Below are 131,087 nucleotides of genomic sequence, written 5' to 3' on the forward strand. Positions count from 1 at the left end.
GTTCTTTACATACATGTAAATCATACAGTCGTGTTAACTGTAGTTCTGTACATACATGTAAATCATACAGTCGTGTTAACTGTAGTTCTGTACATACATGTAAATCATACAGTCGTGTTAACTGTAGTTCTGTACATACATGTAAATCATACAGTCACGTTAACTGTAGTTCTGTACATACATGTAAATCATACAGTCAAGTTAACTGTAGTTCTGTACATACTATGTAAAACCCTCTAAATGAGAACTAGGGTATTGACAACGATATCATATAACATTGCACGACTATCGAACACGTTGACTTTATATCACAGAAGGAAATAAAATAGAATAGCGACATCTGTCACGGAAATCCTGATAATGGGTACAAGTACCTGAATATCGAATCAACTGCGATATGACAACAACGAATACTAGGGAAGCAATGGTGTAACAATCCAGAAATGGAAAATCCACAATTATGAAATTGAAATAATCACACTAATCATAATATCCTACAGTTTTTTCGCGAAGAAACCATAATAGTTATAATATAGGTAAATAATATAGAATTAGGTGGCGAGGTCACTATATTTATCATAATGAAGGTAAATAATAGAGAGTTTGGTGGTTAGGTCACCATATTGATCAAAATGTAGAAAAATAATGTAGAGTCAGGAGGCGAGGTCACCATATTCATCATAATGTAGGAGTTTGGTGGTGAGGTGACCATATTTGACCAAGGTGCTAGGAGTCTTTATTAATTCGTTAACTAGTTGGTAAAATTCAATCAATACATATATAAAAGTGATATACATTACATATCTTTCTTATTTAACGTCCCTTTGTATAAGGGTAGCTCGACTGTAATAAAACAAAAATATATAACGAAGGTTCTTTAGGTGTTAAATGTATACAGTCAGGTGTAGCATCTCATTTCTGGTATCCGTTCGATATATGTAATTTATATCTACGTCCAAGTCACGAGAAAGGTTTTTTATGTTGTAGTAAATGGTCACCAGTGTGACGTTGGTGGTTTTCCGTGCAGTTTATATTAAGAGTTAGTGATTCTGTAAGAGTTATGCCCCCTACAATACTGGACCCGTTTTCATTACCGTCGGTATATCGGTACAGCGTTTTTAATTGTATACAGTGTTAACGAGGGCATGGTGGATACGTCTGTGTTAACCGGATTGTCTTTATAACCCATTCAATCATATCTTTATAATGTAAACAATAATCATTATAACAATGACTTCTTAAATATCATTTTACTGTGATATAAGTACAACAGTGACTTCTTTACATCATTTTATCATTGGCTAATTTACTATAGTAACTGATGGTACATATACTGTGGTATGGTACAACAGTGACCCAAAACTAGATATGATTACCTCCCTTGCCTTGATGACTGTAATGTATATATTGGCCTATTAACACTAACAGAGCAGATTTATATAAAAAAAATCAATGGATAAAAAAACAAGATATTTATCATTTAGTATGTAAATATCTAGTCCGGCTTTGATAAAGACGTACTGTGTGAAATGGACCACGATGTGTACATAACTTATTATTGTACAGCTGATCTATGGATTGTACATGTATGTATCAACTAAACAGTGACCAATTATCAGTGAAAACCTTACAGGGAATCTGGCAGGTATTCATATTTAAAATGAAACCAATTCTGCCGTCCAAACATGTAACATTTATCTTTAACCCCACTGTGGGTGAAATGCATCAAAGACTTTGCCACTAGACATTTTCGGAATATCTAAATAATTCAAGCTAATTACTAAATTTTCCCAAAGAGAAAGCATGTAAAGGAGGAATTCCTCACAGACAGCATTACTTATTATCGTACAAATTCCCTAACGACAGCATTACTTATTATCGTACAAATTCCTCACAGACAGCATTACTTATTATCGTACAAATTCCCTAACGACAGCATTACTTATTATCGTACAAATTCCCCCATCGACAGCATTATTTATTATCGTACAACTTCCTCATAGACAGCATTACTTATTATCGTACAAATTCCCCATAGACAGCATTACTTATTATCGTACAAATTCCTCACAGACAGCATTACTTATTATCGTACAAATTCCTCACAGACAGCATTACTTATTATCGTACAAATTCCTCATAGACAGCATTACTTATTATCGTACAAATTCCTCATAGACAGCATTACTTATTCAAATTCCTCATAGACAGCATTACTTATTATCGTACAAATTCCTCATAGACAGCATTACTTATTATCGTACAAATTCCCTAAAGACAGCATTACTTATAATCGTACAAATTCCTCATAGACAGCATTACTTATTATCGTAAAAATTCCTCATCGACAGCATTACTTATTATCGTACAAATTCCTCACAGGCAGCATTACTTATTATCGTACAAATTCCTCATCGACGGCATTACTTATTATCGTACAAATTCCCTATCGACAGCATTACTTATTATCGTACAAATTCCCTATCGACAGCATTGCTTATTATCGTACAAATTCCCCACAGACAACAATACTTATTATCGTACAAATTCCCCATCGACAGCATTATTTATTATCGTACAACTTCCTCATAGACAGCATTACTTATTATCGTACAAATTCCTCACAGACAGCATTACTTATTATCGTACAAATTCCCCATCGACAGCAGTACTTATTATCGTAAAAATTCCTCATAGACATCATTACTTATTATCGTAAAAAATCCTCATAGACAACATTACTTATTATCGTACAAATTCCTCATCGACAGCAATACTTATTATCGTAAAAATTCCTCACAGACAATATTACTTATTATCGTACAAATTCCTCATAGACAGCATTACTTATTATCGTACAAATTCCCTAAAGACAGCATTACTTATTATCGTACAAATTCCTCACAGACAATATTACTTATTATCGTACAAATTACCCATCGACAGCATTACTTATTATCGTTCAAATTCCTCACAGACAATATTACTTATTATCGTACAAATTCCCCATCGACAGCATTACTTATTATCGTACAAATTCCCTAAAGACAGCATTACTTATTATCGTACAAATTCCCTAAAGACAGCAATACTTATTATCGTACAAATTACCCATCGACAGCATTACTTATTATCGTTCAAATTCCTCACAGACAATATTACTTATTATCGTACAAATTCCCCATCGACAGCATTACTTATTATCGTACAAATTCCTAATAGACAGCATTACTTATTATCGTACAAATTCCCTAAAGACAGCATTACTTATTATCGTACAAATTCCCTAAAGACAGCATTACTTATTATCGTACAAATTCCTCACAGACAATATTACTTATTATCGTACAAATTCCTCATAGACAGCATTACTTATTATCGTACAAATTCCTCACAGACAGCATTACTTATTATCGTACAAATTTCCTATCGACAGCATTACTTATTATCGTACAAATTCCTCATAAACAGCATTACTTATTATCGTACAAATTCCTCATAGACAGCATTACTTATTATCGTACAACTTCCTCATAGACATCATTACTTATTATCGTACAAATTCCTCACAGACAGCATTACTTATTATCGTACAAATTCCTCACAGACAACATTACTTATTATCGTACAAATTATCGTACAAATTCTTCACAGACAGCATTACTTATTATCGTACAAATTATCGTACAAATTCCTCACAGACAGCATTACTTATTATCGTACAAATTATCGTACAAATTCCTCACAGACAGCATTACTTATTATCGTACAAATTCCTCACAGACAGCATGACTTATTATCGTACAAATTCCTCACAGACAGCATTACTTATTATCGTACAAATTTCCCATCGACATCAATACTTATTATCGTACATATTCCTCATAGACAGCATTACGTATTATCGTACAAATTCCTCACAGACAGCATTACTTATTATCGTAAAAATTCCTCACAGACAGCATTACTTATTATCGTACAAATTATCGTACAAATTCCTCACAGACAGCATTACTTATTATCGTACAAATTCCTCACAGACAGCATTACTTATTATCGTACAAATTTCCCATCGACATCAATACTTATTATCGTACATATTCCTCATAGACAGCATTACTTATTATCGTAAAAATTCCTCACAGACAGCATTACTTATTATCGTACAAATTTCCCATCGACATCAATACTTATTATCGTACAAATTCCTTATAGACAGCATTACTTATTATCGTACAAATTCCTCATAGACAGCATTACTTATTATCGTACAAATTCCTCACAGACAATATTACTTATCATCGTACAAATTCCTCATAGACAGCATTACTTATTATCGTACAAATTCCTAATAGACAGCATTACTTATTATCGTACAAATTCCCCATCTACAGCATTACTTATTATCGTACAAATTCCTCACAGACAGCATTACTTATTATCGTACAACTTCCTCACAGACAGCATTACTTATTATCGTACAAATTCCTCACAGACAGCATTACTTATTATCGTACAAATTCCTCATAGACAGTAATACTTATTATCGTACAAATTCCTCATAGACAGCATTACTTATTATCGTACAACTTCCTCATAGACATCATTACTTATTATCGTACAAATTATCGTACAAATTCCTCACAGACAGCATTACTTATTATCGTAAAAATTCCTCACAGACAGCATTACTTATTATCGTACAAATTCCTCACAGACAGCATTACTTATTATCGTACAAATTCCTCACAGACAGCATTACTTATTATCGTACAACTTCCTCATAGACAGTATTACTTATTATCGTACAAATTCCTCACAGACAGCATTACTTATTATCGTACAAATTCCTCACAGACAGCATTGCTTATTATCGTACAAATTCCTCACAGACAGCATTACTTATCATCGTACAAATTCCTCATAGACAGCATTATTTATTATCGTACAACTTCCTCATAGACATCATTACTTATTATCGTACAAATTCCTCACAGACAGCATTACTTATTATCGTACAACTTCCTCACAGACAGCATTACTTATTATCGTACAAATTCCTCACAGACAGCATTACTTATTATCGTACAAATTCCTCATAGACAGTAATACTTATTATCGTACAAATTCCCCATCTACAGCATTACTTATTATCATACAAATTCCTCATAGACAGCATTACTTATTATTGTACAACTTCCTCATAGACAGCATTACTTATTATCGTACAAATTCCTCACAGACAGCATTACTTATTATCGTACAACTTCCTCACAGACAGCATTACTTATTATCGTACAAATTCCTCACAGACAGCATTACTTATTATCGTACAAATTCCTCATAGACAGTAATACTTATTATCGTACAAATTCCTCATAGACAGCATTACTTATTATCGTACAACTTCCTCATAGACATCATTACTTATTATTGTACAAATTTCCCATCGACATCAATACTTATTATCGTACAAATTCCTTATAGACAGCATTACTTATTATCGTACAAATTCCTCATAGACAGCATTACTTATTATCGTACAAATTCCTCACAGACAATATTACTTATCATCGTACAAATTCCTCATAGACAGCATTACTTATTATCGTACAAATTCCTAATAGACAGCATTACTTATTATCGTACAAATTCCCCATCTACAGCATTACTTATCATCGTACAAATTCCTCACAGACAGCATTACTTATTATCGTACAAATTCCTCACAGACAGCATTACTTATTATCGTACAACTTCCTCACAGACAGCATTACTTATCATCGTACAAATTCCTCACAGACAGCATTACTTATTATCGTACAAATTCCTCATAGACAGTAATACTTATTATCGTACAACTTCCTCATAGACATCATTACTTATTATCGTATAAATTATCGTACAAATTCCTCACAGACAGCATTACTTATTATCGTAAAAATTCCTCACAGACAGCATTACTTATTATCGTAAAAATTCCTCACAGACAGCATTACTTATTATCGTACAAATTCCTCACAGACAGCATTACTTATTATCGTAAAAATTCCTCACAGACAGCATTACTTATTATCGTAAAAATTCCTCACAGACAGCATTACTTATTATCGTAAAAATTCCTCACAGACAGCATTACTTATTATCGTACAAATTCCTCATAGACATCATTACTTATTATCGTACAAATTCCTCACAGACAGCATTACTTATTCAAATTCCTCACAGACAGCATCACTTATTATCGTACAAATTCCTCATAGACAGCATTACTTATTATCGTACAACTTCCTCATAGACATCATTACTTATTATCGTACAAATTCCTAATAGACAGCATTACTTATTATCGTACAAATTCCCCATCTACAGCATTACTTATTATCGTACAAATTCCTAATAGACAGCATTACTTATTATCGTACAAATTCCCCATCTACAGCATTACTTATTATCGTACAAATTCCTCATAGACAGCATTACTTATTATTGTACAACTTCCTCATAGACAGCATTACTTATTATCGTACAAATTCCTCACAGACAGCATTACTTATTATCGTACAACTTCCTCACAGACAGCATTACTTATTATCGTACAAATTCCTCACAGACAGCATTACTTATTATCGTAAAAATTCCTCATAGACAGTAATACTTATTATCGTACAAATTCCTCATAGACAGCATTACTTATTATCGCACAACTTCCTCATAGACATCATTACTTATTATCGTACAAATTATCGTACAAATTCCTCACAGACAGCATTACTTATTATCGTAAAAATTCCTCACAGACAGCATTACTTATTATCGTACAAATTCCTCACAGACAGCATTACTTATTATCGTACAAATTCCTCACAGACAGCATCACTTATTATCGTACAAATTCCTCATAGACAGCATTACGTATTATCGTACAACTTCCTCATAGACATCATTACTTATTATCGTACAAATTCCTCACAGACAGCATTGCTTATTATCGTACAAATTCCTCACAGACAGTATTACTTATTATCGTACAAATTCCTCACAGACAGCATTACTTATTATCGTACAAATTCCTCACAGACAGCATTACTTATTATCGTACAAATTCCTCACAGACAGCATTACTTATTATCGTACAACTTCCTCATAGACATCATTACTTATTATCGTACAAATTCCTCACAGACAGCATTACTTATTATCGTACAAATTCCTCATAGACAGTAATACTTATTATCGTACAAATTCCTCATAGACATCATTACTTATTATCGTACAAATTATCGTACAAATTCCTCATAGACAGCATTACTTATTATCGTACAAATTCCTCACAGACAGCATTACTTATTATCGTAAAAATTCCCCATCGACAACATTATGTATTATTGTATATATAGTGACTTCAGAATTTGTTACGGGGTTCGTGTACTGGACCTTCACTGGTTTTTATAACACATTTTCAGATGTTTTGGTGGGCTAGATTAAAATTCGGTACGAAGGAAGGTCCTGATACACGTATACTGTAACAAATTCTCCTGTTCCCATGGTCCTGTATAGTCCCCCCGTTTACATATGTTAAACCAATCCATATATAATTGGTTATTCTCAATTCTTTTTCTTTGTTTTCTTCTTCTTTTAAACCACTTTTAAAGCTTGGCAAAAGTGAGACTGTATTAATGTTATATAACTGTTAATTAAGGAAGCCTGCTTCTCTTATTTACTATATCATCCAATATAACAATATATAAAGACTGCCGTCTGGCAGTGTTAATAACATTTACTCGGAATATGAAATTATAAATGACCAGAGTAAAAAGATGTTTATTCGATAAGTAACTCTGGAGATGGTGGGTGGAGGGAGACAATCGAAATGTAAATACAAACTGTACACGTCTGGCAGGGAAGTGGCGACACAGCGTGCGCCGGAAGTTTACCGTTACTATGACAAAGCAGACAGAGATATCGCTATCACGGTAAGACATCCTTATCGATCTGTTTATCTGGCGTGTTTGACCAATACCCAGGATTACCAGTGATTCACAGCAGTCCACTATCGATACAAACCAACATTCCAAATCTGCATTTATCTGCAGTACAAATATCCACGATCACTCACCCCCGAAATATCCCCGAAATAAACTGACCGTGAGCAGATACCTGGTGAAACTACAGGTGTTCACAACACTCAAAGGTCCACCATGTTTGTGTTGTAGTTCTTTTAAGTCATCCATCAAGGGTTTTAAGAGAATTAAAGAATTCTGTTAATGCCATCACAGAAAGTATACCACGTGAGCCTCCGAGTACGTAACATGTAGGACCGTATTATAGACTATTGTCAAACACATGTTACCTTTGAAGTTTGATCGTTCGAGTACTCTTTAGTCCTCTATTTCCTGTTCCTTTCCGTTTTGAGGACAGTGCGCCATAACACTAATAGGTTACTCTGACCACTTTATAATCAATCGTACAGTAACTAATTAGGTTAAATATTATCTTTTTTATCTGATATAATTCTATATTTCTATATGAAAAAAATGCCGAAATACAGTTTCAAACTAACGTTTATATACTTAATTTTATTTAATCGCAGACACTATGTAAGATAGAAACACAAAACATTTTGACTATATTATCATGATACAATTGATTAATTAAAGAAATGCCGAGTAATTTAACAAGTGTGTATTGATTGAATAACGCATAGTCATGGATAATATAACCGTTCTCGATAAATGTAACTGTTCTCGATTAATTAATTACAATGTGTGTAATGTAACCGTTCTCGATTAATGTAGCCGTTCTCGATTAATGTAACCGTTCTCGGCAAATGTAACTGTTCTCGATTAATTGATTAATGTAACCGTTTTCGATAGTAACAGTTCTCGATTAATGTAACCGTTCTCGATAAATGTAATTATAACCGTTTTCGATTAATGTAACTGTTCTCGATTAATCCATCATAAGTAGGCTTAATTATCATCTTGGAATTAACAACCTCGATGCACAGGAAAAGCTGCCCTAGCAAATTTCAAGCCGAAGTTCTGGTGGGAATTCTTCTTTAACAATCGTTTGTGTTTGTGTTGTTTTTTTAGGGGTACACCACGTTTTTATTACACTGAAGGCCATTCACATATACAGACCCGTAACGGGAGAGTTACAACTAAAGCCCAAACAAACACCATCCACCACATATATGTTTTTATTACAGTTTAACCAAAATCAAGCCAATTGCTATTTGTTTACAATGGATTAGAGGGCCATATCGCGTGTCGCCCATGCCACGTCAAACCTTGGCAGTACGTCGCCCAATCGGCTGATCTCATCGAATTCTCTGTAGCAGAAATAATTTTAAACTTATGTCAGGTTCTGTCGGCCCCACGTCACACTAAAGGTATGTCCGTGCACGTGTATATTACACTCAGGCCGTGCCCCTTTCCACATCGGAAAGGACCGTTGAGATCTATGTCCACCTGTCAACCAACGGGGTTTTGTTTTAATAGTTCCCTAATTCCCATGAATTGTTTTCGTTTCGGTGTTTTGATAATTGAATCCCACTTAAAGTGGTATTAGAGGGCGGTTCTCGGTTAGCGATTCGCTCTTGGTCCACTTAGAATGTTTACTGTGAAATGAGAACGAACTAATGCCATCCATGTGTAATGTTGGTTTCACACGGACAAGGTGGACGGAAAACAGACCGACCGCGTACTGTTAGGACCAACAACCGTAATATCTGGTTATAAGACAAATCACCCAGATGGGAATGGAACTTATAAAAACCGACAGGTCAAATTAATAAAACTACAATCATATTGTCAGAAGGGAAGCGAGGAAAATCAAAATCGGCTTGCTAGAAAACAAATGTGAAATCAGGACCCGTAATATACCAATTCAATAATTCTACACATATTGATTTTAAAAAAAGGTGTATACCTAATATATCTACATTTCTCCCTTCTTCAGCTTGACTGCGAATAAATCAGCATATACGCAATGAAAAAAAGGCTCAGCGGATTAATAAGCGCGGGAATCGGTAACATAATTAGAACTGATCGATGTAATTTTAGCGTTTTCTCCTATTACCCGATTATCTCTGAACAAAAAACTTACGTCAGGTGGATATTTTGTCAAAAACTGAACTGAATATTGCAGAAATGGGTCCATATTTAACTTCTCCATGAGGTAAGCTAACGACAAATGGCTGAAGCGTACAGTTCTTATAGAATAATCGACCACGTCACAACTAGCTCTGTGTCAATACACGCTGTGCTTGACAACCTTAGTTATCTGAGACGGAAATTGTTGATTGTGAATATATAAGTTAATCAAAAACGTAGAAGGTCTTAAACAAAAATGTTGTTTCTTTTAATTTTGTTAACAATACTGGTAGCTCACTGGAACTATATTATCATAGCAACCACGGCTGCCATAGTTACCAACTTCACAGATCATCCTGCATTTTTATTTTCTTCGTACTGTAATTAAGCGATTTGTTTGATGTAAATAATAAGGTTGTACCTCATTTTGACTGCGTATACGGTGGTATGCCCGCAGTTGGCAACGAGCATATCCTATGGAGCGCTAAAATGAGGTAAAATCCTTAAATGTTTAACGTCTGTACCATTACTCTATAACTGTAGCACATCTCTCTTATTCCATTTAAAGTGTGTTATAAGTGACAGCGTTCGATCTGATTTTATTTTATAATTAGCATACAATCAACAAAGAAAATAATACGGAAAAGAAATCCATTCTTAGTGACATTATATAGAAGGTGAACATAAAGTCAATACTTAGTTACAAGGGAGACGGCGGTTTATAACAGCGAAAATGTTTTTGTTTTGAAAATGGTGTTGTTTGTATACATACATTAACTTGCTAGGTAGAATTGAAACAAACAGAGTTTTCTTTCTGTAATCATTTAAAAAAGGTGCCAAACTTTTATTTATGTTATTGCAATATCAAAACATTCGGCGCCTATAATTTTTAAATGAATCAGAATATGGATTGAAAGGGTTAAGGTTATTTACAAAGCGTTCAAACAGAACAAGGTAATATCGGAGTAACAATACTGGAACAATGTTTTAAAACACAATAAGCCAGACAAGATGTCTTCGTCTCCATTTAACACCAGTTCCTATCCAGGACAGGGCCATTTTGGAGCTATACCACAAAGGGGAAACGCTGTTTGTATTGCCTTAAACATGTAAGAGATTTCGTGGATACTTGTAATAAGCTATTAGAGTCCCGTTAACCTTATCAGGAGCAGCGCCTTCGAATGTTAAACCCACAGAGAAAATTGGACATAATAGTCCAATGACCAATTATACGGGTAGTCAAGCACGCGGGGTACAGGCCCAAGGTCTCTAGGGGAAACAAACGTCTTACCAAATACCCTACAACGACCCTACCGACATATACAGGGACACCTCTACCTTACCGACATATACAGGGACACCTCTACCTTACCGACATATACAGGGACATCTCTACCTTACCGACATATACAGGGACACCTCTACCATATACAGGGACATCTCTACCTTACCGACGTATACAGGGACATCTCTACCTTACCGACATATACAGGGACATCTCTACCTTACCGACGTATACAGGGACATCTCTACCTTACCGAGATATACAGGGACATCTCTATCGTACCGACATATACAGGGACATCTCTACCTTACCGACGTATACAGGGACATATCTACCTTACCGACATATACAGGGACATCTCTACCTTACCGACATATACAGGGACATCTCTACCTTACCGACATATACAGGGACATCTCTACCTTACCGACGTATACAGGGACATCTCTACCTTACCGACATATACAGGGACGCCTCTACCTTACCGACGTATACAGGGACATCTCTACCTTACCGACATATACAGGGACACCTCTACATTACCGACGTATACAGGGACATCTCTACCTTACCGACGTATACAGGGACATATCTACCTTACCGACATATACAGGGACATCTCTACCTTACCGACGTATACAGGGACATCTCTACCTTACCGACATATACAGGGACATATCTACCTTACCGACATATACAGGGACACCTCTACCCTACCGACGTATACAGGGACATCTCTACCTTACCGACATATACAGGGACATCTCTACCTTACCGACATATACAGGGACATCTCTACCTTACCGACGTATGCAGGGACATCTCTACCTTACCGACATATACAGGGACGCCTCTACCTTACCGACATATACAGGGACACCTCTACCTTACCGACATATACAGAGATATCTCTACCCTACCGACGTATACAGGGACATCTCTACCCTACCGACGTATACAGGGACATCTCTACCTTACCGACGTATACAGGGACATCTCTACCTTACCGACGTATACAGGGACATCTCTACCTTACCGACGTATACAGGGACATCTCTACCTTACCGACATATACAAGGACATCTCTACCTTACCGACATATACAGGGACATCTCTACCCTACCGACGTATACAGGGACATCTCTACCTTACCGACGTATATAGGGACATCTCTACCTTACCGACATATACAGAGACATCTCTACCTTACCGACATATACAGGGACATATCTACCTTACCGACGTATACAGGGACACCTCTACCTTACCGACATATACAGAGATATCTCTACCTTACCGACGTATACAGGGACATCTATACCTTACCGACATAAACAGGGACATCTCTACCCTACCGACATATACAGGGACATCTCTACCCTACCGACATATACAGAGACATATCTACCTTACCGACATATACAGAGATATCTCTACCTTACCGACATATACAGGGACATCTATACCTTACCGACATAAACAGGGACATCTCTACCCTAACGACATATACAGAGATATCTCTACCTTACCGACATATACAGGGACATCTATACCTTACCGACATAAACAGGGACATCTCTACCCTACCGACATATACAGGGACATCTCTACCTTACCGACGTATACAGGGACATATCTACCTTACCGACATATACAGAGACATCTCTACCTTACCGACGTATACAGGGACATCTCTACCTTACCGACGTATACAGAGACATCTCTACCCTACCGACATATACAGGGACATCTCTACCTTACCGACATATACAGGGACATCTCTACCTTACCGACGTATACAGGGACATATCTACCTTACCGACGTATACAGGGACATCTCTACCTTACCGACATATACAGAGATATCTCTACCTTACCGACGTATACAGAGACATATCTACCTTACCGACATATACAGGGACATCTCTACCCTACCGACATATACAGAGACATCTCTACCTTACCGACATATACAGGGACATCTCTACCTTACCGACATATACAGGGACACCTCTACCTTACCGACGTATACAGGGACATCTCTACCTTACCGACATATACAGAGATATCTCTACCTTACCGACGTATACAGGGACATCTCTACGTTACCGACATATACAGAGACATCTCTACCTTACCGACGTATACAGGGACATCTCTACCTTACCGACGTATACAGAGACATATCTACCTTACCGACATATACAGGGACATCTATACCTTACCGACATAAACAGGGACATCTCTACCCTACCGACATATACAGGGACATCTCTACCTTACCGACGTATACAGGAACATCTCTACCCTACCGGCATATACAGGGACATCTCTACCCTACCGACATATACAGGGACATCTCTACCTTACCGACGTATACAGAGACATATCTACCTTACCGACGTATACAGGGACATCTCTACCCTACCGACATATACAGGGACATCTCTACCCTACCGACATATACAGGGACACCTCTACCCTACCGACATATACAGGGACATCTCTACCTTACCGACGTATACAGGGACATCTCTACCTTACCGACGTATACAGAGACATATCTACCTTACCGACGTATACAGGGACATCTCTACCCTACCGACATATACAGGGACACCTCTACCCTACCGACATAAACAGGGACATCTCTACCTTACCGACATATACAGGAACATCTCTACCTTACCGACATATACAGGGACATCTCTACCTTACCGACGTATACAGGGATATCTCTACCCTACCAACATATACAGAGACATATCTACCCTACCGACATATACAGAGATATCTCTACCTTACCGACATATACAGAGATATCTCTACCTTACCGACATATACAGGGACATCTCTACCCTACCGACGTATACAGGGACACCTCTACCCTACCGACATATACAGGGACATCTCTACCTTACCGACGTATACAGGGACATCTCTACCTTACCGACGTATACAGAGACATATCTACCTTACTGACGTATACAGGGACATCTCTACCCTACCGACATATACAGGGACACCTCTACCCTACCGACGTATACAGGGACATCTCTACCTTCCCGACATATACAAGGACATATCTACCTACCGACGTATACAGGGACATCTCTACCTTACCGACGTATACAGGGACACCTCTACCCTACCGACATATACAGGGACACCTCTACCCTACCGACATATACAGGGACATCTCTACCTTACCGACGTATACAGGGACATCTCTACCTTACCGACATATACAGGGACACCTCTACCCTACCGACATATACAGGGACATCTCTACCTTACCGACATATACAGAGACATCTCTACCTTACCGACGTATACAGGGACATCTCTACCTTACCGACATATACAGGGACATCTCTACCTTACCGACGTATACAGGGACATATCTACCTTACCGACATATACAGAGACATCTCTACCTTACCGACATATACAGGGACATCTTTACCTTACCGACATATACAGGGACATCTCTACCCTACCGAGATATACAGGGACATCTCTATCGTACCGACAGATACAGGGACATCTCTACCTTACCGACGTATACAAGGACATCTCTACCCTACCGACATATACAGGGACATCTCTACCCTACCGACATATACAGGGACATATCTACCTTACCGACGTTTCAGGGACATATCTACCTTACCGGCGTATACAGGGACATATCTACCTTACCGACGTATACAGGGACATATCTACCCTACCGACATATACAGGGACATCTCTACCTTACCGACGTATACAGGGACATCTCTACCCTACCGACATATACAGGGACATCTCTACCTTACCGACGTATACAGGGACATCTTTACCTTACCGACGTATACAGGGACATCTCTACCTTACCGACATATACAGGGACACCTCTACCTTACCGACGTATACAGGGACATCTCTACCTTACCGACATATACAGAGATATCTCTACCTTACCGACGTATACAGGGACATCTCTACGTTACCGACATATACAGAGACATCTCTACCTTACCGACGTATACAGGGACATCTCTACCTTACCGACGTATACAGAGACATATCTACCTTACCGACATATACAGGGACATCTATACCTTACCGACATCAACAGGGACATCTCTACCCTACCGACATATACAGGGACATCTCTACCTTACCGACGTATACAGGAACATCTCTACCCTACCGGCATATACAGGGACATCTCTACCCTACCGACATATACAGGGACATCTCTACCTTACCGACGTATACAGAGACATATCTACCTTACCGACGTATACAGGGACATCTTTACCCTACCGACATATACAGGGACATCTCTACCCTACCGACATATACAGGGACACCTCTACCCTACCGACATATACAGGGACATCTCTACCTTACCGACGTATACAGGGACATCTCTACCTTACTGACGTATACAGAGACATATCTACCTTACCGACGTATACAGGGACATCTCTACCCTACCGACATATACAGGGACACCTCTACCCTACCGACATAAACAAGGACATCTCTACCTTACCGACATATACAGGAACATCTCTACCTTACCGACATATACAGGGACATCTCTACTTTACCGACGTATACAGGGATATCTCTACCCTACCAACATATACAGAGACATATCTACCCTACCGACATATACAGAGATATCTCTACCTTACCGACATATACAGAGATATCTCTACCTTACCGACATATACAGGGACATCTCTACCCTACCGACGTATACAGGGACACCTCTACCCTACCGACATATACAGGGACATCTCTACCTTACCGACGTATACAGGGACATCTCTACCTTACCGACGTATACAGAGACATATCTACCTTACTGACGTATACAGGGACATCTCTACCCTACCGACATATACAGGGACACCTCTACCCTACCGACGTATACAGGGACATCTCTACCTTCCCGACATATACAAGGACATATCTACCTACCGACGTATACAGGGATATCTCTACCTTACCGACGTATACAGGGACACCTCTACCCTACCGACATATACAGGGACACCTCTACCCTACCGACATATACAGGGACATCTCTACCTTACCGACGTATACAGGGACATCTCTACCTTACCGACATATACAGGGACACCTCTACCCTACCGACATATACAGGGACATCTCTACCTTACCGATATATACAGAGACATCTCTACCTTACCGACGTATACAGGGACATCTCTACCTTACCGACATATACAGGGACATCTCTACCTTACCGACGTATACAGGGACATATCTACCTTACCGACATATACAGAGACATCTCTACCTTACCGACATATACAGGGACATCTTTACCTTACCGACATATACAGGGACATCTCTACCCTACCGAGATATACAGGGACATCTCTATCGTACCGACAGATACAGGGACATCTCTACCTTACCGACGTATACAAGGACATCTCTACCCTACCGACATATACAGGGACATCTCTACCCTACCGACATATACAGGGACATATCTACCTTACCGACGTTTCAGGGACATATCTACCTTACCGGCGTATACAGGGACATATCTACCTTACCGACGTATACAGGGACATAACTACCCTACCGACATATACAGGGACATCTCTACCTTACCGACGTATACAGGGACATCTCTACCCTACCGACATATACAGGGACATCTCTACCTTACCGACGTATACAGGGACATCTTTACCTTACCGACGTATACAGGGACATCTCTACCTTACCGACGTATATAGGGACATCTCTACCTTACCGACATATACAGGGACATCTCTACCTTACCGACATATACAGGGACATCTCTACCCTACCGACGTATACAGGGACATCTCTACCTTACCGACGTATACAGGGACATCTCTACCTTACCGACGTATACAGGGACATCTCTACCTTACCGACATATACAGAGACATCTCTACCTTACCGACGTATACAGGGACATCTCTATCTTACCGACGTATACAGGGACATCTCTACCTTACCGACGTATACAGGGACATCTCTACCTTACCGACGTATACAGGGACACTTCTACCCTACCGACGTATACAGGGACATCTCTACCTTACCGACATATACAGGGACATCTCTACCCTACCGACGTATACAGGGACATCTCTACCTTACCGACGTATACAGGGACACCTCTACCCTACCGACATATACAGGGACATCTCTACCTTACCGACATATACAGGGACATCTTTACCTTACCGACATATACTGGGACATCTCTACCCTACCGAGATATACAGGGACATCTCTATCGTACCGACAGATACAGGGACATCTCTACCTTACCGACGTATACAAGGACATCTCTACCCTTCCGACATATACAGGGACATCTCTACCCTACCGACATATACAGGGACATATCTACCTACCGACGTATACAGGGACATCTCTACCTTACCGACGTATACAGGGACACCTCTACCTTACCGACGTATACAGGGACATCTCTACCCTACCGACGTATACAGGGACATCTCTACCTTACCGACATATACAGGGACATCTCTACCTTACCGACATATACAGGGACATCTCTACCTTACCGACGTATACAGGGACATCTCTACCTTACCGACATATACAGGGACATCTCTACCTTACCGACATATACAGGGACATCTCTACCTTACCGACATATACAGGGACATCTCTACCTTACCGACGTATACAGGGACACCTCTACCTTACCGACGTATACAGGGACATCTCTACCTTACCGACATATACAGGGACATCTCTACCTTACCGACATATACAGGGACATCACTACCTTACCGACATATATAGGGACATCTCTACCCTACCGACATACACAGGAACATCTCTACCTTACCGACGTATACAGGGACACCTCTACCCTACCGACGTATACAGGGACATCTCTACCTTACCGACATATACAGGGACATCTCTACCCTACCGACGTATACAGGGACATCTCTACCTTACCGACGTATACAGGGACACCTCTACCCTACCGACATATACAGGGACATCTCTACCTTACCGACGTACACAGGGACATCTCTACCTTACCGACGTATACAGGGACATATCTATTTTACCGACATATACAGAGATATCTCTACCTAACCGACATATACAGGGACATCTCTACCTTACCGACATATACAGGGACACCTCTACCCTACCGACATATACAGGGACATATCTACCTTACCGACGTATACAGGGACACCTCTACCCTACCGACGTATACAGGGACATCTCTATACTACCGACATATACAGGGACATCTCTACCTTACCGACATATACAGGGACACCTCTACCCTACCGACATATACAGGGACATCTCTACCTTATCGACATATACAGGGACATCACTACCTTACCGACATATATAGGGACATCTCTACCCTACCGACATACACAGGAACATCTCTACCTTACCGACGTATACAGGGACACCTCTACCTTACCGACATATACAGGGACATCTCTACCTTACCGACGTATACAGGGACACCTCTACCCTACCGACATATACAGGGACATCTCTACCTTACCGACATATACAGGGACATCTTTACCTTACCGACATATACTGGGACATCTCTACCCTACCGAGATATACAGGGACATCTCTATCGTACCGACAGATACAGGGACATCTCTACCTTACCGACGTATACAAGGACATCTCTACCTTACCGACGTATACAAGGACATCTCTACCCTACCGACATATACAGGGACATCTCTACCCTACCGACATATACAGGGACATATCTACCTACCGACGTATACAGGGACATCTCTACCTTACCGACGTATACAGGGACACCTCTACCTTACCGACGTATACAGGGACATCTCTACCCTACCGACGTATACAGGGACATCTCTACCTTACCGACATATACAGGGACATCTCTACCTTACCGACATATACAGGGACATCTCTACCTTACCGACGTATACAGGGACATCTCTACCTTACCGACATATACAGGGACATCTCTACCTTACCGACATATACAGGGACATCTCTACCTTACCGACATATACAGGGACATCTCTACCTTACCGACGTATACAGGGACACCTCTACCTTACCGACGTATACAGGGACATCTCTACCTTACCGACATATACAGGGACATCTCTACCTTACCGACATATACAGGGACATCACTACCTTACCGACATATATAGGGACATCTCTACCCTACCGACATACACAGGAACATCTCTACCTTACCGACGTATACAGGGACACCTCTACCCTACCGACGTATACAGGGACATCTCTACCTTACCGACATATACAGGGACATCTCTACCCTACCGACATATACAGGGACATCTCTACCTTACCGACGTATACAGGGACACCTCTACCCTACCGACATATACAGGGACATCTCTACCTTACCGACGTACACAGGGACATCTCTACCTTACCGACGTATACAGGGACATATCTATCTTACCGACATATACAGAGATATCTCTACCTTACCGACATATACAGGGACATCTCTACCTTACCGACATATACAGGGACACCTCTACCCTACCGACATATACAGGGACATATCTACCTTACCGACGTATACAGGGACACCTCTACCCTACCGACGTATACAGGGACATCTCTATACTACCGACATATACAGGGACATCTCTACCTTACCGACATATACAGGGACACCTCTACCCTACCGACATATACAGGGACATATCTACCTACCGACGTATACAGGGACATCTCTACCTTACCGACGTATACAGGGACATCTCTACCTTACCGACATATACAGGGACATCTCTACCTTACCGACATATACAGGGACATCTCTACCTTACCGACGTATACAGGGACATCTCTACCTTACCGACATATACAGGGACATCTCTACCTTACCGACATATACAGGGACATCTCTACCTTACCGACATATACAGGGACATCTCTACCTTACCGACGTATACAGGGACACCTCTACCTTACCGACGTATACAGGGACATCTCTACCTTACCGACATATACAGGGACATCTCTACCTTATCGACATATACAGGGACATCACTACCTTATCGACATATATAGGGACATCTCTACCCTACCGACATACACAGGAACATCTCTACCTTACCGACGTATACAGGGACACCTCTACCTTACCGACATATACAGGGACATCTCTACCTTACCGACGTATACAGGGACATCTCTACCTTACCGACGTATACAGGGACATCTCTACGTCACTTTAGTGACATCTAACGCCATTCTGAATATTGTTAAATGTGTTATTGTATTCTGTAGTCACCACATCATCCTGCTATATTCTTTTGGTCTCAAGCATGTTGTTTACCCTTATTCCATGACGTCATTGTATGTTACCTAAATTTACTGTAAATAGTGTATGTTTTATATTTCGACCACGTGTGAGAAGTGTCCTGGACTCAATGTGTAATCGAATACGAACTAATTACGTCATTATTAAGAATATGTACAAGAGAAATAAACACTGATACTGGAACATAAAGGTACACATGTACATGTATTAATGGAATAAAAAAGACAGTATCGTGTGTACATAGTAGGAATCAGGGAAAATTATATATTCATGTAATAATAATGAAACAGTGATTGGTCTACATTACGTACACAATAGATATTGTCCGTGACGTGTCGATACTCCAGACTAACTCACAGCTGTGGCAGTCTGTGATCAACAGATGAACATCTTAGACACAACAAACGCTTACCCAGGGCCCCAGACGTTAATAGCGCAAAGAAAACTTGGACCAATTAATATGCTCCCCTGTTGCGAGGGACAGTTCTATGTTATGGTTGCAGTGCCTATTCTTACCTCGGGCAAACCACAATATTCATCTTCGCCTGCAACTCCGCAATTAGCATTAACTTGAAAATTAATCTTTTCCGTCTCATTTCGTTGGCATAATAAGTCTAAAAAAATCATTTAACTTATTTCGGGAGTTGGTATTGATGACCACGAATTACAACTGGAACTGAGTGAGGTTCGGTCTCTTTTAACTCCATGTCAATTGTCTTCACATTGACTCTTCAGATTCCTTAAGCTAACCGTTGTAAGCAGAATATTGTGTAGTCATGGGTGCGTGCTGGAGAGGGAGAAATGAGGCGTGATGAGGGCGTGTCGGTTTAATGGGCTGTGAAACTTCATACTCTGGTAGTCAGATCTAGGACACATGCGCACTCTTTGTATGGACATGTAGTTTTCAGTGTTAATGAGAGAAATGTTTAGTTTAAATTAAACCAAGATATCATGATCTATAAAAAGTATGAAACAAAGCCTTGTTAGAGATATGCATAAATACGTCACTAACTTGGTGCTGCTTTGTTTCCATACGCTTGCAAGTTTACAGGAATATTACCGATAGAAGACATTATCTGTATGCTTCATGTTTCCATAAATGCTTTTAGAAATTATCTTTGAGACTTGAATATGAACCTCCAATGGTACATCTGATACACTGGATTCATGTATAGAACGGTCATCTAGGTCCCGTCATTTACATTTGACGAAGGAAATAGACGTCGCAAGCACGATTTTCAATTTTTGATTATGTTCATGACGAATATTTTTCTAACTAATACTTAAGTGTGACTGTTCAAGATAAATCCTACATGATGTGTATTTATCATAAATTAGGCGTATTTTGTTTATTATACATTGTAAATCCGGTAAATTGTTGATGATAATAAATCATTTATTATAGTAATGTATCCGGTATTGCTAGTGTTTATCATAAATCCGGAAATCATTGTTTATAATATGGTAATGTCATTTTTTTTATATTAAACACAATTTTTTTTCTAATACATCCGTTACTGTAATTGTTTATTAATACATATAACTCCTGTACTGTTACCTTTTTATAATAAATCCGGTATAGCTATTTTTGTAATAAATCTGGAACTGTAATTGTTGATAAACATGCACATTGAGTAACCAATCCCGGATAATTTGTCCGGTCCTGTTATAAGTCCGGTCCTGTTAAATCCGGTACTGTGTACGGTTTGAGACAGACAATTGCTTAAACATTGAGTAATTGTTAATTTGATTTTTAACAATAACGGCAATACTTTGACCTTGGAAAAACAACAACAAATGATATCAAAATTTGCTGCGTTTTAAAGTCATCAGGTCAACCAACCGATCAGCTGCTGTTAATGACATAAAACCGAGATACGTGACCCTGTATTGCGGTCTTTGGTTAGTATTATCCTGTTTACACATTGTCGGTGTGTACTTCCTCATACCGTAATGGATGAGGAGATGATCAGGACAAAGTGTAGTTATTCTAAATAATGTTTTTGTTATAATATAACACGAATAGCCGGTATTAACATAGCTGTTTTTCAGCCAAAAGCTGCTAAACAATTCTATCAATATATATACATTTGTATATCTTTAGACATTTTGACAATCTACAGAAGCTGCATGCAATTATAACGGGACTTATCCGTATTGATGTTTTAGATATTAAAATATATAGAGTAACGAACTTTCAGCTAATTATTTTAACATTGGAAAAAGAACAGATCGAATTCTCCATTCTGGACTTCAACAAGACTGCAGTTCACTAAACCAGCATCTTTTTCGTTAAAATCTTGTGGATTCACCTCGATGTACATGTGGTTTTATGATAGAAGACAATTTTCATTATTTATTCTATCGTAGTAATCGTATCAGACAACAATATCTATTAAATGTAATGACGAAGTATGATACATGTATTAATGAAAAACTAGATATTCTCTTATGGGGTGATCAATCGCTAAACATTAAGGCAAATGAAGAAATATTCATTTCTGTGTAGAACTTTATTTGCAACAGTAAACGATTTTATTAATGTCAGCATCTTTAGTGTCCAAACACCACTGAGGTTACATCAATGTTCCCAGAGTTGAAAGTATCAAATATGTAATCAACTGAAGTATTTTGTTGAGAAGTTAATGTGTCCATCTCATTTTTGTGTGTAAATGTCCATGATTTAACGCCGTAATCGTTCTTTAGGAAAGGAATTAGTATAAGCTTTTAGCTTGTTTTCTAATCCTATATGTATATATGATTTGTATGATGATGTGTGTACTTGAATGTTAATAAAAATATTGTTTAAACTAAACTAAATATGCAGACATATACTCCGTATTGGTGTTTTAGATATTAAAATATACAGACATATACTCCGTATTGGTGTTTCAGATGTTGAGATATGTAAACATATACACCGTATTGATGTTTTAGGTATTAAATTGTACACACATACACCGTATTGATGTTTTAAATACTGAAATATGTGCACATATTCATTTTCAATCGAAGAAAACAAAGAGCACACCCAGCACCCTATAGGAGACCTTAGCTATAACAAATCCGGGTAACTTTCGGATGGATGTATTTTTGTATTAATCAATGTTTCGGAAACCTTTATGTCGTATTTAGGCTTTCTGTAGAGTCGTCGTCGTTAAACAGCTATAATGATTCATTATCTACCGAAAACCTCTGTCACGTTATGTCACATTCACCGTAGTCACGCCTATTCAATAATTTGCATACAAATCTATGTCACCAGTAATGTAACATAGCTTTGTTGCAATGCAGCTTCAATATACATAATTAGTTCAAAAATATATCTCTTTGTTTACATGTATTGCTATCTTGTATCTCTGTTAACAAAGAAGGACGATGCAGCTTATACATTAAAAATATCTAAGAATTCAAAGACAGTAATTTGCAATTGTTTACTAAGTACACAAAACACGTAATTCCTTGTTTCTAGAAATACATCATATTTTTCTTAACGCTTCTTTATATATATATACATATATATAATTATGTCAAGTATGTTCATTAATTTACTAGCATGTTTTTTATATTCTCCATTCTTTTAACACTTCTGTGTATGAAATGGAAACATTGTGTTTGGTTTAGAAAATCAGAGACATTCATGGTCCCTTTTTATTCGGATTTATAGAAATAAAGCACTGTATCACAAGTTCATGTAACCCGACTAGTTAGTTACTCATCAGTGACCAGACTACGGTTCTGATGGACAGGCACAATTACAATGTATATCAAACGTATATCAATGTTTGGTGTTTTCTTCTTTTCTTTCTTTTTTATTTTCTGTACCTAAATGTATTTAGCCCAATGTAAATGTAGCGACAAAAAAACCCACTTTGTAACCATGGCGGTTCATGAAACATTCCAAAAATAAATGACCTTATCCACATCGTTTGAACAGTGGTGATTTTATAGGAACAACCAAATTCTACCGGGAGTACTAGATGGCGCTGCTTGGGGTGTCCATGAAGACAACAGTACACACATTATTCTTCATTTTTTTCTGGTATTTTTTTTTTTTAATTTTGTATTGCACATGCACTTAGTTAACCATGACTACGTATTCTAAGATTATATTGCATGAGCTACACTACACTTTGTAGTAACGAGTAACAAGTAGTGAGGAGACCGAGTGTTTGAGTCTCGAGATGTCGCCTGTCTTAGTCGTCGGACACTAACAGTGTCCTTTCAATAATCTTTCATTGTCCATAACCCATTTCAGTGGTACACACAATATTTCCAGTGTTATGTTCCGGTTCAGACAGGTTGACGTAGTAAATTCTGAGAGAATTGGCCTTAGCTGGATTCATGATGTCAATATAGGTTTTATTATCAGATACCCACGGTTGATTCCATTACACTACTTATCATAATCAACCTCGAGTATCTTACAATACACACATGTATATAGGCAGCAGGCGACAACATTCCTTTTAGTGTCTGCTTGGAGCAAGGTCGTTTTTGTTTTCAAGTTTAATTTTCATTTCGAAGATTTGTTTATTAATTTTTTCTTAAATATGGGTACGCATTTACAATTATAAATGATTAAAGTTTTAATTCATCGTAGTTCTGTTTACGTGTGTCTCTGGTATTCAAGCACAAGCTTAATCACCACGCGTGAAGATCGATTTAATTATGTACATATATTGGGTTTGGTTAGCTTTATCTAGAGACAATGCAACGCAAATGTATTTCTTTATTTTATTTTTTTTGTAATAACTTAAAATGAAATGATAATTAATATTTTCGGCAATGGACATATCTTCGTTTCCAACAGGAAGTAGTCCAATGTTCATTTTTTTAAATTTTAATTTAAAAAAAACACACCTCTGAAGGTCATCAATTTGTCAAATTTGATCATTACATACTACAGTAAGTTGTTACATCATTGTTTTTTTTGTTTTCTTTTGTTATATAGCTAGCTAGCCAAAGTGTAGAATCGGAGACTAACTTGACTGCTTACTGTACCTTCAGAGATTCTATCTATAATGAATTTCTGGAATAAATTCTATAACGAATTTCTGAAATAACGAATTATTTGTCCAGGTCCCATAAAATCCGTTATAGCCAAGTTTACTGTACCTTTACGTTGATGGATACGAAAGTGAGATCCAATGTCCGTAATACATACATTTTTGATCCTGAATTCTTATATGGTAACCCTTGTGAGAATGACTTTTACTATTTCTTTAAACAAGAAAAATCTTCTCTTGATGACTGTCATAGCCGTTTTATTTTTCATAATAAAACCGCAACACATTTTAAATTACAAAATACAATGTAAATGCTATTTATAGTAACAACTTTCTAACAGTTTCGGGGAGGAAGGTTGCCACAGTTATAGCTAATGATTTACCTTAACTGTGTTGGGAAATTGCATTGATAATGGCGTTAACCTAATCCCATTGTCTCGTAAATGAAATATGTTTAAATCAATCAATAAATCATGAAAACATTTTGAGTTTCCGTAGAAATAAATATTCCCGAATTAGATAAAAAGAAGGAATCAGATTAGAAATCTTAAATTGAAATTGAAATATTAAATTAATATATTTTCTAGTAAAGCAAGTCAAAGGTACTCCTGCGAACAAGTTATGCTATTCACTACCACTTATTGTTGGAATCGCAATAGTTGCTTTAGAGGAGAAAAAACTTGTTCACTGTACACCCCTTGATGATGGTGATGATGATGATGATGATGATGATGATGAGGAGGAGGAGGAGGAGGAGGAGGAGGAGGAGGAGGAGGAGGAGGAGGAGGAGATATAACATACTTCTACATCACGGCAAACATAATAGGGGTCGAGCGTTTTCTGATGAGCTATTCATCCCTATGTAAATAAAGACAGGTTGATATTGTGTTGTAAATAAGAGGATGAATAGACTCTGATCTGACTACACTACAGACGGCGAGAGTTGACAGAGGGGATTATCACATAAACAGACCGCTTATAATCTACTTCTATCATCAAAGTCAGGCAAATAAGTTTAAAATTGACGGAAATCGCATAAAAAACCCACCAAATACATTATTATTATCATATGATGAAGCCGAACAGTTGCCAAGGCATGTCCAAATCTGTCGTGGCTCTCAGTGTGAACGTTTGACGGAGGTCCAGAATAATAGGTTCTGAGAGTACACTTATTAAGGAAAAAACTGCATTCCATGTTCATTGAATTCTTATCACGAAAGATGGCTAATTGAGCGCCGCTAACTAGCCCAATTTTATGTGTCAAGCTGCACACGGGATTAGCCCATGGCTCTACCAGCAAAGTGGTAAGCCTAACGCCATACAACACACGGCCGGGTTATATAAAGTTGAGCCGAGATAAGTCACCCTTTGTAAATACATATTTAAGACTGTTTTTATTTCTAGTTTTGTTTGTTTAATCACATTACATGCTTATTTTACTGGTGATTGTGTATCTTGTTGTACACTAATTGGAAGTGTGCTGGAATGGACTTTTTTACGGAAGTTCGCCACGTTTGTTCCTTCTATATACAAATTATCTAGAGAAGTCGGGACATAACATCAACAGAATGCAAATCAGGACGACTTTCCCTGGTCTGCAATCAGCAAGGTCAGTCTACATGACAATGGTTGAACAAGAGCGCGAACTGAATTTAGTTTACAGATAGACAGCTTCTCTATAGTGAAGGTTGAAATACCTGGCTGACCTGCTTCTCACAACGTATACTTTCAGTTGACATATAGCCCGACTAGGAAACACGATTTTTGTTCAAATGTGTAATTTTTCAGAGTTGGTTGTTACACAAGATGACGATTACGACGATCCTAGGATTCGATTTGAAAATCTCTAGTTTCATTCCGAATTCAAATTCATATTTGTATGACATTGTTTATAGTGAGCTTTTTGCGGATTCCGCTGATTAAAGGTGCTTTAGCACATTTTTGTCATATCACTATTTATCGATATAACAAGATTTTACGCGTATTATATCATTATTTATTAATGTAATAATATTTCACGTGTGTTTTATATTTATTTATTTATATGATAATATTTTGTGTCTATAATATATCCTTATTTATTGATATCACACTATTTTATGTGTATTTAATCACTATTTATTAAAATAACAACATTTTAAGTGAACAAGTCCGGGCCTCGACGGATACACAGCTGAATTCTATAAATTCTAATGGTTAGATTTGAAAAGTTATCTCTTCAATTCGTTAATTGCTGGCATTGGAAAGGACGAATTGTCATTGACACAAAAGCAAGGGGGATTATCAATATTACAATATTATGTAGCAAACCCAGAGAAAACTTTAAAAAATGGAAATCGATTTCTCTTCTCAACGTCTCGTATTAAATAGTATTAATTTTTTCCCAACGTCTTAAATCAGTTCATATTATTCATGAAAATCAAAGAGGGTTCTTAAAAGGTAGATTTATTGGTAAGACTTTCCTCTCAAAAGTGTTATCATTTCTTAATTTTAGAAATGCATTCAGAAATTTTATTAAGACTTTATTCTAAAATGTTTAAAGATTGTAATAATTGTAATACTACACGGTTATTTTTTTTTTTTAGAATTTTTCAACATTGGAGGCAAGGTGATCCGATCTCCCCATATCTTTTTGTTATGTGTGTTGAAATCTTAGGAATAATGATAAGAAAGAATAGGGAAATTATCGGCTTTAAATTAGGTGAGAAGGAAATCAAGTTATCCCAATATGCAGATGATACTAGTTTAATCCTGAATGGATCAGAAAAAGCAGTTTAAAAAAACTCTAGAGCTTTTTAGACCAACATGCAAAAAGTGCATTTGGATAGAAAAGAAGAGAAATACTGATGACAGAATTGGTACTGATAAAAAATCTAAGCTAATCTAAAGAACCTTTCACTTTTTAAGGAAAAAAATAGTATTAGTCTTTCAGACATCACAGATCTAAATTTTAATGATAAAATGGGAGAAATCAATCTTTAATATATTCCTGGTCTAAGAGCATCCTTAGTCCCATTGGAAAAAATACGGTTGTTAAAACTATTCTATTGTCTTGGCTGACACACCTTTTTATTAACATCCCAAATCCAAATAATGATGTATTGAATGAACTAGAAAAAATGTTCTTTAACTTTGTATTGAGTGGTAAGAAAGATAAAATATCCAGAAACCATGCAACTGGTTAAAATCTACAATGAAGGCGGCCTCAAAATGGTTCAAGTTGATGCCTTCGCCAAGTCAATGGAAATTTCCTGGATTCAGAGATTTACTGAAAGATGATGATTTATGGACTATTACGTTTAAATTCTTAAAGAACCAAAGCATTCACTGATAATTTATGGATCAGGGTCCAATAGGAAGAAAGCTAAAACAATGAAGAATTTGTTCTGGAGGGAAGTTTTGAATAACGTGTATACTTTTGCCACTATCCCTTCAACTGAAGTGTCTATTTTCTATCAAGCTTTATGGTTTGACAATGATATAACAATAGGCCACAAGTTAGACTTTTTCAATCGATAGTCTGAAAAAAAGTATTAATTTTATTTATGACTTATGTAATTAACATGGGGAATTTATTGTACAACATGAAGAATTTTGTGAAAAATTTCTTTTTTCTGCGCTTGTAACAAAATTATATGGATTAAGAAATGCCAGGTTGTCGCAATGGTCATTTTTTGAAAAACCATGAGGGATATCTAGATGATTTATTTATTGAAGAGTTAACAATAAACAAAAAAAACCCAAAGATAAATGGTTATTTGCTCTCAATATACATGTACACGAAGATAATTTATGGTGGCAGAAGATTCGCCACCATAAATTATTTAAATTAGCTACTGATACCAAAATAAGATGGTTCCAATATAAGATTATACACAGATTACTTGGTACAAATAAATACCTACACACAATAACAAATACTTGACTCGCCAAATTGCTCGTTTTGAAAAAAAAAGTGTAGAATCCATTGTTCACCTTTTTGGGGAATCAATTAATTGTATGGATAAATAGCAAAATTGGAAAAGAGATGCACTTAACCGATCTATATGTTATACTTGGAAATCCAAATACATGTAATGAAACTAGCATTAGGACGTTATGACCTTCACCGAAGAATTCACATGTACACATAAAAATAGGACAATAGAAATATTACATAATCGGTTGGCTCATCTCAGAATGTCTTAATCGTTTCCATTTAGTTCATAAAAATCATTCCAAAATATCTTAACATGAAATAAGTTAAGAGAAGAGTTTTCAGTCTCATATTCGCTTATGTTGTAATTACTGTCCAATGTTCTAACTAAATATCTGGACTTGGAAATTGCCTTCACTCTATAGAAATATTGTGCTGACCAATGCTGCTCAATGCTGAAGTGGTAACCTAGGTTACATAAGATCACATATATACCTTACAGAGTAGTAATGTTTACCGTAAAACTGTGAGATAATTCATTATTTAAAACCTTTGACGGCTAAATGCTACATTAAGTTACAATATGTAAATGATACTTGTCTGTTCTTCATGCATATTAGTGTTTTATGTCAGAAATGTTTTTTTTAATGAAAATAAAAATATTTCGAAATGGACAAAAAAGTGTATCATATCATTATTGATTAATATCACAGTATTTTACGTGTATCATATCATTAGTGTAAACTGTATTTTATGATACAATTTCCATTTAACGAAATATATACAACATATAAAGTATACGAAAAGGAATCAGAAGCAAGTGTCAAAACACAAATCTGACACCTAGGTATATAGAATCACATTCCATAGCAGTTTAGACATGGAACATCAGCTTGAATTTCACCAAATGATTAAACACGTTGTAATTAATATAAACAGAGACAAACTTAAACGTGGGATTTTCTGCTTCCATCTTGTTGTAGATATATATTTAAATGTGATATTAATCAAATATAATAGTGTACAAATGTACATGCTACGTTAGCATGAATTATATGTTAGATTTTATCAGGAAATTTTGCACAGCAAGAAATATCCTCGTGTTATCGTCGATAGAAAGAAAAGCATTTGCAGACAGTTATAAACTTACAGTTATGTTATATGGTAAGGTGATAATATATTTAGGTTTTAGAAAGAAAATACATTGCATCTTAAAAGAAAACGAGAACTATCCTCAATTAGACCACAGGTACACAGAGGCGAGGGAATTCAGTTTCTTTAAATACATTGTCAATCTGGCATGATAGATTTTATCTAAATATGTCCAATAGTAGAAATAAATTAGCAAATTGTTCCAACATCCATGATCAATAGCAGGAGGAAGGAAAGAATTAGCAATTGACCTAGTATAACGAATCTGTGTAATATTGTCAGACTGTCTGAAATTTGGTTCGGAAAAATATTGTTAAAATATATAGAGGATATCTAACAGTGTCTTCAGTAATACGAAATATATTTCACGAGTGGGGCTAATATTTTGATATTTTTCACGAGTGCGCAGCACGAGTGAAAAATATCAAAATATTAGCCTCACGAGTGAAATATATTTGGTATTACTGAAGACACTGTTAGATATTCTGTTTATTACATTTTTTATCAACGAAAAACCTACCCCGTATATATGCTGACTAGGCCAACAGCGATAATTTGTAAACAAAAAAAGTAGTTTCCCCTGTCCAGGTGCTGACATATATGTCGGGCTTTCTGATTGGTCAATTATTGTGGTATTTTCTAATCATTAATTTGATTGGTCAAATCAGCAAAAGTGATATTTTTCAATATCACTTTTATAGAATGAATAATTTTTGATATTTCACTGGTAAAAATGTAATAAACTGGTGTATTATGATAAGACATTTAATGAAATCGGATGATTTTGTGGTTTTGTCTTTATTAATATAACAATGTTTTTACGTGTATTATATAATCATTTATTTATATAACAATATTTTACTTGTTTAACACATGATTCGTGTGTTCAATATTTTATAATCACTTTTTGATCAATGAGAAAAGTACTTAATCAATTGTTAGTTTTTAAAACACACTTGATTGCTTCTAGCGTTATCGAAGAAAAACATAGAACAGAAGACAGGTACATAAAATAGAAAAACAACATTGATAAAAATGTCTTTTACATTAAAATATGTCAGATGAAAAGTGATATTCCTTATCATTACACCAAAGCTGTATCCTAAATACCGTTGTAAGTTTTAGAAATTATAAAATGTTTGGTGGAAAAAGTCATAATTTTAAACACCTTTTACACTGTAACAAAGCTGTATTGTGTTTTCTGATGGATGGTAACGCTAACTAACTAACCGTATTTACTTAGATATTAAGAGCAGATATATCACATGACTATCTCCTTGTTTTCTGACACACAGTCTTAATGATGTTTATAGGGTAAAAAGTAGAAATACATAACCTATCTAAATGAATACATGTAATGGACTAGATATAAACCTATGTACATGTACATGTAAATAAAGAAATGTAATGGACTAAATATAAACCTTTGTAAATAAAGAAATGTAATGGACTAAATATAAACCTTTGTAAATAAAGAAATGTAATGGACTAAATATAAACCTTTGTAAATAAAGAAATGTAATGGACTAAATATAAACCTTTGTAAATAAAGAAATGTAATGGACTAAATATAAACCTTTGTAAATAAGGAAATGTAATGGACTAAATATAAACCTTTGTAAATAAGGAAATGTAATGGACTAAATATAAACCTTTGTAAATAAGGAAATGTAATGGACTAAATATAAACCTTTGTAAATAAGGAAATGTAATGGACTAAATATAAACCTTTGTAAATAAGGAAATGTAATGGACTAAATATAAACCTTTGTAAATAAAGAAATGTAATGGACTAAATATAAACCTATGTGGTACACATTGACATACAAAATATGATTGGGCTTATAAACAATATGAGAAACAAGTATGGGGTGACAAATGTCCCCACAACCGGACAGTTCAGCTTCAACAGCAGAAGGGCGTCTCTATATTGTACTGTAATCACACTCTCCGTCAGGTTCGGATTTACAACAACTTCAGTACTGTTGTCTTTAATCGACAAAAGAAAGTTATGCAATACAATTTCTATATGTTATTTTATTAGAATTCAGGGAAAAAAACAATCCCAGATCTGAAGGTCCATGGCAAGTAAATTTGATCTGTGGGTAGCTAAACATTGATGACTACTTGCCCGATTAGTAAGTGAAAAGTCCTCGTAATCTTTACCTTTTCCTTGGAGTAATTTAAGGTACTACTAATCCAGTTTAATTTGACAACTATGCCTCACCTTTGGGCAAGTACTTTGGAATCCAAACTTGCTCGAATGACCAGTGATACGGATTTATTTTTCTTGTCCTGGAGATGAAGCTTTTTCTCGACATTATGTAAGACTAAAATATCTTTTGATTATTAAGCTCGTAAACATTGAAAACGGCATTGACACACACTATATTCTGGTAAATATATAGTTCAAGGTTTATATATCCAAGTTGTTTTTCCTACAATGGGGAGATCAAAAGACTTGACTGAGGAAACACAACTGTAAGGTCAAGGTAAGCTAAGCATATTACATGTTTACTTTGAGACTGCCATTTGAAAACACCAGAATCCTCCCTCCCCCCCTCCCCCTTTCTCCGTGAAGGTCCCCTTTTTACCGGAATGGTGAATGAATCTTTATCAGAGACCTCAGTATCGGACTATATTATGGTCCCTGCCTCTTTGCAGAATCGTCAGACCAAATACTTAAGTACTCCTAACAGGACGAGATGAACATTTACTACAGGTAATTTTAATTTTAGTAATTAGTAATAATACCGGTTTAATTAGTCCTGTTCAGCTCGGTAGGAAGATGATAAACTACAATGTATATCAAGTGAAATGGAATCATATAAACAGGGTGTTCTACTCCTGATACAGGTAATAACCCTATTACTGGCCACTGTTCTACAACACCACCCTACCGCTAAATGTGCCCAATTTATCCTAAGTAACAACCTAATTTCTCTAATTCAATGGCAATTACACCGCCATTGAAGAGGCCACTCGACACTGCTCTCTCAAACTCCGCCCGCGCTCGCTGTAAACAAACGTAAATTTAAAATAAGCTGTCTCCAGCGTAAATATACCTAAACATCCACAGGAAATCCCCTAGTTATTGCCGTGCTATATTACCTTATATAAAGTAGGGGAATAGTGACCCTGGCTGTAATAAATTGTCAGGTACACCTAATTGTTCAATACACTATTGCTGCCGGAGGCCTGTAGGTGTGACATTTGTTTCGTTTTCGTGGAGGTCTGGTCATTGTGTGGAGTCTGTCATGTTACGTGAGAGAAAGGAGTAGATGTGTATATAGAGGTTGGCTGGCCGAGATGTCAGACCTGACATGTCGGGTGGCCGGGTGTAGGCCGGGTGTAGGCCGGGGTGGTCAGTTTTATTAGTTTGACACTGTCAGGATTCATCTCCTCCACAGGTAGCCATGGAAACTGACAGGTACAGTTGTCACACTCCGGGGTCGTCAGGGTGGCTTTGTTACAGGTGACAATTGTGTTAGATCATACTCCGTAGCTATTTAACTCCATTAGCAGGGCGATGGGAATCACACCCTCTAACACGAGTGATAGGTAATATCATTCACACTAGCACGGGCGACCTTACATATACACGAGCAGAAATACGCGCGACAGTATGGATACACCAAGTCGTAAGTATACGCGACTACGGCTTGTAAAAGAGTACGCGTACGGAAAACTAGAGATACATGTACGTATAGTTTGGATACACGCGTACAAGTACGGATTTATAATAGACGAGCGGAGTAAGACGTTATTAACGCAAGAACAGAACTGATAAAGGACTCGCACAACTAAATCAGCCAATCAGCTGGTGTTTCTCCTGAACCAAGTCCCCGAAGAAAATGTGTTCCTTAGCTTTGTAGATGTTTTTCCAAGTAAATAACATATGAAATGGGTGATTTCTATATACGAGAATAAAGAGTAGGGTCTTAAGATTTGGAAAATCAAACATACACTCCTACTAAAAATAGAATGACGTAGGATTCCAGGCGTTAAGAAGCGGGAATTCCCCAGGTGGGAGTATATGTCAGGGTTACTGTCTTTCGAGTACCCGTGAGGTCTTATTTGCCATAAATCCTATACAATGACACCATTTATCAGGTAGCGAAAACTTCAAACTTTAATTTGATATAAATTTCACATCATTTGAACTTCAAACGATCGAATGAAGGGATGGAGCCACCAGTAATAACATAAAAGTAAAATGTTTAGTTGTGTTAGCCCTATATCAGCACGTGTACGCCCGGCACTACGAATGCACGCCAACGCTTACAGTAGTTACAACGGATACACGCCTTCGCCTACGGAAACAACTGAACCACGTGCGAGTCCGGAGACTCACGAGCGTAACGTGTTGGGGATAAACGTAGTACGGACTCTCCGGCGTGCGTTTTGGCGACATTACCGATACACGGACAAATTATTCGAAAGGTGGATACACGCGCCTGAGTAAAGACGAGAGTACGGCATTCTACGGATACATTCTGCGCCAATACAATGTATACTAAAGCGTTATGATAGAACACGAGCGTGTGTGCGGACGAGAGCGGAGGCGTTAGGTATGCGTTGCTCTTTTTGCATCTTAATCATATGTTATTTCAGTTTCTTTGGAGAACGATGAAACACATACGCTTCTATGGAAATGTGTATAATTATAATTAAGTTTCTCAATAATTTATTTAACGTAAAAAGAAGCTCAACCTACACCAAACTCTCTGCCACGACTCTCAGTATCACGGCAGCAGCAAATTGGTGACGTGAATCAGGTCTATTATCCGGTTATGAAGAGCTGCTCTTGGTTATCTCAATTATACAAGTCCAATATACATCTGTAATATACATGAGACATTCGCCGTTCTAGCGAACTTTAGTGCACATGTCATCAGTATTTTGTTACAAATGCCAAGGGTATACTACTGAATACGATAAAAAAGTAATATTTCTTAACGTTTTTGAATTTTGTTAATCGAAAACCGTAATTGTTATGATAGTAGTTCTTCACGAAACCTTGTAAACATATATTCCTCGATGATAAAAAATGTGTTTCAAGCGAGAATTTTCCTATACAGATGAAGAATTTAAAGTTCTTCTGACTTAAAACAGAACTAATCTTATCATACGCTCAATTAGTATAAAATATCGTAACTGTTTAGCTATGAATTCAAACCAGTCAAAAGTATATGCCGTTGGTACGGACCCCATGGTGAATTCACTGCGGGACTATTGCCAATCAGAGCGCTCATGTTTGTTTTCCTACATCTGACCGACACACTAGTCGGTCGGGCTGTCAAGGTGTTGTGATGATTGACAAACAGTCCCAGTGCAATGTATGGACGCACACCTTTCCCTGGCCAGGTGGGCGGGGTCTATACCGGAAGACAATAGCTAATTACTACACGTGACATCTTACATCAAAAGTCTAGGTCTCGAGTTTTGCACGAGAACACGTCTATGGGACGGCACTCGAAATCAAGAAATTCCTATAGTGCTATATAGGTTGAGGAGAGTAGTGAATTACCTGGATTACAGCGGATTTCTATCCGAGTAGAATTAGAGATAAAACACTGGGCATAAAAACGTGTTGGTCGCCGCTAACACCTCCTATTAGGGCACTGGCTCGTAATTCGATGGACAAAATTGGCCTCGTAAGACTACTCAAGGAAAACTAACTTATATTTCATTATAGAAGTGAAAACTGGCTATAGACCATTGACACAGCGCTGGAGAATACGCTGTCCGATAATCATTCTGAGTTTTATGCTTAATTCCTAAAATAATTGACAAAATGAACACGATAATTAATTCTGCTAATACAATAATTAATTCTTCGTCGCCACCAATGCTAGGGTTTCAGTCCCAGTATGGTTCGGGAGGACATTTTCAACAGATGTATAACACTCAGCCTGTCCAGCGTCCGTCTTTCGCCATCCAGGAAATACTTGGACTTCCCGCTTCGTCTTGTCGACAAAATCCAAGTCCGGATATACTCGATCCACAAGGCATGTCGCCATCTAATATAATGTACATTTCTGGACTCAACTCTGGACACAATTCCGGATCTTGTGGAGGCGAGCTGCCTCCACAGCAGACTTACTACAGGGATCAAGCAATGATGCCCCAGACATCCTGTGCAAATTTTAACCCCTGGCGAATGGACACATCCTACAACCAATATCAACCTAACCCGATTCAGACCAGCCCCGACCTCCCGGGACCAAGGTACGGGGAAAATCCTGGGTACGGCCTCAAAGCACCATGTCTGGAAGATGGTAAGTTGTCGTCAAGCAGAATAACTTGTTTGGCTGTTTTTATCATTTATTTTTCGCGAATATTATCAATTATAACAAAAAATTAATTGATTGATTATTCATGGACCAATGATGGGCTCAATTCTTTCCTTAAAATTTCAATCGATATTTGATATGATCTATAATTTCATTTTTTGCAATTTATTTTGAATTTGAATTTCGAATGTGCAAATGCGTGATAAGGCGTTAAAAACAATCTTCGTACAGACATCCATGATAACTATCTTAGCGCTGAAATATGAGAATTGTTGAAAGGTTGTGTTTGAAAAGAAATGTAAAATCGGCAAGATGCCATCGGACTAAATGTGAATCAGGTCTAGAAAACATAGCCCATTGAAATCAAATACCGCATTTATAATGTATTGACGTAGATAATGTATATGACGGTATACATGGCATTGATATTTTTTGGAAAGTGTATATATAATCTATTGATAATAAAGTTCATATATAACATTGTATAAACACATTGTTTAACATATTGATATTTTACACTTGATAAGTAATACATTAATACTGTACACTGTAGAAATGATACATTGACATTGCGCATTGTATAAATTATAGATTAACATTGTACTTAATAATAAATGAACCTTATACAATGTATCTAAATAAGACATCAATATTTAACTCTTTATAAAGAATACATTAATATTGTACTCTTTATCAATTGATACATTAATATTGTACTCTGTAGAAATAAAACATCAATAGCTTACTCTGTATAAATAATATATTAATATTGTACTCTGTATAAATAATATATTAATATTGTACTCTGTATAAATAATATATTAATATTGTACTCTGTATAAATAATATCTTAATATTGTACTCTGTATAAATAAGTGAATTGCACATTTTATGTGCATAATACAATACAATATACATCATATATTATGTGTACATTATACAGTCCACAAATTGTGTATTTGAATTTGTACACTATATTAATAATTTATCATAATGTACACAAGTACATGATACATTTGACTTTATACATTGTTTTTATTATGTATTGAAATATACACCGTCAAAACTTCACTTTAACGGAGTGTGCTTAAATGTGGACACAACGAGAAATGAATTAATCTATGAAAATGTACACTTAAATATAGATATAATACAACGTACACTTAAATATAGATATAATACAATGTACACTTAAATATGGATACAATACAATGTACATTTAAATATAGATACAATACAATGTAGTAATGTACACTTAAATATATATACAATACAATGTACACTTAAAATGAATACATTTAAAAATTGGATGCAATACAATGTACACTTAAATATGGATACAATACAATGTACACTTAAATATGGATACAATACAATGTACACTTAAATATGGATACAATACAATGTACACTTAAAAATGAATACAATACTGGGTACATTTAAAAAAGGATACAATACATTTTACACTTAAATATGGATACAATACATTTTACACTTAAATATGGATACAATACATTTTACACTTAAATACGGATAAAATACAATTTACACTTAAATATGGATGCAATACACCTTACACTTAAATATGGATACAATACACATTACACTTAAATATGGATACAATACACCTTACACTTAAATATGGATACAATACACCTTACACTTAAATATGGATGCAATACAATGTACACTTAAATATGGATACAATACACCTTACACTTAAATATGGATACAATACACTTTGCACTTAAATATGGATACAATACACTTAACAAGTAAATATGGATGCAATACACTTTACACTTAAATACGGATACAATTCATTTCACACTTAAATATGGATACTACTTAAATACGGATACAACACAATGCGTATATGATCATTAAGAAGTTGACAGAAATGGTCCTAGCTGCGCGGACTTCCATGTTACAGTCGGGATATAGTGTTAATACATTGGAAACCTGTCTAACAAAATTTTAAACCTTTTTTGACATTATCTTTCTCTAAAATAAGCATTGCCATACCATTGACAGTTAGGCTAGTCCGTCAAAAATAGTTGATTTAACCCGATCGGTGGGAGTATAATGTTTTACCGCAAGTAATATTTTTCATGTGGGTGAAAATATTTCATGTCAAAGAATACGTGATTTTGCGTAAATTTAACACGTTTTATATGGCCCGGGAGGAAATAATTCATATCCATGCAATGCGAGATTTTGCGCAAATTTAACACATGTTTTATATGGCCCGGGAGTAAATGTTGATATCCATGGAATGCGTAATTCGGGGAGTTTTTCATAAATATGTGCCCAATCCCTTTGTCTCTTTGACAATAAAAAATGTACGTTAAAGCTGAAATCTAATCCGTCAATTCACGTTAATTTGGCGCATGTTTATATATGGCCAACATGGGTTCAACTTTTCATATCCATAGAATGCGCAACTTCACGTTAATTTGGATGTTTATAATATATATGACCTGCATCAACGCAAATCATATTCCAATGAATTAATGATTTCATGTTAATTTAATGCATGCTTTATATGGATTGGACGCAAATTTTCGTGTTCATGCATTTTGTCTAAATTTTCGTACGGATTCAAAGTTTTCAACACGGATTTATAGAAGCTAGATACTAAACTAGTAAGAGAGATATTCGAATCACAAGCTATAGGATAAAACTATATTCATCATGCAATATTGTATTATTTTATCAGTGGCAGCCGGAACAAGCAGTTTAAAATCTTATTTAAGTCTGAACGTAGTGAAGGTGGTAATCATATAGACATAGTTACAGCTCACGATTCCTTGTAAATGAAAAAAACAAACAGTCGGAGTGACTTAAAACTTATTTATGATTAAAAGGATATTATAATTTTAAAAATGTAACTATTTTACCGAATAGAATGGTACGGTATAGTTGTAAACATCTACAGTTCTGTGTAGTTTCTGTCATTGATATCAGAGATTGATGTAATACGTAAGACAACAAAGTGTCTTCTAATTCACTTTATTCTTTTAAAAAAAACACGTTACTACAAACGGAACAAGTCACCAGACAAAGTAGACGATCAGTTATACAAATATTATCATAAGAAGGTTAAAAATCAATAAAACCCGTCATTATTTATTTAAGAGCATCATTAGTCTTGTGTTGGCCATCCCCACCATTTACCTGTACTTTAGCCACGCCCACCGGAAGTCCACAAAATCATTCAACAAAAATCTGCTCTAAGTGGCATACTTGTAGTGAGGACCTGTCGTCACCGAAACTGAGCGAATCTGACCAGAAAGTAAATATTCAGCTAATAATGGCGGTCTCCAAGGATTTTGTGTTTTCTTAAGCCACGCGATAAACAAGCAAATCTGATTAAAATCTGTCAAACGGGACATTCACTAATGTTACAATGTCGAACTTATGTATTGTCACCGCCGGGGGGAGGAGGCGGTGTGGCGGGGCGGTGTGGCGGGGCGGTCAGGCTAATTTACACCACTCCAAGTCGCCACATAACACAACTATATAGACAAATCGGTATCTCTGTAGTAAACGGTGTGTTTTCGATATCAACTGATTCTTTAGTATACAGACATTAATCAATCAGTTGTAGTATTCTGGTACATTCTTACATACAATGCATGTATAGCGGAAGAGGTTTCTTCATCTATTCGTTTTTGCTTTTTTTATTTATTTACATCATTACGGTTTTATTTTTCATAGAGCAGGAAAAACATAAGAATAATTGAAAATTTGCTTACTTTGAAACACAAAAGACCACAAACAAAAACTTCCTACTGTGAAACAATTTATAACGAAACCATGAGATACTGGTTAAAATCACTCCAGGGATTGGTTGGTTTACACGTCTTTAACTTCCATCGTGCTGACGAAAAAATGCATGTACCAATATCGCCTCTTCAGAGTGTTTTATGATATTTACAAATTTCACAGGTGTACCATAATACAGCATAGGGTGACAAACAAAATTCTATAAATATATCTTAAATAGTAAGGGAAATAGTGAATTGTGTATTAAAACATGTAACGCTATGACCACACGATAAAGCAACTGAGACTGATTTTTCGTGAAGATAATTTCTGATTTTATCATCATAACGACTGTTACAGTAATTATTTAATTAAAACCAGATCACATAGCCGCCGCTACTCGATACTTTATGTGAGCTGACGGAAATATTGAATGTCTAACGACTTAAACACTTTCTTTGAAAACCAACATTATCATTATAGAAAAAAACAGTCCGGAACTATTGTTTAATTGTGATAGAATCTATTGAATCATCTTCTAATACCGAAACCTGTCATTTCCACACACGTCCGATTGTATTCTATAACACACCCTGACACTATCGTATCGTGTTGGTTTGTTAACTATAATACCAGAGTTTGTTCCGGTTTCAAATTGGTGCAAAACGTACTGATGTGTCAACACCCTAATGACAAGCCAGCAGCCGAGCCCTGTCCAACACACTGCCCTGGCCCAGGCGTTCTGACATTTTATTTCTTATTAGATTAAAACGTTTAAAATAGATCTCGGCGAGGAGTCTAATTATTCAGGACGATATCGTCATTAGCCCTTCATTGTTAAACTGGTGGTGATTTCATCATTATCAGACACTAGAGCTGTCCAATTGAGCAGGCCAACTGTTTTGTGGGCCTACTTAATCTTCACCACGGGACCGATGACCAAGGCGAGACCTTTTTGGGAAGACGTGCTAGAGTTACTACCTTGTTGTGCTACTCCAGCTGAGCAATTAACAGTATAAATCGTGACATTCCCGGCTCTATTCTTCACCAGCCACTGTGGAATTCTTTAACGTTCTATGGTCATTATTTGATGGCATTCTACCCCGTCTCGCAAGCTTTACAATGCGTCCATCCACCCACTTCTCGTCCGGGTCTTTCTTGACCACTGCTGGCAATCAAGTACCGCTCTGACTCGAGGTGAGAATGGCTCAAGTAGTCGAGACACAACACATCAAACGGACTTCATTTGAAAACTTTAACCCACTCGAAAAAGTGAAAACGAAATTAAGATTAAATCTGTGATTCTGTGTATCGTGGTTTTAAGTGTGTATTCATTTGGGTATTGTAATGTAATAAAAATAAACAGTCTGGGAGTAAATGTTTCAGATATTTTAATTATTTACAATGCTACAACGTCAGACTTAAGACAACCTGCCGATTTATCAGGATAGGGACAGTATACAATAGCATTAAAGAATAAAATAATCTCAAACCTCCATCGCTTACTGTAACTAAACTCTATATAGTATGCTTACACATTGTACTTTATTATTTGGTCCATTGTATTCCATACGTGACAACTAAGAGAAGTTCAGATAAGTTATACTTGCGTTGTTTGCAGGTGACGGTTTGTCGTTACCTAGGATACGATACATGTAACTGTAGGAGAATCCTCTTATCTACATTTGTTTGTTAAATAGTTTATATCTTGCATCACGCTATCTAGTAAGTTAGTTGATTTAGCGCCTATGTGACTCCGCCTATTGTTCGGTTTAGTTACATTGTAGCTAGTAAGTTACTGTTTTACCGCCTATGTGTCTCGATCTATTACTCAGTTTAGTTACATTTTAGCTAGTTAGTTACCGATTTACCGCCTACGTGACTCCGCCTATTATTCGGTTTAGTTACATTGTAGCTAGTAAGTTACTGTTTTACCACCTACGTGACTCCGCCTATTGCTCGGTTTAGTTACATTGTAGCTAGTAAGTTACTGTTTTACCGCCTATGTGTCTCGATCTATTACTCAGTTTAGTTACATTTTAGCTAGTTAGTTACTGTTTTACCGCCTACGTGACTCCGCCTATTGCTCGGTTTAGTTACATTGTAGCTAATTAGTTACTGTTTTACCACCTACGTGACTCCGCCTATTATTGCTAGGTTTCGTCGGGTATAATCAGTGTTCTCTCGGCGTCTCACGTTAACACTTAACATGTGTAATGATATAAGGACTGTAGTCTTATTAACACCTTGTATTGTCTTGTATTGTTCAACTTCTTTATTTTATATTTTTACAAATCTCCGTGGAACTTTGTATCCACTGTGTAGGTTTATTTTATCACTTTGTATAACCACAAGGTGTTACTGTTACGGTATTGTTCAAGTTACTGTAACGAGTTATACCAAAGGAGACGTGCTTTAAAATTTCACTGTATGATGTCCCCAGCATCACTTACGAGTCCAAGAAGGACACAACCGCTGTATGATGTCCCTAACATCACTTACGAGTCCCTTAAAGAACAAAACCGCTGTATAATGTCCCTGGTATCACTTACGAGCCCTAAAAATACAAAACAGTTGTCCCTAACATCAGCTCTAAAATGTCCCAAGCATCACTTGCGAGGCCCAGAAGGACAACATTGTATTATATATGGTAGCGTTTAATACTATCCTGTACCTGTCACTTGATTCATGTCTGAAGGTGCTACTCAACCACGTGTCTTTCCATCAAATATTAAGATTTTTTTTCTGGATGGAATTTGATATCAATTAATTGAAATCAGTGGTATGATCGATAATGACCTAGAATTGTACTTTTACTGCGGTTTAATGAAAGTGTTGAGTGTCTGTAAAGACGGAACTCGGGAAAGACAGCTTTGGATTGGTTCTATGTTGCTGTTATTCATATTATTATTAATCATAATTATTTAATGCATTAAAATAAGCAATCATTACACTGCGTATTATGCAAAGCTCATATATATCGAAATATTATTTTCTAAAGTTTAAACATTTGTATTTTCATAGATTTTAATCGCATAATTAATGTTGACGAACTATTCACTTGTGAATCAGTCTTTAAAAAATGATAATATGATTTTAACATTTGATCAATATTTTGGTGTTCTTAGATTGAGTAATTTGATCAATGTTGATGTGATATTCTCCTGTGTGAGTGTAACCTTAATCATTTAATAAATGTTTAGAATCGGTAAAGAATACCAATTACTTTAGTAACACCCAGCACCATCACATATTACATCACGGATGGTCGAAGTCTTCAGACGTAACGTTCTGTATTTCAGGATTGTAACACATCTGGTATATAATTAAAATAACAGTGACAGTCATAAAAGGATATTGTTTAAAGGAAATGGCATAAAAACCATAAGTCTCCTCGTTATTGATCATCAGATTCAGTGATTCACACTGGGTGAGTTTTCGGGACGACGTTTCTATAAACAGATGAGTATTATTACATTAAAACATAACATGATGTTCAGTTCGAGTGTCTAAGTACACGAGGTACCAGCATACGCCACTTTTTGTACGAGTAAAACACGGCGACGCACGCGCCTGTTAGCTATGTTTTAGTGTGGCGTCACAGCACCATTCGGGTCTCGAGAACGTTTTAGTTTTCTCTTGTCGGACTCCCACGCCGGTTTTAATAAAATCAGAGTCTAATAGAATCACGAGGTCAATTTTGACAATAATTGTAGATTTTAAACTATCTGTACGCGTTATCTCGAGCTTAAACAAAATCAAGTGAAAATGGAGAAACCTTTGACACTCTAAGTCCCTCTACTGGTACTTGAGGTTGTTGACAGTCGGTCGAGTGTCGTGTTTACCTGAGCGCCATTCTGACATCTTCTTACCACCCCTATCCTTAATCACCTTCGATTTACTTAGGTCTTCCTTCAACCACAACCTGACCCACTTTTTGTTTTATGAATGAACCTAAGAATCGGCAGTCGGAGAGTCTGGGAAAATTTCAATATTTCATAACATACGCATGCGTATATCCCGATTTACACAGGTAGGCGCCATTTTAAACTCTTAAGATGAGTGATTATGTAAATATTTTAAGATCGATGCTCGCTTCCGGTAAGTTGGAAGGGTGACTGTCCCCTACTTGGTCCCATCCTGTGGTTTTGTGGTCTAGCTTGACCAGTCTGCCTAGGTACATCACAGCAGTGGACACCACACGGATTATCTTGTCAGTCGTGGACAAGATGACGTCACATCCTGTATATCAGTGCCATGTTTACTTGTATTTGTATTATGTCACGTAATTATATGCAGCGACACATACCAATATTTCTGTATGTTACGATTACTACACAAGCTATACAATGTAATCACATACACTGTATGTAATACCGATTATGACAATTGCAAAAGTTTACATTACACAATTATAGCCTTTTTGTAATCAAAAGGCTTAAATAGTTTTATTATAAAAATACTGTTTTGATTTTAATGATCACACAAACAAATGGAAGTAGTACTTGTACATGTTATGACAGAGACTGCGTTGTGAAGTATTTGTAAATATTTCATTAGATTTTTTAAACGCCACACTGTCAAAAATAAACTAATATAGTAAAATGCATTCAATAAACGAATTCTAACAATAATTTAATATATTCTAATAATCTAATAATCAGTTGTGCTTGTCATGCTTTAAAAGTCTGCAAGATATTTTACAACTTTTTTTGACAATACCAAGGGAAAGTAATTTATAATTTATCCATCTTAGAAACACCCAGCCAACTAGCATTTTTACCATTTGTTCACGGCCGTGTGAAAAAATTGATTTTATAATAAGTTCTTTAAGTTTATTGTACATATGTGTTTTTGCTTACTGACTTGAATCACTTAGACACATCCAAGGAAAATTAGAGTTACTGTGGGAGGGGTCAGTCTAGATTCTCAATAATTCACACGATCCCATGATGCTGGGAATTGGGGACGTAAACAATCGTCTTCATGACATGCACATATTTACAATAGACTTACTGTGTTTATTGTGTATTTACAGTGCCCCAGAGACCGGAGTGTGCACACATACAGAAGACAGAGTGTGGTAGTCACGGGAAGAAGCAGAAGAAAAGACGGCGACATAGGTAAGATTCATCATTGTCTCGTCTGGACTACTACTCCAGGAAATTAGGTCACAGCGACCTACTTCTTATCTTGGGACTTACTTTTACTCTAATTCTGACCTTATAGGTATCAATAATGCACTGCTCGACTCACGGTTGCATTCCCCATCACTGGTCATGCATTGCTTCCTGTAGTGCAGCAATATTACAATTTCGGCTGTCAACAAGATCAAATATATATAGATGTGTATAGGATATCTTTCCAAGTAGTAAGATTCCGCATAGAAGTCATCATTTAGGTAAAAATAAAACCGTATAACTACTGTATATGAGATATTTAAGTTCTATCTGGGTCTTGAGTATGTTGAGCTGGTTATTGAGTATGTTGAGCTGGTTATTGAGTGTGTTGAGCTGACTGATTAAAGGGACACCATGATTTCTAATTATTATTTAAAATAAAGGTCGCGTGCTAACCAGAGCATATTACATGCCATTTTGACCACCTTCTTTATCTCCGAGATGGTAAGTCTTGTAGAGCAATTAATTCTGAGATTTCTACGTCCTTCGATCCTAATTACTTGGCACTGAACTACGTTGTAACCCTATCCAAGACACCAGCTAGCCAAAAATGAACAATTCATTACCATAACCAGCCCTAGCAGTAGGGGGGCCATTGTCTAGCGTGTAAATTAACGATCTAGTCATATACAGCCATCGAACAATTACAGCGCGCCATTGGTCGACTCACTTTCCCATCCTTTTTACGCTGAAGAGTTCTCTGATCACGCCCCGATTATGGCGACACGGAATGGCAGGGCATGACAATCGTATGTTGAACTGCTGATGTAAAATAAATAACGATGTGTATTTGTAGTGACGGGTTGCCGGTAATGAGCAAAATTACCCATTACATTTTCCAATTTAGTATCATATGAAATGACCGGATTATTCGGGAGGGAAGTGTGGTAGGCTACAGATCGATTTGGTGCCATACGCTGAGATAAACAGCCCAATCAGCACTTACCCGACACCAATTACGCGACACGACTTTCCCCTCACAAGTCGGAACCCGTACCCCGAGTTTTAATTAAAGCTGTCGTGCCGGTGAAGTGTTACCAGCAATACTTTCAATTAGACATCTTTGTCGTCAGAATAGTCGTTAAGATACAGATGTACATGTTATATGTAGGTTTATGAAGCAGCAGTTTCGGTTGTTTTCAAAGACAACTTACATCTTTCCGTCACAGACAGATCTAATTATTCAAATTCAATTATGCAATTTGACTAAGAGTAGACTAATGAGGTACATATATTATAAAGACATATACTTATGAATAATTGAAGATAAAAGATGTAGGGAAATTCAATAAATAATGGAACAATCGTCCATATCCCTGTAGGAGTATATAAGGAAGATAAAACGTCATTTGACACTTTGATTTATAGAACTAGACAGTATGTTGTTTTTATTATAGGACGATATTCACAAGTTACCAGAGTGACGAGCTTGAGAAGACATTTAAAGAGGCTCACTACCCGGACCTGTATACACGGGAAGTGTTGGCACTGAAGATCGACCTACCAGAGGACCGTATTCAGGTACATAAAACTATTATCTTTGGCAGAAGACATCGCTGACAATACTCATCACAAAAGTCAATATAGGGAACAACCAACCAATTGAAAAAAAATATTTTTGAAACAGCCCCTGTGTATAGAACGTTGAGCCAAGGATAAAATGTCTGGCAGCCACTGATTGGCCAGTATGTTATGAAGTGAGAAAATAGATATGTAGCCTGATAGGTAACTATCAATAAGAAATGTTGATATAAATTTCGTAAGTCTGATTGATTTTTTCCCCCAAAAGTTCAGGTAATAATAATAAAAATGTAAACATTTAAGATTTTTGAGAATTTTTACTGCTGCGAAATTCACCTATTTTCAAAATGGCTACCATGGAGAATTTTTTTTTTTGTTAGGTGTTATATCAGACCGTAAACTTTTGTTATAAACCATAATTGTCATATTGAATTCAAGAATTTGAATGAAATACTCCAAAACGTTAACACTAAAGTCTATGGGAAAACAATTAGTTGGTTGGTCTCTACTAGGATATTCTTTAAAATTCTTACTTTTATTAACAATTCCGTGAACGTTGTTTCAAGCTATAAATGCAATCGGTTGTTTATTGGTCAAACGTGGGTATCGCCGTGGAATTTAGATGATAAAGATACCATTGATAAAACAAAAAGATTTATCTTTACTCAAACAGACTGTGTAAATACAGTAGGAGGCGTGCATTCCATGTCTAGCTGTTTTCAATTTTCCTTTATCTTTGATGCATATAAAAAGAAAACAACTTCGCTATAGCACAAACTGTATAAAAGACCTTGTAAATTTATATATCCATATACCCACCTCCTCTCTCGCCCCTCCTTCGCAACCCGGGATTCAAGGTCAAGTTAGTTTAACCCTGTACAAACCCGATACCCGATAGGTTGTCACGTGCACTTCGAGACCCAAACGTTTGCCACAATCAGAGACAAAAATCAAAATCTCAGCATGAAGAATTATTGGCGAACGTCAAAATCGTCGAGTAATTAGTGTTGCTATCAAAATTTACACAGCGAAGTGTGTTTATTTATTCTGCTGGCTCAAGATAGGGAAGGAAATTTGACGTGCTCGTCCCTCCAACCTCCTGGTTACACGGGAATACAGAACACTATGGAAGCTGACAGCTCTGTACTGCATGATCGCCTCGAACAGTTATCTAGTAGATACGTACGATAAGGTTGCAGATAAGCTGCATGTGTGATTCTATACGGCCAGGTTCAAATTATAAAATTCCGTGACGTCAGACGAAGGTTTACATGACATGTTGGTTAGCATAATGCTGACTTTCCCGTCCATTTAGTGGATAATTCACTGTGATCGGTATCTGTTTCTTATGTTCTATTTCACACGCAGTTTTATATTTTAAACTAATTATAACCCAAAATGCATGGTTTCCTCGTACAGAAACACACTCTTCTCAAATACTTCCTTCACCCAATTATGCCTATTTCTCATATGCTCCTTTCATTGTACGAAATGTATTTTTTAAACAAAGCAGACCTAGGCATTGTGCCTTTTGCATGTACTCCATAAGTATATGAACCTCCGAATCATCGCTCATCTCCATCCTATTTTTATTAGCATAGACCTCTTGCATTTCTCAGCTGATTATCATTGAATTTTTTTTGGGGGGGAAATAACCATGCTATGTGCATACATGATTTAAAAAATGAAAATTGTGATTTTGTTTTTTAATAAGAACAGGTTATTAATCATGTCGTTTATATTTGTAGGTCTGGTTTCAAAACAGACGTGCAAAATGGCGAAAGAGCGAGAAAACATGGGGGAAGAGCAGCATTATGGCAGAATATGGTCTATACGGAGCCATGGTTAGACACGCACTTCCGCTTCCGGAGTCTATCCTAAAATCGGCTAATAAGGGCATTGACAAGTCAAACGCACCATGGCTATTAGGTAAGTTAAATTAAATATCAGTACATTTTACAGATATATGGTGTCGTATGGCATTGTACCACTTCATCCTCTTGGCATGATTTGTGGAATCCTTTTACCGCCATGATAACCGCAATTATAACGGTTCACACACAATTGTACATGTAGATATTAATTCCATCAAATATTGAAGTCACATTGTAAAGGTTAATGATATTAATTTCCATTTCTTAGGTATGCACAAGAAATCTATCGAGGCGTCTAAAAAGATGAAAGAGGAGGAGAATGAAGACGATGAAGGATCAGACGATAAACACAAAGACGAGTTCCGGTCGGAGAGTATCGCCGCCTTACGGGCTAAAGCACAGGAACATAGTGCCCGGATGTTACAAGCACTCAACCGGGAAGGAAAACAAAATTTTGAAGAGACAAGTAACAGTTCTTTTGACAGTTCATTTTTCTCTGACTCAGGTGATACATCTACAGACATCACCAGGCAGTGATTTACATATTGGCTCATGCTGTTATTCCACTAGTCCTGAATACTGAACAACACTAAAACGGGTGCCATCGCCATAGCCTTGCTTTGCTACAGTGTATCATGTTTACATTGTGGGACTATAAAACTGTATGTACAAGTACAAGTACAAGTACAATTATTGTATGTCTAGTTTTCAAATACAACGTTTGTCTACAATGTGTATATGCGCACATAAATTATACTGTCGTCATATAACGGTATATTATATAAGTATGTGTGTATGCGTACCTTAATTATACTGTCGTCATATTACGGTATATTATATAAGTATGTGTGTATGCGTACCTTAATTATACTGTCGTCATATTACGGTATATTAGAGAAGTATGTGTGTATGCGTACATCAATTGTACTGTCGTCATATTACGGTATATTAGAGAAGTACTCGTATATTGAGAATAATGACTGACTGAAGTACAAGTGTACAATTGCATTATGTTTATAATGTGTACGCTTTGGTGCCACACCAAGTCACAATGTGTATGGTTTGCTATAACTGAATTTATGCTGATCTCATTCTGTTATTGTAAATGGTGTAGGATTGCCTCGCAGTACCACAGGGACCCGAGAAGTAACCTCAGTGAGATATAATGTACCGAGTTTAGACTTTACACGAGACAGGCATGTCTACAGACCACATGTGTCAGGAATGTATCTTATAAACAGACCATGCCGATGGGAAAATGACATAAATGTATAAAATTGAGAATTCTAATACGTAACCTAAATATATGATAACCTGCGGTTCTGTAAGTCTGAATCATTAATTGATTTGCTTTTAAAGTGGGCACATGTGTAAATTCTTGATATGCAAGTGTGGCGCAATCATTAACCTTTTGAAATGTAAACATATTGCATACATGTGTAGATACCTGCCCGATTCACGGGTTCATGTGATAGATACATGCTAATTCTCGGGTCCCTGTGATAAATTAAGGCTAATCATCGGGTCCCTGTGGTGAGGCGCATCTTTTATGACCACAGCTCAACTTACGGTATTTGTCCGTTCTCGTTACTTTAATGTGTTCCTTTACTTTGTCCGTTCTCGTTCCTTTAATGTGTTCCTTTACTTAGTCCATTCTCGTTCCTTTACTTTGTCCGTTCTCGTTACTTTAATGTGTTCCTTTACTTTGTCCGTTCTCGTTACTTTAGTGTGTTCCTTTACTTAGTCCGTTCTCGTTACTTTAGTGTGTTCCTTAACTTTGTCCGTTCTCGTTACTTTAGTGTGTTCCTTAACTTTGTCCGTTCTCGTTACTTTAGTGTGTTCCTTTACTTTGTCCGTTCTCGTTACTTTAGTGTGTTCCTTTACTTTGTCCGTTCTCGTTACTTTAATGTGTTCCTTTACTTAGTCCGTTCTCGTTCCTTTAGTGTGTTCCTTTACTTTGTCCGTTCTCGTTACTTTAGTGTGTTCCTTTACTTTGTCCGTTCTCGTTACTTTAATGTGTTCCTTTACTTAGTCCGTTCTCGTTACTTTAGTGTGTTCCTTAACTTTGTCCGTTCTCGTTACTTTAGTGTGTTCCTTTACTTTGTCCGTTATCGTTACTTTAGTGTGTTCCTTAACTTTGTCCGTTCTCGTTACTTTAGTGTGTTCCTTTTCTTTGTCCGTTCTCGTTACTTTAGTGTGTTCCTTTACTTTGTCCGTTCTCGTTACTTTAGTGTGTTCCTTTACTTTGTCCGTTCTCGTTACTTCAGTTTGTTCCTTTACTTAGTCCGTTCTCGTTACTTCAGTTTGTTCGTTTACTTTGACCGTTCTCGTTACTTCAGTTTGTTCGTTTACTTAGTCCGTTATCGTTACTTTAGTGTGTTCCCTTACTTTGTTCGTTCTCGTTACTTTAGTGTGTTCCTTTACTTTGTCCGTTCTCGTTACCTGTTATCTAATTTGTCTGTTTTCGTTACTATTGTCTATTAATATCGCCAATGCTGTATTTGTTGTTATCTTATAATGAATATCATGTTTAATTGTAAATAAGAGATAGCTATATTTATCACGAACGATATTTTGTAAATAACTCGTGCTTTTTGTTTTAGTATTCTTAGTCGAATAGTAACTATTTTTAGTATAATTTATTCAAGTATAGAATAAAGTATCGTACGATTTCAACGTCATGCAACTAAATTAATTAAAATCTACTGAATTAATTGAAATCAATTGAATCATTAATAAGCGCAATGTAAACACGTTTAGAATATACATATGCTACAATTCGATGGATATTCTAGTAAAAATAACCACGTTGAACTTTTTATTTAGTATTTTTCACTAATCTCATCTCATTAAACTATCATGCGTACAAAAAAACAATATGTCAATGATGTCTTTGTGTACAAAATGGTCAGCTTTTTCTGACCTTGACCCTCGACATTTCGTGTCACTGTTTTGCCTATACACACATACTTTTATTTTGTGTCATAAAAGGTGCAATATATTTTATTTCGAATAAAGAACTACAATAAATTGCTTATCTTTATTTCCATGTACACTGCTGTCCCCGACCGACACTATGAACACATGTAGATAACACATGTACAGTTTTGTCAGACTGAGATAGTCATCCTAAACTAAACTACTCTCGCTCTTGTACATGTAATTTGCATAATCGCAATTTGGAACTTTCACGTACAACGTCAATAGACTGATGGACCGGACACGTTTAACCATTCCACCACTTATCTAGCCTTCTTTTTGTGGTTTTAGACGATTTGGTTGTTTTCTATCAAAATAATAATAATATTAAAATCATTCCAGGTATATACCCGATCCCGATTTCATGTTAGGTTACGTGAATAGACTTTAGCATATCAAAAGCGGTATGGAGTTTTGCGTGACTCTTCTTTGACTACAATCTATCATCTTCATTAGACAAATGACCAGTAAAGGACAAATGACCAGTAAAGGACAAGTGACCAGTAAAGGACAAGTGACCAGTAAAGGACAAATAACCGGTAAAGGACAAATGACCAGTAAAGGACAAGTGACCAGTGAAGGACAAATGACCAGTAAAGGACAAGTGACCAGTAAAGGACAAATAACCGGTAAAGGACAAATGACCGGTAAAGGACAAATGACCAGTAAAGGACAAGTGACCAGTAAAGGACAAGTGACCAGTAAAGGACAAGTGATCAGTAAAGGACAAGTGACTAGTAAAGGACAAATGACCAGTAAAGGACAAATGACCAGTAAAGGACAAGTGACTAGTAAAGGACAAATGACCGGTAAAGGACAAATGACCAGTAAAGGACAAGTGACCAGTAAAGGACAAATGACCAGTAAAGGACAAGTGACCAGTAAAGGACAAGTGACCAGTAAAGGACAAATGACCAGTAAAGGACAAGTGACCAGTAAAGGACAAGTGACTAGTAAAGGACAAATGACCAGTAAAGGACAAATGACCAGTAAAGGACAAGTGACCAGTAAAGGACAAGTGACCAGTAAAGGACAAGTGACCAGTAAAGGACAAATGACCAGTAAAGGACAAGTGACCAGTAAAGGACAAGTGACCAGTAAAGGACAAGTGACCAGTGAAGGACAAGTGACCAGTAAAGGACAAATGACCAGTAAAGCGTATGAACACTGAGGTGCAAAGTGTAAGACGGACGGATTTGGTTTATTTTGTTTAACGTCATATTAACAGCCATGGTCATTTAAGGACGTGCCTGGTTTTGGAGGTGGGGGAAAGCCGGAGTACCCGAAGAAAAACCACCGACCTACGGTCCGTACCAGGCAACTGCCCCACATGGGTTTCGAACTCGCAACCTAGAAATAGAGGACTATTGAGAAAGTGGCGGGGCACTTTAACCACTCGGCCACCGTGGCCCCAATACAAACAGATATGACCTGCTAGAGGAAAATATCAATCTGCCTATTTTTACCAAGTAGATCTGTCCGTCTGTCTTAAACACTATAGTCGTATGTTTGTCTAAACAACTAGAGGACAGCTTGGTCGTCCGTCCGTCTATCTAAACAACTACAGTTCAAGTTCTTTATTACTTTGAGTTAATTAGCTCATCAGTTTAAAGTACAGACATATATTTAGAGTAGATTTCAGAAAACATAGATACATATAATATATACATATATACATGTATACAGGTTCAGTCGTGGAACTACTGGACAGTATAGTCGTCTGTCTAAACAACTAGAAAACAATATATAATTGTCTGTCTTTCTAAACAACTAGAGGGTAATATAATTGTCTGTCTGTCTAAACAACTAGAGGACACACATTACATCGGCTCGTTTTAATTTAACCTGATGAGGACGAGCTAGAGGACAAGCAGCACGTCCGTCCGTCCGTTTATCTATCTTATCAGCTGAAGGACAAGATCTGTTCGTCTTAACCAAATGGAGATACGTCCGTTCAAACAGACGTACTATCATCTGACTGGATAAGACGGACGGATGGACGTGTCGTCATCTATCACGTTAGAAGAGTTGAATGTACGTGCATATTGTCTCGTGCGTTGTGAAGTGTGCCCCAATGTTCCGTGTAAATCTACTACAACTCGAGGAGGAGTGTCATCAACCTGTCATTGGTTAGCCTATCTGGTCACCCCAAGCGGATAGCCCTATTGTCAAACATACACATCACACACCGTTGATCCCACTCGTCCTGCCCCAATGTTCACATTCTGGGACGCAGGCTTGTAGTCAAGACGGTCCCCGATGGCTGATAATCGGGGTTTTGTTTTAATGAAACAATACTGTACCTCCTTCACTCCAGCGCCAGGCGCGCTCAAGCTTATCAGCACTGGGCACTATAAACTGTCATATTCGGTACTCACGGAATTACGGCTCATGTCAAGATATGGCCATCACCTTATTTTTATAGTGATACTTCAAAATCTGGTCATTTAAGCTTTTAAAGATGATGGGTGACTTACAAATGGACGATTTAGATAGGAAAGTGACAGGTCACATGTAAAATTATCACGAAACGCATGCCATTGATACATGTAACTGTCATCTCTCCATACCCGCAATGATACTTACCCACAAAAACACGCATGGGTGAGTTTTACACAATATACCCAAATGTAAATAATATCGCAATAAACATGCAGAAAATGCATTATACAGCTAAAACATCAACAGGTAACACTTCAGTGATATCAAGAAAGGAAAATAAGGAACAGTGTTCACTAACCTCTAATTTAATGTACATTATTATAGTCGATATATGTTTTAGTATTTGAAGCTTGACATTGAGGAGGGTAAATATGAGTTCAAACACTCGTAGTCAATATATTTAACTGACGCGCTAACCAAATATAGGAAAATGTCAAAATGAGGTACAATACTGAAATGTTCACAATGAAAATATCCGATTTCCGGAGCTAAAACGTCTATTAATTATGACGTCAGTTAACTGTGACGTCACTATTTAGTATCGTCACGAAACTCCAAGCAACAGCCAGAGGAAAACAAGAAGTCTGTAGGATAGGATGTGGCTGTAGTTACAGGGGAAAGGTGGTGTCGTTACGTCCGAGACCGAATTATAACCAGCGCCATGCAGCGCACAGCATATCAACAGCATGTCGTAGAAGAGTTTGGACTGTTTTATCCTTCATATATGTGTCCAGAACCAGTTCTCTGTATTAAGGCAACTGGAAAACTGCCTCGTCTCCGGATCAAGGGACCTCGGGAATGTGAATATAAAGCGGCTAAAGATATAATAACACCACCTTCAGAGCCTGTCAACTACCAAGCCAAAGAAAAATACGCAACACAACCCAGAATTGATATAAAGGACGACGAACTCGGTATCATTTCCATCAATGATTTAGACACCTCTATGTCTAAATGGAACTTCCTGTCCAGTGCAGAATGGAAGGCAGAACTAGACCGCACACCAATAGGTCCTTGTCAGCCGATCCCGGACGATCCTACATCGTGGGTCTACATGTCCATGAAAGAAATAGAAGATGAGTTCTGGAAGGAAACGTTAGATTTTGATGATTATCAACCCGTTATTGACGCTTTACAAGACAGTCTGGAGGGACGGACGGGCGTGATGGAACCACAGAGGGCAGTGTTTCTACTGGACACCAACCACGTGCCTCTGGGGATCAGCAAAGTCCTTCTGGAAAAGCTCCACCACTTCTACTTGGATAACGAGGTATTAATATGACATAGCCAGAAAACTGGAAGTTGGGGTCACCAAATTATCCATGCGAAGTTAATTTCCCATTTCCAAACGTATAATGAAAACGATTTTCATTGTGGCGTCAGGTGATATAAGAAAATCTACATGTACGTGTCTTTGGCAGTAAAATATTTTACATAATCCTGATGTCAATCACTTCCGGTTAGGAAACGCAATCCTCCCCACAGTGTGCTTTAGGTAAAACGAGAGCCAATTCTTTAGTGACTGGGAAAGGATACAGAGTTTGATACAGGAGGGATATATTGTCATTCGCAATATTTTTTATTGTTGTCCTTTCCCAGAAACCGTACTAATCTAAGAAGTTCAGCTTATACTGGTCCGCCACTCAACCGACTGAGGTAAAGTTAAGTTCCTTCTAGCGCGAAGTTAGAAGGCGACCGTATCACTTTGTAAATAAACTAAAATAGCATAGGTCTGTACAGTATAGATTAAATCTAGAAAGACCTGTAATAGTTTTTATTATTAATCTTGTTATATTAATATAAAAATACAAATTTCTGTGGGGATTATATGTCTGGCCTTTTTTGGTACCATTTACCAATCAGGTAAAGCTTAACTTTTTTTTGTGCGCTGCTTAATTAAATTTCTATATATTTTTTCCTTCAGTTGTATGAATTTGCAGAAGAACTTTTTTTTTGTGCGCTGCTTACTTAAATTTCTATATATTTTTTCCTTCAGTTGTATGAATTTGCAGAAGAACTTGAGTCCATTGGAGCCAAATATGTGACGAAGAAAACCATTCAGGAGTAAGATTTGTATTATTTTACATATCATCTAGTACCATTGTTTGTGTTAAAAGTTATTAATCTTACAACTGTATGTAAACAAAACAGTAATTTGAAGTTTGATTTAATTCAAACGAATAGTTGAAATTTATCTGGAATCCGGAAGAACTCGGTTGAGTTGTGTGTTTTGAATTTCCCTGAAGGACACGGTTGAATCGTGTGTTTTTTTTTTGTTTTTTTTTTTAATTTTCCGGAAGGACTCGGGTTAATTTGTGTGTTTTGAATTTTCCGGAAGGACACGGTTCAATTTTGTTGTTGTTGTTGTTTTTCTTGTTTTTTGTTTTTAATTTTCCGGAAGGCCTCAGTTGAGTCGTGTGTTTTGAATTTTCCGGAAGGACACGGTTCAAATTTTAGTTTATTTTCCGGAAGGACACGGTTCATTTTTTTTTTAATTTTCCGGCAGGACTCGGGTTGATTTGTGTGTTTTGAATTTTCCGGAAGGACACGGTTCAGTTTTTTTTGTTTTTTTTTTAAATTATTTTTATTTTCCGGAAGGAATCAGTTGAGTCGTGTGTTTTAAATTTTCCGGAAGGACACGGTTCATTTTTGTTTAATTTTCCGGAAGGACTCGGGTTGATATGTGTGTTTTGAATTTTCCGGAAGAACACGGTTCACTTGTTTTTTAATTATCTTTATTTTCCGGAAGGACTCGGTTGAGTCGTGTGTTTTAAATTTTCCGGAAGGACACGGTTCATTTTTTTTTTTTTTTTTTTTTTAATTTTCCGGAAGGACTCGGGTTAATTTGTGTGTTTTGAATTTTCCGGAAGGACACAGTTCAGTTGTTTTTTTAATTATTTTTATTTTCCGGAAGGACTCGGTTGAGTCGCGTGTTTTGAATTTTCCGGAAGGACATGGTTCAGTGTTTTGTTTAATTTTCCGGAAGGACTCGGGTTGATTTGTGTGTTTTGAATTTTCCGAAAGGACACGGTTAAGTTTTTTTTAATTATTTTTATTTTCCGGAAGGACTTGGTTGAGTCGTTTGTTTTGAATTTCCGTAAAACACTTAGTTGTGTGGTGTTTTGAATTTTATTTTTGCTTTGTTTTACAGATGTCTGTGCAGCTCCGACTCGGAAAGTGAGTTAGCCGCGGACATCCTAGAGGACGAACGACTACCCAGTTTTATACGCCCCGTGGAGGACGGAGGGAGAGTCAACCACGGAGTGGACGTATAAACTATAATCTTATTCAAATCATCAAAACAAATATATGTAAATCGTTCATATTATATAATGAAAAATGCAAAAAATTATGTTTGTGTATTAGAAACTAAAAAAAAAAGAAATAAAAGTTGGATACGATATTTTTCCCGGAAATACCATGGCAAATTACTTTTACAATTGTTTAACAAGCTTTGACAAGTGCTCCAAAACGAGGCTGTATCTAATACAGTAGAGCTTCTATGTTGCTTGAAAGAAATGTGTAGCTTATCTTCGATTAGTAGAGTCTTGTGACAGACAAATGTCTGAAAATTTCATAAGCAGGTCTAATGTCGCTCTACAAACCCCATTTTAATGTTACTTTTCGTGTTTTTTTTATGGCAACAAAATTAATGCATAAAGGGTATCGTATAAAATTCGTATCGAGATATTACTAAATATTTGCTGATGTAGATGGTACATAAAATACATGTGGATTATTTTTCATATACGTGCTGTGATACTATACACATCATTTTATCCATTACTATTATATAAACAAGGCTTTCTTAAGTTTATATTTATGCACAAATGAATTATACTTATTTAGAAAAAAATAAATTTTTATCGAAACTACCGCCTTCATTGTCATTATGAACGTTAGGACGAGCAAAAGTATTGACAAATATAATTTAATTTTGTATGAAACACGCATTTTCATTGGCTGAATTAATTTTGTTATACCTCCATAACAAAATTTTTGACGTTGCGAAATGTAACGTCATTTTTGATTGGCTGATGACGTTGCGTAATAATTTATCACAGAAAAGAGTTCGCCAAAGAAAGTGAAATATCTTGGTGTGTATAAGACGAAATTAAATTATAAGAATTAACATTAATTATTTTTTCTGTTATACGGTCATAACATAAAAAACTGGAGTGTACTCTCTTCATAAACCGCTTCGCGGTTTATTTAGAGTACACTCCAGTTTTTTTCTGTTATGACTGTATAACAGAAAAAATAATTGATGTTAATCCTTAAATAACAAAATTATAGATATTATTCAAATTCTGCTGTATCCCAATCTATTAGCATATATTGGTGGCGTTGCAAAGGATTATGAAAATCACCATTTAACGTCCAGTGTCTACACATCCTAACTACGTAGACTTGGCACCACGCCATGCGTAGATTCCGGGACATGTTTACCAATGTTCACCGAATTCAGACAGTAAATCTTGAGGATGAAAATAATCTGACAAATAGGGACCGGTGTGTATATTACACAGTTCCGATTGTGAAAACAATAAACACGAAGTGGCGTTACCAGGACAACTGAGGGCTCACCGTCTTTGTCCAGTTTCGTAGTTCCCATAACAACCAATTCGGATGAATATTGTGTAAGGACATGTGGACTGACGGAGTTTATTTGTAATTACTGTTTATTTATTGTATAATCAAAAGCCAACCAAAGACTAATGTCTGTGCTCTGCAGCCGTTGTCATGAACGCTTTTGAACCAAATGCATAAACGTTGACGACAGAAAATATTAAAGAATAACTACATAAATGGAATACTTTGTGACTCTGTTCCCCTGTCGACAAGAGCATACCAATATATAGTAAAGCTGTAGAATGGTGTAAGAGAACATGGCGATACATGAAGCAGGTTATTAGCCTAATTTGTGAAAATGGATTACATAAAACGACAAAGGATATTGTCACTTTTCAATACGACTTAGACTGGATTACCTGCCGTAGTTTTTCTACTCTCCGCTAGGCTTCGCTTCGAAAATACGTATTCATGAGCGCAGCCTAGCGGAGAGAAATGATACTAAGGCGGGTTATTTAGTCTAAATACGACTGAGATACTTTAGAGCCCTAAATGAGGTCTCGTCAGTGATGCTGATGGCCTAAAATGTTGACACCATAGGCCAAGAAAAGTCAACATCAGGATGGTGAGGAGTAATAGCCCAGTACTTTAATTCATCACAATTTTATTAGTGAAACCTATTGATATTGAATTATTTCCCATTACATATAAAAAAAAATATTTCAATCGTATGACAGAATAACGATGTTTTCACGAGTGCGTCTGTCCTATGAGTAAAATATGTTATATTCAACGGGGAATCTTTAAATTAAAGACGAAAAAGGAGAAAAATATATGTGTCAAAAAAGCGCGAGAATAACTAGCATAATCTGTGACGCCGTAACCTTATGTAACCCTGGTAAATAGTATACTAGCTGCACCGCTCGGCTAGAGAGATCTTCTCTGGAGCGTGATCGGTTAAGCGTAAGACTGGTAAGTCAGAGGTCGAAGGTTCGACCTCCTAGCGGAGGCAGTGATTTAAATTAATCATGAATCCCTAGCGGAGGCAGTGATTTAAATTAATCATGAATCCCTAGCGGAGGCAGTGATTTAAATTGAATTAATCCTGCGCTCTGTTACACTTACGACGTCACTATTTGGTTTCAAAAGATCGTCAAGTACACGTGAATATAGAGGCATTATCTTGACCAGTGTCCACCGTTTTTGTGTGTCTTATACGATGGCACAGTCACCAAATACATCAAACGAACATTTAATATTTCCTGATTTTGTTTGTGAAACAACAAAAAGATAAACACTTTCTCCTGACATTGAAGGAAATGGCTCTTTCGATCGAAAGAGTTTTTTTCTGTGTCAACCAGCTAAGATATGGAGCAATATGATGGTGAAAACAGATGCCATTGTAAATACAGATGACCACCACGGAAACCCCACTCAGGATTCCACGAGTGACTTGTGCCACGTCACCTGATGCTGTTGGCATGTACAAATTCAATGGGAAACGGCATGTTAATTGGTGACAATATCTACGTTTGTGAAGACAGTAGGCCTATAAGAGAATGGAATGAAAAATCGCCATCAATGGACAATACACTCCTGTTAACAAAAGATTGGAGCGTTCAAAAAGAAAAAGAAAAATAAAGAAATTATTTTTAAGGTCGATTACACTGATGTTTTCGGTTTATCAAAAATAACATTACAATTCAAATGTACTTTAACTCTTTTTTGCAATGTGTCACTATAAGCAGTTCTACAGTTTACAGTTGTTTAATCCGGATTAAATTATGCCATCCTTGTTTGATTTGCTTGTAAAGAAACTAGTGACAACGTCATTGATAATGTCTACCCAACATCTACCATTCCACATACTTCCGGGGGTAAAGTAAATCGATCACCTTTACTTACTATAGTACTACTACGGATCGATTGTGTATTTTAGGTTTCTATTCATTTTTTCACAATATCTTCCTATTCATGCTATCTCGTCTGTTTTGACATAATCATAGCACGACAGTAGCGACCTAATTAGCGGTTTATTTAGGATTGTTTTTTCGGTATTAGAAGGCCATATTGAAATGTATCTTGCAGCATTGTCAGCATGGCGTCAGTTTGGCTTCAGTATATTTCTCTTTTGTGTTTCATACCCAAAGCAGGTCATTTTTTATGTTTTGAAATCATCCACCATTACTGTAATCCTTTACAACACTTTCTAAATCTTTGATTTTTCAAACATATTCACCAAACATGATAATACGGTTAGTACATCTCTCCCTATAGTTTTCGTAGATAAAACACATTTCCTCTTTCTACAGGAAATCCAAATATCTGTACGACACATTGAATATCTGGTATGTACATATGTACAGTGTGTGTAATAATATAGTTAATGTTTAATGTTTACATGTGCTACTCCTTAGCATATTTTCTCCACGCGTGTAAAGGATTATACTAAATATTGGCCCTACAGGTAGGGCGTAAGAATTGTACCTGCTGCCCCCATTGCATGATCGTAGCAGGCGACTAAACTTGGGAGCTTATCTTTTCTCTTCTTTCTGAACAACTTTCTTCTTCCTAATGTCTCCCTTGACAATGCCCCAATTTTGGTCTTTAGTTGAGCGTTCGCCCCTGTGAGGAAGGCTTTGGGTTCTGTCCCGTGGCCGAGACATACCAGAGTCTTTAAAAAATGGTAGTTGCTACTCCTGGCTTATCGCTCAGGATATTTGGAGATGGACGACTGGTTCGCCCGTTGTCAGTTAGCTGTTAATAGGACGTTAAACAAAATAAACCAAGTAAAGTACTAAATATGTTATTAGTAATAGACACAAGATAAAAAAATATGCTGATAAGTGGATAGGGTTAGTTAAACATGTCAAAACGTACAACACAATAGTAGGGAGGAGGTGTCACCAAACCTATGATTTAATATCAATTGGTGAATTTTGGTAAGCGGATCATGGAAAGCATATGCTTTGTTCTTGGCTGGCTGTAGCAAAAAGGTATCAACCTATTGGATTATGAACATATCCACATACATACATATTTATGTTCAGGTCCGGTTCAACTATTCATCAGAATTTACATGTCGCATGCAGAACGGCAAACCTCGGGTACTTCTGAACAACACATTTAACTATGCGTTAAGTAATATATACACTGTTATGACAAATATCAAATGTATATAAAACTGCACCATCAAGTTGTTTCCTCCTTCGGGGACTCGTCAGCGGTGCTGGGTACATCATACAGATGTTTCCTCCTTCGGGGACTCATCAGCGGTAATGGGTACCTCATACAGATGTTTCGTCCTCTGGGGACTCGGCAGCGATGCTTGGGACATCATACAGATGTTTCGTCCTTCGGGGACTCCTCAGTGATGCTGGGGACATCATACAGATGTTTCGTCCTTCGGGGACTCTGCAGCAATGCTGGGGACATCATACAGATGTTTCGTCCTTCAGGGACTCATCAGCGGTGCTGGGTACATACTATAGATGTTTCGTCCTTCGGAGACTCGTCAGTGATGCTGGGGACATCATACAGATGTTTTCGTCCTTCGGAGACTCGTCAGTGATGCTGGGGACATCATACAGATGTTTCGTCCTTCGGGGACTCGTCAGCGGTGCTGGGTACATACTATAGATGTTTCGTCCTTCGGAGACTCGTTAGTGATGCTGGGGGCATCATACAGATGTTTCGTCCTTCGGGGACTCGGCAGCGATGCTGGGGACATCATACAGATGTTTCGTCCTTCAGGGACTCATCAGCGGTGCTGGGTACATACTATAGATGTTTCGTCCTTCGGAGACTCGTCAGTGATGCTGGGGACAATATTTAATTTAATATCAATTGGTGAATTTTGGTAAGCGGATCATGGAAAGCATATGCTTTGTTCTTGGCTGGCTGTAGCAAAAAGGTATCAACCTATTGGATTATGAACATATCCACATACATACATATTTATGTTCAGGTCCGGTTCAACTATTCATCAGAATTTACATGTCGCATGCAGAACGGCAAACCTCGGGTACTTCTGAACAACACATTTAACTATGCGTTAAGTAATATATACACTGTTATGACAAATATCAAATGTATATAAAACTGCACCATCAAGTTGTTTCCTCCTTCGGGGACTCGTCAGCGGTGCTGGGTACATCATACAGATGTTTCCTCCTTCGGGGACTCATCAGCGGTAATGGGTACCTCATACAGATGTTTCGTCCTCTGGGGACTCGGCAGCGATGCTTGGGACATCATACAGATGTTTCGTCCTTCGGGGACTCCTCAGTGATGCTGGGGACATCATACAGATGTTTCGTCCTTCGGGGACTCTGCAGCAATGCTGGGGACATCATACAGATGTTTCGTCCTTCAGGGACTCATCAGCGGTGCTGGGTACATACTATAGATGTTTCGTCCTTCGGAGACTCGTCAGTGATGCTGGGGACATCATACAGATGTTTTCGTCCTTCGGAGACTCGTCAGTGATGCTGGGGACATCATACAGATGTTTCGTCCTTCGGGGACTCGTCAGCGGTGCTGGGTACATACTATAGATGTTTCGTCCTTCGGAGACTCGTTAGTGATGCTGGGGGCATCATACAGATGTTTCGTCCTTCGGGGACTCGGCAGCGATGCTGGGGACATCATACAGATGTTTCGTCCTTCGGGGACTCGTCAGCGGCGCTGGGTACATACTATAGATGTTTCGTCCTTCGGAGACTCCTCAGTGATGCTGGGGACATCATACAGATGTTTCGTCCTTCGGGGACTCGGCAGTGACGTTAGGGACATCATACAGATGTTTCGTCCTTCCGGGACTCGTCAGTGACGTTAGGGACATCATACAGATGTTTCGTCCTTCGGGGGCTCGTCAGTGACGTTAGGGACAACTAGGAAATCCAGAAGGGGAGGTGGGGAAATCAAAATGGAACTAACAAAGAGTTGTGTACACAATATAGAAGGGAAGCTACACTTACACTATATCTATATCAATTGGAGAATTTAAGATACTGTTGGTTAGTAATAGGTATTTTCATAAGCGAGAATTCAGAAAAAAAAAATAAGTGTTGAAATGTTCAATATTGGACATTTATTACATTTTTACCAGTGAAATATCAAAAATTATTCATTCTATAAAAGTGATATTTTTCACTAGTGACAAATATCATATTTTTCACTAGTAGTGAAAAATATCACTTTTGCTGATTTGACCAATCAAATCAATGATTAGAAAATACCAAAATCATTGACCAATCAGAAAGCCCGACATATATGTCAGCACCTGGACAGGGGAAACTACTTTTTTTGTTTACAAATTATCGCTGTAGTCCTAGTTAGCATACGGGGTAGGGTTTTCATTGATAAAAAATGTAATAAACAGAATATCTAACAGTGTCTTCAGTAATACCAAATATATGTGGCTAATATTTTGATAGGAAGTGCAACGCACTCGTGAAAAATATCAAAATATTAGCCCCACTCGTGAAATATATTTGGTATTACTGAAGACACTGTTAGATATCCTCTATACATGTAGCGGAAGTAGGCAAAATACGATTTTTACAAATGTGGACGCCATCCCTATATTTACCTCCTGAAAACTACGAGGCACTGTACTATACTTAGCTCCATAATTAAATACAACGCCACTAAATATTCAATTTCATCATTTTAATGCAAATGTTAATACTAATTTTGCTGTAAAAACCAATATCATAATATCATTAACATTTCTATGTAAAAATAACAGTGTAAATTACAATCCTTATATACGCGTACATTCATCCTGGCGTCTTCACACACGTTCTCTAGCAATACCATCATATAATCTATGTATGAAAAGGCTGTAAAAACTGACACACTCTCAAACATGCATACAATTAATCATACGTAATGTATAGGAAATCACAACCAGATTAGCACCTGCTTAATAGCTTCCTAACCAAATAAATGGATTACTCCTGTTTATGACAGAATATCTTGATATGAATCAGATTACATATACTCCTATTATTCTGTTAGTAACAATTTCATTAATCACAACTTATGTTTAATCGAAGGAATGGGTATCACCAAGACCCAGCATGCCACGGATTGGTGATGTCCAAATTCGTGATGTCCAGATTCGGAATGTCCGGATTCGGAATGCCAGTTTTGTTTTATGCGGACAATGCTTCTAGTACTGCTCTCATCCACAGTGCTACTGCCCGTGCTCCTGGGTCGGGATTTTTCAGGTGATCAGCACTGACATAGCTAGCCCTACCAGCTTGAGCTTTCATCTTGGCCGTCTCTTCTGCACTCTTCTCAGCAGCCTATTATACGGTAAATATCAATGTTCATTACGTAATTCAGTTAGATTGAAATAAAGAGGACATCACTAAAATCACCATTATCCTATCTATAGATAACATAACACTTCTCAAGATGTACATGCAGTCAGTGTACCTACCTCTACAGCTAGGCGGAAAGCCTCCATTGGTGATTGGCTGGACAGGGCTGCTGACCACGCCTGGCTGGCCGAGTGTAGAGGGTCCAACTGTTCATGAAAACATAACATTTACGCGAGGAAAAAGACGTGCAGTAATCGATAAGGACAGTACCGAAAAAATGTATACGTACCAAATTCGCATATCTTTTTTTTTCAATATTGGCATGGTTTTTGATATCCGATATACTATATCGATTTTGATAAAGATCTTATAGTTAAAACCAAATGGGGATTTCTTTGATTAACGATAATAAGTTAAACTAATTTAAGTAATCAAATCTATGGAAGTAAGTTTGTGTGGTTGATAACTGTTAGCATACCATAGTTCTGTCCCCTGGTTCAGCACCGCCGTATCTGTTGACAAGGAAACGTGGGCAACTTATTCCAAGAAAGATAACTCTTCATTTATGAAACATTTCTAAGCGTTGGTAGGTTTAACTATATCAAAACTCTATACTGTTAACATTGAACTATTAAAACCCTTTTTGTGGACAGTTAAGAGTGATTTTTATACTCAGCATAAAAGAAGAATAATGCATTAATAACACACACACATTATAATATTAACAATAATCAATTAATATAATCAAGAGGTATTGTTACTTCATCATTGTCTGTATCCCAGCATTAAGAGCTTCACAGTAAGTGTTGGGAGAGACGGTAGTCTGTAGACAGGTCGAGGCCGCCGTGAAGAATAGACTATACAACTGCAAGGTAAGGTATTGTTATAAACTGAATTCAAAACCAATATACATACTTCATTATTTTTAATTTTAAAACAGTTGTAATTTAGTATAAATTTCATAAATGGAAATTCGAAACGGATTGTATCTCGAAAATAAAGCATCATAACAAAAGATAAACAATCCTTCGGTTTGCTAGTTATGTGTACCGCCACGAAGGTAATTAGTACCGATACCAAATTAATGTTATATCAGAAAACGGTTACTATAGAAAAACACATATGCCACCAAATTAACGGACAAAAACAGACACGTACAAGTTATTAGGACCGTTTTTGAGTAATTTAATGTAAGAGTAGATTCTGTTTCATTGTAGATAGAGTGACATCAAGACTTATTATTCAACATCTGAACGTACCCCTCCTGATGATCCTCCCATCGTGTCCTCCGCGGCACTAGCTAAAGTCAGGGCAAGCTCACCCGGACAAGAGATGGGTAAGTTTGGATTTTCTTTACTTCCCAAACTAGCCAATATACCTTGAATATAAAGCATAAACCAATAAAAGCAAAGATGGCAGGAGTTAACATAAATATACCTAAACCTCCCTCATCAATAAAATAAATCTGTCCAAGGGCTCACATAGATATACCCCCACTCCCCTCATCAATAAAATAAATCTGTCTGGGAACTCAAATAGAAATAACCTCACTCACCCTCATCAATAAAACAAGAGGCCCATGGGCCTTAACGGTCACCTGATTTTTGAAATATTTCAGTAAATTTAAATGAAAGAATGAATTTCAAAACAAATAAAACAAATGAGAGTCAAAAATGTGATTTCCCTATAACTATAGTAAAGTTTATCCCCTCCCATGGGGCAAACGTGAGACCCCAGGGCTAGGAAATTCACAATTATGGTAAAGCACCTTAAGACCCTTCGATCTGTGAAGAGTATTTAATTCTACCTTATTTGGGTTGTAAGAAGAAGATTTTTGAAATTTCAGTTAATTTGACCCTTTTTGGCCCCGCCCATCAGCCCCTGGGGGTCAGTCAGGGCCAACATGTACATCAAACTGTCATCCCAAGCTGATAACGTTAACGAAGTTAGAATGAATTCCAATAAAAATCCAACAAATAATAGTCAAAAATGTGATTTCCCTATATAAACTATAGTAAAGTTTACCCCCTACCCAGGGGCAAACGTGAGACCCCAGGGTCATGAAATTCACAATTTTGGTAAAGCATCATAAGACCCCTTCATCTATGAAGAGTATTTGATTCTAACATATCTGAGAGTAGAGAAGAAGATTTTTGAAATTTTAGTCAATTTGACCCTTTTTGGCCCCGCCCACCAGCCCCTGGAGGTCAACCAGGGCCAACATGTACATACCATGAAACTGTCATCCTATGCTGATAATTTGAACAAAGTTAGAATAAATTCCAATAGAAATCCAACAAATAAAAGTCAAAAATGTGATTTCCCTATATAAACTATAGTAAAGTTTACCCCCTACCCAGGGGCAAACGTGAGACCCCAGGGTCATGAAATTCACAATTTTGGTAACGTACCTTAAGACCCTTCCATCTATGAAGAGTATTTGATTCTAACGTATCTGAGAGTAGAGAAGAAGATTTTTGAAATTTTAGTCAATTTGACCCTTTTTGGCCCCGCCCACCAGCCCCTGGGGGTCAACCAGGGCCAACATGTACATACTATCAAACTGTTATCCTATGCTGATAATTTGCACCAAGTTAGAATAAATTCCAATAGAAATCCAACAAATAATAGTCAAAAATGTGATTTCCCTATATAAACTATAGTAAAGTTTACCCCCTACCCAGGGGCAAACGTGGGACCCCAGGGTCATGAAATTCACAATTTTGGTAAAGCACCTTAAGACCCTTCCATCTATGAAGAGTATTTGATTCTAATATATCTGAGAGTAGAGAAGAAGATTTTTGAAATTTCAGTCAATTTGACCCTTTTTGGCCCCGCCCACCAGCCCCTGGAGGTCAACCAGGGCCAACATGTACATACCATCAAACTGTCATCCCATGCTGATAATTTGAACCAAGTTAGAATGAATTCCAATAGATATCCAACAAATAATAGTCAAAAATGTGATTTCCCTATATAAACTATAGTAAAGTTTACCCCCTCCCCAGGGGCAAACGTGAGACCCCAGGGTCATGAAATTCACAATTTTGGTAAAGCACCTTAAGACCCTTCCATCTATGAAAAGTATTTGATTTTACCATATCTGAGAGTAGAGAAGAAGATTTTTGAAATTTTAGTCAATTTGACCCTTTTTGGCCCCGCCCCTCAGGCCCCTGGGAGGTGGGGACCATATAATTCACAATTTTGGTTCACCCTCAGCCATGGAAGCTTCCTGTAAAATTTCATTGAATTTAGTTCAGCAGTTTTTAAGAAGAAGTTGAAAATGTAAATTGTTTACGACGCACGACGCACGACGCACGACGCCGGACAAAAGGCGATTGCAATAGGTCAACTGAGACTTTGTCTCAGGTGACCTAATAAATCTGTCCGGGGACTCAAATAGAAATAACCTCACTCACCCTCATCAATAAAATAAATCTGTCCAGGGGCTCACATAGATACAACCCCCACTCCCCTCATCGATAAAATGAATCTGTCCAGGGGCTCACATAGATATACCGCCACTCCCCTCATCAATAAAATAAATCTGTCCAGGGGCTCACATAGATATACCCCCACTGCCCTCATCAATAAAATAAATCTGTCCGGGGACTCAAATAGAAATAACCTCACTCACCCTCATCAATAAAATAAATCTGTCCGGGGACTCAAATAGATATACCGCCACTCCCCTCATCAATAAAATAAATCTGTCCGGGGACTCAAATAGATACAACCGCCACTCCCCTCATCAATAAAATAAATCTGTCCAAGGGCTCACATAGATATACCCCCACTCCCTACATCAATAAAATGAATCTGTCCAGGGGCTCACATAGATATACCCCCACTCCCCTCATCAATAAAATAAATCTGTCCAGGGGCTCACATAGACATACCCCCACTCCCCTCATCAATAAAATGAATCTGTCCAGGGGCTCACATAGATATACCCCCACTCCCCTCATCAATAAAATGAATCTGTCCAGGGGCTCACATAGATACAACCGCCACTCCCCTCATCAATAAAATAAATCTGCCCAAGGGCTCACATAGATATACCCCCACTCCCCTCATCAATAAAATGAATCTGCCCATGGGCTCACATAGATATACCCCCACTCCCCTCATCAATAAAATGAATCTGTCCAGGGGCTCACATAGATATACCCCCACTCCCCTCATCAATAAAATGAATCTGTCCAGGGGCTCACATAGGTATATCCCCACCCCCCTCATGAATAAAATGAATATGTCCAGGGGCTCACATAGATATACCCCCACTCCCCTCATCAATAAAATGAATCAATGATATACCAAGCTCCCTCATCAATAATATCTCTCGAGGAGTTTACAATGACATACCCCCACTTCCGCCATCAATGAAATAAATCTGCAGGGACTAAAAAAATTGTCCAAAACAATTAGGGACAACATACACTTGAACATGGTGTTTTATTTTATACTACCCTCTATGTAGAGTTTTAATATCGGGCACGTGCAAGCCACTCTCGATCCTCGAGGAGAAAATGTAGCAGCCAGACCGGGGTTGGAACCCAGGACCCTCCGAACTCTAGACGGACTCTCTACCACTGAGCTACCTGGTTGCCGATGATCGACCCAGTCCAGTTCCGCTACACTTATATGACCCATGAATAAGGACCGCTGTAATTAGGAATGTCGAGGACAATGAAAAATAAGCTCTACTGTCCCAATTGCAACACTTAGGATCTTTATCTTTCTTTCCCGTTTTTCTTTCTTTTCTTTCTCTGCTCTTGTCTTGCCATGCTTTGTTTTCTATGGGCGTCCCCTTGACACCAGTTCTTGTATTATCTGGCTGTTGTAAGGAGGTTAACCTCCCAAAACAAATTAATTTTACTTCCATATATACTTCCTACAACATGCGTATTGAAAGCTCACTGGCTCCGAACGATCACGTGACATTGAGTTATGTAAGCTAATAAAGCGAATATGGCGGTAATGTGTGATAATTCTCCTACATAAGGTGGCAGAAATAATAACGCTGAAGTGAGTAATGAGTATTTCCAACTTCTTTCCATCAGTAAAACTTTCATCAAGGCATTCCAACACAAATATTGTGCTGATGTGGACGAAAAAGTCCGAAGATATTTGGGAACTCATCTTTTGCTATCGGTGATTCTGTTTGATCCAGTCAACTGCAAGAGGGACGACAGTCCGTTTGATCTGTCTGACAGTAGCCAACGGATTCCCGTAGTGACGAGATGTTGCATGCCTCACGTGTGCACCGAAATGTAAATGCTTACACTGATGTACTGCTTTGTTCTGGATTTACTGAAGACGACTAGTAATTGTATCAGATACATTCCAGAGCCATGTATTACCATGGTACTTTAACAGGAGATAACGAAATCTTCCATGCAGCTGTAGTGATGAACTGTTGACTACACCAAATGTTCTAGATCTGCTAGAGAAGGAAGTTTGAGTGGCGTATACTCCTATGTTCCATGAACTGTCGAAGTGTATCGAAATTTCAGATTTCATCGTTTCTTGGATGCACATGAAAACATCACTGGAAGTGCAATCCAATGTGCTTGCAGCATGACATTGGTCCTTAGGCTGGATTCTTTAAAGAAGTCGCTGTCCTACGAAATCGTATATTGTGATGATATATTGCATGAAACAGTAACAACCAATTGTATTGGAATGAATATGGAATTTAATAAGAGATACCGTCTATTGTATCTCAGTCCCAATCTGTCATCCTGGAGATGATGGCTTCCTCACGTCTAAATAGTTATATCCATGCATGTATTGCCAATCTCTATAACAATCTTCAATAGGCCAGGCAGAACATGTTTTTATGTGCATCCCATTCATCGCTGGGACTTCCTCAACTGAGGAAAAAATTTAGGCAGTGTCAAGGGAGAAATTAGGGAGACCAAAGGCGGTTGGACATGAGAGAAATGAAAAAAATCTGAATTTTATTCTCCTCTTATGAATCAAGCACTAAGGACGGAGATTTCACCTTGGTCAATGACTTGTTTATGATTGGGTTAGGCGTAATCGAAGTAGACATTGCTCCTGTCGGAAGCGGATCTTACACACAGAACTTTGATAGTGCGTTTGTGATGTCCTAAGTAATTTATCCAAACTCTTAGACAATATGGATCGTCTCCATGGTTATGACACAGTTTATCTGTTGTCCCAATGGTAATAAATATAGTCGGAAGTAACACATAGGTATTGGACATACACCATATTTTATTCTATCCACTTATGTCACACCTTCCTTGGAATACCTACCTTGTGAGCCCCTAGCCATTGTACTGCCACAATCACCATCTCCACTCTCTCTGTCTAGCTCATTTAACTGTGATTCGGCAGCCACCAGTCGTTCTCCTGCCAGCTTCAGACAGTCATAAATAAGGCCTGCTTCAGCTGCAAAAAGCATCATTAGATATAACTCTAACTATTCTATTATTGTCGTCTTTCCATTTCAGGATGGTAACAAAAAAAGATATAATTAATTTTATACATTTTACCTGACCCAACAGAAGCCATTTTAGGGCCAGACTTGGTGACCTGGGCTTGGATGGTCTCCCTTGGCATCCTGACTGGTGTCTGGCGTGTCACTGCTCCTGGGGGCAGAAGGGGGCGAGGCCAGGCTGGCGCGGAGGTGGGGGCATCTGTAAACCATGCAAATGTACTGATGAAACTACACTGACTGTACATATCAAAGCCTAGCTGAAAAGATATTTGTACTATATTTGATAAAAAGTCTGAATGACAATTTTCAAGAAGAAATTTAATGTTTAGTAAAAATGGTTATTTATATTATTTTTGAAGCTTAAAAGCAAACAGATTGATGCATGAATTACGTTTCAGATTTGATAAAGATGACAAAATATTAAACAAAAAAATGTTACTTTGACAGTTCATAACTCACCCAGACAACGTCTCAATGTATCGTCAAGGTGAAGCAGTGTGATGGATATTCCAGCCATCTCCAGGGAGGTGATGTAGGTCCCACAGTAAGCTCTCTCAACCACCACTCCTCGGCTCTCTGTCAAATGACATACATGTATAGCACTTTAATCCATCCAACGAAAAAGGAAAACAGAAATATTGTGTATGATAGACTCATCTCTCTATCAAAGGTGATTGTGTAACTCCTTACAAACAATAGACTCATCTCTCTATCAAAGGTGATTGTAACTCCTAACAAATTAACACAGAAAAGAGGAAATATTGTTTATGACAGACACTTTCCATCGATCATCACTCGTCTTTCTCTGTCAAAGATGATAACTCCTTACAAACAAAAGAATACAGGAAGTGTTGTGTTGGATACTGTAAGCGTGGAAATTTACACGAGAGGGAAATTTACACTCATTACGCAGAGTCCTTATGATCTGAAAATTTCCCCCAAATATTATTTTGATATCAATTTGCGTAAACTTGAACTAAAAAAGGTGGATCGATCGCGAAAATTATCCCCACGTCTAAAGTTTATCAAAATTGTGCAATTAACCCCCCACGAAAATAACCACGTTTACAGTAGACACTTTCCATCATCACTCATCTTTCACTGTCAAAGGTGATTGTAACCGATTACAGAAAATAGGAAATATATATCATAGACCCTTTCCATCATCACTTGATTATATCTTAGACTGTTACCAATAATAATCACTAACAGTACACTTCCTCTAAATACTTAATGCTGAGAACAACAAGTCTTCACCATTATGAACACTCATTGTTTACCTACCTAGTAATTCTATGGCCTCTTTGGCAATGATATTCAGCTCCAACATGGATGTCCCACCTAAGTTGTTGATCATACAAGCCACTCTGTCACCTACAACATAACAACCATCATCACTTACCTCCAGGAATCGAGGGAAACATGTTCCTGGCCATATGTTTAGTTGTCTGTTAATTGCCCAGTTTTTATTGGCATTTTGATCATACTTATGAAAATGTTTTAAATAATCTTAATTAACTAAAACATCTTTTTAAGGTAATATACACCCTTGGAATGGTGACTCCTTCCATGACAACCGAGAACTGCTATCGTAAGATTTTACATGTTATGTGGTATCTATTGTTACCTCACCAAAGCAATGCTATGTAAATACATTTACAGATCAGATCTACATAAATAACAATATATTTTTAACAATACTGATTCTTTGTAAATTTCAAACCAGCTAGAACTATTTACAGATCAGATCTGCATAAATGACAATACATATACCTGTAACTGATGATACTGATTCTTTGTAAATTTTACTTTTTTACTTACTATCATGTTTGTGGCCTGTTCTGTTAAGTAAGGGTAATGTTGTTTCTGTCCAGCTGAGTGAAGGAAACCAAACCACTATTTCCATACCCATGGAAATACAACCACTCTATAGAGAGTACTTGATTAAGTAATGCCCTGCACACATTACCAATACAGGTCTACTAACTAATTTGACAATAAAAAGACAAATTCCCTCCTACTTTACTGAATCATTTTGTTTTTGTCCTGTATTGTTGAATTAAATACTCACCTTTTTTGACAGGAAGATGTGTACAATTACTGGGGTTGGTCATGTGATCAACCATCATCTTGACTGCTTCCTTGGCACTGACTAGCTGTGTAATAACAATAAGGCTTGGTCACCACAAATACAGAAAAAAGAATGATTCTATTTCAATAATAAAAGTCCACATAAGTTAATGAAATACCTTAGTCCTCTTTACACCTGCTTCTCCATGGACTCCTGTAGATGGATAAGATACAATGTATATAATACATGGTATATGTTATAACAACATAGATACATTGTATAGAGCATGAAAGGGTCTGGTGCCAACAACACCGTATTTAACAACATTGTATGACATGAAACACTAGTATACATTATACATGTACTTGTTTGTTAATGAAAATATAGGTAGTATACATGTACATTGCTTATGGTGTAATAAATATGTAAAATACAGTGGATACAATGGACATGTATGTACATTCAACGTGTGTTAAGTATATGGACATGTATTATATATATATATTACATTCTGTATAAATATCTATCATAAGGTGTGTCACTACCTTCAAGAACTTTACTGGGTTTTTTTCTGGAATATTCAGTCAAATGTTATATCATATCACTGGTAAAGTAACTTACCCAGTCCAAGCTCCATTTCATCATCTGCTATCTGGAAGGATGGGCCAGAACCAGGAATACTACAGGGGGTTAAACTTAGTCCAATGGTTCCTTAATAGACAAGGTCACATGAATGAAAAATCTGTATTCTGTAGATGTACATTGTAGGTGTTTCTATATTCAAAAATTTTACAATAAAATCAGCCCGAACTTACACTGAAAGACCTACACCTGTATATTACACTGACACATCTACACCTGTATATTACACTGACACACCTACACCTGTATATTACACTGACACATCTACACCTGTATATTACACTGACACACCTACACCTGTATATTACACTGACACACCTACATCTGTATATTACACTGACACACCTACACCTGTTTATTACACTGACACACCTACACCTGTATATTACACTGACACACCTACACCTGTATATTACACTGACACACCACACCTGTATATTACACTGACACACCCACACCTGTATATTACACTGACACACCTACATCTGTATATTACACTGACACACCTACACCTGTATATTACACTGACACACCTACACCCGTATATTACACTGACACACATACACCTGTATATTACACTGACACACCCACACCTGTATATTACACTGACACACCTACACCTGTATATTACACTGACACACCTACACCTGTAAATTACACTGGCACACCTACACCTGTATATTACACTGACACACTTACACCTGTATATTACACTGACACACCTACCCCTGTATAATACACTGACACACCTACACCTGTATATTACACTGACAACCTACACCTGTATAATACAATGACACACCTACACCTGTATATTAGTCACACCTACACCTGTATATTACACTGACAAACCTACACCTGTATATTACACTGACAAACCTACACCTGTATATTACACTGACACACCCACACCTGTATATTACACTGAAACACCTACATCTGTATATTACACTGACACACCTACACCTGTATATTACACTGAAACACCTACATCTGTATATTACACTGAAACACCTACATCTGTATATTACACTGACACACCTACACCTGTATATTACACTGACACACCTACACCTGTATATTACACTGACACACCTACACCTGTATATTACACTGACATATCTACACCTGTATATTACACTGACACACCTACACCTGTATATTACACTGAAACACCTACATCTGTATATTACACTGACACACCTACACCTGTATATTACACTGACACACCTACATCTGTATATCATACTGAAACACCTACACCTGTATATTACACTGACACACCTACACCTGTATATTAGTCACACCTACACCTGTATATTACACTGAAACACCTACACCTGCATATTACACTGACACAACTACACATGTATAAAGCACTGACAAACCTACATCTGTATATTACACTGAAACACCTACACCTGTATAATACAATGACACACCTACACCTGTATATTAGTCACACCTACACCTGTATATTACACTGACACAACTACACATGTATAAAGCACTGACAAACCTACACCTGTATATCACACTGAAACACCTACACCTGTATATTACACTGACACACCTACACCTGTATATTAGTCACACCTACACCTGTATATTACACTGAAACACCTACACCTGTATATTACACTGACACAACTACACATGTATAAAGCACTGACAAACCTACATCTGTATATTACACTGAAACACCTACACCTGTATATTACACTGACACACCTACACCTGTATATTACACTGACACACCTACATCTGTATATCACACTGAAACACCTACACCTGTATATTACACTGACACACCTACACCTGTATATTAGTCACACCTACACCTGTATATTACACTGAAACACCTACACCTGTATATTACACTGACACAACTACACATGTATAAATCACTGACAAACCTACATCTGTATATTACACTGAAACACCTACACCTGTATAATACAATGACACACCTACACCTGTATATTAGTCACACCTACACCTGTATATTACACTGACACAACTACACATGTATAAAGCACTGACAAACCTACACCTGTATAATACACTGACACACTTACACCTGTATATTACACTGACACACCTACACCTGTATATTACACTGAAACACCTACATCTGTATATTACACTGACACACCTACACCTGTATATTACACTGACACACTTACACCTGTATATTACACTGACACACCTATACCTGTATATTACACTGACACACCCACACCTGTTTATTACACTGACACACCTACACCTGTATATTACACTTACACACCTACACCCGTATATTACACTGACACACATACACCTGTATATTACACTGACACACCCACACCTGTATATTACACTGACACACCTACACCTGTATATTACACTGACGCACCTACACCTGTATATTACACTGACACACCTACACCTGTATATTACACTGACAAACCTACATCTGTATATTACACTGACACACCCACACCTGTATATTACACTGACACACCTACACCTGTATATTACACTGACAACCTACACCTGTATAATACAATGACACACCTACACCTGTATATTAGTCACACCTACACCTGTATATTACACTGACAAACCTACATCTGTATATTACACTGACACACCCACACCTGTATATTACACTGAAACACCTACATCTGTATATTACACTGACACACCTACACCTGTATATTACACTGAAACACCTACATCTGTATATTACACCGACACACCTACATCTGTATATTACACCGAAACACCTACACCTGTATATTACACTGACACACCTACACTTGTATAAAACACTGACACACCTACACCTGTATATTACACTGAAACACCTACACCTGTATATTACACTGACACACCTACACCTGTATATTACACTGACACACCTACACCTGTATATTACACTAACACACCTACACCTGTATATTACACTGACACACCTACACCTGTATATTACACTGACAAACCTACACCTGTATATTACACTAAAACACCTACACCTGTATATTACACTGACACACCTACACCTGTATATTACACTGACACATCTACACCTGTATATTACACTGACACACCTACACCTGTATATTACACTAAAACACCTACACCTGTATATTACACTGACACACCTACACCTGTATATTACACTAACACACCTACATCTGTATATTACACTGACGTACCTACACCTGTATATTACACTAACACACCTACATCTGTATATTACACTGACGTACCTACACCTGTATATTACACTAACACACCTACATCTGTATATTACACTGAGGTACCTACACCTGTATATTACACTGACACACCTACACCTGTATAAAACACTAACACACCTACACCTGTATAATCAATGACATATCTACACCTGTATATTACACTGACACACCCACACCTGTATATTACACTAACACACCTACATCTGTATATTACACTAACACACCTACACCTGTATATTACACTGACGTACCTACACCTGTATATTACACTAACACACCTACACCTGTATAATACACTGACACACCCACACCTGTATGCTACATTGACACACCTACACCTGTATATTACACTGACACACCTACACCTGTATACTACATTGACACACCTACACCTGTATATTACACTGACACACCTACACCTGTATATTACACTGAAACACCTATACCTGTATATTACACTGAAACACCTATACCTGTATATTACACTGACACACCTACACCTGTATATTACACTGACACACCTACACCTGTATATTACACTGACACACCTACATCTGTATATTACATGGACACACCTACACCTGTATATTACACTAACACACCTACACCTGTATATTACACTAACACACCTACATCTGTATATTACACTGACACACCTACACCTGTATATTACACTGACACACCTACACCTGTATATTACACTGACACACCCACACCTGTATATTACTCAATAGTCTGTAATCTCCTTATTCCACATCTGTTTATTGGAGATTTGTGAGCAATTAAGATTGGATGCTGAAAAATGGGCATTTGCTCTTTCAAACCTGGCAAATTAAAATGGCTCTCAAGAAAGCATAGTGTTCCTCAGACTTCATATCATGACTTTATAACCTGCCAAGTTTCAAAAAGATTGATTCTAAAACTGACAGATCTCCTGTGAACATTAAAGCATTGATGACTGAAAGTTTAACACCATTCTATAATACTCAAAATTTGAAAGCTGTATGAAAATAGAGAAAAAGATCATTGGCATGTCACAACATCTCAGATATGGCATTATGTTTGACTTTCAGTCATAAGATAGGATATCTATCTTAGTTTGGGATTTTACACAGGGAATTGACTTCATGTTGATCAGTACTATACCACCACATTATATATTAGTCAGCTTTTTGTTACAATTGATATTTCAAGCCTACATGCATGATGTACAAAGTACAAACCCATTTTTGAAGCAGCATCCTTCGCCACTTTGACAATCTCCTCCAGACTCTTGCCTTCATCTGACAGAGCTCCACAGATCTTTGTTTTCATAAACATGCAGAAATGAATAAAGACAGATTATAGAACTTTTATCACATCACATCGTATGTATAAGTAGTTAATGTAGAATGCTGGCTTTACTTGACAATAAAGTTACACAGGAGACAAACAGGCAAGTCATTTTCATCCTGAGCAGTGACCACCGGTTATTTACACCCAAGTTAGTCAAATATACAGAGTCCCCTGTGAGACGCCTTAAATATTCATAAATGAAATACATAATAACATACAAAATGACCAAAATAAAAAATGTGCTACAGAATCGTTGACATTAATCCATTATAACGTCAGTGGTCTGAAGGCCGACAAGGGGATGTTACAGATTTGTGATGGTCTCACCTTGTGGATAAAGAGAGTGCCACAGAGTCCCCTCCTGCCTGCAGTCTTGTCATCGGAGGTCAAGGCACAGTCCTCCCCTACTACTACCATGTCTACCTTCACCCCTAGTTGTGACTTGGCTCTCTCGGCCGACATGCCAAAGTTTAGTCTATCTCCTGTGTAATTTTTTATTATCAGCAAAACGCCAGCTGATCAATAAAAAAAAAAAATAAAAAATTCAATTTTCATGCTTCAAAATTGTTATTGGAGGGTACATCGAAGTATTTGGGTATTGATGAAATCTGTATACAAAACGCAATATAAGTACCAACATGTCTTCATTCACCTTTTGCTTCATACACATGTAGCTGAAGAGATACAATAACTTTCCTAGTCCAACAGTTTTACCTGGCAACATTTCTGACACAGGTTTTTATTGGGGGGAAAGTTTGGGGAGGAATGTGTGATGACTTCTCTGTTTACATACAGTCTATTTACTAAGTAATACTGATTGTCAAACAGAGGTATGTTAATGTGCATTGGCACCAACACATACATACATGTAGATGTTTATAAAAGACAGCATCCTGGGATTGCAACAGAGGTCTATATCAACTGGAACAGCCAAAGACCACTTATCTGTTGTTCACAAATTCTAATCTGACACTTTTAACAACATCAGATTCCTTACTCAAGAGAATAATTTGTTCTTTTGACAGAACTTCTATGTACATTGACCCTCTGTTCTTCTGTTGCTTTAATAAGGCTGTCAATGATAAAGATAATGGTTACTAAGAACAAATTCTAAATAAATATTTAGAAGTAAATTTACATACTATGTGTAAAATATAGAACATGATAGCATTCCTTTTAAGAATGCATTAAAGAAAGAGAAACTGTCTTGTTTACTTAGGATGCAAGTTAGTAAGTGTTAAAATGATTGAAAGGGACATTCTGTAAGAAATTCAAAGCAAAGAAACAAAATCTAACAGGAAGTTAAACCATATAACAGAGCAGGTTCACACAACAGAGCAGGTTCATAAAACACAGCAAGTTCATACAACACCACAGGTTCATACAACATCATAAGTTCACAAAACACAGCATGTTCATACAACCTCAAAGGTTCAAACAACATCAAAGGTTCAAACAACACCACAGGTTCATACAACACCAAGGGTTCATACAACACCACATCATACAACACCACAGGTTCATACAACACCACAGGTTCATACAACACAGCAGGTCATACAACATCATAGGTTCATACAACACCACAGGTTCATACAACATCACATATTCATACAACACCACAGGTTCATACAACACCACAGGTTCATACAACATTACATATTCATACGACACCACAGGTTCATACAACACCACAGGTTCATACAACACCACAGGTTCATACAACACCACAGGTTCATACAACACCACAGGTTCATACAACACCACAGGTTCATACAACAGCAGGTTCATACAACACCACAGGTTCATACAACACCACAGGTTCATACAACACCACAGGTTCATACAACACCACAGGTTCATACAACACAGCAGGTTCATACAACACCACAGGTTCATACAACATCATAGGTTCATACAACACCACAGGTTCATACAACATTACAGATTCATACAACACCACAGGTTCATACAACACCACAGGTTCATACAACACCACAGGTTCATACAACACAGCAGGTTCATACAACACCACAGGTTCATACAACACCACAGGTGTATACAACACCACAGGTTTATACAACACAGCAGGTACATACAACACCACACAGGTTAATACAACACCACAGGTTCAAACAATACCACATCATAAAACATAGCAGGTTTATACAACACCAAAGGTTCATACAGCACAGCAGGTTCATACAACACCACAGGTTCATACAACACAGCAGGTACATACAACACCACACAGGTTAATACAACACCACAGGTTCATACAACACCACAGGTTTATACAACACAGCAGGTTTATACAACACAGCAAGTACATACAACACCACAGGTTCATACAACACAGCAGGTTCATACAGCACAGCAGGTTCATACTTTTCTAATGCAGGCAATAATAAATACTTAAAAAAATACACAAAACATACAATTCAGAAGCAAGAGCTTTTCTTTTGATTTTAAAGCATCAGAAATAAGGTTTACTACTTTACATATACTATATGTGTATTAATTTGGTGGTAAATGTTCCAACCTTTCTACCGTCTGTATTACTCTGATGGTAAATGTTCCAACCTTTCTACTGTCTGTATATTACCCTGGTGGTAAATGGTCCAACCTTTCTACTGTCTGTATATTACCCTGGTGGTAAATGGTCCAACCTTTCTACTGTCTGTATATTACCCTGGTGGTAAATGTTCCAACCTTTCTATTGTCTGTATATTACCCTGGTGGTAAATGGTCCAACCTTTCTATTGTCTGTATTACTCTGATGGTAAATGGTCCAACCTTTCTACTGTCTGTATATTACCCTGGTGGTAAATGGTCCAACCTTTCTACTGTCTGTATTACTCTGATGGTAAATGGTCCAACCTTTCTACTGTCTGTATATTACTTTGGTGGTAAATGGTCCAACCTTTCTACTGTCTGTATATTACTCTGATGGTAAATGGTCCAACCTTTCTACTGTCTGTATATTACTCTGATGGTAAATGGTCCAACCTTTCTACTGTCTGTATATTACTTTGGTAGTAAATGTTCCAACCTTTCTATTGTCTGTATATTACCCTGGTGGTAAATGGTCCAACCTTTCTATTGTCTGTATTACTCTGATGGTAAATGGTCCAACCTTTCTACTGTCTGTATATTACTTTGGTGGTAAATGGTCCAACCTTTCTACTGTCTGTATTACTCTGATGGTAAATGGTCCAACCTTTCTACTGTCTGTGTATAATAAACTCTGATGGTAAATGTTCCAACCTTTCTACTGTCTGTATATTACTTTGGTGGTAAATGGTCCAACCTTTCTACTGTCTGTATATTACTCTGGTAGTAAATGGTCCAACCTTTCTACCGTCTGTATATTACTTTGGTGGTAAATGGTCCAACCTTTCTACTGTCTGTATATTACTCTGATGGTAAATGATCCAACCTTTCTACTGTCTGTATATTACTCTGATGGTAAATGGTCCAACCTTTCTACTGTCTGTGTATAATAAACTCTGATGTTAAATGGTCCAACCTTTCTACTGTCTGTGTATAATAAACTCAGATGGTAAATGGTCCAACCTTTCTACTGTCTGTATATTACTTTGGTGGTAAATGGTCGAACCTTTCTACTGTCTGTATTTCAAAGGCTGGCCTTTTCCTCTCCTTTCCCCTTCTTTCCTCTCTTCCTCTTAAGCATTTCATAGCATGGGAACTTACATTGAAGTCTAATAAAAGTCTACAAAGAACTTTCTGAGATCTATATAGTATTATTAACAAATTTCAGTTGTCAAAATCTAAGATGTCTGCCATTTCATTTTTCTGGTCAGTCCTAAAATCAAAAGGGACCTTAATGAGGGACAAAAGAGAACCTAATTATACATACATTTGTATGAAATTTGAAAAAGATCTATCCAGTACTCCTAATCAAATAAGGACAAATTAAATAAAATCTTTCAATATCAAAATCCAAGATGGCTACCTGCCGGCCATTCCGTTGTCTTGATTACACTCAATATTGAATAGCCACAACTAGGGACCAAACGAACCTAAATATAAAGTTTGAGAAATATCCTTCTAGCATTTCTTAAGAATTAGCGATAACAAATTTTCATTGTCAAAATCCAAGATGGCTGCCTGTCAGCCATCTTGTTTTTCTGATCAGTCCTAAAATCAAAAGGTCACAAATATAAACCAAGGAAAACCTACATATGAAATGTGGAATAGATCCATCCAGCACTTATCAAGAAATAAAGATACCAAGGACAGAAGGGGGACAATGGACAGACGGACCACTGATGATGTTGGGCAAAAAACTAACAACCACTTATAAAGGTCGGAAGAATTATTCAGGTTCAGAATAATATCAAACTCATTCTGGTTGATACAATATAACGTAATGTCTCGATCTTAATGTCAGTTTATCTGAAGCAGGCCAAGACAGGATGGTCTGTTACTGGTGTGATGGGAGAAGTGAAAGTGTTATGAGATGGAATAATAATATATTAGGTAGAGAACAGAGGTACTAAAGGAAAGGGAGTGTTTTATTGGTTGGAGGAAGTGGATAGAGGTTTAAGGAGTTTGAAGGTCAGGCAAAGGTTCTATAAGGAGACGGAGAGTGAGATTTACCAGTATTACAGGGAAAGGAAGGGAAGATTTGTTGGAAAAAAGCTTAATGTAGGCCAAAGAAATTATGGGAGAATGAGAAACAAAACTTCATAGAACAGATAGATAGCAGTATCATTGGAGGGGGCAGATAGGTCAGAGTTCAGTGTAAATGGGAAGGACATTAAGGACACAGGCTTCGACGGAAAAACAAAACCAATTGGGGAAGGAAAAAGAAACAAAGTGGTTGGAACTTGGAGGGGATGGGGGTTGGATTGAAAGGAAATATATGCTTGCAAGGAAAAGGATATGGGACACACCTTCATGACCATGAGAGCCCCAGTCAGCCCTCTCCTCCCAGCTGTCTTATCTGTAGTGGCCAGGGCACAATCCTCCCCTATAACAACCACGCCCACTCTTAGTCCCTGGTGACGCGCTCGCTCCACCGCCAAACCAAAGTTGAGGCGGTCACCCGTATAGTTAGCGATGAAAACCATACAACCGACTGCAGTGGTGGATAGCAAGTGATGTACATGTAATCGTGTATAGTGCAGAGAAAACAGAGGTTAGTGTCAAAATCAAACTACGAACACTGTGCAGTAACAAGCATTACCTGGTAAGACGCATGCTTATCTTTTATAAAATGCAGTGTTTTCCTAGGAAACAAGCCAAACCAGAAATGGAAATATTAATAACAGTTGACTGTGATAGCATCACTTAGCAGCCAAACAAGAAACAAATGCTTTCAGACCTTCAATAACTGAAGCTTGTACATACCCGAGCCTGGTGCCGATACAGCCTTGATACCAGCCAGGATGCTGTATGGGGGAGGGGAGGCAAACACTGACCCTGCTACCGCTGCTGTCAGCATCCCAGGACCCACATAGCCTGTCAGAAGAAAAGTGTGCCATATCATCAGTTACTCCTATTACTGACCATATCAACTGCATTTATTTTCTTTCTGTACCTCTCATCTGATAATAAGATATACATGTACAATAAAAACTTTACACCTAGTGCACTAGTAGTGCACTACGTTTAAACTAGTAGTGCACTACATTTAAACTACAGGTAAACTAGTAGTGCACTACACCCTAAGAGGTGATGAACAGCAAAACCCCCATACATGTAATGGGCAGTACCCAAGGCTACCTGTGATTTTTACCTGTACTGTAAATATAAGGCTATGTAGCATGCTAGTTACACTCAAAAAGTTATTTTAAAAGTTTTGGAAGTTTAGTTTGATGTTATATTTCAACCTTTCTATTCTTGTTAATTATACACTGTAACTAAGTTAAGACAAATTTACTTTATTAAACCTTTAACTAAGTTAAATTGTTCAAGTCAAGTTTCATTTATCTTTTGGTTCTTTATATTTTTGAAATGATTTATCAGTTATATATTTCATATGTATAATTCCAGTAATTTTGTGTTCATCACATGAAACATATAATAAAACATTTGAAAACAATTATCGTTATTTGAACATTTTCAATTTGATACATTTAATTTTTATTGTAGTTTAATTTCAGATTAAATTAAGCAGCATATTCATAATTTCATTTTTGATGTGATATTATGCTTATTAAAACCTTATTCAGCCCATAATATATGTTGTACATTCTATGTGTATACATCCAATGCTTAAAGTCAGAAACCTGAACACATAAAGAAATTGATTAAACATTGATTTAACATGTAAAGAAAGAGATTCTTTGAATGTACTGGTAATTAAGTGATCATTTAAAGTTCTACATTTCAAAATTTTAAGTTTATAAAAGGTAAATGTTACTTGTAATACACCTTCCATCTTCCTTTACTGAAATAGTTGAAATTTCTGTACATGTACCCGTGTGCAGGTACAATGTATCTAATACTTTGAAGATATAACATGTTGGATCTGATTCCAGGTACATATATTAGTTACAGGTAACACAGAATGAGATAATGGACTGAGGGAACAATTAATGACATTTTTGTTATGAAATATGTATACTGGCAAACTTGGGGAGGGGGAGGGCAACAGTTTTAAGCTTATATAACACACATGTTCATGTATCTGTAGCTGTACTTGTCATACAACACTTGAATAATATAACACTTGTATTTGTAATTTCATAATTTTCTTCTATAAAGTTACCTGCTAACAAATTTTTATATACACATGTGGATCATGTGGACCTTAAGTTTTTTTTTACAGTTCATGCTAACATGTTTTTTGCAATATTGCTTAAAAACAAAATTTTGGGATACATTTTTATCAGCATTTAAGTGGTTCCCTACTGCATTAAGAAAATGTTTAATTGTTCTTCACCTTAAAATGTATAACTGATAGGGATTTTACCTCTTCTTGTAATTAAAGAAAATCAGCTTATAAACTATATTTATTGAATATCCTTATTGTGAAGAAAAATGTATATAAAAATTAATTATTTTTTTGATGATTCACAAAAAAAAAAAAAAAACTATAAATTTTTGAAAAGCATCCACAGGTAGATATTAAATATGAGTAGTGTTAGATGCTAATTACAGGTAAGTAAGGCACAGCATGCTATAAGTGGACACCTTGGGGGGTAATTGGGGACTTGGCAAAACTATAGACAGGTGTTAAAACAGGCACACCTTAAGGCTGATCTTCATCTGATACCTATATATAGGTAAGGTGTTATGGAGGTCCATATGTTGGTGGTGAGGTGGGGTTTGGGCCCTGGGGCCCAGGTGGCCATGACAACAGGCATGTCCTGATGAGAGTACCAATTATACATACAGGTACAGGTACATAATTTGTTGTGTAGATATTATATGTCTGTTACAGTATATAAATGAGAATATATTCGAAACTTAAGATTCTTGATTATGTACTATGAAATGATTTCATGGTTGAATTAACAGATATTAGTGAAGTAACAATACATTGAATTTAAAAATATTTTTGTCTGATAAAAAAATGAATATTAAAATATACGTACATATACAGTATATTTGAGAAAAAAATCTACAAACAGCAATCAAGACCTAAGGTAGAATTAATCATTAATATAAAATGTATATTAACTACATCTAAAAAGATAAATGAAAAGCATCAAAATTTTGAAATCAGGAAGATAAACCTTAATTTTACACTATAATGAAATATTTCAAAAAAAAAATAATGATAAAAAACCCCACTACAAATCCAATTGATAGAGTTTTAATTCCTCTTGTGCAATATATCATATAAGAACCACAGCCAATTTCATTTTCAGTTGGTTTTAGATAAAATTTTAACAACATTTAAATATACCTGGTAAAGTCAGAATGACAGAAATAAGGCAGTCAATTTACACAGGGCTGTATATGTAACAACTAGAGGTATCTAACACAGGTGTCCAGTGGCACTGTCCATTACCTGTACAGGGGGGGGGGGGGGGGGGGGGGGGGGGGGGGTAGTGCACTACTAGTTTACCTGTAGCTTAAATGCAGTGCACTACTAGTTTAAATGTAGTGCACTAGGGTGTAAAGGTTAGCTTACAACTGTATGTTAACAATTTTACCAGAAATTTCATTTTAGAAATATTTATTCATAAGGTGTATTTTTACAGTGTTCAACAAAACATGTTGATATGATATTATGTAAATATAAGATAAAAAAAAACATAACTGTGTACTATGCAAACTTTAATTTTACATCCCAGCTGTGCATTATGGTGTCCAGAGTTTAGACTGTACAGTGTAGGTACATGTAGACCAGTTCCCAAAGGTTACAGCAAACAACAATGGTTCTTACATTGTACTGATAAATGTAGTTACAGTACCTGTGGCTTCCACCAAGCCATCCGTATGAAATAAACTACACAGCTACTGTACTGGTACATGTAATCCGAAGGTTTCTGATGTTTTATCGACCTTTTAAAAATCTGATGAATGCGTCCTTAGATTAAATTGTACGGCTTATTATGGTAGGTACATGCAGCCGACATGCGGGACTGGTATGCAAACAAGTTACTTTACAACACAAAATCCACCAATATATAATCGTAGCTTACTACCTGTTAACGTTATTCATTGATGTTACCTGCGTGTGCGGGTTCATGGCCTGACCCTCCTCCGCTAAGTAGGGACACCTTGCCCGCCCCCACGACATTAGGTCCGACGTCCGTCCGCACCACCACCCTCAATCCCTCAAGTAGCTGTAGTCCGGGATTGACAGCGACCAAACCCTCTAGATTCTCATCCACACACTGCTCCACATTGTTAATAAGCTTCTTACAGGATGCAGGCATGTTGACAATCGTTCCAAACGCTTATCAAATAGCCTTCCGTGAGAAACTTGGCTTGGTCAAGGCGAATCGTCCCTGAAACTAAGTCACTGTACACACTTTTTTCTTTATAGCTACAAATGTATGTATGATAAACGCACAGATGACCTAGAATAGTGTCGGGGACTCTCTCAAAAGCAAAAAGAGGGGTCGTATACGTATAGTTCGATCCCAGCTCGATTACGATAGTGATAAAATTGATAATGGCACATGCGAAGGAAACGTGATTGAAGCTTACAAATTAAAATGACCAATGGAGTTTACAACAAGGAATGCTGCATCTCCATAAAACTGTGTCCACCACACATAGTGCAAGAGTAAATTCAAACAAGAAATATATTTAAAAAGATAAACGGCTTAGTTTTAATACTGGTGGTTATAATGTAAATCTACTGGTAAAATAAATTGATGAACTAATGTGTTTCAGCATGGATAACAAAATCATATCAGTTTGAATCATTTTTGGTGATAATAAGACTGCATTTAATTCAGGAATATAATTTCATTAATGTGTCATTTGAAGTGATACATCCACTTATTCAGCTTGCATTCAATCTTAACTTTGTTTCGTTTTAAACTGTATATCTGTATTTTGCATTTAATGCTACATTGGCCAATCACATACTTCATCTTGACCAGTAACGCCACCTGTCGCGTCATATCCGGGGCCAAAAAGAATATTATACGGCTATGCCGAAAAACTCTTTCTACAAAGAGCTACACGTACATCATCACTATGACTTAACGTGCCACCCTCATCTTTACAAACTATCACGACTAAAAAACATATTAAAATTCAACGAATATGTAGTGTATCAATCAGGAGGACAAATTATAAGACTGTTTAGATTTGAACAAAACTTTTATTAACTTGTACATGTTGCGTAAGACTTTAATATTAGTAGTATCCATTAGCTCTGAGATCTTGAAAAGGCGTTAAAAATACTTTTTTTTTCAATAATTAAAAATGGACACCGTAACAAATAATGAAATTCGTCACCTGTTCATAGGTATTGCAGTACTGGAATCTTCTATTTTGATTTTTCATAGTATTCCATCTGCCAGTTTCAACTATCAATTAACTTGTGAATATTTGTTCTGAGCTTACAAAATATTATTCTTTCATTATCATTTGAATTTCGATTTTTTTTCCAAAATGCAATCATTTTAATAAATTCTGTAAAACATAGATTTTGAAGAATTAAAAACATCGCTATTCCAGTTTTGCTAAAATTGATCATACAAAGTCTGTTGATAGTTAGTTTTACCCATTGTCGATTCAAATTTACATACATCCTCACTCATTAAAATTAATGTTTTACAGAATAAAGATATGAGACAGAACACTGAAAAATTCTTATGATGGGCCTTGATGATGTCAAAGCATGGATAAGCGGCCTCTGAAAAAACAACAACAACAACTTCCAGATTGAATGGGCACAAATGGGGACCAATAACCTATACATGTGAAATTTGAGAAATATCCTTGAAGAGCTTTTCAAGATATAACAATAACAAAATTCAATATTTAAAAATCCAAGATGGCTGCATTTTGGCCAATTGTATTCCCGATCAGAATATGAATTAATTGGATAAAACTAGATACCAAGAGCAAATTACATGTGAAGTTTGAGCAAAGCCCCTCAAGCACTTTTCACGAAATAACAATAACAAACTTCAACCGCCAATATCCAAGATGGCTGCCATTCGGCCATACGTATTCCTGATCAGCCTCAACCTACATTTTTGAAATTGGTGTACGTGGGAATCTCCAAAATTCAGAAAATGGGAGTCCCTCAGGGTGGAATAGTTTCTGTAACTCTTTTCGGTCTGAAAATCAACAATATAACTTAATGACTCGGTAAGTCAACTGAAGGGTCTCTCTTCGTTGATTACTTCTTGATCTGCTGTAGGCCGAAGAACATGCACACGATACAACGACAACTTCAACAATGTTTAGGCAAACTACAACATGGGCAGATGAAAACGGATTCAAATTTTCAGATCAAAAACTCTGCATGCATTTCTGTCAAAAAAGAAAACCGCATAATGATCCAGATCTTACATTGAATGGTAGAAAAATTCCAATTGTCGAGCAGACTAAATTCCTCGGACTAATTTTCGATTCGAAACTCTCCTTTGTTCCACATATAAAATACCCGAAGGATAAGTGCTTAAAGGCAATGAACATTTTACGCGTACTATCCCATACTGACTGGGGTGCAGACCGCGAAATGCTTCTGCGCCTTTATAGGGCACTTATTCGATCAAAACTCGATTATGGCTCCATCGTTTATGGATCAGCACGCAAGTCTTACCTGCAGATGCTGGATCCTATCCATAACTAAGGACTACGTCTAGCACTTGGTGCTTTTCGAACAACACCAGTGTAGAGCCTTTTCGAACAACACCAGTGTGGAGCCTTTTCCAACAACACCAGTGTAGAGCCTTTTCCAACAACACCAGTGTAGAGCCTTTCCAACAACACCAGTGCATGGCCTTTATGTAGAGGCAAATGAAACATGTTCACTCAAAACCAAAAACTCTTTCAAACATTTGGCATAAGAATCTCAAACTTTCAACAGGAACTTAGCATAAGTTTAGACAATGTAGCCGAGTACACCGTATCTGATATACCACCGTGACTTGTTGAAACACCCAATATTAACATTGCTCTGCCTGAGAGGGCAAAGTCGGGTGCATTACCCGAAGAACACAAATCCTCCTTTCGGGAGTGCATTGCAGATTTTCCCGATCATGTTTAGATCTAAACTGATGGCTCGAAAGGTGGTGAGAAGTTCTCAGCAGCATGCTACACCGATCACCATTGTTCTTCATTCCGTTTACCAGAAGGTACCTCCGTTTTCTCTGTGGAAGTATGTGCAATCGGTTTGGCCCTCGACCACATCGATGAACACCGCATAAAAAGGCAATCATTTGTTCCGACTCTCTGTCTGTCCTTTAGAGTTTACAATTACGGGGTCCTAAAAATACACAAGAACGTAACATGTCTTTCAAATATCTAATGTCTTAAAAATGAAATAAAATAACACTGCTTTGGATTCCGAGCCATGTTGGAATTAAAGAGAACGCATTTGTTGACCGGCAAGCAAAATATGCTTTAAATCCGCAACAGACAAATATCAAAATAACATATAAAGATTTCCAACCTGTCATTTGTACAACCATTCGAAGTAAATGGCGAGAGAACAGCAACAAACTTTTTGAAGTACAACCGAAACTTAAAACGTCAATTACAAGTCGGAAAGATCGTAGATAGGAAATCGTCCTCTCTCGGCTCCGTACCGGGCACACATATCCTAAGCATTCGTTCCCTTTAAAACGAGAAAATCCACCAATATGCCATGCATATGATGCTGAATTCACAGTGGAACACTTTCTAATACAATGGTCCGATTTCAAGCACATCCGTGATAGAAAAAAAATTGGAGACCACTTTTTTTTCAATTCCGTGGGTGCGAAAGCACTATCTAGCTGTTTGAAAGATATCGATCTATTCTATAGACTTTGATGTCCTTTTACGTTACTCACTTTGACGTTATATATACATCACAAAGTTCTATTCGTTAATTACCTTTTATTATTTTAACCCACTTTTTTATCATAGTGATCTAAATATACAATACGAATCTTTTTTAAAATGTTTTTTTTATCTGTTTTTAAACTCAAATGAAATAAATTTCATTGTATTTGCGTGACTCGTAATGACCATAGCTGTCGATGGGCCGTAAAACCTAAATAAACAAACAAACAATCAACCTACATGTGAAGTTTGGGAAATGTCCCTCCAGGTCAAAACAGTGTACTTTTAAGATGGCCGCCTGTTGACCATTTCGTTGTTTAGATCTGACTCAAAATTAAATGGGCACTACTAGGGACCAAGGGAAACGTATATATGGAGATTGAGAAATACCCCTCTTGTTCCTTTCAAAATATAAAGCGATAACAAACTTCAATTGTCAAAATCCAAGATGGTGCCTATCGGCCATTTTGTTTTCCCGATCAAAACTTCAAATTGAATGGGCACAATTAGCAACCCAGGAGAACAATACATTTGTACATGTGAAGTTTCAGAAATGTCCCTCTAGTACATTTCAGGAAATAGTGATAACAAGGATTGGTTACGGATCGAAATAAGGGTCCAGTTTCATCTGTATTACAAATGTCAACTGCCATGTTTGGTTTAGTTTGTATGCTGTTTAACGTCCTATCAACAATCACGGTCATTTAAGGACGGTATCCCCCGTGTGCAAGCCTGTCTCCTTGAGATAGCGCGGAACTAGATGCCGAATACTGCCAAAGATACCTTTCAGAGCATCACATCCGCTCACATTCAGCGTTTAGCAGGATAACATGTAATCAATGCATATGAAAGTCAGTGATTTCCGAAAACCTAACAGGAATATCTTGTTCATCGTCGGAAACCCGCGAGACTGTCGTTTGTGTCTTGATCAAATAGATCTGACATTCATGTTCTTATTCTATCGATTTTGTGTTAGAATTAAGTTTTTTAAACGTCAGTGTCTCCAGAGGGTCTTTGTTCTCTGTGCTGGTAATATTTGATATATTATACAATATATTATCCAATACCCCTGCTTGAGTCATGGCTTCATCTGTCCAAACCATGCAAATTGGGCGTGCGACAAAAATGACATAGGTCACAAATATTGGTTTGAAAGTTATTCTTTATTTACATTAATTGCGAAAAAAGTTATAACAACTTATATTAATAATCACTCTTGTTTTCCCAGATGGAAGCGTGCGAGGGTCTATTGGTCAGGGAGACTGTGGGCTCTTAGTTTGCTTCCTGTCACCCCTTCAACAAAGGCATATATCCGCTGTATCCTATCCTCACACCATTATCGAGACCCATATTTGTTTCTTTATTACTATTATAGTGCCTTAATCTCTATCCATCTAACAACACTTGCATGATATGCCCGTGTTCATTTTTATGATTATTGATTTAATTTCAGAATATAACCTTATCAAATAACTGTCTGTACTATTAACATACTGGTGTGGTATGGTGTAACACAGGCTTCACCTATTATCTACCTGTTATGATTCTGTTTTGTGTGATACTGTGTATGCATAACTAGCATTTTGCTTTGTAAATTTATTGCTTGGCATGTTTGTTATGTTATATAATGTCTAGCGTCGTAAGATAAAATCCTTGTGTGGCCAGTTCTAGGTAAAACGTGGCGTTATCTCACCAGGAATTGACATCTGGCGAGTAGCTATCACGATCTACTACCTACTACTGTGGTCAAGGTTACTCCACGTAGTAAGCGTTCCAGCTGAAGATATATTAACATTGAGTTTAATCTCCAAAGTGTATAGCACGTTCGTCAGCTTCTTCATACAGGACAATCATTTGTTGTCATGGCTATATGGGATGCCCTGGACCGTGTCGACGTGAAAGTGTTCGAAGTATCGTTTCTCCTGGTGCTTTGTCTACTTCCGTTTTCAGTACCATGCTCGCTGTGGATATGTTTAGTACTGCTTCTATTGATGTACGCATGCCTAATCGTCATACGGAAGCGGAAACGGATCTTATTGGGAACAAAGGGGAAATCAGTGTTAATTACAGGATGTGACACAGGTGAGGTCAATCAGTAAATTACAAAACAGCCTGCTTCAATCTCAACTACCAGATATACGTTTCTGGGATATATTACTTGTACCTTAATCTAGATACTTTCGCACTTATTCTTATTCTTTAAATACAAGTAAGGGAAGTACAATGTATATGTCTTTATCTTTATAGCTATAATATTGAAAGTAATCGGAAAGTATACATGTATTACCAAACCCAATTCAGAAATCCTTCAATCAATCAATAAATAAATAAATCACGTGGTATCATGAAACTCCATTGCTTTCTTCAAGGTTTCGGACACCATCTAGCCAAACGATTGGACGATCACGGGTTTGACGTGTTTGCCGGCGTGCTGTCTACATCAAGCGAAGGAGCTTCCAGTTTGAGATCGCGGAAATCAAAACGCTTGCATGTGTTACAACTCGATATCACTTCACAAGATGATGTTGACAAAGCAGCAAAATATATCGAGTCGAAATGTGGGAACGCAGGTAAAGACAGAAGTTGATATTTGGTGGCGGGCGAGTTTTGTATGCTGTGTTCACTCTGGAGTCAGCTTGTGACGGGAGAGTTTTTGTATGCACTGCTCACTCTGGAGTTATTTGGTGGTGGACGAGTTTTACATGTTGTGTTTACTCTGGAGTCAGTTGATGGCGGATGAGGTTTTGTATGGTGTGTTCAATTTGAAGTCACTTGGTTCAAGCGAGGTTTGGTGAATTAGTTGCAATTTTCTGAGTGCTGTTTAACCCTTAAATCACTAAGTTGCACGATATTTTATTTATGCACTACTGATCTTCATTTAAGGATTTTGTAGAAGACAAGGATGTCTCGATCCGAGGGAGAGCTTCAGTTGACACACAATAGGCTTACCGAGGTTGGGGCAGCTTAGGATGAGATCATCTTGTGTTATCCACAAGAGGACGGCCGATTATTCTCTTACCCTTGTACCCTGTTATCACTCATACAATGTATGTATCAATATTTGGACGCATTGTGATAGAACTGTCAAAACATTGTATGACGTGATTGAATGGTCGATGTGACGTCATACAATCGTTGTGAAAGGGAAATCCCCCGTCTCAACCCTAAGGTGAGATAAATAGAAAATTTCGATCACTTGAGGGGGAGCCTATGAAATCTTAAGCAGAGAAGGGATTATTGAATTGATAAACATGAGGCTTGTCGAGTGTTTGACAGCTTAAGTATCTCACACCGAGGTTCGTTGTTTTCCTTCCTCACTCCACAAGAGGTAAATGACTATACTTTATTGCCCTGTTGGCGTTCTTAATTATGTATCAATTCACATTACATCAATGAAGATAACATTGACATGACATGATTGAATTGTCGGTCTGGCATGGTAGTATTGTTGCCGTGAGGTCATACAATTGATGTGAAATGGGATACCCTCTCACACCTACAAAATAGTGTGAATTTACTTGTTTAGGAAAGAGAAAAAAACTCTTTCATCGGGATCCTTCTGTGAAGTATGTGAGAAAGAGGTGTCTGATATGGCGTCGTATACGGAAATACCCGTGCATCTTACAAATGTTGGTAAGAATGATGTGGTTTAACGGGAATCAGAAAGAGATATAGTGATACTTTATTCAACTCGAACTATTGGATACAATACGATCGATTACTGCCTTCAGTATGATTAACTGCTATACAATTACAGGTCTGTGGGGAGTGGTGAACAACGCCGGATTCAATATCTACGGTGACGTCGAGTTAGTTACCATTGACCAGTACAAGAAATGTATGGATGTCAATCTATACGGCATGATCAGAGTCACCAAAGCCTGTCTGCCACTCATCCGGAAATGCAAAGGTGAATTGTGGGTAACGATCAGCTACGAAATGTCATCTTTATAATCTTTACAATTGATTAGTTATATAGATGCAATTATCGTTATTCCTTCTTTATAAATACATTTTTAAACTGTAGGACGTGTGGTGAATATATCGAGTGTCAAAGGTCGCTATGCTTGGCCAAGCGATTCTGTGTACCACGTCAGTAAATATGGGGTGGAGACACTGACGGACTCACTCCGACTGGAGATGCGAAAATTCGGGGTAGGCGTATCAGTGGTTGCACCAGGTTCGTTCGATGCAGCAACTTCCTGCAGTAGTCCAGCATCGGTATGTACTTTACACTTCGCTTATTAACAGCATTTCTCTATCTAATTTTATTTTGATGATAGCAGTTTAACAATAAGTCTTATTTTTTTACGTCAGCAGGATTTGGATTAATTATGAATTTGTGTTTGCTTAGAGATAAAACCGAGTTAATTACTATGAAATGTGTTTTACTAGCTGACGAGAATGAAAAATGAGCTGGAGGACTCCTGGGCTGCTGCCTCCGACAATGTCAGACAGGCGTATGGACGGGCTCACATTGACTCGTTGTATGATGGCCTTGCTAACAACTTGCCTGGAACAGCCTCTTCTCCTGATCCCGTGTTGACCGCTATAGAGGACGCTCTCATCAATTCTCGGCCACAACCGCGATATGTGGTGGCTGGGAGTAATAACCTTATGGTAGATTACGTAGCGGTACGTGGACATATGGTCATTAAATGATGTTTGCAAAGACAAACAAGAGCTATTGAACTAATCAATTTGAAATTTCACATACATGTGACCGTTTTATGTTGAATTTGTAAGATGTTTGGCATTCTATTTCCCCCTTTTTTATCATTTCGTTTTTATCATTTTATGTTTCGAGATGACTGATCATTACTAGTGTAAGATACGCATTCATATCTATCATAACTTATTATATTGCAGGTTTTGGCGCATGTCTACAGTTTTCTGCCAGAATGGTTTTCCGACTTCCTATTGGCATGCATGACCGGTTGTGATAAAAGCCATGCAGATGACAAAATGAAAAGGAGTTAAACTATCAGACCTTGAATTTGTATGCACATTTTTACTTATTCATTAGTTGTTTTGGTTTATTACAATATGGTATGATAATGGTACCTATTTGCACGTAGAATATGTACGTTTATGATTACATTTAATAAACCTTTACCGAGGTTTCAATTTACTGTAAAGAAAGGAAAATAAAGTAAATGTAATTAGATCTGTCTTGTTATGTAAATCTAAAATGTGTTAACATTAATTGGGAAACAATTGATATTAACTTATATTAATCACTAGTACTCTTGTTGGCCCCGGACGCGTGGGGTCTAACTGGGAGAGGAAACAGGAGAACCGAGAGAAAGCCCACCTGGTCGGGCAGGTAAGCCCATACCATTTTACGTCCGATCTCGGAATCGAACCCGGCCGCCTAGATGAAAGTCAAGTGTGCTACCACAGTGCCACTCATTCATTGTCTTGTTATTGATTCATGGACAAATATGTGTGCTGTAATATAGTGTCTTTCAGCTGGAAGTTACATAGTATACTCTACCGAGATCGCACTTGTTCTTTCGAGACAAATAGAACACTTCACAAACAAAACAATTGGATACGAAACTGGTAGCATACAATCTTCATTTATCAGAACGTTCAATATGGGATATCTTAAAAAGGTAAAAGAAACAATTGAAATGCAAAACTCATTTTATTTATATTTTCAAAGCACACACTCAATTTCAATTGTCATGGATACCTAGGAATAAATTAACTACATGTATATGGACACGTTTGTGTTTTTGTCACATCTTAGCGGCGTTGTCTGAGCTGGGGACGTGGTTTACTAGCCCGTGGAGTCATTCTGTCAGAATTAGTTTTATTATCACCAAGATTGGGATTCGAGTTCTTAGATTCCTTGATTTTTCCGACAATCATATATATGATTGTTGCTATAGCAATGGCGCCTGTGACACTTCCGGCGCCGATACCGGCCGCTTTGAGTAGCTGAGCTGTAGTGGCTTTAGGGCGCTTGTTGATGACCACCACTTCCTTACCACTGGCCAGAGTACATTTACACCTTGTACGACCCATGTTTGTTGACTCCCTCTACATAGCGATTGAAGTAGAAACAGAATAATCATATTTACTCAACTCGTAATCTTTGAAGCATGTACCCCTACAAAATATATATGATCCAAAAATCTCAAACTCTGAACATACTGAACTGACACAAATCAATTATCCCTGGCAATGTCATAATTAATCAAAAAATCAAAATAGATAAATGTGTTTAAAGCATGCTTGTATAACACTTGAAAGAGAATGATTATTAATGAAAGCACCACTGACAATGCCATTCTTTGATAACGACGATATGATATTTCGACTTACCGCTGCTTCTAAATCTGAAATTGATAGTAAAATAAAACCTTTGAATAAACCGACGAACATATTTCTCAAATTGTACATTACCAGTATCGACACTTTATTATAAAATACATATAAATGCAAAGAATGCATTCTTATGAAGCATTAAGAATGGATTGGTTTCATATATTATAAATAGTACGTTACCAATAACATTATTATAATCAACTACATGTACATGAAAATTAGCCCGAGTTTCCTCTGGCCCTGACACCATGTCTGGTGAAGGTGTCATGGTGTCAGGGCCAGAGGAAACTCGGGCTACATGGACATATACGTATAACGTATCATACATTGTGATGAAGTATCAAGACTGGATTGGTTGTGATTTATTTATGTATCACAGATTGGTTGTTGTATTGTTTTCTTACCTATAACTGGACCACTACAGTTTTCTACAAAAAGGAAAAAACACTTTAATCATTCGTGCACTGTATGCTATTTTTAAGATCCACATTTGAACGATCAGGGGTTTTAACCATAATTCACTAGTATACACCGTTAAACTGAAGTAGTATGTTACCATAAATGTAAAAAAAAAAAAAAAAAAAAATGTTTTCCTTTTATTATTGTTATGAATTCGAATTGATAAATAAACTCTTTAGTGAATGACTGATAAATTGTCTTACCTTGCTTAACATTTATATTAAAGCATTTTTCTTGTCCGTGATCACTGAAAATAGATATAACCAATAATACAGGGTTGACAACATAAACATATTACTGTTAAACACTGGGTTACACTGGGTTACACTTTTATTTTTCACGCATAAGTGCAGTGTATATCCTTCAATTATACATACGTTATGTAAGACTGTCTTAAAATATCTCCGTTTTCACTAAATATCAAAACATCCCGACTGTAATAAATGGTCACCTCCCCTCCGTTTGACCTACCTGGCCTGTGTAGGTGTGAAGCACACCATTCCATTTTGTTCAGCTGAAGGTGTGAATGCCATGACAGTGGAACAGACATTTCCGGGCGATGGAGAAGTAACCAGCGGAAAGGATTGTATACTCTGAATATGTGTAACCCCAGACTGTATTACACTCGGACTAAACACAAAACAAAGACCCGCTGTTACAATAGCAATGATTTATTACAAACAAGGACAAAGAAGGTGATTATTAACAGAAATCGAGTAAATTTATTTATATAGATATGTTGTATATTCTATCGTTTTATTGGGTTTTTTTAAATTCCATTCTTTTTTTTTTTCAAATCATAAATGTCATAAATAACGTTAACCAAAACAGTTATATATTGATAGTCACAATTATTCTAAAAAAACACAAAAGATACAGACAATTAAAACTGAGAATGAGAAACTTACCATGTATTAGCTGTACTGGCGGGCTGTGTTCCTAGGTATATGTGACAAGTTGACCCTGCCATACACTGTACTGTCGAATGGTCAGGTAAGGTTGACGGTGTAAACTGGGGCTACAATTAACACAGGTATGTAAGTACACAAGCATCAATATCAAACAGTGTGTTCCTTATTAAAGTTTCCACAATATATTGTTATAGTTTTTATTTTCCATTCTTTTTCCATTAAATGTTATCATAAAACTGTATAAGTTGTCTGCATTACTTAAACAGTTAATTTACTTTTGCCGTACCTTGCTCTGAGCTGGAGGAGCCGGTATGGACCCACCTGGAGAATATGAAAATCACATTTATCCTTAATGTGCTGTAAAATTGTATCCTTTCACTCATTCATTCCGTACTACTATCACCTTTAAGTAATCTTCCATTTTCTATGTATTAGTCTCGGTTATTAGCGTGCTAATCTAGGTACAAATTACTCGATATAATATTTACCTAGAACTATATATGGGTTACGGATTTCAGTTGTCTTTATAGTGAGATTATTTTAATTATACTGACGTATAAGATATTTTAAATTGGACTCAACATTATCATGTAATGTTTGGATAAGTTATGTTCATGCATCTACAGCAGTGACTTATCATATATATTACTGATAGTTTACTGAGCTCCTTTTCTAGAGTAAGTAGTTTACCTACCTGTAGGTTGTGTTGCCTTTATAGTGAAACAAGCTTCGCTTGATTTTCTATATAAAAGAAATATGCAATGTTTCCTTTAGATAATGAATCCTGCTGTAATGCAGATTATAAATGTAGAAGATATATAAATTCATTTCATCATAATAGAGCTCAACTAATATCTATTCAAGCATTGAGTGATCTATTAATCTGTCACCAATACTGTATTCATATCGACTGTATACTAGCATCTGATGACAGTTCAATGCTTACATTTACATTAAATAGATTTTTTTATGGAATCAAAAATGTATCGGAATATCCCGCTTATCGCATCAATGATGTCAGTAAGCTCAAGCTAAAGAATAGCCGATTTATTAGAAGAAATATTAAAGTAATCTTAAACGGCAAACGGACAGATTTATTACATATTTCACATACATGTACGTGTGTAAATATGGTAAAATTTTCAAAATTACATAATTTCTGCTTGTTTGAAATTAAAGCAGTTTTTTCTCGACAATGCTATAGTAATTGCACCAGATAACTCGATTTTTCTTATCGACTTCATTTACGTTATTTTCAGAAGAATTTCAGCTCTAGAATTCTAAAAGAAAGCCGCCTTGACTGTAGGTGACAACGAATCCAGGGATATTTCGTTCGAAACAGATTCCATGTCTAACCGGTCAGATCAGTGTCGCTAACTTAGCAGACGATATTCAACTTCTCAGGGATACTACTGGATATTTCACACTTGAGTTTGGTTTCAGATTCGAACCCTTACGTATTTTAATACTTACGTGCCAGATGTGACACTGTTGACCTGTACGCATATATGTTTTTCTCCCTCTGTGGTAGGTGTTACTGGGACATGAACCACAGCTGGACCACCAGACGTTGGGCGATCAACGGATACAGGACTAGGAGTAATGCCGTTATCAACTTGACCAAAATTTATGTTCGACCTATTAGAATACAAAGAAATCAACAACAAATGTAGGTAACTAATTACCATTAATTATATTTATTTTTCTTAATATATTAAAAAGTGAACACAAAATTAAAAAAAAAAAAAGGGGGGGGGGGGAAAGAAAATTGTTTTTAGATTGCATCGCTAAATCGTATAATGGTTTATAATACGTGTAGGTATGACCATGCTACTCACGATGTGACGCCAGCACCTTTAAGAAGTAACGGTATGTTACACGACTGACCAACAGTACATGGTACAATAGTTGGGATGGCTGTATCTATGAAAGTCGGATCCTGCTGAGGAGATAAAAAAACTGACTTTAATATGACTATTCCTTACATAGGTTCTTTATACTATTTAATCGAAAGGTTACGTTTATGACAAATATATTATTATATTATATTGTACAGGAATACTGAAGCTATATTGTAATGTTCATATGCATATATTTACATCTCTCCCTTCTTAAGCTTGGTATTCTCTGACTACGTTAGAATTAGTAGGAATCGGTAGCGTCATAATGACGTCGTCTCTTTGTGAACGTCAACTAGACGGCGCCATTTTCAAAGGACTAATCAACGTATTTTTAGCGCTTTCTCCTGTTACCCGATGATCTCTACAAAAAGCTAATGTAAAGAGAGTATTTTGTTCAAAACTAAACTGAAGATTGCGGAAATGAGTGGATATTTAATTTCTCAAAGAGGTACGTTAACAGCAAATGTCTGAAACGTACATATTCTATAGAACATTTGAGCACGTCACCACTAAATCTGTGTCAATACCCGCTGTGCTTGAGAACCATAGTTAATCCGAAACGGAAATTTTGGAATGTGAATATAATTAATTGATTCGTACGGTATTTCAACGATTAGTTTGCATTGAACGGTGGTTTTATTGCGTTTACGGTGGTATGAACTCAATGGGTTACAGACATATTCTTTATGTAAAAGCATCGTTCAATTCCTATGTATTTGATAAAACAACTGTTGGTGGAATTGACTTAAATTTTCTTTAATCTTACGCTGCGAAAAAAATCTGTAAAACAGACCTTTGGATCAAAATCAAATCGTGGTGACGTATGAGATAACACTTATTGTCATTAATGATTTTACAAAATTATTAGGTACAGCTGCTAAACGGTAGGTGAATAGGAGAAGGATGATTATACCATCGAGAGTAGAATATTAACTGAAGGTAATGTCGGTTCATCCTCAAATGTGACATATTAAAACAATCTTTATGTCAAAAAATCGTGATTATGTACTTTACCTGAGAGCCGGTTACTCCGGAATCTTCAAAAGAGAACAACTATTTATCAGTATTATACAATCTCAATCTTGCATTCATATTTTAATTTTCTTGAAAGTAATTATAGATACTATTACTTTATTTCATTTATTTGATTCAATTAATGAATTATTTTATGATCATTATCTAACAAAAGGCGAATAATTGGCGTGAAATGACTCTTCTGAAACTATAAGCTGTGCAAACGAAATACAACATTACAAATATGATTATATAACTTCGTTTACGATGGTAGGAAAGATATATGATGCATACATAGATGATATTGATTGGTTTCCCGTTAAATATAACATATCTTTCACGAGTATGACAGAATATCAATATTTTCACGAGTGAATACAAAAGTTCACTTTGATTGGTCCAAAAAGAAAAACTTATATTATAACTGCAAAATCTTATATTTTCACTGTAATATCTTATATTTTCACTGCTCATCGCTGCAGTGAAATATAAGTTTTGTTAGTTTGATAAATTTCTATATTCCCTGGCAAAAATGCAATAAATATATTTCAGATTGGGAGTCGAACAGTTCCTTTAATTGACTACATTAAATAATGTTCTCAAGACTTGCCTGTTTGGCATTGTGTTCCTGTCCATCCTGGTTGACATAAGCACGTAGCATGCCCTTTGTTATTTTTACAAACACCTCCGTTTTGACAAACCATATGCGTTATGGAACATGGATCGACTAAAATGAGCAATTGCATTTATTCATATATGCATATATATATCAATATATTTATATATTATATAAACGTACATATTGAATACATCTACATATACCAATATATTCATATATAGAAAATGCATTTATATATTTAAATATATTTATGTATACATTTATACAAGTGAATTTATAGCACAATGAAACAATAAGTTTCCTTTACCGACATGTTCTTACACAAAAATATTGAAATCTTCAGGAAATTTGCCATGTATACACAATAAACATTGTGTGTTTTTGTGAGACCTTGAAACCTTTAGCATCATATCTATAGCATATATCATACTATTGGTGTTTTATTTTAAACTTATTTATACGAATAAATTGTATGATAATTTCAACATGTAGATTTTTATCCAAATTTTCGATGTCACATTCTAAACATACAAAGCTATGAAATATCTGTAAGTATAAAATTCTTACTGCAACATTTCTACAAAACAATTTACCCATGTAGTCAATAAGTGTGTTAACCCTGAAGATTGTATCAAACAATTCTGTTTACAATTTCTATAATGTATCCAAATCAAGAAGTGTCTGGATGAAATTCCATTTTTGATTTACCATATTCTGTGTTTATGTATATATGTACACACTCTTACATTTTTATCAAAAGTTTGCTTTTCAGTAAGTGTATGGGTTGTCCTTCTTAGTTTGCACATTGATGTGCAATCTTTCAATATAAAAATCAAGACATTTATTTCGTATAAATTGTCAGTTTTAAAAATACCGAAAACGTTATTATTTGGTCTCTTGATTAGTCTATGTCTCATCTAAATATCGAGCAATACATACAGCTAAAAGGATGATATAAGAGTTTTATATCTTCTTCACTTATACAATTCTGAAATAGATTAGTATACCTGTTGTTGATTGAGTATCACAGGTGGGACCGTTAAAGCCAGCAGTACAGGTACAGTATGCGCTGTACAACGTTACAGACACGGCAGTACAATGTCCATTGTTCTGGCAGTGTAAAGTTTGACAAGGTCCACCTGTTTATAAAAGATAGGTTTTGTACAGTTTCCTACAAAAATAAAGCATTATGAATCAAAACACACTTATAAACATTCTTAAGATCGCAATTAGCAATAACTATGAGTTATAGTTGCTTTTGCTAATGGTTTTCCTTATCTGTAAACATGGGGTAAAACGTCATAGTTTGAGGTTTAATTCCTTTAGATTAACACAAACTTACTATATATATAACACTTATCTCACCTGTCGAAGCTGCATGTGGACCAACAACATGGACTGTTATACACCTTGAATTTCCTTGATCACCACTGGTAAATAAGTAAAATTAACATTTCAACAGTGCTATACAAATATTTGATTACTGACAGACCTATAGCGAGGCCATTGTGTCATTGATCACCTTTCACATACAGTGGGCAATATGTGATATATAAAATTATTTTTTGATACATGTATTTTCAATTATCTGAAGAAACTACGCTATTTGTATGCATTTGCACCAACCTCGTGTTGTTGGGCGTTAGACACACTTGATTATCTCCCGTCTCGCTATTGGTTGGTGATATGGTAACATCTGTATCGCACGTGGTACCGGAAGTCGCCGATGAAGGTGGCGAGAACGCTACTAGATTCTTCATTTGTGTTACTCCCGTCTGTATTACATCGGGACTGTTGGAGAAAGATTTCAATTATAATCATTAATTATGATCGATAGAATGTATACATAATTTAGCATTGATATTGAACGTGTGGTTATAAGCGTTCACCGCGTTATAATTTAACAAACGTTGACATTGACATCACATTTCTGTACGTCTCTCTGACAGTCGGACTCGTTTTCTCTTACCAGAGAGTAAAACATAGCACCAGTTCGGGGATAGCTATTGTATGTAGTTTATATTCACCATACCAATTATTGTCTGAAGCTCCTGTTGTCGTTGCGAGATGGATATGGCATGGGGAATCGACTTCACATTCCACTACAGAGTTTTCTGGTAAGGACGGGGTTGTGAACTGAGGCTATTAAATAAGATATATAAACTGTTAATAGCCCTCTTATCTTTCAAATTCAAACAAAAATAAAGATTCTGTGCATTTTACAAATGATTGGATATTTCATTAATGTTTTAGAAACGCTATATGGTTTTGATCTAACCTCAACTACATGGAGTAAAGACATAAAATGTTTCTACTGCAAAGGGAAATAGAGAGGCATCATATATATCCTACCTTATTCACATCTGGTGGAATGTTGCCTGTAAAATATTAACAAACATTATGATGTCGAATTCTTTAATATTCTTTAAGTTGGCGACATCAGCTTATGGAAAATAAGTGTTTCTGTAAATATGTTTATAGATTTTCGAGAAAAAACAGATAAAAAGTAAACGAACGATACAAAATTTCATCAAATTGAAGAAAAACATTATCATAATTATGAATGTAGTAAGCGAAGGAAATTGTACCCATAATTTGGCCTTAATTACACATTATTCCTTTCCTTTACTTGATAAAAATACAAACAAATTTTAGAAAACAAACTTCTTGCTGACAGAATATCTACAAATTTGTACATATTGTCAAAAATTGTAATCTTCAATTGAGACACACATGTAGCAATTTAGGCACACGTCTTTTTAAGGATTTTGATACTTTTTAATATTCATATAAAAATAAATATATACAGAAATGTTTGTTTTTGACGTGTCCTGTGTTTACTACTCATTATCCACAAAGATACACATACCTGCTGGAGGCTGCACGGCATTTACATTGAAGCAGATTTCATCAACATTTCTAAACAAATAAAGTTTCAATCATAATTTAAAAAAAAGAATTACCTGGTTTCATTATATTTTAATCATATACAAATTATATCTAATTCATTAACGAGATAAGCATTTTATTATTGCCTAATTGATATTGTATTATTTTATATGCAGCATGATAACTATTAATCAAGCAATAGGAAGAAAAAGTCATCATGTTCAATGGTAATATAACTTTTAAGTATGAACAGGATATTAAACAACTCTTTACCACCCTTATTCTCGCTTCGCCGATAATTCTTCCGACTTTTGATGTTAAATATTGAATTGAAAAATAATCAAGATAACAATAAAGTAAAGAGTGATTGATACTAACGATGTGGCCGTTTTCGTTTGTATGCAGACATGTTTGTCCCCGGGTTGTGTGGGAGTTACAGGGACCTGTAACAGACTGGTGCTGCCTGATAACGGATGTACTGTCACTTGTCCTGGGGTTATTGTTGGGTCGACCAATCCGAAGGTAGTTTCGGATCTGAAAATAGAAATGACGTCGAAAGTGGTATGAAACTAACCATTAAACTGTTATGTAAACGGTTAAAACAAGTTTAAAGAGTCAGCTATGATATACTTACAATACATGCTATTAACTTCATTTGATACATTATTACCACTTCTTAAATTATTATCAATTTAACAAGAATGCATATCATTATTGCTTTATCATGCATAATTTATATTCCCACGCTTGTTCAGGCCTTTTTTTGTGATGTGAAAACTTGTTTTAAGATGTTATAAATAGAAATATTTTATGATGTCCTGTTTATTATCATGCATATTTCACAAATATGTTTTTTGTTCATGCAAAATACGGTTATGATGTCATACTCGTGAAATAAATCATATTCAACAGGCATTCATGATACATCCTTTATTTATTTGCAAATGATAGTATTTTCCAAGAAAGCAGGGCAAGTTCTGTTTGTATTGTTGACGTATACTTACGGTGTTACTCCAGTTCCTGACACCGGTAGTGGTATAGTGCATGCTTTTCCAACAAAACATGTAACAGTCTTCGGTAAGCCCGTGTCTACGAATACTGGATCTGTCTGAAAGCGAGAAGATAAACATCTTGTTATTCAAAGCTTGGTTTGATATACTGTCACGAGTGAAATGACTAAATGCATAATTTTAAAGAAAAAGTAAGATAAGAAGTGTTGTATAAAGGTGGACGGTGCAGTGATTTTATTGACACAATGAAAGAATTGTGCATTTGTAAGAACATACCGGTAATACGATGGGAGATCCGGGTATCGGTGTTGATCCATCTGTAAAATAATGAATTAGGTCTTACACAATACAATATACAAGGTGCTATTGTTATATTACACAAGCACTATATGCCGGTAATATATATATATACATAGAAGATGGTATTGTTATATAACATTAACACAGTATATGCCTACTGTATATGATACGTAGTACTGCGACTTTCTTACTGAGCTGCTACATGTATTTACCATTTTGGCACCGATTCCCGGTTTTTCCTGATGGACAAAGGCAAGATGCTTGGCCATTTTTAACGATACAAACTCCATCATTGAGACAATGATTGCTACTACAAGGACCAGCTAAAATTGAAAAAATCATCAGTGTAGTTAAAACAGTTCAAATATAATCATCCAAATTATCAAGTGATTTAAAGATGTTTTAAAAAGACTGTAAGTATTCAACCAATAGTAAAACAATTATAGAGATGTGCTTTCACAAATGCACATTCATGTATTCCTAGCTCATTAAGGTAAAGTATAATTCTAAACAGACATTAGGGTGACGTACAAAGTGTATCATAATAAAACACAATAAGCTATTACTATGACCTAAAACTACAAAGTAAGATATTACTTTGACCTAATTACTACATTGTCAAATATCACTGTGACTAAAACTACACAATCAGATATTACTGTGACCTTAAACTACACAATCAGATATCACTGTGACCTAATACTACACAGTTAGATATCACTGTGACCTTATACTACACAATCAGATATTACTGCGACCTTAAACTACACAATCAGATATTACTGCGACCTAATTACTACACTGTCAAATATCACTGTGACCTAAAACTACACAATCAGATATCAGTGTGACCTAAAACTACACAGTTATATATTACTGTGACCTAATACTACACAATCAGATATCACTGTGACCTAAAACTACACAGTTATATATTACTGTGACCTAATACTACACAATCAGATATCACTTTGACCTAACATTACACAGTTATATATTACTGTGACCTAATACTACACAATCAGATATTACTTTGACCTAAAACTACACAGTTATATATTACTGTGACCTAATACTACACAATCAGATATTACTTTGACCTAAAACTACACAGTTATATATTACTGTGACCTAATACTACACAATCAGATATTACTTTGACCTAATACTACACAATCAGATATCACTGTGACCTAAAACTACACAGTTATATATTACTGTGACCTAATACTACACAATCAGATATTACTTTGACCTAAAACTACACAGTTATATATTACTGTGACCTAAATACTACACAGTTAGATATCACTGTGACCTAATACTACACAATCAGATATTACTTTGACCTAAAACTACACAGTTATATATCACTGTAACCTAATACTACACAGTTAGATATCACTGTGACCTTGTACTACACAATCAGATATCACTGTGACCTAATACTACACAGTCAGATATTACTGTGACCTAATTACTACACAGTTAGATATCACTGTGACCTAATACTACACAATCAGATATCACTTTGACCTAAAACTACACAGTTATATATTACTGTGATCTAATTACTACACAGTTAGATATCACTGTGACCTTATACTACACAATCAGATATCACTGTGACCTAATACTACACAATCAGATATCACTGTGACCTAATTACTACACAATCAGATATCACTGTGACCTAATACTACACAATCAGATATTACTTTGACCTAATACTACACAATCATATATCACTGTGACCTAATTACTACACAGTTAGATATCACTGTGACCTAATACTACACAATCAGATATCACTGTGACCTAATACTACACAGTTAGATATCACTGTGACCTTATACTACACAATCAGATATCACTGTGACCTTAAACTACACAATCAGATATCACTGTGACCTTAAACTACACAATCAGATATCACTGTGACCTAATTACTACACAATCAGATATCACTGTGACCTTAAACTACACAATCAGATATTACTGCGACCTAATACTACACAATTAGATATCACTGTGACCTAATACTACACAATCAGATATCACTGTGACCTTAAACTACACAATCAGATATTACTGCGACCTTAAACTACACAATCAGATATCACTGTGACCTTAAACTACACAATCAAATATCACTGTGACCTAATTACTACACAGTTAGATATTACTGTGACCTAATACTACACAGTCAGATATCACTGTGACCTAATACTATACAGTCAAATATTACTGTGACCTAATTGCTACACAGTCAACTATTACTCTGCCATAATTACTACACAGTCAAGTATTACTCTGACCTGATTACTACACGGTCAAATCTTAGTGTGACCAAAGAAGTATTAGAATCCCACACAATAAGATATAAAAGCATATTACAATCCTTAAGGATCGTATATTACGATGATATACGAAAAGTGTTTTGTAACACCTACCTGGGGTCGAAGGTATGGCACATGTGGGTCCTGTAAAGGCCCCGATACAACTACAATGCGCCTTGGGTGGGGACGAAGTCATATCAGCAACACAAGAACCACTGTTTTGGCAGTGGAGCACTTGACAAGGTCCACCTGGAATAGATGTACAATTAATCATGATCAATATTGAGTATATCGAAACCCTATATCTTTATGTCAATACATCGCCTCTGGCAGGGTAATGTACTTATATAGCATATCGAAACCCTATATCTCTACGTCATTATATATGCTCTTACAGGGAATTGTAATTATATAATATAGAAACCCCTTATCTCTACGTCATTATATCTCCTCTGACGGGGCATTGTAATTTTTGGTCGAATTCAAATGTACCTGTGGATTTTTGTTACCAATCTTCGTATAACAGTTATTACTTTTTGAAAAGGATATTGTTTTGAAATCATTTATCGTGCGTTGTAGAAAAATGCTTTCTTTAAGAAAAAAAAGGGGGGGGGGGGGGTTAAATTGATCAATTCACATTATCAACTTGACGCTCTATTTTAGTCTATGAAACAAGGATTACCTGTTGTAGAATCTGTTGGACCTGTGACATGAACTTTGAGGCATCTCTGCTTCCCAGTACCACTGAAACAGAAGTTGATTTCCATTAATGTTCGAGTGTACATTGCATTTTGGACTAGAACAAATTAATCAAATTAAAGAGATCGTCCTACCTTTGTTTAGTTGGCGACAGACAGACAGTATGGGTTCCGGACTGGCTGTCTATAGGTTTGATAGCCACCGTAGCTGTACAGGTGGGATGATGAGGATGTACCAGATGGAATCACTGCCACGTTCTCCATGTTTTGTTGTACGCTAGTTTGTATGACATCCGGACTGGAAACAATGAGATATATGTACTCCAGCTCATCTTGATTGTGGCCTTGACGACTTACAAACTACATATATTACGTGGGATATCGAATACTACCTGATGCGCCAAGAGGGTGTCGCTCAGCAGAAAATATAGTATTGATCCTGTTAAGGACTAATGATCAAAGAGAGTCACGTAAACAAAAGAATAAGTACCATAGCTTAGAAATATTTATAATATCAATGAACGACGTGCAAAGAGAGGTCAGAAAGTCAGAAAGTAAGAGTCACTCATCAGAAAAAGTGGTTCAACTCTAGATAGCAATTAATCATGATATAATTTGAGAACTAGTCTTATCGTTTTGTCCACGAAAAAAGGCAATTTCTAATTAGCTTTGGGACAAAGTAAGTCAACATCTATTTCTGAAAATCTTTATAATGCTTTTGAGTATATCTGAAATTCGAACAGGACAATGTTGTAGCTATAAATAATGATTTGAGTTGGACTGTTCTTCAAAAATTATGCGTTATATATGACAACATACTTTGATTAAGAATTTACCATTGCTTGTCCGTAGTTCCAGTAGTCGTAGCCACGTGGATGTAACACGTAGATCCGATTTTACATTCAACAACAGAGTTGTCGGGTAGAGACGGCGACGCAAACTGAGGCTATCAAATGCAGTAATGAGAAAACATACTCGTGTAAATAAAATGGTTTCAACAATTTGTTTTACTCCAGATATTGCCCATTTGAAAACTCTTGTGCTGTTCCATGTGGAATATATTTGTTTAAATATTTTTTTTATTTGTAATGTAATTGTATTTCATTAATGTATATTTACTCTATTCACATCAATGTTGTCTGTCGGGTATCTAGTATACAGTACCTACCTTACTGGAACTTGTGCCCGGCGAGGGATTTCCTATATATAAAGAAATACATAAACTATAGCAGGGATGAGTATGTGTATTTTTGTTATGTATCGAGAGGTTACACCTATGTAAATTTGTCAGCTAATGTTTTCAAAATGGGAGGTAAAACTTATGAAGTTGAATCGCATCAATAAAATATATAAAGAGTATTATGACATGATTGATTCGGTTTTCGTATTTGCTTAAACATGTTTATGTATATTCAACATACAGAAAACAAAGAGAGTATTATGAATTCAAAATGGCTACCACAAGGTGATAAGATATTAGAAAATATAGATTCACATATAAATGTATCAAAACATATAAGTATGATAAAAAGTACACTATGGCACATCTCAAACTAAATAGGAAGAAAGAGATTCGATAGAACACCACTTTCATCCTTTTTTTAAGAAAAGTACGATAAAAAAATCTCAGGCAAACATATCTGAGGAAAAAAATGTATTGCATAAACGGAATGGAAGACTTATTTATCTATTTCTTTCCAATATGACACCAGTTAAACGGACAAAGGTTATCCTGTTTAAATCAGACGCCTGTGTTAGAATTACGTAAACCATTCTATGATGCGCTTAAAGGATACACCCTAATTCGGAGCCGCTTTTGGGGAAATATGCTGCTACGTTTGTATTTGTGCTACAACATAAAAATACCTATAGCATAGTATACATATAGCGTGCGTAAAAAAAGGCTTACCTGATGATGACGATACTGCATTCACTACGACGCATACCTCATCTACATTTCTGCAATGTGAATATATCCATTGATCATCAAGCGTGTGTTTTAAACCAAGCCGCAATTGCTTATTCAGCTTTGATTATGTTACACTTATTCAATTATGAAATGATTTAGATTATGCTTAATTGTTTTTTGAAAATTGACACTACGCATGCCATATACTATCAAACTAGATAGCGTTTCATCATTGGCATTTGTCTACTACATATACATGTAAAATGTGTTCAATCAAATAATATTATCATCTATAAATTATAAGCGTATATGTGGTCATACAAAGACAATACATCATCATGTATCACAACAATGAAGTTACAATAAGAGATATAAGAACGGTACCCACGATGTTGCTGTTTTCGTCTGCACGCAGACATTTTTGTTCCCTGTCTGAGTCGGGGTGACTAAAAAGTTTGCCAAATGTTGATTACCGGGTGTCGGGTCAACATTTATTATTCCCTCTGTGACTCCTGTATCAACTTGGCCAAACTTTAAATCTGATCTATGGAAGCAATAAAGACGTTTTTGTTTTGAACCGACAATTTTTAAGGAAACATAAGACATGCATTGTCATGAAATCATGATTAAAATTTCCGGATAACTTTGGTTCTGTTTTTTATTTCATACATTATTGATGATAATCTGAATTCACCATTTTTACATTCTAATAATCAAGAAATGTTAAATAACTATACGCTCATAAGGTTACCTTCCTACTCATTTAAGATATAGCTCGATGCACGAAAACAACTGGTCATACTGGCTAACACATGTTCCCATGTAAGGTGTGAAATGTAACAGAAGAACAGTTATTCAAACACATCCATTCCTTTAGATTATAAGGAACTTTAAAATGGCATTGATTTTAATAGCAATAATAAAATTATATCCCCCATATGTAATTTCCAAAAAGTGGAATAAGAGTCTTGATTACAATCTAGAGCGTACTTAGTTAACTTACTGTGTGACGGCAGAACCCTTCACTGGCAATGGTATAGCACACACTTCATTAACAACACAAGTGATCGATTTCAATAAAGCTGTATCCACAAAAACGGGAACCGCCTGGAGGAAAATAAAGTACATAAATTACAAACAGAAAAGTTGTGGCAAACACAAGTTAACACGGACAATCTCGAAGAAGAGCAAGCCGAAAATGATCATGACTCGTCGGTATGAACTTTATTTTCGTAAATTACAATCAGACCACAAAGTCGGTAAAGGATGTATATTGTGTACCATACAATAAGGCAAGAGATAAATATGTTCTTCCCTTTGATATACGATACAGACAATACGTAATATTTGGACGATGGTTTCGTCTCTTTGCCTGCTATCAATAACTACTGAAGAATTATCGGCAATGTATGTAGACAAGTGTTTTACATACCGCCGGAACCGCCGAAGGGGATCCTGGGATAGGAATAGATCCATCTGCAACGATAAACCAGTGTAGATTATATACACTTTGTTTGTATTCATTATTTGTTTTAAAATCGCGAGATTCCTCTGAGAAATAAAGAATATGTTTGAATTATTTAGTTCCATACCATTGGCACACTGAGTCCCTATCTTCCCTGGAGGACATATGCAGACTGGTAAACTGTTTTGTATGACACATACTCCACCGTTTTGACAGTTTGTGCCTCCACAAGTAGCTGTGGAAAGAACAATGAATTATTATGTGGGTAAATTACAAATCCAGATAAGTCAAACAAATTTAAAGCAGTGTTGACATGTATCCGATGAGTATTGACACCATACCTGTATCACAAGTCTGTCCACTGTAACCTAACGTACAAACACAGTTTGCTGAAGGTGTTGATCCTGTTACGACAGCGTCACAATTCCCTCCGTTATGACAATGGAGAGACTGGCACGGTCCGCCTACCAAACATAATATGCACAATGATACGATTATATTTAGGAAGATTACCTTCCTAGGTAGAATCCCGGGATAGAATCAAAGAGCAAGAGAATGCCGACAATGGTTAATTTGACACTTTCTGAACAATTCAAGATTCATTTAACTATTAATTTAATTTGATAATTTAACAGGTACATTATATGTAACTGTCAACAAAGAGCAGGTTATAGATTTTTCAAATTTATGTTTCATTTGTATTGGTCTGCAGTTCCTAAAGTGAGTGCTTGGGATCTGTAGTGTACAATTTTGTGTTATACATATGTATATAATAGATACCTATATGCATTAGTATATATTTATTTAATAATAACAACATTTACCTGTTGATGCATCGGTGTTTGGATCAGTCACCTTGATAGTAAAACATTTACTATTACCTTGCTTACTGAAATGAATTGAAGAAATACCATTATAAAGCTTGACTTAATAAAACAAATATAGTTAGTATTTATAACAATTTATTACTATTAAAATAATCCCAGTTGGGGAGACTATGTCAATAGTAGTCGCAGACTATCGGTAAGGTGTCAACATCACTGAATTATCGGTGAGAGAATAGCATAATACATGTACATGAGTGATGTGCACTATATTTAGTTCATACATGAACAGTGTATTACTGATTTCATATATCAGATAAATCAGAACTCAGAGACCCTACACCAAGCACCTAAACAACACTTAATCAACACATAAACAACACACAGACAAACAACACACACACACACACACACACACACACACGCACACACACACACACACACACACACACACAACATCTAAACAACACACACAACACCTAAACAACACACACACAACACCTAAACAACACGCACACAACACATAAACAACATACACACAACAGCTAAACAACACACACAATACACCCAAACAACACACAAACAACACCTAAACAACACACACAACACCTAAACAACACACAAAACACATAAACAACACACACACATCACCTAAACAACACACACACAATACCTAAACAACACACAAACAACACCTTAGCAACACACACAACACCTAAACAACACACATACACCATATAAACACACACACAACACCTAAACAACACACACAAAACACATTAACAACACACACACAACACCTAAACAGCACACACAACACCTAAATAACACAAACAACACCTAAACAACACACACACGACACCTAAACAACACACACAACACCTAAACAGCACACACAACACCTAAATAACACACAAACAACACCTAAACAACACACACAAAACACATAAACAGCCCACACACAACACCTAAACAACACGCAAACACATCACCTAAACAACACACACAACACATACAACCAAAGGTGGAATAGTGGGGAGTGTACCTGTTTGTTTTTGGTTTCAAACAGATATGTTGGTCTCCTATCTGACCGGGGGTTGGTGCCAGGGTTACGGTTGATTGACAAGATGGATTTGCTCCAGTAATAGTTGGGCTTGTCTTGAATACATGGACATTTTGCATCTGTCCTGTGGCAGTCTGTACGATGTCGGGGCTGCAATGTACAACTAAAGATAAATAGCTGTAGCTAATGCAATATGTATATCTATAAAAAACAGGCTTTCAGAAGACCTGGGCGCCATTCTATTTATCTATAATACAGATTGTATTTATAATGGAAATGAATGCAATCTAACAAGCGTTTAATTGAGAAATAAAAACTCACAGTTTCAATTTTCTTTGGGAAGTAGTATTTCGAACTGAATCGTGTAATTCAAGAATGCTATAATAACCATTCATAGAAAAGACATCAATTTTAACACGTACAAGTGTATCAAAGCAAATAAGTTTCATTAAAAGAACTTGTTTTTGATTTGCGGTAATATTGATATGTTTAGTGATGATTACGGCAATAACTTGATAAACAGGCTCTTTGAATAAATATGCTTGAAATATGAGTCCTCTGAGAAAACTTATCTCTCATATTTGAAAGAATATACAAATGATATCAAAATACGGAATCAATTTTTTGCGTTTCATAAATTTTATTAATTATACCAGTTGGTTCCTGGGCTTCCAGGAGTTGTGGACAAATGGATGTGACACGTAGCACCAGTGTGACATTCCACAATAGAATTGTCTGGCAAAGAAGGCGACGTGAACTGGGGCTGTGAAGATAATGATATATGGACGTATTCCAATTAAAATAAATCAATAATTTTAGGTATCCTTAATGAACAATATCTAGGGTTAAATATTCATATTATACATAAAATCATAACGACACCACCATGTCAACATAATGTCTTCTTTTTTTTTTTTTTTTTATCTCAGAGTGCATTTTGTCAGTAACATGTTAAATGTGAAACAGTTATTACCTTTGACATATCAGGATGAGTCGATGTCCCTACAATAAACAAACATAGATCCTATTCAAACCATCCAAATGTCATCATGTAGGTATACATAAATATAGAGACATTTCTGACGTTGATTTCGTGGAAAACATTAGTTTTGACATTAATGATGTATCCGCCGGTTATTCAGTATATACATGTAGGAACAGCATGAACTGAAGACGTCATAATATGCATACAGATATTATTACTGACGTCATAATATAGTGCACAGTGAATGAATATGCCTTTTCTACGGTAAATTATTAGGCAGATCATCCAAGGTCGGGCTTACAAGTTTTGGAACAGCTTAAATGACCTATGAACATAAATTTAACCAATATAGTGTCATTCAACAATGAATACTAATATTCTACCAAGATATATATCATTATTTGTCACAATTTTGTTTTTAAAAAAATAAAGTAACTCTTGATATGAATGATATCTTTATTTGATTTGCAACAACAGGTATTGATATGAAATCAGGTATTTGCTCGTTTTGAAAATGACGAGAAACACCGAACCAAGCGAAATAAATGTACTCACCAGCAGGTGGCGGTGCTTTCGCATCCACGACAAAGCACATCTCGTCTACATTTCTAATATGCAAAAGTAACATATCGTCAGAAACCTCTTTTAATACAAATTATAATGTATATCGAGCAGATAGATAAAAATATCATTGAAGTTATTTTTTGAACATAATATACAAAAGCAATCTCATTAATTCGGACAGAGAGTTATGTAAATCTCACATTTCTTAATCTTGCACGTACAAAATGCACTTAACGTCTGTCAATTATCTGTATTATAGTATTTTATAATATCTTAACGTATGTTTGTTTTTAACGACCTAATCTATAGATAGTTTATTTATATTCATATTTATTGCATTTTGCCAGTGAAATTGAGACATTTATCAAACTGATAAAACCTATATCTTCATTGCAGCGATGAACAGTAAAAAGTACCGGAAGTAGATTGAGGGAAGCAGAACTTTAAATTTCATCGCTGAGGAGCTATTACTGCAGTTTATGGGACATTGAGCTATTACTGTTACCGGGAATGTCATAAATCATCGGGAATACTACGTGAGATTCGAACTGTTAAATTAATTGTGTATGAATATTTCTTTTGCGTGTTTTTTTTTTTTTTTTAAACAATTTAGTTGTATACGGTAGATTACTCATATTTCGTGTTTCAATATTGTCATATTTTTGGTAAGTACAGGGTGTTAAATTATACCAGTGGGTTTAAGCTCTGAAGCAGGTGCACTTACCCATTACCCTATTAACTTAATCTCATTTATTCACACTTGCATTTTATGTTTATATGTTCAGTTTTATATGTGGTACACCCTTCTGTTTTTTTTGTCGACTCGGTGTTGAATGTTCTTACTTGTTGTGTGGATCTGGTAAGCTAGATATTTTACATTGACATATTTAATTTTCTTTGCATATTTGATTAACTGCTTTGTAGTGGGTACCCAGTGTGGCTGTCCACATTTAGTGTCGTTCCGGTCATCTGTCGACGGCAACACTTACTGCGCAGGTGCCCCTCCCGATCAAGGGGAGATAATTGCGTAGGGTTTGACCCTTAGCATAATAAGGGAAGGTAACTCTTTATTGTTATTTTTTAATTTTGTTGTTGTTAATTATTCCTTACTTTGTTTGCTTATGAGTTTATTTTTTTCTTTCATCTTATGACTTATATTAGATTTGTTTTTCAGATTGATTTTTTTTATTTATTTCAGTTTTGGTTCTATTTTTTGTTTGTCAACGTTTTACCTTTTGTAATTGCTGAGGGTGGACAAGAACCATTAGTTGAGAAGTCTAAGGGTGCGGATTCTGAAGTGGATCCAATGTTTTGCAGTGAAAATGTAAGTTTTTTGTTTTGACCAATCGGAGCAACCCCTTTGTATTCACCTCATTGAAGATTTCGATGTATTTCTTAAACATTTAGACTAGTTTTTGACAAAATACTTACTCGAAGATAGTTTTTCATGCACTGATTCTATGATAACAGTAGAAAACGCTTAAATTGCGTTGAACAGTCATTTCAAAATGGCGCCGTCAAGTTGATGTGAGTAGTGAGTAACGTCACAAAAAGACATTAATTATGTTACCGATTTCCGCAGTTGTTGACAATATTATTTTTTCGATGGTTTTTATTATTTTTTTTATCAGACAAATGTATTAAAATGTTAATCGGATTGTTTCCCGTTGAAGTTGACATACATTTCAGTCGTATGACAGAATATTTCGATATTTCGATATTCTGTCATACTCATATACTCATATAAATATATGTTATATTCAAAGGTAAAACCATTCAATATCCCCTATATATTACACGAGTGTAAAAATAAAACTTACTGTATAGCAGTCTTTGTCTGCACACACACACGTTTGTCACCCGCACTAGTCGGTGTAAAGGCGAAAGTTGTCAGGTGTTGGTCAGTGGACACAATCGATGGGTCAACGGCGATGGATCCCTGATTCAACCCGTTGTCTGTGTGTCCAAACTGAATGTTACCCCTAAAGCGTAAAACGTTACAAAAATGTCAAACAATATTCCAAGTTCTGAGTGGTTCGGACACATCATGTTTAATAAATGTTTATAATTAATGAAATAGACTATATATGTATGTCGATTTGATTCCATGATTTCATTGAATACATACGATGTAAGCGGATTTCCCGCCACAGGTACTTGTATCTTACACTCTTCACCAACTGTGCATACTAATCTCTTTGGTAGCACTGTATCCACGAACTTAGGGTCCGTCTAAAATTAAACGTTGCATAATATGTATAAATATGTACATTCACTATATGACTAATTACATTGATTTTACGTATCCTTGAAATAATTCCACAAGTATCATTAGAGTGTTGCTCGGAAATTAAGGGAAATCAACACTAATATTCTCACAAATATCCAATCACTGTTTACTGAGGTACATTGAAATATTTAATTCGAATACGTATTGATCGCATTCACCTGACTCTGCCTAGGTCTGGCGGTTTTAAGTAAGAATAAACAATTTATTCGTGCACAGCGTGGTCAGATATGGTTGTTTATAGTCGATTGACTTTGATACTTCTCAATCAACTTAAGTGGAGAGGGTATATCACTAAATATCTAGTGTTAACTCCCTTATATGAATTCTATTCAGAATCATAAATAATGTGAGCATTAATGATAGCTCCCGTCTATGAATTATATTTAGGAAATAAATAACGTTAGTGTAAGAGTTAGCTCCCTTTTATGAATTTTATTTAGAAGCAAAAAGGAAAAAAAAAACGTTAGTATAAGAGTTAACTCTTAACCCCAAAATGATTGAAGAAACTGCAATCATAGTAATCCAAAAAGCAATGTAGAAAACTACGACGTAGGCTATAGAAAATGAGGTTCTTTATCCCAATTTGATTGGATATTTGGGTCTCTAACAATTTAAAGTAATAGAAAACATATGCTCCTAATCTAACCTCATACCATTGGAACGTGCCCTGGACGTTAATGGAAAAAATGTTAAACTGAAAACGAAAAAACAGTAGGCGATTGCATTTTTTTAAAATACAATTCTCTTTTGTAATCGTTACTCGTTAAAACCTTACGTTTGGACTGGAAGGTGATCCAGGTATAGGAGTCGAGGCATCTGGAAAAAAATAATGTGATTAAAACTGGAGACCTTTTACAATTTTTTTGGTTGCATTGATTTTATTTATTTATTTATTTATTTACATATTACTATTTATTTTATTTTATTTATCATTTAATTTATTTAAGTATTTATTTTTAATTTTTGGAAAAAAAATTAATTCAGAAAATAACAACATCCACGAAAATCAGTTAAGAATAACCGTATATACTTCTCAATCTCTCAAAACACATGATATTACCACCTTTACAATAGACAAACAAGACTTTACCACCTTTACAATAGACAAACAAGACTTTACCACCTTTACAATAGACAAACAAGACCTTACCACCTTTACAATAGACAAACAAGACTTTACCACCTTTACAATAGACAAACAAGACTTTACTACCTTTACAATAGACAAACAAGACTTTATCACCTTTACAATAGACAAACAAGACTTTACCACCTTTACAATAGACAAACAAGACTTTACCACCTTTACAATAGACAAACAAGACTTTACCACCTTTACAATAGACAAACAAGACTTTATCCCCTTTACAATAGACAAACAAGACCTTACCACCTTTACAATAGACAAACAAGACTTTACCACCTTTACAATAGACAAACAAGACTTTACCACCTTTACAATAGACAAACAAGACTTTACTACCTTTACAATAGACAAACAAGACTTTACCACCTTTACAATATACAAACAAGACTTTACCACCTTTACAATAGACGAACAAGACTTTACCGCCTTTACAATAGACAAACAAGACTTTACTACCTTTACAATAGACAAACAAGACTTTACCACCTTTACAATAGACAAACAAGACTTTATCCCCTTTACAATAGACAAACAAGACCTTACCACCTTTACAATAGACAAACAAGACCTTACCACCTTTACAATAGACAAACAAGACTTTACTACCTTTATAATAGACAAACAAGACTTTACTACCTTTACAATAGACAAACAAGACTTTACTACCTTTACAATAGACAAACAAGACTTAACTACCTTTACAATAGACGAACAAGACTTTACCACCTTTACAATAGACAAACAAGACTTTACCGCCTTTACAATAGACGAACAAGACTTTACCATCTTCACAATAGACAAACAAGACTTTACCACCTTTACAATAGACAAACAAGACTTTACCACCTTTACAATAGACAAACAAGACTTTACTACCTTTACAATAGACGAACAAGACTTTATCACCTTTACAATAGACGAACAAGACTTTGCCACCTTTACAATAGACAAACAAGACTTTACTACCTTTACAATAGACAAACAAAACTTACCACCTTTACAATAGAAAACAAGACTTTACCACCTTTACAATAGACAAACAAGACTTTATCACCTTTACAATAGACAAACAAGACCTTGCTACCTTTACAATAGACAAACAAAACTTACCACCTTTACAATAGAAAACAAGACTTTACAGTGTATCTCCTTTCAAAACAAATTGAGAGTCAGATGCATTATAGTAAAATGACATGGACATCACACAGTTAATTCGCCTTTCTAAACTCGTCATTGATGGTAAGAGCCTAACATCTAGGAGTCCACCAGAAAACTCGAAATAGGTCAAAAGAAAATGTTAGTCTTGAAGGGGAGACACGATTTTAATGCTAAGTTTTCATCATTGAATTTCAAAACAACGTTAAACTAGAACAATATAAAATCAACATAGGGGAAGAAGATGAAAATACGACTATGTATTACTGGTATGTTCATAGCTTACCAGTATCACATGTGTTCCCTTGTTTACCCGGCGGACATAGACAGAAGGCACTGACATCTCGTATGATACAAACACCGCCGTTACTACACGTCTTAGAAGCACACAGGTCATCTATCCAATAAAGATCATGATAAAACAGTTTTAAATTGATAATTCAATGCTTAATATAAAAGACCGTTTTACGACTAACATATTTTAGATTTTGCTATTATTTCTACCGATTTATGTTTTTCAAACCAATCGTTAAAGACGACTATATTCGAATAACTGCCATGCATTGTTTTATATATGCCGGTATAGCAGGATATTTCGCGGAAATATTTTTTTATAAAGCGTGGCACTCTTGTGAATCCGGAAAATACTATCACCTGTACTGTAGTCATTATTTTACTAATAAACCGTAATATAAAACCAACCAACGGTCATTTTGATTGAATTTATCATTTAAAACATGTTAATTAAAATTGTGAAATTTGTATCTATCTTTGGTGTGATAAGGCCGCTTTTAAGGAACCTGTCCTATGTGATAACGGGTAGTTGGAGCAAAACTCAAATACGTCTACGTTTAAAACTCGAGATCAGTTGCAAAATCTGCGAAATTTTGATATTGTCTTATCTACGAGCCGCGAAGATAGCAGGCTGTATGGTATGAATACATAACAAGGAAAGAAAGACACACATTTCTTTCTTAGATAATCATTTAATGAAAGGACAGTTCACAGATTTTTTACATATTTTTACATGTATAATTGTATTATTGGTTTATTGCTACTATACACTTGTATCCAGACCACCAGTATATCACTTACTTGTGTTACATGTAAGACCCACGTATCCTGGTTTACATTGACATTTTGGAAACCCTGGCCCTGAAACACATGTCCCTTTGGTTGATGGGCATGGCACTGTTATACACGGATCTTGGTCTGAAACAAACATTTGACAAAGCATGAGAAGATGATATTTTCATATGCATTCGAAATGGATGGAGATAGAGTCACTGTTCACCATATAGTTTACACATCATTCTCATACCTCAATAATGATTCTTTCTTGTTTACTACTTTGGTATGAAAAATATTACTTAACATTGCCGCTGTGATTGTATCTCAGTAAAAATCATTAACTCGACTTACCGATATGCAGATCGTAACAACGAGATTCAGCGTTTCCACTGAAAAGTAAAGTTCATTTCAAAATATTAATGACGTCTACTCGCGCAAAATGCTTCAAAACTATAAATTCCCCAATCACTTCCACATAAAAGCGTATACGGATATGTCGAGTTCGATAGTATATTGTATGAATGATGTATTGTATCTGTAAATTTCAATCCTTCCTTACCCATTTGAGACCGGTGCTACTTGGAAACAGATATGCTTTATGCCTACATTGTTTGAGGGTAGTCTGATATCCGTTACACACGTCCCGTCCGTGTCCTTGACTGGAGTAAATATATTTACGCCACCGGAAATAGTCCCTTTCTCGGTAACTCTCGCATCACTATCAAAATCAGAAAAATAAAACTTGTAAAGGATTAGCCCACTTAAATATTTTCAATCACTATTAATGCTATACATACAATTAAAAATATCTTTAAAACGCATTTTTTAATTCCGAGAAAAAATGATTAAATATGGCAATAATTAATTACATGAAGTTGAAACACAAGACTAAATGGATCCCTTAATCAGTCTGACTGAGGTATTGTTTTGAACAGTACAGCAGATACACGTACCACTGTGACCCTCCTGTAGGAGCTGTATGGATGAGGACGTGACAGGATTTGTCCTTTGAGCATTTGATTACAGACTCAGCAGGGAGGGTAGGTTCAATGATCTATAAGAAAACATCACATCATATTATACGACGGGCGAATCCTAACATTATAACGGCTAGACAAACACAGACTATTGAGATATCAGAGTGAATAGAGCATAGACAAAACATCCCAAGGCATTAATTATAAAAACGGGTATTTTTTATGTCTCTAGCCATCAACAGAATTCTTTTCAAGTGTTTTGAACTAAATATAATGGATACTAGACACAGTTTCCAGTAAAACTGGTACATCATTATAGCATAGCGTCAACACACGCACATGTACCTGCTGAACAGTGGACGGGGCTGTGTTTCCAGAAGAGGGTGGACCCTTCACGTTCACCTTAAAACACAACACCTGGGCACTGGTTCTATGAAAATATATGATATATAGTTATACGAAAAAAAATCATAAAAACTGTAATCCTCAAATATGATTTTTCCTTAAAACACTTCATGTATTAGATTAATTGATAGAGGACAGTTTCAACGGTAAGGAATAAGTGTACTGATAGAAATAACTTAATGCAATTGAACTGCAAATCAACATATGTATACATTCTTTTGATATGTCAGTTCTGTATAATCTAAAATCAACACAAGACATATACTTACCCTGTCGCGTCTGCAGTCTGAACACATGACGTATGTATTCCCTGTGTACTACTCGTCACTGTTACGTCACCTTTAAACGTTCCTGGTGGGCTTCCTGGAAGCTGATGCGGAGGTAGGGGAACAGTCACCTTTGCACCCTGTGTCCCCGGGTCGTTCTTTACTGGGGTAAGCGTTGGTCTGAGGAAATTATGTATAACCTTTTCTATAAAAAATACTCATCATAATTTCAACACGTCCTTATCAATAATCATAAAAAATAAAAACACAATTGATTTGTATTTTAGATTAATTTAATTGCATTAACTATGTCAGGAAATATGTTTGAAGCTAAATAACGATTATTTATAAGTAATGTAGGTACATGTATGCGAATTCTTCTCCTTAGTTCACCCAAGTTCTTTCAGACATTTTATAATTATTTTAACGTACGGGCTGTTCGGATCCCCCGTTACCAGGACAGGTACGTGGCAGACAGTGTTGACAACACAGGATACGGTATCGGGCACTACTGTGTCGGTAACCACAGGTGTGGTGCTAGCACTCTGAAATGTTAATCGTGTGATTTGATTAAGACAAGAAAGTGAATAGCACGTTTGAATATGAATTTAGCAATTGGTGGCACTATGAAATCAATGTATTTTTATTAAATAATTCATATATCCAAGGACTCACCGGAACTACACCAAGAAACAGAATACTACATGACATTTGGGGAATGTAATTAGTGTATTCTAAACAAATTACAGCTTGTACCGTGTACTGTTGTGACGTGACATCAACCAAAGGTAGGGAACCACAGCCCCGGATAGCCGGCATTTTGATATACAGTATAGTGCCAAAATTATTCGGTCTCGTAATATTTTTACTGTAGGCCTATATTTGACAAATTTTCAATGAATTTTGTATCACTTCGTTTTTCAATGCATTTTCTTGAGATTCCATACACTAGTAGACAATTGTTAGGTCATTTACCTGATGTTTTTTACATACTTTTCCGCTGCTTAATTTTACTTAATAACTGTCAATATTAATTACAAGTACTTAGTTACTGTCATTATATTTTTTTTAATTAATTATGCAATATCTCTTGAAATCAGCTACAGAAATTTATGCAAACATTATCAGAGGAATGAGCAAATAATTCTTTATATGCAGGTGAAATTTCAATAAATTCGTTTGAAAAACGAAGTCATAAAAATTAATTGAAAACTTGTCAAAATGATAAAATACATGTATATAGTAAAAATATTACGTGACCGAATAGTTTTGGCACGTTATGCGGGCACAATTTCGGCGCGTGCCGATCGGCGCTAATTTCTGCCTGTTTGGAAACACTGGCACATCGGCAAACAAAATGGCGACGTGTTCAACCGCAAAATTGAATTTATCAATGTTACGTTTGCACTGTATTTACAGTGAGGAGCACCCGTGGGGTGACTATGGGGCATTGAGTGTATCGGGTACGTAGCGCGAGATGCACGTGATTTACCTGTGATACAGGTGAGTTAGACAGGTGTACTAGGTACATGGGTCATTCGAGCTTTTGCAGCGCACCTCGACAGACGCTATAGTGAACTGGTGAATTAGAACATAATATGAGAGGTTAGATAATTCCAACTTGTTTTGAGCGCTCGATGTTAACAATGCTTTTGAAATATGTTTATTCATATATAGATATATAAAATGAATAAAAACAATTATGTTTCGGTCTGTGTCGGCTATTTTGCAACTGAACCGCTTTGCTTGAATGTACGTGCCGGCGGAAAGCTCAAAACTGGCAACCGGCATAAATGGCAAGCTTGAATCAAGTTCTCACCTTGTGTCAGCAATATATCCCACCACAATAACGATTGACCGACTTATCTATCTATTATCTATTTATTTTTCTGTCTATCAATTTATAGTTCTGTATAGTATAAAACCCTATCGCTCTACTAAATACATTGCCCTTTTCGTAGTTAATATCTGTTTTCTATTGGACGAGACATTTTGGACGAACCGTTCGGAACATCGTTACCCAATAATAACACTTTTCGGCCATCCTCTGAATAATTTTTTATGTTCAAACTATGTTTTTTTTTATATAAATGCAATTTATTACGTACTTGTTTATTCAGTTTACGTTAAATGATACTATCTTTAGTCAGGGATATTGGGTTTTGTTCACAAGGATTGCCACGTCATTTCCACCCTACCCGGATTTTGGCGATGTTTTAACTTGCACCGTTTCTTTTTAATATTTTATAAGACTATCTATTTATTCAATCTGTAAATAACCTCAGATGTTTTCTAATCAATTACAATAGGCCTTCGGCGAAGATATCATTAAAAACATAACGATATTGTTCGTCGTTTAGTTACTAAACGTATGTAACTGTTTGTTGTTCTATGTCTGTACGTTGTCGTTTGTTATTTATGTTTACTTGTACCTTGGTAAAGGGGCGGATAACTGCCGTTATTATTACATGATCAATTAAGTTACTTCAGTGTCAGTGACCGCAGATATAACTTTAGAAATGTATCGTCTATTTTAGGCATGGTTAATTCCATCAAAAACAAGAGACGCAATTTTCTTTTTAATTGTATCCAGTTATGTACAGTGTATACAACCACAAATTATATAGTAAGTATTGCAGTGTCATATTAAAGATAGATTAAGTCACCTGCCCCCCGGATATCACTCCTTTCAATTTAATTTGACTCGTTGTCACTTCAGGAATCAAAAGATTACTCCTTATCTCTGAATCACAGGTGCGGATATTGCAATACAGATTGATTTATTGATTTTTAAGATAAGAAAATTGACATTACTATCAATCAAGAACTCAGTGGGGTAGAAGCCTTATCAAATCAATAAACTAAAATCGATATTAATCAATAATCATAAAGTACTCACAGGTTGTATTGGATTCCCAGACGGGTCGCCGACATTATGGGCTCCAACTGCAACAAAATAATCATAGTTGTTCTTTGTTTCATTATAGTTCCTTAGCTTATGGCAATTTCTTAACTATGAAACAGTTTCTGTTAATAAATACTGGTGAATTTAGCCCCTGATTGAGCAGTGGTATGCGAGGAAGATTGTACAGACATATTAAATGCTGTTGAAGCATTGACAGTATGGGAAATCGAAAGTTGTTCAACACTATCACCAGACATAAACAGTCATTCAAATAGATATGCCATGCCACTTGTCATATTATATAAGCTGTCTATAAATACTGGTGTACTATGGTATACCTGTGCTGCAGTCTACCCCGGAGTACCCGGCGGTACAGGAGCACGTGGCCGTAGTGCCTGATGGATTCCCTGTACACAATCCGCCATGCTGACAGTTCTTAATCTCACACGGCGTTTGGGCTTCAATGCCAAAACAACAAAAAACTGTATAATTTTCAGAAATATAAGGATCCATTTGAAATTTCTACTTTTTCGATTTGGTTTTGATTATTCTGCATTAAACGTAAAACATTCGTGTCTTACACGTCATCGAACAATACATCTTTTTCATTCTAATTTATGGATATGTTGGGTTTTTTTTTTTTTTTTTTTTACAAATTTTGATATATCACGTATATATATCAATAACAAGGATGTGCTACAATTTAAAAAAACGTATTTTCAACACTAAACAGTTTAAGTCATCAAAACAATACTCTGAACACTACAAAATTAGCAACATGATCACATATACTTATGACATAGAACGCACCTGGAGAAGTACTGGTAACCTGTAGAGTGTAGCATCTCTTTTCACCAATGACACTGGAAGTTCAACATATGTCGGTTATTATATATGCTTACCTTAATATGTTTCAATAATCAATATAGAAAACATATCAATATATTAAATAGATAAAGTGATATTGGCATACTATTTTTTATTAATAATTCACGTTATAAAGAACATATTGGTGATACGCTTTATTCTTTTTCAATGGTATATATGTATATATAGCTTTCGATTCAGTTTCCACTATCATAAAAGTGTTATATAATTCCCATTTATATCATGTTCATGTAGGTACTGTTAAGATGTATGTAGATCGGTGATAGAACTGCTATATACCCCTGCAGTGTAGAAGTCAAACAGACGTGTTTATCGTTCTGGCCACTCGGAGTAAAGGCGACGTCTGTTTTACATACACCGTTTGTTGACGATACAGGGCTCATCACATACAGACCACCAGGTACAGCATCGGCAGTGACTAGAGGGCTGTGGATAACATTGCAACTTGATTACTTTTATCTCTGTACATATTGACTGGTTTGAATTTATCGAAATATTGTTATAACCGTCTTCCATTGCAGTCTAACGATTTAATGAATCCTAATGGTCATAATGTTTTTGGGAAAACACCAGCGAGTGATATCTTCGAAAGCTGATATAAACTATCTTTTTTGTGAAATGGAAGATTTTACATGGCGTCAACAAAACATAGGACTTATTGTCAGGTCAACATATGAATAACATACTGATGTTACACCGCCGACAACGTACACTTAAACATTATGTTTAAATAGCAAAGTTGATACATTGCTGACAACGTAAATATTATGTTTCAAATATCAAATGTGCTACACTGTCGACAACGAATAATCTGCATGTTTTTAGGTGTTTTTTTTTAGATGTAGCATATTCCATAAGCGTAGGGAAACTAATGAAAAAAACATTAATATACAATATATATAAAATCATTAATGCAAAATCGAGCCATAAAATAAAACAGTAAACTGCGTCAAGTAATTACATTGATTAGAGTAAGTATGCCGTTATTTTCTGTACATGATAATGCAAAACACTGTAGAAGCAATTATGTAATAGTTCATACACATTGATATTTTTTTTTTTTATATATTTACCATCCCGCTACAGGATCTGGAGTTTGATGTAAGATCACGTGACATGTTTTATGGATGTCACATGATACTGTCGATTCGTCTGGAATCGTTGGTTGGTTGAAATGAGGGCCATTCTGTGATAGAGTTCGGGTAAAATACAAGTACATTTTCATAATGAACAATAAAATATATATATATTCATATTTGATTTACCGAGATTAAAAAAAAATATTATCAGCTTGTCCAAACCTTTTCATTTTGTTCGCTTTCAGCGAGTGTCATGTATTAAAACAAAACCGAAGGCTCTCAGTAAGCAATAGTTAGGATTTCACATATCAAAATCTGTGTGAAAGCCAGACTAATATAATACTTGTTCCTGGAACCCTTTATTATCGATACATGTGGATGGTTGAAAATTCCCAAAAATGAATGTAATTCTACATTGTATACAGTACTGATTACTTACACTGCTGACCACCGTTGTTGAACCTGCAAGTAGAACAATGATACTCAATATTCTCTATACATATCAAACATAACGTATAATGCGTATGTACAACTGTTTGCGAGATTGTTTTCCCTAAAACTGACAATAGTCGATAACATGTTACTATATTGGAAAGATTACCTTATTAGATAAAGTATCTTCCATATACGACACAAGAAAGCAGCGTAAAAATAGTTGTTATGTGTTAAATAAATGTTATTGTTGATTTTGATGATTTCCGAAAATAATTATTCATATGAACATAAATAAGGATTGATTCCAAATAGTTTTTAACATACCAGGGTTGGTAATCTCGACCACAAAACACTGTTCGTCCAGCCCAGCTCTACAACAATAAATTCTTTCTAAGAAAATACCTTTTGTTTATAGGGAATTGGAATATCTATTTATTAATAAAAGTACACCGACAACATTTGATTTTTCACTGAAAAATAAATCGACATGAGGTCATACCGTATTCAACATACAATTAAAAAAGGCCGACAAATTTCGCTATAGTCTAGTATGTCTTACTATCATCTTAAGTAATACTATTTTGTTTATTGTTTGGACGAACTTTGATAAAAAATATAATACACGACCAAAATTACATATAATTATGTACATATGGCATATGTCGTTATCTAGTAAAATGATGTATGTCCAATCAAAAGTTTGAATATATAGTAAGAAACCACCAATACTAGTATAATTTTTCGGGATATTAATACGATAATGGTCATTATTATTATTATATAAGTTCAACCGCAAAGTGTACTTTAACGCTCACAGGTTTTTCCTTCACTTCATTTTGTTAAATATCTTTACTACTTCCACACAATATTCCTATAATACACACCGAAAGTACCACCGTAATAGAAAATCCAAACTTTAAAAAGGCAATTTTGGATTTTTTTTATTAAGAAGAATATTTGATGCAAGCATAAACGATTTTTTTGTTTTTATTATTCAGTCATTCTTCTCTGACTATGAACTATAATGCATTTATTATTGGTTATATTTGGTTCGGAGGGGCGGGTGAGATTGAGCCTAAATCAGAATTGTCTGCGGACAACGGTGATAACAAGTCGATTGCAATAGGTCTACGTAGATCAGATTTTAGATCTTGGGAAATTAAATTATA

General features: G+C 36.4%; 6 protein-coding genes across 7 annotated transcripts; 3 read left to right on the forward strand and 3 right to left on the reverse strand.

Moving 5' to 3' along the window:
- The first annotated feature begins 36,150 nt into the window (after positions 1-36,150).
- On the forward strand, positions 36,151-52,518 carry LOC117324005 (visual system homeobox 2-like). The gene is made up of 5 exons (XM_033879592.1): positions 36,151-37,125; positions 45,947-46,031; positions 47,486-47,609; positions 49,358-49,538; positions 49,752-52,518. The coding sequence occupies exons 1-5, from the start codon at positions 36,642-36,644 to the stop codon at positions 50,018-50,020; spliced, it is 1,143 nt and encodes a 380-aa protein (XP_033735483.1). The 5' UTR covers positions 36,151-36,641; the 3' UTR covers positions 50,021-52,518.
- Positions 52,519-55,446: 2,928 nt separating this feature from the next.
- LOC117324006 lies at positions 55,447-58,246 on the forward strand. Its single transcript, XM_033879593.1, has 3 exons — positions 55,447-56,174; positions 56,901-56,968; positions 58,056-58,246. Exons 1-3 carry the CDS (start codon positions 55,566-55,568, stop codon positions 58,177-58,179), a joined length of 801 nt encoding a protein of 266 aa, XP_033735484.1. The 5' UTR covers positions 55,447-55,565; the 3' UTR covers positions 58,180-58,246.
- Positions 58,247-65,134: 6,888 nt separating this feature from the next.
- Positions 65,135-88,500, reverse strand: LOC117324007 (triokinase/FMN cyclase-like). Of its 2 annotated transcripts, none has more exons than XM_033879594.1 (16): positions 88,227-88,500; positions 84,950-85,060; positions 79,901-80,088; positions 79,462-79,540; positions 74,970-75,059; positions 74,527-74,561; positions 74,349-74,433; positions 73,562-73,651; positions 72,737-72,853; positions 72,333-72,476; positions 72,094-72,228; positions 67,068-67,186; positions 66,570-66,673; positions 66,287-66,320; positions 65,928-66,014; positions 65,135-65,790 (listed from the first exon to the last, which is right to left on the reverse strand). In XM_033879594.1, the coding sequence occupies exons 1-16, from the start codon at positions 88,432-88,434 to the stop codon at positions 65,638-65,640; spliced, it is 1,779 nt and encodes a 592-aa protein (XP_033735485.1). In that variant the 5' UTR covers positions 88,435-88,500; the 3' UTR covers positions 65,135-65,637. The 2 variants fall into 2 exon arrangements, with proteins under 2 accessions (XP_033735485.1, XP_033735486.1); XM_033879595.1 differs by lacking the exon at positions 79,901-80,088 and adding an exon at positions 84,493-84,677.
- A 5,239-nt stretch (positions 88,501-93,739) lies between these two features.
- On the forward strand, positions 93,740-97,181 carry LOC117324008 (D-beta-hydroxybutyrate dehydrogenase, mitochondrial-like). Its single transcript, XM_033879596.1, has 6 exons — positions 93,740-94,096; positions 94,384-94,584; positions 95,772-95,924; positions 96,042-96,235; positions 96,410-96,649; positions 96,884-97,181. The coding sequence occupies exons 1-6, from the start codon at positions 93,877-93,879 to the stop codon at positions 96,992-96,994; spliced, it is 1,119 nt and encodes a 372-aa protein (XP_033735487.1). The 5' UTR covers positions 93,740-93,876; the 3' UTR covers positions 96,995-97,181.
- Positions 97,182-97,645: 464 nt separating this feature from the next.
- On the reverse strand, positions 97,646-104,762 carry LOC117324009 (uncharacterized protein PB18E9.04c-like). Its single transcript, XM_033879597.1, has 14 exons — positions 104,620-104,762; positions 104,262-104,393; positions 103,246-103,362; positions 102,636-102,658; positions 101,559-101,659; positions 101,194-101,358; positions 100,415-100,461; positions 100,007-100,041; positions 99,718-99,827; positions 99,281-99,439; positions 99,013-99,056; positions 98,755-98,778; positions 98,348-98,361; positions 97,646-98,062 (listed from the first exon to the last, which is right to left on the reverse strand). Exons 3-14 carry the CDS (start codon positions 103,337-103,339, stop codon positions 97,766-97,768), a joined length of 1,113 nt encoding a protein of 370 aa, XP_033735488.1. The 5' UTR covers positions 103,340-103,362; positions 104,262-104,393; positions 104,620-104,762; the 3' UTR covers positions 97,646-97,765.
- Positions 104,763-109,978: 5,216 nt separating this feature from the next.
- Positions 109,979-129,590, reverse strand: LOC117324010 (neurogenic locus notch homolog protein 4-like; the record flags this gene model as incomplete). The annotated part of the gene is given in 32 exon segments (XM_033879598.1): positions 109,979-110,041; positions 110,475-110,536; positions 110,626-110,788; positions 111,327-111,436; positions 111,659-111,690; positions 112,400-112,449; positions 112,788-112,943; positions 113,403-113,506; positions 113,832-113,875; positions 113,992-114,099; positions 114,206-114,328; positions 114,689-114,753; positions 115,734-115,901; positions 116,405-116,514; positions 116,725-116,753; positions 117,292-117,344; positions 119,121-119,282; positions 119,429-119,532; positions 120,366-120,406; positions 122,179-122,289; positions 122,988-123,104; positions 123,315-123,352; positions 123,523-123,681; positions 123,917-124,017; positions 124,286-124,370; positions 124,615-124,791; positions 125,044-125,156; positions 127,511-127,557; positions 127,855-127,974; positions 128,327-128,379; positions 128,684-128,830; positions 129,478-129,590. Coding segments are annotated over 29 exon segments (2,841 nt in total). The 3' UTR covers positions 109,979-110,041; positions 110,475-110,536; positions 110,626-110,631.
- Positions 129,591-131,087: the final 1,497 nt, after the last annotated feature.

Source organism: Pecten maximus, chromosome 3 (genome assembly GCF_902652985.1).
Source record: "Pecten maximus chromosome 3, xPecMax1.1, whole genome shotgun sequence".
Taxonomy (NCBI): domain Eukaryota; kingdom Metazoa; phylum Mollusca; class Bivalvia; order Pectinida; family Pectinidae; genus Pecten; species Pecten maximus.

Bases quoted from the DNA above. Each gene is read 5' to 3' on its own strand.
- LOC117324005 (XM_033879592.1), top strand. From the start codon at position 36,642: ATGAACACGATAATTAATTCTGCTAATACAATAATTAATTCTTCGTCG. The intron at 46,032-47,485 runs GTAAGATTCATC...TTTTTATTATAG, and splicing joins AAGAAAAGACGGCGACATAG to GACGATATTCACAAGTTACC. The intron at 47,610-49,357 runs GTACATAAAACT...TTATATTTGTAG, and splicing joins TACCAGAGGACCGTATTCAG to GTCTGGTTTCAAAACAGACG.
- LOC117324006 (XM_033879593.1), top strand. From the start codon at position 55,566: ATGCAGCGCACAGCATATCAACAGCATGTCGTAGAAGAGTTTGGACTG. The intron at 56,175-56,900 runs GTATTAATATGA...TTTTTCCTTCAG, and splicing joins ACTTCTACTTGGATAACGAG to TTGTATGAATTTGCAGAAGA. The intron at 56,969-58,055 runs GTAAGATTTGTA...TTTGTTTTACAG, and splicing joins ACGAAGAAAACCATTCAGGA to ATGTCTGTGCAGCTCCGACT.
- LOC117324007 (XM_033879594.1), bottom strand. From the start codon at position 88,434: ATGCCTGCATCCTGTAAGAAGCTTATTAACAATGTGGAGCAGTGTGTG. The intron at 80,089-84,949 runs GTATGTACAAGC...TTTATTGATCAG, and splicing joins TGTATCGGCACCAGGCTCGG to CTGGCGTTTTGCTGATAATA. The intron at 72,229-72,332 runs GTAAAATGTATA...TGCTTTTTGCAG, and splicing joins AATGGCTTCTGTTGGGTCAG to CTGAAGCAGGCCTTATTTAT.
- LOC117324008 (XM_033879596.1), top strand. From the start codon at position 93,877: ATGGCTATATGGGATGCCCTGGACCGTGTCGACGTGAAAGTGTTCGAA. The intron at 94,097-94,383 runs GTGAGGTCAATC...GCTTTCTTCAAG, and splicing joins AATTACAGGATGTGACACAG to GTTTCGGACACCATCTAGCC. The intron at 94,585-95,771 runs GTAAAGACAGAA...ATACAATTACAG, and splicing joins GTCGAAATGTGGGAACGCAG to GTCTGTGGGGAGTGGTGAAC.
- LOC117324009 (XM_033879597.1), bottom strand. From the start codon at position 103,339: ATGGTTTGTCAAAACGGAGGTGTTTGTAAAAATAACAAAGGGCATGCT. The intron at 101,660-102,635 runs GTAAAGTACATA...TCTCCTCAGCAG, and splicing joins CCGGAGTAACCGGCTCTCAG to GATCCGACTTTCATAGATAC. The intron at 100,462-101,193 runs GTAAGTATTAAA...TCTTTTATATAG, and splicing joins AACAGTGTCACATCTGGCAC to AAAATCAAGCGAAGCTTGTT.